The following is a 104,175-nucleotide window of genomic DNA, read 5'->3' as shown; positions in this document are numbered from 1 at the left end:
AGTCAAATTGCACACCAAAATAAAACAGGAAAGCTCAGTCTTGAACAGCACCACAATATATACTTGCAAAGGAATGGAATAGCTGAATAAACATGAAAGAAGTAGCTAAATAAAATATTGAAGAGGGCAAGCTAAAATTGTCATCCCTTACTTGTCTGCACAATCATTTTGCCAACAAACAGGGGGGGGGGTAGGGATGCTGTCTCTTTTAATCTCAGTTGTGGGGAGGGAGAGGGAGCAGGAGAACCTCACTGACTAGACACCTATCCTCTCTCCGAGGGGTTTGAACTCATCTCAAAGGACAGGATCGGCTGAGAAGGTGAAAAACCAAACCCGCGAGCAGCAAGCACTGATTTCACATGCGCACTGAGGTGGTGGTGCCTTCTGTTTCAAGTAGCAAGGCTTTGAGCATCCTGTCATATCTTCAAATTCAAGCTGAGAGTAAAGTTGAACTTTCCATATGAGGCTGCCTAGCAATTCGACAAAGTGGAAATTAGATCAAGCAAAGCGTGAGCCCTTCTATATTTTGGAGCTTCCTGCGCTGAAATGGACTCTTCGACAGTAGTTATTGCGTTATTCATAGGCTTAAATAGGCAATGCTTGCAGTATAATCTCGTGGAAAATAAAATGGCATGAACATCTGTAAGGAGTTATCAAGAGTGAGACAACCCAAAGCTTTAAGGAAATAACATGTTGCCTGCTTTTCTCCAAGACATCACAGCAATAGGGACATGGGTCTCTATTTTTAGACACCAATGTTCCGACCATAAATGAACAACTTGCTCCTAAATGTGATCTGATAGTGTGCGTTGCACCTGATCTAGAGTAGCCGACATCGCTGGAGAACATGGAACGCCGTTTACCTTATTCATTTTCCTCAAGGGTTGCAAAGTGATGAGAGGTTTCCGGAAAATCTCCTAGAAAGCGACATGGGAGACATATAACTTTTGCACAATGGAATCCAGAACACTTTTATCTGCTAATAGAGGTCGCTACTCCTGTGAGACTTTATTTCGTTTTTTTGTCTTTGAAATATAATTTCACAGCAATTGTGTCTGTAAATTACAAGTTGAGGAAAAGTGTGGACAAAAATAACTCCGACTAAATCCTATCAAAAATAATAATTTCATCCTATCGAGACCAAATCTCCAGGGCTTTTATGGGAATTAAACACTCCTCCCGCTGTATGCTGCTCAGGGGGGAAATGGCGGAGTCTGAGAGCACTGAGGTAGGTGTGCAATCTTCCATTAATTCATAGGCAAAGCTACACAACAACGTGAGTGATGAATAGTCTACTGCGCTGTTATTGTCAGGTTAATTTCTCATTTCAAGCATGGAAAGCACATCGCGCACAAGTGCATGCTGGTACCTCTGCAATATATGTGTTGGTACTCTTTGGGTCCACTTTATGTGTTGGTACTCTTTGGGTCCACTTTTGTGCAACATAGACTATGCCTTGTAAAATGTCTATACCAAATGGCACGCTCCACTCATACAATATTTTTTATCCTAAGCATACAGTGACTTCAAACTGTTCATTGACCATTAGTTGAGTTGCGCAAACGTAATTGATTCGTGTGACACTGTGTTTAATAGGAGCTACCCTAATGATAGCCTACTCGTGTCTGCCACTCATTATTTTGGCTTGTTGGTAATCCAGAGAAAGGTTGCACTCGGTCAGTCACAGGTCAATATTCAGAGAAACGTGATTTAAGGCGCGAGCCCGCGTTTATAGCTCGTGCGCTGTCCTTGGTCCTGTAGCAACCTCAAACTGGAACGGCTATTTTGGCTTGCTCCCTGAGTGGACCATCCTGCGAAACGCATAGCCGCGGTGTGTAGGGGTGCTGAGGATGAACCAAGATTTTGCTGATGAATCACAATAAAAAACGAATTTATATACATATGAAACATTCCACCAAATTACTGCACTAGGCCTTTATTACTCCCTGCATGAGCAGAGAGAGGAGAACAATTCTCATCAGCAGAGCAGGGAGTTTACTTTAGATGTAGTTAACATGAGAATTGTAGCATTCTATGCTTGAGAGTAAAAGTTTGAGGAACAGAAGATGAAGAAAAAGATGACTCTGGTACCCATATAGTTTTGATACACTTTTTTTTCTTGTCTCTGTCTGTTTTTGCCCATCCTGTTTGTCCATCAGTGAAAGTAATGTTTGTTGCCATGTATCTTCCTGCTTACCCAGTACGTGACTAGAACAGGTTATTCTGTGTGAATGGAGCCAGTGTTTGGAGCTGCCTGTTGCTCCACCCCCTGTTGACAGACCATCCACATTACTCAGCAAAACAAGGACAAAGACAAAGCTGCACAGTCAGAGTGGCTGCTGAGCACAAGACTGAGGAGAAGGACTGACAAGGCCAGATCAATATCACTGATAGCCATGAGAGTGAAATCTAAATCTTAAGATATATGTGCACCAGGGAACAGAAGATGACATGGGTTGAGTTGAATGCTCGATTGAATTTTTCCCCTTTTTCCTCTCGATAATATGTCTGGAAGGGAAGGAAATCCTGGATCCTTTTTCTTCCGCTGAGCTATGGGCTGATCAGACAGGCTTCTGTCTGTACACTCCCAGCAGGCATTACAGGTGACAATCAGAGTTTTACAGGCACACCTTCTGTGTAGAATTCTGCATCTTCTGCTTTCCTCAGACAGACTGACAGACATACATCCTGTCAATACTGCTAGTGTTGTCTCTAGACATATACGCTTGGTCCACTCACCTCTGGTGCTCCATGGGAAAGCCGATGACTGTTGAAAGAACAAATGAGATAGGAAAATAGCAAAGAATATAAACTGCTGAAAGATCTGTTCTTCCCGCAGATTGGGAGCAGAATGCAGAGTGTTGTGCTAACACAAAATCAATTCATTGGCTTTTACAGTTTTATCATCATACAGTATGTCCTTCACCCACTGTTTTTCTGTAGAAGACCTGACTTTTAGAAATCTGCTCCGGCCCCATGATGTCTTTATTGTGTGTTACCATTCTCTAAAAATCCTTAGCAACAGCAGCAGCCACAGCCAATCCGCATCATCCAATCTCAGCGCGTGCAGCCCACCTCGCTGCCCAAGCCTGTGCACTCTGTCCACCATGTCCCGCGGCCGCCCCATACGCCCCACGCTGCCTCCCTGCCTAGCTGCCCTGGCCGGGGGAAGATGACCAAGTTCCTCAACCCTGAGGAGATGACCTCCAGGGACTACTACTTTGACTCCTACGCCCACTTTGGAATCCATGAGGTAGGGCTGCCCAGGGGCTGTATGCATCAAGCTTCTCAAACTTAAAGTAGTAATGCTGACCTAGGATCAGCATAAGATTACACGGGGGTCTTGATTTTAGATGAGCCCTCATACTATTTATTATTATTATTATTATTATTATTATTATTATTATTATTAGTATCATTATTATTATCATTATTATTATTGTTATTATTATTAGTATCATTATTATCATTATTATTATTGTAGGTATTAGTATTCAAAGTATTATTATTATTATTATTATTATTATTAGTAGTAGTAGTATCATTATTATTATTATTAGGAGTAGTAGTATTATTCGTATCATTATTATGATTATTTTTTATTATTATTATTATTAGTAGTATCATTATTATCATTATTATTATTGTAGGTATTAGTATTATTAGTATAATTAATATTATTAGTAGTAGTAGTATTATTCGTATCATTATTATGATTATTTTTTATTATTATTATTATTAGTAGTATCATTATTATCATTATTATTATTGTAGGTATTAGTATTATTAGTATAATTATTCTTCTTCTTATTAGTATTATCAGTCTTATTATTATTAGTAGTATTATTACTATTATTAGTATATTATTATTAGTATCATCATTATTATTATTAGCGTCATTAGTTGTTATTATTATTAGTATTATTAGTATCATTATTATTATTAGTAGTAGTATCATTATTATTATGATCATTATTATTATTATTATCATTATTATTATGATCATTATTATTATCATTATTGTCATTAGTATTATTATTATAATTCGTTGTATTATTACTATCATTATTATTATTATTATTAGTGGTAGTAGTAATAGTATTATTAGTATCATTATTATTATTATTATTATTATTAGTAGTAGTAGTAGTAGTAGTAGTAGTAGTAGTAGTAGTAGTAGTAGTAGTAGTAGTATCATTATAATAATTATTATTATTAGTAGTAGTATTATTATTAGTATAATTATTATTATTATTAGTAGTAGTATCATTATAATAATTATTATTATTAGTAGTAGTATTATTATTAGTAGTATCATTATTATTATTATTAGTGGTAGTAGTATTATTAGTATCATTATTATTATTATTAGTAGTAGTATTATTAGTATCATTATAATAATTCTTATTATTAGTAGTAGTATTATTATTATTAGTAGTAGTAGTAATAGTATTATTAGTATCATTATTTTATTAATATTATTATTATTAGTAGTAATATCATTAGAATTATTATTAGTATCATTGTTATTATTAGTATCATTGTTATTATTAGTATCATTGTTATTATTAGTATAATTATTATTCTTATTATTCTTATTATTAGTATTAGTATAATAATCATTATTATTATTAGTAGTAGTAGTATCATTATTATTAGTATTATTAGTACCATTATTATTATTATTATTATTATCAGTATCATTATTATTAGTACCATTATTATTAGCATCATTATTATTATTATTATTCTACTTTAAGATGCTTTGTAAATATATTCTCAGTTCTTACCAACTGTGTTCTTACATGGCTCTATGTAAAGTTAGTTCCACTAAAGGCCAGCCCACATTAGACCACTTCACAGAACTGCAGCTCCTCCCCAGAGATGTACTGTGTTCCAGCTAGTTCCACTAAAGACCAGCCAACCAGCCTAACACTTCACAGAACTGCAGCTCCTCCCCAGAGATGTACTGTGTTCCAGCTAGTTCCACTAAAGACCAGCCAACCAGCCTAACACTTCAGAGAACTGCAGCTCCTCCCCAGAGATGTATTGTGTTCCAGCTAGTTCCACTAAAGACCAGCCAACCAGCCTAACACTTCACAGAACTGCAGCTCCTCCCCAGAGATATACTGTGTTCCAGCTAGTTCCACTAAAGACCAGCCAACCAGCCTAACACTTCAGAGAACTGCAACTCCTCCCCAGAGATGTCCAACTGTTCCAGGGTACATGAGAGGAGGGTGTCAGAAGGGTAGAGAGAATATTTCAAGTAAGACCTGTGAGATGGGGTTTGTTCTGTGACATTTTTTTGAATTCACTAGGTCAGATTGGTTTTTATACTTTCTGCTCTGTGAATGTTCCTGACAGACAGAGAATGGTTGATTTGACTTAAGAGAGATATGCAGTAACCCCCCACTGTTTTTCAATGTGGACCAGTGTGTCTGAAAAGGAACGGTGGGATTACAGTGACTGGCTGATTCATGTTTAATATACTGTATTTCATCCACTCACACGACACTAAGTCTACGTTCATATTGTCAGGGAAGTTAATATGGCTTTGATTGAAAAACACCTTGTTTTTCACCTGGATACACTGTTAGAAGTGGTTTTGACATCTCCCTCCCTGACACCAATCATTTGTCACTGAACAGGAGATGCTGAAGGACGAAGTGAGGACGCTGACCTACAGGAACGCCATGTACCACAACAAGCACGCCTTCAAGGACAAGATCGTCCTTGACGTTGGCAGCGGGACCGGCATCCTGTCCATGTTTGCAGCCAAGGCGGGAGCCAAGCATGTGTACGGGGTACGAGAAGCTGTCTCACTCCTTGGTCCCTGTCTGGCCTCGGACTAGAATGTTATCAGGTAGAACCATCATAACCGACAGCGTCAGGAAATGCTGTGAAGCCTAGCCTGACAAGCCGCTTGCTCTCCCCAGACCGCGTGCGTGCGTCGTGTGAGTGTGTGTGCGTGCGAGTGTGTGTCTGTGTACTTGTATCTTTACATGTGTATACTATGCATATGTACATATATTTGTTGATGAATGTATGAGTTTGTCACAGTGCAGACTTGGTTTACCTCAGGTGGTTATTCGCTGTCTGCATGTCAGGCAGGTTGTCTGGATAAGCTCTCTCTATTTTAGAGCTCTCAGATGCTGAGTTGTGCATTGTGGAGCAGAAGTAATTTCCACTCTAGGCAAATCTGAAAATGCATGCTGGATTTGGGCCAGGAGCTTGTTGACACCCCTGTGGTTCTTATTTAGTACATTGGTCTTGGACAGGATTTTTTGTCAGTTTGTGTAACTGTGTGTGTGCGTGTGTGCGTGTGCGCATGCGTGTGCGTGCATGTATATATTTATTGTTCTGGCAATAATCTAAAAAAAATGTAATTGGGAGGAAGGGTGTTTGACATGCCTTTCACATTTGTATCACAGGTGATATTTTTTGAAAATAATGACAATTGGCATTTTTAGACCTACAGTGCCTTCGGAAAGTATTCAGACCCCTTGACTTTTTCCACATTTTGTTATGTTACAGCCTTATTCTAAAATGTATTAAACCTCATCAATCTACACACAATACCCCATAATAACAAAGCAAAAACAGTTTTTTTTTTTTTTTTGCTAATTTATTACAAATAAAAACTGATATTACATTTACATAAGTATTCAGACCCTTTACTCAGTACTTTGTTGAAAGACCTTTGGCAGCAATTACAGCCTTGAGTCTTCTTGGGTATGACACTACAAGCTTAGCACACCTTTATTTGGGGAGTTTCTCCCATTCTTCTCTGCAAATCCTCTCAAGCTCTGCCAGGTTGGATGGCGGGCGTTACTGTACAGTTGTTTTCAGGTCTCTCCGAAGATGTTAGATCGGGTTCAAGTACGGGCTCTGGCTGAGCCACTCATGGACATTCAGAGACTTGTCCTAAAGCCAATCCTGTGTTGTCTTTGCTGTGTGCTTAGCACTGTTGTCCTGTTGGAAGGTAAAACTTTGCCCCAGTCTGAGGTCCTGAGCGCTCTTGAGCAGGTTTTTATTGAGGGTCTCTCTGTACTTTGCTTCGTTCATCTTTCCCTCCATCCTGACTAGTCTCCCAGTCCCTACCTCTGAAAAACATCCCCACATCATGATGCTTCCACCACCATGCTTCACCGTAGGGATGGTGCCGGGTTTCCTCCAGACGTGAAGCTTGGCATTCAGACCAAAGAGTTCAATCTTGGTTTCATCAGACCAGAGAATCTTGTTTCTCAGAGTTTCTTGAGCGTTTAGGTGCCTTCTGGCAAACTCCAAGTTGGCTGTCATGTGCATTTTACTGAGGAATGGTTTCTGTCTGGCCACTCTACGACCATAAAGGCCTGATTGGTGGAGTGCTGCAGAGATTGTTGTCCTTCTGGAAGTTTCTCCCATCTCCACAGAGGAACTCTAGAGCTCTGTCAGTGATCAGCGGGTTCTTGGTCACCTCCCTGACCAAGGACCTTCTCCCCCGATTGCTCAGTTTGCCCAGGCGGTCAGCTCTAGGAAGAGTCTTGGTTTTTCCAAACTTCTTCCATATAAGAATGATGGAAGCCACTGTGTTCTTGGGGAGCTTCAATGCTGCAGACATTTATTGGTACCCTTCCCCAGTAACCTTCCCCAGTCTCGGAGCTCTACGGAACATTCCTTCGACCTCATGGTTTGGTTTTTGCTCTGACATGTACCGTCAACTGTGGGACCTTATATAGACAGGTGTGTGACTTTCCAAATCATGTCCAAACAATGGAATTTACCACAGGTGGACTCCAATCAAGACGTAGAAACATCTCAAGGATGATCAATGGAAACAGGATGCACCTGAGCTCAATTTCGAGTCTCATAGCAAAGGATACTGAATACTTATGTAAATAAGGTATTTCTGCTTTTTATTTTTAACACATTTGCAAACATTTCTAAAAACCTGTTTGCGTTTTGTCATTATGTGGTGTTGTGTGTATATTGCTGAGGATTTTTTCAGAATAAGGCTGTAACGTAACAAAATGTGGAAAAAGTCAAGGGATCTGAATACTTTCTGAAGGCACTGTGCCTCTTGTAAGATCTTGTGATCTGTGAACGGTACATTATGCAGACAAAATCTTATTGCCGTTATGTCCCTTAGTGTGCTCTAATATATGGAGTATGTCTAGTTTATAACCATTTTCACAAATGTATACAACATTACAAATATGAATATGAATCTCAGAAGTGCCCTTTTCATTATAAGAGCTATTGTTTGGAGCTGCACAAGTACATCACATTTCCAGAGTGGGCTCTCTGTTAATTCTGAAGGTCTGATACATTTTCTGAGCACCAACAACACAGTGAATGGTAAATGGATTCAATGGATTTGATCTCATGGATGGTCATTCCTTGCAGGGTTTTTCTTGATCAAAATGGGGCTTACAGTACCTACAGAAAGTACAGTGCCTTAAGGAAGTATTCACACTCCTTGACTTTTTCCACATTTTGTTGTGTAACAGCCAGAATTGACATTTTATTTAATTGAGATTTTGTGTCGCTGGCCTGCACACAATTCCCCGTAATGTCAAAGTGGAATGATGTTTTTAGACATTTTTGCAAAAAAAAAATAGGTCAATACCCATTCAATCCCTTTGTTATGGCAAGTCTAACTAAATTCAGGAGTAAACATGTGCATAACAAGTGACATAATAGGTTTTATTGACTCACTCTGTTAACATAATTTTTGAATGACTACCTCATCTCTGTACCCCACACATACAATTATCTGTAAGGTCCTTCAGTCGAGCAGAGCATTTCAAACACAGGTTCCACCACAAAGACCAGAGTGGTTTTCCAATCCCTCGCAAAGAAGGGCACCTATTGGTAGATGGGTAAAACATGTAAAAAAGCAGGCATTGAATATCCGTTTGAGCATGGTGAAGTTATTAATTAGACTTTGGATGGTGTATCAATACACCCAGTCACTACAAAGATACAGGCGTCCTTCCTAACTCAGCTGTTGGAGAGGATTTCACCATGAGGCCAATGGTGACTTTAAAGCAGTTAAAGAGTTTAATGGCTGTGATAGGAGATAACTGAGGATGGATCAACAACATTGTAGTTACTCCACAATACTAACATAAATGACATAATGAAAAGAAGGACGCCTGTACAGAATAAAACTATTCCAAAACATGCATCTTGTTTGCAATAAGGCACTAAAGTTTAAAAAAAAGAAATTCACTTTATGTTCTGAATACAAAGCAAATCCAACACAACACATCACTGAGTACCACTCTTCATATTTTCAAGCATAGTGGTGGCTGCATCATGTTATGGGTATGCTTGTCATCGGCAAGGACTAGGGAGTTTTTGAGATAAAAAATACATGAAATAGAGCTAAGCACAGGCAAAACGCTAGAAGAAAACATGGTTCAGTCTGCTTCCCAACAGATACTGGGAGATAAATTCACCTTTCCACAGTAAAATAACTTTAAACACAAAGCCAAATATGCACTGGAGTTGCTTAGCAAGATGACATTGAATATTCCTGAGTGGCCTTGTTACAGTTTTGACTTTAATCGGTTTGAAAATCTATGGCAAGACTTGAAAATGGCTGTCTAGCAATGATCAATAACCAACTTGACAGAGTTTGAAGAATATTTTTAAGAATAGTGTGCAAATATTGTACAATCCAGGTGTGCAAAGCTCTTAGAGACTTACCCAGAAAGACTGCCAAAAGTTATTATAACATGTATTGACTCAGGGGTGTGAATACTTAAATAAATGAGATGTTTCTGTATTTCATTTTCTATAAAATTACAAATAATAAAAAAAACACGTTTTCACTTTGTCATTATGGGGGATTGTGTGTAGATGGGTGAGAATTTTTAAAATATTTAATCCATTTTGAATTCAGGCTGTAACACAACAAATGTGGAATAAGTCAACGGGTATGAATACTTTCTGAAGGCACTGTATCATCAAATATACAGGATACCAACATTCAATTTCAGGTAAATAATTAATAAATAGCATTTAGCAAGAAAATCATTATAATTCATATCTGAAATCTATGAATAAAACATCTGAGAACAGTGATATTTTACACACACATGAAGGTACCAGAAGCAATCATTTCTGATGACAAAGCACAAATGTGAAAATTTGGTCGATATAGTTATCATCCCTTCTCACCTTCACCTTGAATCCACTTCAATCAGTGTAGATGGGGAGAAGACAAGTTAAATACAATTTTAAACCCCTGAGACAATTGAGACATGCATTGTGTATTTGTGCCATTCTGAGGGTGAATGGGCAAGACAAGAGATTTGAGTACCTCTGAACGGGGTATGGTAGTAGGTGCCAGGCGCACCGGTTTGGTGGGTCAAGAACTCCAACTCTGCTGTCAAGAACTGCAATGCCTTGTATGTCAGGAATGGTCCACTTCCCAAAGGACATCCAGCCAACTTGACACCACTGTGGGAAGCATTGGAGTCAATGGAACGCATTGGAACGTTTTTGACACCAGAGTACATGCACCTGATGAATTGAGGCTGTTCTGAGGGTGTGTGTGTGTGTGTGTGTGTGTGTGTGTGTGTGTGTGTGTGTGTGTGTGTGTGTGTGTGTGTGTGTGTGTGTGTGTGTGTGTGTGTGTGTGTGTGTGTGTGTGTGTGTGTGTGTGTGTGTGTGTGTGTGTGGATCATCTGGTCAAATTACTGTTCTTCCAATACCGATACTGTGCAACACTTAGTTGAACAGTCTGTATGCAGATATGTGCCTGCCTTTAAGCCAACCTTGTGGAATTGATTCCTTAGAGGTAGCTATGTGACAATTGGAGTCTCCAGGGAGGAGGAGCTGTGTGACTGCCTGTGGGTGAGAGACAGTTTGATGCCTTCTGGCATCATTGGGAGCTGGGAGGCAATGTGAGGGACATTCAGATCTCTGTGGGTGAGAGCGCCCACTCAGGCATGGCACTGAAGGTAGGTTCTGGATCTGTCACTGTCTTCGAGCAAAGGGAGAAATCAGTGCCAATTGGTGTGAGCTGACACACACGCGCACACACACACACTCACAGGCTACACATTATCGATGACATTCTCTCCTCTACATGCCATTTTACAGCAGGCCAGGCCTGGGGGAACAGATGTGTGTGGCCAGTGGTGGCAGGCTGGCAGCTGACTGATTACCATGGGCACTGCTACTAATGGGCTGTAGAGGTCCAGCTGTGCCCAGGTTGACAGCTCCAGAACAGCAATGCAAAGAGAAGGCAGGCCACAGCTGGGTCCTTCTGCCCCGGCATTACCAAGGGCTCCAGCATTAGCCAGCTTCACCCTGTCCTCTCTGTTTTCCAGAGAATAAATGGGTGGTGTAGAGCATGAATCACCTCGTACAGCTCAGAGATACTTGCAGGGTTGGGGAGTAACTGATTACATGTCTTCGATTACACGTAAACTGGTTACAAAAAAACTGTAATAAATTACATTACCAGCAAAAATATTGTAATCAGATTAGAGATACTTTGAAAAACAAGATGATTACTTCTTGGATCACTTTTAAATTCAGAAAGGATGTTTGCAAAAAGTACATTATGACAACTTTCTGTTTTCTCAATGACATTCAATTCATAATTGAAAAAAGGCGCAAGTTTAAGTTTGTTCCACCTGAGCGAGTCTGACCACATGTCAGAGATAACTATGATGACACACCAAATGCGTTTGATGGATCCTTTTTGTCTTCTTGTAATGGCTCTTAAGGGGATAGTAATCAAAAAAGTAACTGAAAGTAATTAGATTACATTACTGAGTTTCAGTAATCCAAACTGTAAGAGATTACATTTAGAAAGTAACCTACCTTACCCTGGATACAAGCCCATAGTGGGAGTTATTTAGCGTACATGGGAGTAGAAGTCTATACCTGCAGAATCCTGACACTTTCAAGGTTTAATATTGATCGCTATATAATTATTATTATTATTTGTCAACCTTATTTAGCCAAGTAAGCTAGAACAAGTTCTCATTTACAACTGCGACCTGGCCTAGATAAAGCAAAGCAGTGTGTCACAAACAACAACACAGTTACACATGGAATAAACAAACATACAGTCAATAATACAATAGAAAAAGACTATATACAGTGTGTGTAAATGAGGTAGGATAAGGGAGGTAAGGCAATAAATAGGCCACAGTGGCGAAATAATTACAATATGGAAATTAAACACTGGAGTGATAGAAGTGCAGAAGATGAATGTGCAAGTAGAGATAATGGGGTGCAAAGGAGCAAAATAAATATAATAAGTAATAGTATGGAGATGAGGTAGATAGATGGGCTATTTACAGATGGGCTATGTACAGGTGCAGTGATCTGTGAGCTGCTCTGACAGCTGGCGCTTAAAGTTATCGAGGGAGATATGAGTCTCCAGCTTCAGTGATTTTTGCAGTTCGTTCCAGTCATTGGCAGCAGAGAACTGGAAGGAAAGGTGGCCAAAGGAGGAATTGGCTTTGGGGGTGACCAGTGAAATATACATGTTGGAGTGTGTGCTACGGGTGGGTGATGCTATGGTGACCAGTGAGCTGTGTCATTTTGTAAATGACATTGCTGAAGTCAAGGATTGGTAGGATAGTCAGTTTTACGAGGGTATGTTTGGCAGCATGAGTAAAGGATGCTTTGTTGCGAAATAGGAGGCCGATTCTAGTTAGAATTTTGGATTGGAGATGCTTAATGTGAGTCTGGAAGGAGAGTTTACAGTCTAACCAGACACCTAGGTATTTGTAGTTGTCCACATATTCTAAGTCAGAACCGTCCAGAGTAGTAATGCTGGACGGGCGGGCAGGTGTGGGCAGCGATCGGTTGAAGAGCATGCATTTATTTTTACTTGCATTTAAGAGCAGTTGGAAGACAAGGAAGTAGAGTTGTATGGCATTGAAGCTCATCTGGAGGTTAGTTAACACAGTGTCCAAAGAGGGGCCAGAAGTATACAGAATGGTGTCATCTTCGTAGAGGTGGATCAGAGAATCACCAGCAGCAAGAGTGACATCCATTGATACAGAGAAAAGAGTCGGCCCGAGAATTGGGTTGGCACCCCCATAGAGACTGCCAGAGGTCCGGACAACAGGCCCTCTGATTTGACACACTGAACTCTATCTGAGACGTAGTTGGTGAACCAGGCGAGGAAATCATTTGATAAACCAAGGCTATTGAGTCTGCCAATAAGAATGTGGTGATTTTCAGTCGAAATCCTTGGCCAGGTCGATGAATACAGCTGCACAGTATTGTCTCTTATCGATGGCTGTTATGATATATTTCAGGACCTTGAGCGTGGCTGAGGTGCACCCAAGACCAGCTCGGAAACCAGATTGTATAGCGGAGAATGTACGGTGGGATTCGATATGGTCGGAGATCTGTTTGTTAACTTAGCTTTCGAAGACCTTAGAAAGGCAGGGTAGGATAGATATAGGTCTGTAGCAGTTTGGGTCTAGAGTGTCTCCCCCTTTGAAGAGGGGGATGACGGCGGCAGCTTTCCAATCCTTGGGGGATCTCAGACGATATGAAAGAGAGGTTGACCAGACTAGTAATAGGGGTTGCAACAATTTTGGCGGATCATTTTAGAAAGATAGGGTCCAGATTGTCTAGCCCAGCTGATTTGTAGGGGTCCAGATTGTGCAGCTCTTTCAGAACATCAGGATCTGGATTTGGGTGAAAGAGAAATGGGTGAGGCTTTGGCAGCCGTCGAAAAATGCTTATTGAAATGTTCAATTATCGTGGATTTATCAGTGGTGACAGTGTTAGTCTAGTCTCAGTGCAGTGGGCAGCTGGGAGGAGGTGCTCTTATTCTCCATGGACTTTACAGTGTCCCAGAACTTTTTGGAGTTAGTGCTACAGGATGCACATTTCTGTTTGAAAAAGATAGCCTTTGCTTTCCTAACTGCCTGTGTATATTTGTTCCTAACTTCCCTGAAAAGTTGCATATCGCGGGGGCTATTTGATGCTAATGCAGTATGCCACAGGATGTTTTTGTGCTGGTCAAGGGCAGTCAGGTCTGGATTGAACCAGACCAGATCTGTTCCTGGTTCTACATTTTTTGAACGGGGCATGCTTATTTAAGATGGTGAGGAAAACACTTTTAAAGAATAACCAGGCATCCTCTAGTGATCGAATGAGGGCAATATCCATCCCGGATACCCGGGCCAGGTCGATTAGAAAGGCCTGCTTGCTGAAGTGTTTTAGGGAGTGTTTGACAGTGATGAGGGCTGGTCGTTTGACCGCGGACCCAGTGCGCACGGCATGACTGTGTCCCTGCTTTATTCATGTGAAGGCTTTCAATTGAATTCTCTAAAGTTGATAGAGGAGAGCCTTTATTATATAAAAACTTATTTATTGTCAGTTCAATAAATCAAGCACATTGGAAGTGCAGTGGGCGCTCCTGGTGGGCTTCCAGTCTATGTGCCTCGGGCCCCTGAAGTGTGGCCATTGTGAAATCCAGACAGGTCGGCAGAGTACCACTGGCATGGGGTGAGCTGCTTTTTTATGCAGGCAGATATCAAGCTGTGCTAATGTGCTCTGTGTGTTCATGTCAGTGTGCCTTGTGAGTGTGTCTGTGTTAAAGAGAGAGAGAGAGAGAGAGAGAGAGAGAGAGAGAGAGAGAGAGAGAGAGAGAGAGAGAGAGAGAGAGAGAGAGAGAGAGAGAGAGAGAGAGAGAGAGAGAGAGAGAGAGAGAGAGAGAGAGAGAGAGAGAGAGAGAGAGAGAGAGAGAGAGAGAGAGATTGTTGTGAGTAGCCTGTACTTGGCCCATTATCTGAAGTACGCAGCTTTGACAGCTGGGCACAGGAAAGGACAAACTGTTATATTCTTTGTTTCTTTAACTTTACTTAAGAGCACTTCAAGTTCTGGTCTCCCAGTGCTAACTACCATCTCAGACCCCACCTGGTTGGACATAGTTAGAGAGTGGCATATCCCACCATTATGATCCAAACATTCTCCACGTGTGATGCACAGTGATAACTTAAGCCTTTTTCATTCCCGTAATGAGTTGAAGCATCTCTTTATTTTGGTGATCACTGGTATTAGTGGCAAAATGTTTGAAATGATTTATGTTTTGCTTTTTCCCCAGATTGAATGTTCCAGTATATCGGAGTACTCTGAGAAAATCATCAAGTCTAACCACCTGGACAGTGGTAAGAGCTGAAGGTCTTTCTTATTCACTGTGCCTATTCACTATTCTCCTCAGAGATGCAGTACAACAGGGATGTGTGGCAGAGTGTCTGTTAGGGGAGAATACACCAAGAACATGGGAAGTTGTGTGTGATAGGTTAATTTAAAACATAATCACTCACTTATCTGTAGTACGCTCATATTTTATAGGGGAATAACAACACAGTCATGGAAAATGGTCACTCGGCTATCAAATCAAATCAAATGTATTTATAAAGCCCTTTTTACGTCAGCTGATGTCACAAAGTGCTGTACAGAAACCCTGCCTAAAACCCCAAACAGCAAGCAATGTAGGTGTAGAAGCACGGTGGCTAGGAAAAACTCCCTAGAAAGGCCAGAACCTAGGAAGAAACCTAGAGAGGAACCAGGCTATGAGGGGTGGCCAGTCCTCTTCTGGCTGTGCCGGGTGGAGACTATAACAGAACATGGCCAAGATGTTCAAATGTTCATAGATGACCAGCAGGGTCAAATAATAATAATCACTGTGGTTATAGAGGGTGCAACAGGTCAGCGCCTCAGGAGTAAATGTCAGTTGGCTTTTCATAGCCGATCATTCAGAGTATCTCTACCACTCCTGGTGTCTCTAGAGAGTTGAAAACAGCAAGTCTGGGACAGGTAGCACGTCCGGTGAACAGGTCAAGGTTCCATAGCCACAGGCAGAACAGTTGAAAATGGAGCAGCAGCACAACCAGGTGGACTGGGGACAACAAGGAGTCATCAGGCCAGGTAGTCCTGAGGCATGGTCGTAGGGCTCAGGTCCTCCGAGAGACAGAAAGAGAGAAAGAAAGAAAGAAAGTAAGAAAGAAAGAAAGAGAGAAAAATAATTAGAGAGAACATATTTAAATTCACACAGGACACCGGATAAGACAGGGGAAATACTCCAGATAACAGACTGACCCTAGCGCAATACTGGAGGCTGAGACAGGAGGGGTCGGGAGACACTATGGCCCCATCCGACAATACCCCCGGACAGGGCCAAACAGGCAGGATATAACCCCACCCACTTTGCCAAAGCACAGCCCCCACACCACTAGAGGGATATCTTCAACCACCAACTTACCATCCTGAGACAAGGCCGAGTATAGCCTACAAATATCTCCCCCACAGCTCAAACCCAAGGGGGGGAGCCAACAGCTAACAGCTTAGCCAAGTTGAGATTTAAGCCCTAACAAAATAATAGCAGCATAAACAAAGTGGCACCAGCAACATAGATCTAAATAAATAAATATGGATGGGGTAATTGAGTGGACCAGCTCATTTGTAACCTCCAGTGTGTTTTGGAAGGCTTTTGGCAAGCCAAGGACAGAGTGCAAACTGGGACCAAGCCTGGGGGGGAATAGAATAGAGTGACACATCGGTAACACTTTACCTAAAGGGGGTATACATAAGACATTCATAACATCTTTATGAAACCAGTCATAGCACCTTCGAGTGTGGCAGTATCATTCATTATAATGTGGTGCTTACTGTATGTGTAGACAGGGCGCATAATGACTGGAAAGGGGACTTCAAATGTGAAAAAAAAAAAATCTAATTTCAAGAAGAGGTAAATGTTTGCGGCTAAAACAATATTCCCAGTGCAATAAGGTGCAGTATATTTGAACTTCATTTTGTTTGTCTAAGAGGAGTTTTGCTTCAGAGCCCAGTCTTCAAGTCATCATTGTAGCCAAAAGTCTGATTTGATCTGAATGACAGAAATAGCTTGTTGTGTAAAGAGAATAGAGATGTTTAATCTCTGTGCTGTAGCCAGGGTCACCTAGTTTCCCGTTATACACTAAACTCCTTGCCATTATTGCATTACACAATTTTGGTCTCTACCAGACATCAAATACACTGAGAAAGTCTAAGTGTACCCAAAAGCACTTCAGCCCAACTTGAACAAAAAGGGGACTTGATAATCCCGAAAAAGCTTTCCTAACCACAGGATACTTCAACAGGTGACTATGCCAGCAGCATACCACCCTGTATTCCACTGATGGCTTGCCTCTGAAACAAAGCAGGGTAGGTCCTGGTCAGTCCCTGGATGGGAGACCAGATGCTGCTGTAAATGGTGTTGAAATTCCAATCCCAATACCCCAAGGCATTGATGGGAACATTGCCCTGTGTTGGGTGCCCTCTTTCGGATGGGATGTTAAACGGGTGTCCTGACTCTCTGTGGTCACAAAAAAATCCCCTGATGCTTATCGTAAAAGTAAGGGTGTCATCCCCGGTGTCCTGGCTAAATTCCTAACCTGGTCACATTATCATCCCCCTCATTCTTAATTGGCATATATCACTCCTCACATGATAGATAATGTGTAGTGAGCCTTCTGGTGCAAATTGGTTGCCATTCATCACCCAAGTGGGTGCTACACATTGGAGGTGGATGAGGTGTGCTTCCCCATTAATTTGCAAAGTTTTTGGGTGTCTCAAAATCGCTATACATGTCCAATCCATTAATTATCCCAGAGAAAAGAAAATGAGCTCTGCATAGATCTGTGTGTATTCAAACAGACAGGTGTGCATTTCAGTAAGAGGCTTTCATGAGAGAACGATAGAGTTTTTGCTTTGATCAGAGCTAACAAGGTTGTGTTTATGTCATTTGCAAGGACAAGCACACTTACTGTACGGATTCTTTCAGGTAAACGTGAAAAAAGACAGATGGTTCTTTTGCTGTTTGTCAACTGTTGCGATACATTTTGGACAGTGCGCTAGAGTTGTTTGTCTCGGTGTTAGAATGATTTGGGGTGTAGGGTTAGGGGTAGAGGGTAAGGGTCAGCTGGTATGATTAGAAGGTTTCGGGTAAAGGGTTAGAGCAGAGTTTCCTACACAGCTGATTCAAATGATCAAAGCTTAATGATTAGTTGATTATTTGAATCAGCTGTGTAGTGCTAGGACAAAAACAAAAAAAACGGCACCACCTGGGGTCCCGAGGACCGAGTTTAGAAAACCCTGGATTAGAGTTATGGTTGGTTCAATTCAGCCAATTCAGGAAGTAAACTGAAATTGCAATATCAATTGTAAATTTCCTCATTGCCAACAATGAGAAAAAAATCAGAATTGGAATTTCAGTGTACTTCCTACATTGAAATGGAGTTGGGTTAGGTTTAGGGTTAAGGTTTAGGGTTAAGGGTTAACGGGTTAAGGTTTAGGGTTAGAGGGTTAGGGTTTAGAAGAGACCGGTATAGCTCCCCCTGCAGGAGCAATTCACATGGGTGTTCCTGCTGGCCCACTGACCTTCATGTCTTAAAATAGTGATGGACTGCCATTTCTCTTTGCTTATTTGAGCTGTTCTTGCCATAATATGGACTTGGTCTTTTACCAAATAGGGCTATCTTCTGCATACCAACCCTACCTCTTCATAACACAACTGATTGGCTGAAACGCATTAAGAAGGAAAAAATTCCACAAATTAACTTTTCACAAGGCACACCTGTTAATTGAAATGCATTCCAGGTGACTACCTCATGACGCTGGTTGAGAGAATGCCAAGAGTGTACAAAGCTGTCATCAAGGCAAAGGGTGGCTACTTTGAAGAATCTCAAATATAACACTTTTTTGGTGACTACATGATTCCATATGTGTTATTTTGTTGTTTTGATGTCTTCACTATTATTCTACAATGCAGAAAATCATGAATGTGATGTGTGATAAATGGCACAGAAGGGTCATGACACCAAAAAAGTGTCAGTCAGTCAATCGGTCATTCATATAGATGATTTGTTGTGCAGTTTCCCTTACCTTGAACTCAAGCTGCAGCTGTGCTTTTCTGGCCTTGGCCTTCTCTTCCTCCTTCCTGGCTTCCTCCTGAGGCTTCTCCCTTCCCTTACTGGCAGCTTCATTAAATAGTACCCACAAAACACAAGTCTCAACGTCAACAGTGAAGGGGCGACTCCGGGATGCTGGACTTCTAGGCAGAGTTAATCTTTTCTTTTTATTGGCCAGTCTGAGATATGGCTTTTTCTTTGCAACTCTGCCCAGAAGGCCAGCATCCTGGAGTCGCCTCTTCACTGTTAATGTTGAAGCTGCCAGTTGAGGGCTTGTGACGCATCTGTTTCTCAAACTAGACACTAATGTACTTGTCCTCTTGCTCAGTTGTGCGCCGGGGCCTCCCACTCTACTTCTATTCTGGTTAAAGCCAGTTTGCACTGTTCTGTGAAGGGAGTAGTACACAGCGTTGTACGAGATATTCAGTTTCTTGGCAATTTTTCACATGGAATAGCCTTCATTTCTCAGAACAAGAATAGACTGACGAGTTTCAGAAGAAAGGTCTTTGTTTCTGGCCATTTTGAGCGTGTAATCAATCCCAAAAATGCTGATGCTCCAGATATTCAACTAGTCTAAAGAAGGCCAGTTTTATTGCTTATTTAATCAGAACAACAGTTTTCAGCTGTGCTAACATAATTGCAAAAGGGTTTTCTAATGATCAATTCGCCTTTTAAAATTATAAACTTGGATTAGCTAACACAACGTGCCATTGGAACACAGGAGTGATGGTTGCTGATAATGGGCCTCTGTATATTATTATATACAGAGGCCCATAAATATACAGAGGCCCATAAAAAAATCTGCCGTTTCCAGCTATAATAGTCATTTACAACATGTCTACACTGTATTTCTGACCAATTTGATGTTATTTTAATGGACCAAAAAATTGCTTTTCTTTCAAAAACAAAGACATTTCAAAGTGACCCCAAACTTTTGAATGGTAGTGTACTTAATGAGTATATACTGCATACTATATAATATTAGTTCATTTTTGTATACTGTAAACGAACGGTATCCTTTCAGTTGAGAGTACTAGCGCATGTCTACTGGAAGTTGATGCTGTTGCTATGCAATTTATGCTAGCTTGTTAGCGTAAGAAATTACTAGCTAGACATCTTACGACTTCATTAGCAATGTCCATTGAGAATGCACCACGACTATACCACTTAGCTAAGCTAAGAATGACGTGAATAATCAAATCAATAAATGTTTTCCTCCATCTGTATTTGATATTTCATTATTTGTGTCCATTCCTATGTTTAACCCTAAATGGCTCAGGATGCACTGTATGTGGCTCGAGACAGACATACCACACACAACTATGTAATAGTTAATATATTCGCAAGTTTGATGCATTAGTATCCACCTAACATTTAGGGAGCTAGCTAATATACATACATACATACAAGCATCTGCTGTAATGATATACTATGCAGTTTAAGGCTAATAGTGTAGCTAACAAATAATCAGCCAACATAACATGTAACATAATATATTTGAAAAGTAATTACTTTTTTATTTAATTGCTCAACATTTTCTTAACATTTGTAATAATTAGTTAAAGCAATTCATATTTACATGTTGTATTTACATTTGTACCATCTCTCATTGGACTTTCTTCAAATCTGCAAATGTTGCGAAGCCATGTCCATTTTCTTGAAGAATTGCATTATGGGCCCTAAAAGCACAGCAATAGTGTCCACTGCTTGTATATTTCGAAATTTGGTCGAATTTAGTATGACATCTGGGAACTTTTGGCATGCTAACTATATCCATACTATGATCAATAGTACTCAATACATTTTTATAAGAACAGTCTAACTTTACACGCATAAAAACTGTGGATGGAAACGTGCTTAATGATTAGAATCTTTCTGTATGAATGTATCTTCCCAGCTAGCAAATCATTTTCTGAGAACCGTGTTTCTTTCAGCTTGGGTAGAACATGTGGTTCTTTGCTTAGTTTGCGTATAACCTTCCCACAACTTTCTGGATTCAAATAAAATAGAAATTGGTAATGTTCTAGGAATATTCTCCAACTGGTTTGACATTGAGAATGGTCTCAAATTGTTCAGAACACTTTAAGAAAGTAAGTTGAGACCCCGACTGAGTTAGAAGCAGAGCTTAAGTGATTGTGTTCTGTGCTGTGGTGTTGACCTCCTATGTACTCTTCACATAGACCTAATATGATTGGCTCCATGGTAATGGTGTGTTATGGTATGTCTTGCAGTTATTACTATCTTCAGGGGCAAGGTGGAGGAGGTGGAGCTGCCAGTGGAGAAGGTTGACATCATCATCTCAGAGTGGATGGGCTACTGTCTCTTCTACGAGTCCATGCTCAATACCGTCATCTTTGCAAGGGACAAGTGGCTGGTAGGCATATGTGTGTGTGCGTGTGTGTGTGTGTGTGTGTGTGTGTGTGTGTGTGTGTGTGTGTGTGTGTGTGTGTGTGTGTGTGTGTGTGTGTGTGTGTGTGTGTGTGTGTGTGTGTGTGTGTGTGTGTGTACATATGTGTGCGTGCACATGCATTAACCAGACATGCGAGCAGAACGAACAACGCTCAAACCTCGTAGACTTAACCAGGAATGAAAACCATAACCTGGCTCGGCGTTTGGTTCTTCTCACATGCAGCACAGCTGATAAATGACATGTCTTGTGTGCAGGATTGATTGCAGGGTGTTTTTCCCTCCCCATATTTCACACAGAAACCCGGCGGTCTGATGTTTCCCGACCGTGCTGCACTGTATGTGGTGGCCATCGAGGACAGGCAGTACAAGGACTTCAAAATCCACTGTGAGTGTGTTTGTGTTGGTGTATGTTTAGTTGGCCCTGGGCCCTCACATAAGTCCTGCTGCCCGTAACTCGCTCTCTATTCCCAGGGTGGATCTAACCTGGCTTATGTTTCTGCTTCGCTAATAGACCGTGAATGTAGAACAACCATAGCAGCACATGCAAAAAAAAGACACACACACAAACACACATACACACACACACACATTAGTGTTGGTGCATTTGAACTTTTCAAAGGCATAAGTGGTGATTGATCTGATATTATAGGTCAACAAACCTCTCCATCTCTGTGCTAGCCCACACTAAAGCTCTCCTGGAGGATTTTGGTGGAATTGTTCATCTTCATTTCAGCACAGAGACCAGAGACAGGAGCCATGGCAGCAGAACAGAGGACAAGAAGCAGAAGCAATACACACACCCATTCCACATACACACTGCCACAACTAGGGAATTACACACCATGAGACAGAGCTCCTTAGGCTTACAGAAACCCAGGCCACATGACTGAGCACTGAAGAGAAGTCCAGCTAGTGCTGTTTCGCTCTCTGCATGTGCAGAGGGATGTTTTAGGGAAAGGAAAGCTTTGAGAAGAGATAGAAGACGATCGGGGCACATTGCCCATGTTGGTCCCAGTCTGGTTCCAACAAACAGATGCTTATACTGTAGATGCCTTTTGGGAAGGGATGTCATGCTGGATCACTTAGTGCTCTAAAATAATGTTCTGTCTTCATGAGAGAACGGCTGTATTCATTAGGGCATATAATAGCAAAACATTTGGCAACAGAAAATGGAAATTAGCATTTCTTATTGGAGAAAATCAGATAGTGCCTCCCTGTTTCAGTCCATTTTCTTATGTTTAATGCTTAAGGAATATGACCTAGGACTAGACTACTTCAGTTTTAGGGCATGAGAATGCACATCAACAGCTGAGGTGCGACCTGCTCATTATTCCTTCCTCCTCCTATCGTTAAACTTAAGTGGTTCCACTTTAATGGGACACAATAGAGATGCTTACACACACACACTATCCTATCTTAAAGATGCACTTCGGGATCTAAAATTATACAAACATTTGACAGTCCATCTTTAAGTACTGTGGCCATGCATAATCTATGATCAGTTAGCCTGAGGATAAAATATATTAGGGAAGAGAAGGAGAATCTCTCTGTTTACTGCCATGCACTGTACTGCAGTGATGGTTAGCCGGCAAAGTGCAACAGAGTCTAAGGAAGCTGTCTACCCGACCCTATAGAAGGGCAATAAAATACTGTAAATCCGACCTAGAGAGCGACGAATACAACGTCTGTTTCTGAAATGGCCCTCAATTCCCTGTTTAGTCCACTACTTTTGACCAGAGTCCTTGGGCCCTGGTCAACTACATAGGGATTAGGGTGCCATATCGGATAGACACAATAGATTCCTCCCTCTCTAGGGAGGACTTATGTAATATCCCTTCTTCCACAAAGGTGTTCCATAATGAGCTGTGTTTCCACAGGGTGGGAGAACGTGTATGGCTTTGACATGACCTGCATCCGTAACGTGGCCATGAAGGAGCCCCTGGTGGACATAGTGGACCCCAAACACGTGGTCACCAACTCTTGCCTGATCAAGGTCAGATATGTCTTCACTTCACGTGTGTGTGTGTGTGTGTGTGTGTGTGTGTGTGTGTGTGTGTGTGTGTGTGTGTGTGTGTGTGTGTGTGTGTGTGTGTGTGTGTGTGTGTGTGTGTGTGTGTGTGTGTGTGTGTGTGTGTGTGTGTGTGGTGGAAAGAAAAAGTATGTGAACCCTTTGGAATTACCTGGATTTCTGCATAAACGAGTCCTAAAATTTAATCTGATCTTCATCTTAGTCACATCGATAGACAAACAAAGTGTGCTTAAACTAATAACACACAAACTATTGTATTTTTCTTGTCTATGTTGAATACATCATTTAAACATTCATAGTGTAGGTTGGAAAAAGTCTCTTCTGCTGTTGCTCTCCTCTGCTGTCACCCGGCATCCGGCGAACTGTCGTGCAGTCCTGAACAGAACTACAGAGCTCACTCTGCTTCCACCCGGCATCGGCGAACTGTCGTGCAGTCCTGAACAGAACTACAGAGCTCACTCTGCTTCCACCCGGCATCCGGCGAACTGTCGTGCAGTCCTGAACAGAACTACAGAGCTCACTCTGCTTCCACCCGGCATCCGGCGAACTGTCGTGCAGTCCTGAACAGAACTACAGAGCTCACTCTGCTTCCACCCGGCATCCGGCGAACTGTCGTGCAATCCTGAACAGAACTACAGAACTCACTCTGCTTCCACCCGGCATCGGCGAACTGTCGTGCAGTCCTGAACAGAACTACAGAGCTCACTCTGCTTCCACTCGCTCTGGAAGATGTTACCTTGAAGATAGGCTATCCAGTGTAGTCAATGGTTCTCAGTTGTGATGAGAGTAGTAGAATACGTTGGTTTGAAGAGTAGTAGAATGGTCCCACTTAAATGATCTTTTCTAGATACTTTACTTAGGACAGCTAATCAGCCATACCAGTGATTGTTCAGGAGTTGACGTTATTGTCTCTACCTCGTGTTGAGATTTCAGAGTTCAAACCATTTTGGACGTGATTTGCAGCTAAAACCTCTCTCTGGTCTGATATGTTCATTCTTAACCCACCGTTTTATGCAGTTAATTCAAAAGTGGCGGTTTGTGAGGCTCAAACGCTCTCTGACCTCACTCAAGGGGTGGTGACTACTCACTTGTACAAAGTTATAGAAACAATTTCCTCTTATAGTTTCTAAGATCACATCCCTCTCTTAAAAAAAACACTTTCATAATTTTTCATATTTCATACACAACGTAAAGGATGGAGACTTCGTACATATAGTGTATTTACTTTTCAAGTTACAGTATCTCCTTAATAACATTTTGAATGACATCACAAAATAACAACTGAAATGACATTATTATTTTTTTGGTCGCCTCTGAACATTGCCCAGTATTCGCTTTAAAATGTGTTAGTTTCGGCGGGGAAACGCCTGTGGAAAAAAGGCACATTCCTGTGGGAATTTGGAGAGGGAGATAGCTTAAAAGTTCTAATCCTTGATTTACAACAGGGTGTGAACTGTCAACCCCCCACCCTCCACACGAAGGAGAGGGGTCATCCACTGCAAAGCTGATCCGACCCATCTGGATCCTCACAGGACAGTCATGACACTGTCTATAGACACTATAATATGCATATATATATGCAGTAACAGTCAAACGTTTGGACACATCTACAGTTGAAGTCGGAAGTTTACATACAGATTAGCCAAATACATTTAAACTCAGTTTTCACAATTCCTGACATTTAATCCTCGTAAAAATTCCCTGTCATAGGTCAGTTAGGAACACCACTTTCTTTTAAGAATGTGAAATGTCAGAATAATAGTAGAGAGAATTATTTATTTCAGCTTTTATTTCTTTCATCACATTCCCAGTGGGTCAGAAGTTTACATACACAATTAGTAGTTGGTAGCATTTCCTTTAAATTGTTTAACTTGGGTCAAACATTTCGATAGCCTCCCACAAGCTTCCCACAATAAGTTGGGTGAATTTTGGCCCATTCCTCCTGACAGAGCTGGTGCAACTGAGTTAGGTTTGTAGACCTCCTTGCTTGCACACACTTTTTCAGTTCTGCCTACAAAGTTTCTATAGGATTGAGATCAGGGCTTTGTGGTGGCCACTCCAATACCTTGACTTTGTTGTCCTTAAGCCATTTTGCCACATCTTTGGAAGTATGATCGGGGTCATTGTCCATTTGAAAGACCCATTTGCGACCAAGCTTTAACTTCCTGACTGATGTCTTGAGATGTTGCTTCAATATATCCACATAATTTTATTTCCTCATGATGCTATCTATATTGTGAAGTGTACCAGTCCCTCCTGCAGCAAAGTACCCCCACAACATGATGCTGCCACCCCCGTGCTTCACGGTTGGGATGGTGTTCTTCAGCTTGCAAGCTTCCCCCTTTTTTCTCCAAACATAACAATGGTCATGATGGCCAAAAAGTTCTATTTTTTGTTTCATCAGACCAGAGGACATTTCTCCAAAAAGTATGACCTTTGTCCCCATGTGCAGTTGCAAACCGTAGTCTAGCTTTTTTTATGGCGGTTTTGGAGCAGTGGCTTCTTCCTTGCTGGTTTCAGGTTATGTCGATATAGGACTCATTTTACTGTGTATATAGATACTTTTGTACCTGTTTCCTCCAGCATCTTCACAAGGTCCTTTGCTGTTGTTCTGGGATTCATTTGCACTTTTCACACCCAAGTACGTTCATCTCTAGGAGACAGAACGCGTCTCCTTCCTGAGAGGTATGATGGCTGCGTGGTCACATGGTGTTTATACTTGCGTGCTATTGTTTGTACAGATGAACGTGGTACCTTCAGGCGTTTAGAAATTGCTCCCAAGAATGAACCAGACTTGTGAAGGTCTACAATGTTTTTTCTGAGGTCTTGGCTGATTTCTTTTGATTTTCCCATGATGTCAAGCAAAGAGGCACTGAGTTTGAAGGTAAGCCTTGAAATACATTCACAGGTACACCTCCAATTGACTCAAATGATGTCAATTAGCCGATCAGAAGCTTCTATAGCCATGACATAATTTTCTGGAATTTTCCAAGCTGTGTAAAGGTAGAGTCAACTTAGTGTATGTAAACTTCTGACCCACTGAAATTAAAGACACAGTGAATTATAAGTGAAATAATCTGTGTATTAACAATCGTTGGAAAAATTACTTGTGTCATGCACAAAGTAGATGTCCTAATTGACTTGCCAAAACTATAGTATGTTAACAAGAAATTTGGTTGAAAAACGAGTTTTAATGACTCCAACCTAAGTGTATGTAAACTTCCGAAGTCAACTGTACTCATTTAAAGGTTTTTCTTTATTTTTAATATATTCTACATTGTATAATAATAGTGAAGACATCAAAACTATGAAATAACACATAAAAAAAATCATGTAGTAAGCAAAAAAGTGTTTTACTAATCAAAATATATTTGAGATTTGAGATTCTTCAAAGAAGCTACCATTTGCCTTGATGACAGCTTTGCACATTCTTGGCATTCTCTCAACCAGCTTCATGAGGAATGCTTTTCCAACAGTCTTGAAGGAGTTCCCACATATGCTGAGCACTTGTTGGCTGCTTTTCCTTCGCTCTGCGGTCCAACTCATCTCAAACTATCTCAAGTGATTGTGGAGGCCAGGTCATCTGATGCAGCACTCCATCTCTCTCTTTTCTGGACAAATAGCCCTTACACAGCCTCGAGTTGTGTGTTGGGTCATTGTCCTGTTGAAAAACAAATGATAGTCCTACTAAGCGCAAATCAGATGGGATGGCGTACCGCTGCAGTAGCCATGCTGGTAAAGTGTGGCTTGAATTCTAAATAAATCACAAACAGTGTCACCAGCAAAGCACCCACACACCATCACGTCTCTTCCTCCATGCTTCCTTTTGGGAACCACACATGCTCTGCAGATGAACGGATGGAAGACACGGCGGTTGGAACTAAAAATCTCCAATTTGGTCTCATTAGACCAAAGAACAGATTTCCAACAGTCTAATGTCCATTGCTTGTATGTTTTGGCCCAAGCAAGTCTCTTCTTCTTATTGGTGTCCTTTAGTAGTGGTTTATTTGCAGCAATTCAACCATGAAGGCCTGATTCACGTAGTCTCCTCTGAACAGTTGATGTTGTGCTGTGTCTATTACTTGAACTCTGTGAAGCATTTATTTGGGCTGCAATCTGAGGTGCAGTTAACTCTAATGAACTTATCCTCTGCAGCAGAAGTAACTCTGGGTCTTCCTTTCCTGTGGGGTCCTCATGAGAGCCAGTTTCACCATAGCTCTTGATGATTTTTGCGACTGCATTTGAAAAAACGTTCAAGTTTTTTAAATGTTCTGGATTGACTGACCTTCACGTCTTAAAGTAACATTTCTCTTTACTTATTTGAGCTGTTTTTTGTGACTGCACTTGAAGAAAGATTGACTGACCTTTATGTCTTAAAGTAATGATGCACTGTCGCTTATTTGAGCTGTTCTTGTCATAATATGGACTTAGTCATTTACCAAATAGGGCTATCTTCTGCATACCAACCCTACATTGTCACAACACACCAGATTGGCTGAAACGCATTATGAAGGAAAGAAATTCCACAAATTAACTTTTAACAAGACACACCTGTTAATCTGCACATCTGCACATCTACCATTCCAGTGTTTAAATTGCTATATTATAATTACTTCGCCACCATGACCTATTTATTGCCTTAACTCCCTTATCTTACCTCATTTACACTCACTGTATATAGACTTTTTGTTTTCTTTTGTTCTACTGTATTATTGACTATGTTTTGTTTATTCCATGTGTAACTCTGTGTTGTTGTATGTGTAGAATTGCTATGCTTTATCTTGGCCAGGTCGCAGTTGCAAATGAGAACTTCTCGACTAGCCTACCTGGTTAAATAAAGGTTAAATAAAAGCTTGTTAAAAAAAATGAAATGCATTCCAGGTGACTACCTAATGAAGCAGGTTGAGAGAATGCCAGGAGTGTGCAAAGCTGTCATCAAGGCAAAAGTGGTGGCTACTTAAAGAATCTCAAATATAAAATAATTTGGCTTTGTTGAACACTTTTTTGGTTACTACACGATTCCATATGTGTTTTTTCATAGTTTTGATGTCCTCACTATTATTCTACAATGTAGAAAATAGTACAAATAAAACCCCCTTGAATGAGTAGGTGTGTTCAAACATTTGACTGGAATTGTATTTATATTCTGGACTGACATGGTTCGTTCTGATATTTTTGTATTTGTGTGTATTGTTAGATATTACTGCACTGTTGGAGCTCGCAACATAAGCATTTCATTGCACCTGCGATAACGTCTACAAAATTGTGTACCCGACAAATAAAATGTGATTTGATTTGTATATGTGGGTAGGATTTGTTGAGGCCCCGCAGTGTTAATGCCTACAGTTTAATCAGAAAGCACTGACTCAGCGTTGTCTCTGGGCTCATGCAGAGTGGGATTTACATAACCAGTGTTACTGTTATTTTTATAATGGGCCACCAGCCGAGATCTACCCCTCAGAATAAATAAAAAAACATGACTTTAAAAACATATGCTCATTCAACATTAACCTATTAAAAAACATTCTGTATCAATGAGGTTTGTGCAGTAGGCTATAGGCTGAATACATTATAAATATATATTGGCTACACTTGAATTGCCCTGCCAATGTTATTAACCTCACACCATTTTAAAAGTATATTACAATACGTGATGTACTGGTAATAGATAATTTGTTGTATTACTTCTTGTGAGGCATAAATTGAAATCATTGGCATATTTTTTTTATTTTACTGGTGACTGATGGTGCCTATATGTGATGGTCAGTCTCAGCGGATGGAAAGTGGGAGGGAGATGGAGTGTGTGACAGTGAGAAGCCCCTTAAATTGAAATTGAAAGAGAGCAGCTGATAGGCTGCCTCTCACCGTCCCTCAGCTCTTCATCCCTCCTCTGACCACAAAAGGGACACCGTCTTCCATCTGATGGCGAAGTTCGAGGAACACTTTATTTCTGACTCATGCACAAATTCATGTTGTTACTCGTATGACCAGGGACCGTGAAATCCTCCTCGATATTGGAAAGACACATGTCGCTAATAACAACGCAAGTCTATCGATACACTTTGTAACGCGAGTGGATGGGGAGCGCATTTTATATCTTATTAAAGTGTTGAATAAAGTGACAGTGTTGAATACAATCTTAAACATGAAGTCAATCATAAAAACAGCAGATATTGCTGTACTCGTTGACAGTCTCTCTCTAGTTATGGTTTTTAAAGTTTCGAAATCAAATCTCACACGTTTAGAGTCGACTATCAACTTTCCTGTGGGCTCGTGGAAGCTGCAGACAAAGTGATTTGATCTCATTGGTCAGCCGTAGACTATTTGCACTTGATTTGCTCTCCGGGCCCGCCGGGTAGGCGGACTTTGTACCTTCAGACATGAAATGGTTGAAAATGGGAACACTTCGAGTACCTGGCTCGCAGGGCAGCTGAATCAAGTACAAATCAAATAAAAAATGTTTTTTTGTTTGGTGATTGACTGACTAGGAAAGCCATGGAGATCGCGATCGAACGGTTGGTGATCACTGGGTTAAAGGGACAGTAAACAATCCACATACCAATCACAATTCAGAGTTGTATGACCTCAGCTGTAACTAGACAATATGTTACCGTAACGTGATCCTTCACATGCTGGCCATCCTTCACTACTAGGTACAGGGATTGTTCCATGCATGATGCTATGCATCTATTCCCATGTCTAGACCGCTAATTGTGTAGTTTGTCCGAGGTGCCCTTCTTATCTCATTTATTGATTGGATTGTTCTGCCCTTTTCTCAGTTCAGATGTTACACAACTAAAATGTGTTTCTATTGTTCTAAAGCCATTCGACTGTAATAAGAGGAAGCAGGGAAATAATATTTGAAACAGTCAGTGTTTTATATTCAACACTTTGACACTGGTGCCTTATTTGTCCTTCGCGCCTGTAAAATGAAACCCCTTTGAAAAGAACAACCCACTCACAAGCTGTTGCATGTCTTCTAAATGGATTACAGGATGAATCGTGTCATTAATCTTGTACACAGACAGTGTGCAAAAAGGAGCTTAGGCTGTTAAAAAGATGAAATGAGTACCTCATGTTCAGAACTTTACCTTTACTGTGAGTGAGATAGAAAGAGCTGAATTGAATTGTTGTCCTGCACTATAAAAATATGACTTTCAGGAATTTGTGATGCATGACCAAAATAAACCGTTTTTACTCTTATGGAAGCTGGGATTTGTTGGCGAAAAATAGCAGGGGATCTTGACTTTGTATTGCGCACTTTTGTTGTTTGTTTGTTTGTTTACTGCTGATCGCGCAATCCATAAAAGTTATTTTTCCACTGCAACTATGTGGGTCTCACCAGAACAGAGAGCTGTGTTCCACTACCATATGCTCTCCTCTCTCCCACTGCAGAATCACGAGGCATCAGATACCCTGTTAAAATGTGGGATATGAACCAGGGTAGGTCTATAAAGGAGCAGGACACCAGTACAACAGTACCCTGACAATAGTTACTGCCTTGGTTCTCCAGCCAAATGACCCCATCTTCTCCTCGTTCTCCCCCCTATAGTGGGGTTTCCTTGGCTGGTCCCTCTGGGGGGAGGGGGTACTGGGGTTTGGTTTCAGCTGCGTGAACCTTGAACCCAAAGGGAGAGGTTGGAGCAGAGTAGCAGAAAGCAGAGGCTTCATCCTTGACAGAGAGAATAAGGGACTCGGGGATAATACAGGACACAGTGCTCAGAGGCACCGCCACATAGATCATATGACACGCATATAAGACCTGCACCTGGACACACTCACACCTCTCATCTCCTTACAATACTTACTGTAAGACTTGACCAGCCTCCCATGGCACACTGCTTAATGGCCACCCACAGAGGAAGTGTTAGGCCTACAGATGTAGAATCTTAATTTGACCTGTATTTTCGCAGCAAAACAAATCCTGCAGCAACATAATTTTGCTTGATCAGTGGTTAGGCTATTAGCTGGTCCAAATGAGGGTACATGAAAAGTGGAAGACTGTTAATATAACTGTGTGTTTAGTACAGGTTTTCAGTGAATTTATGTAAGTCACAAAAGTCTCAGCAACAAAAGAGTGATAAAAATATAATCCTACATCTGTACATGTACATGTACAATGGAGAAACCACTGTGCTGGCAGTGAATGGTGTGAATAGAACCCCAATCACTATGGATTCTGTATGTGATTAGCATTAAAAATGCTAGATGTAGATGTAACAGAGCAGTGTGGTTATTCTCTCTCTTCAACAGGAGGTGGACATCTACACAGTGAAGACTGAGGACTTGTCCTTCACTTCAGCATTCTGCCTTCAGATCCAGAGGAACGACTACATCCATGCCCTGGTCACCTACTTCAACATTGAGTTCACCAAGTGTCACAAGAAAACTGGCTTCTCCACCGGTACGTCCTCAACTCTCTTTCTCTTCTCAGTCTTGTTCTCTCTCACTCACTCACTCACTCACTCACTCACTCACTCACTCACCACTCACCACTCACTCACCACTCACTCACTCACTCACTCGGACTACATCCATGCCCTGGTCACCTACTTCAACATTGAGTTCACCAAGTGTCACAAGAAAACTGGCTTCTCCACCGGTACGTCCTCAACTCTCTTTCTCTTCTCAGTCTTGTTCTCTTTCTCTCTCTCTCTCTCTCTCTCTCTCTTTCTTTCTTTCTTTCTTTCTTTCTCTTCTCTTCTCTTCTCTCTCTCTCTCTCTCTCTCTCTCTCTCTCTCTCTCTCTCTCTCTCTCTCTCTCTCTCTCTCTCTCTCTCTCTCTCTCTCTCTCTCTCTCTCTCTCTCTCTCTCTCTCTCTCTCTCTCTCTCTCTCTCTCTCACACACAGGCTTATATAATACAGTGCCTTGCGAAAGTATTCGGCCCCCTTGAACTTTGCGACCTTTTGCCACATTTCAGGCGTCAAACATAAAGATATAAAACTGCCCCCTTAAGTTAATACTTTGTAGCGCCACCTTTTGCTGCGATTACAGCTGTAAGTCGCTTGGGGTATGTCTCTATCAGTTTTGCACATCGAGAGACTGAATTTTTTCCCATTCCTCCTTGCAAAACAGCTCGAGCTCAGTGAGGTTGGATGGAGAGCATTGGTGAACAGCCGTTTTCAGTTCTTTCCACAGAATCTTCGATTGGATTCAGGTCTGGACTTTGACTTGGCCATTCTAACACCTGGATATGTTTATTTTTGAACCATTTCATTGTAGATTTTGCTTTATGTTTTGGATCATTGTCTTGTTGGAAGACAAATCTCCGTCCCAGTCTCAGGTCTTTTGCAGACTCCATCAGGTTTTCTTCCAGAATGGTCCTGTATTTGGCTCCATCCATCTTCCCATCAATTTTAACCATCTTCCCTGTCCCTGCTGAAGAAAAGCAGGCCCAAACCATGATGCTGCCACCACCATGTTTGACAGTGGGGATGGTGTGTTCAGGGTGATGAGCTGTGTTGCTTTTACGCCAAACATAACGTTTTGCATTGTTGCCAAAAAGTTCCATTTTGGTTTCATCTGACCAGAGCACCTTCTTCCACATGTTTGGTGTGTCTCCCAGGTGGCATCTCTGATCAGTCTTCTCCGTGTATGAGCTGAAAGTTTAGAGGGACGACCAGGTCTTGGTAGATTTGCAGTGGTCTGATACTCTTTCCATTTCAATATTATCGCTTGCACAGTGCTCCTTGGGATGTTTAAAGCTTGGGAAATATTTTTGTATCCAAATCCGGCTTTAAACTTCTTCACAACAGTATCTCGGACCTGCCTGGTGTGTTCCTTGTTCTTCATGATGCTCTCTGCGCTTGAGACTTGATTACACACAGGTGGATTGTATTTATCATCATTCGTCATTTAGGTCAACATTGGATCATTCAGAGATCCTCACTGAACTTCCGAAGAGAGTTTTTTTACAGTTAACTATAGTAGAAATACTATAGTAAAAGAACTGTAGTAAATACTATAGTAATTAATGTAGTGTTGTTGTGGATTATAGTATACTGTAGTATTTACTGTAGAGTTTTTGTTTAATTATCTTTGACATAGAAGTGGAGTCTTTCTCCTTGAGGAAATGTACTGGAGAAATACTAAAATACAAATTGTTCACAACTTGTAGGTAGGTAATTCTGGGGTCTGAATGGATAGTTCAGCACTCCACTATTTTCTATAACCTGTATGGAACACAATATGATCTATACTTGGCATGTATGTTTCTCACTTATGGGTGGCACAAATTGAGATATGGGGAAGGGCAATGGGCAGGGTACTGTATATGCAAATTAAATACTGAAGTATTTACAATAGTTAAACTGTAGTGTTTTTGCGGACTGTTGTGTTTTTGCGGACATTACTGTAGTATTTACAGTAATGTATTTACAGTGTTTTTACAGTAGTATTTACAGTGTTTTTTTGTGTGAATAATGCTGTAGTTTTTACTATAGTATATATTGGTAAATAGTTTCTCAACTCTTTCTTGAACTGCACTGTTGGTTAAGGGCTTGTAAGTAAGCATTTCACAGTAAGGTCTACTAGACCTGTTGTATTCGGCGCACGTGACAAATAAAGTTTGATTTGTTTTGATTCATTAGCACTCTTTGTACTGTAGTACTAGCATCTCTCCAGTTCACTGTGTCGTTATCAGACCAGCTCCTGACAGACCCAGGGTTTCATCCTTTTAATTGGCAGCAGCAGCAGCAGCAGCAGCAGATTACAGGCTAGGAGAGTCCTGTTGCTCCCTGCCCACCATCCTGCCATCCTCCCTGTGGGTTCCATCCCGATCTGTATTCACAGACAAAGACCCTCCTTTAATGAGCTCTTTGATGAGTCAGAAAGGCCTGGAGTACAACAGCAAACACTGATACCACTGGAAATTAGAAGACCTTTGAGTCCCCAGTTGATTTGCATGATCCAGAGAAGTTGTGTGATGAGCTGAGTTCATTCGGCAAGAATCGTGTTTGGGTTTGTCAGTGAGCAACCTCTAGTGGTGGTATGACATAATCACTCCTCTGTGATTATATGCATAATGTCTACAGTAGTTCGCCTTCATCAGAGTTTGTGATGCAAATAGAAGACTTTAAACTGTGATTTTCTGTGGCTTGCATTATGCAGAGGCAGTGGCTAGATGACCATGTGTTGTTACTCTTAAAAGTGGACACTTACTTTTGACCTCCAATCATATACAGCTCTTCCAGCTCTTCTTATATTGATTTGAGCCTGTCCATCAAACCAAATCCCCTGAGCCAATGCTAAACCTGGCTAGCCTCACTCAACCTCTGATACACATCTAAATGCGCACATGGAGGCCTAAGTCCTCTATGGCCATTGATTTCCTATATTCTCCTGAAGGACAGGTATTTCTAGTGTCAAGTTTATTCGCCACGTGCACAGGATACAGCAGGTGTAAAACAGTACAGTAAAATTCTTACTTGAGAGATCTTTCCCAACATTGCAGTGATTATATAGATAGTAGAACAACACAAGAAGTACGATATATATTGAAGAAACACGAGAATGCAAATATATACAGGTATCTTATTCAATGTACAGGGGTACTGGAGTGGTTGAGGTGGGTTTATACTGTACATAAAACGTGACTGGTAGTAGGATATACTATACATGTAAACATGGATAAAAAGTGACTGGTAGTAGGATATACTATACATGTAAACATGGATAAAAAGTGACTGGTAGTAGGATATACTATACATGTAAACATGGATGAAAAGTGACTGGTAGTAGGAATATACTGTATAAATACTTATGGTAATACACTAATGGTAATATATACAGCACATGGAAAAAGAGCACACAGAGAAACTCGGACATATGCTTTATGCTGCTGTAAAATATCACCCATTGATCCATCATAACAAACGCAGCCTTATCTATTCCGTTCAGGTTCCCACTGAGTACAGCTTTCATAATCTGTGTGTTTATGCAGCATGATCAGCAACTCAATTTATCCATGAGCCCTCAAACGGCATGCCTTTAAAGTCTGAGGTACAAAGTTATCCCAGGACAGCCGGCTGAAATTCGATTAAAGTTGTATTGACCTTTGAGCCTTTAACAGCGCAGGCACAGGTGGGCGCACGTTGTTTTGGGCGGGGGTATTGGCTATCAGCAGTATGCAGCTGGAGTGAAGCTGAGACACACAAATACAAACACACGTATGTGCGCATATCGTTTATAGACCCATACAAACACACATGTCCAGTCAGGTTCAAAATGATTGGCACCGTTGATAAAGTTGAGCAAAAAAATATTACAAATACTTAGCTATATTGTAGGCTCCAACATTTTTTATTATTATATTATTTTAGAATACAATTGATCAGAGAAAGAGATTTTGTTTAACAAGTCATATTTTATTTTCTCAAAAAGATAGGGGTCAAAATGATTGGCACCCCTGTTTTCAATGCATTCCAATACCTCACCTTGCGAGGATAACACCACTGAGACATTTTCTAAAATGTTTTATGAGGAGAACACATTGGGAGGGATCTTAGACCATTCCTCCATACAGAATCTTTCCAGATCCTTGATATCCTTTGTCTGCTCTGATATCCTGATTTGAACCAGAATTATAGCATGACTGATCCTCAGTGCTGTATCTACGCTTGTAAATAGCATGATGATCATATAGTGAATCACGTATATTCACAGTCAGAACCATAGGTAACATTTTTTCAGAACCAAGAGATTAGACAGTTTTTTTTTTTTTATGTTACAAAAGTTGTGTCTTCGTGACTAATAAGTGCATCAGAGGTCCAATGTCAAAGGTGAAAAGTTACATTTGTTAGTTTTTGTTGGGGGGCAAAACTTTGGCTAATGATTGTTTTGGTTTTAAGGGCCAGGGGTCATGTCCACTCTAAGAGCCAAATTAACTGCGCACTTCACTTGAGTTTCTGAACAAATCTCCCATTGACAATAATGCATTATTTATGTGAAAATATGAATTAAACATATGGATCTGAAGTTCAGATTTGGCCCTAACTCCATGCCTGTCTTCCTACAGCCCCTGATGCTCCGTTCACACACTGGAAACAGACAGTCTTCTACCTGGAGGACTACCTGACCGTAAAGAGGGGCGAGGAGATCATTGGCAGTATTAACATGAAGCCCAACGAGAAGAACATAGTGAGTGTTCTGGAATCTATGACCAGTAAAAAGTCATTCAATTTGAGACACTTGTAGGGGCGGTTTCCAGTCTTGGACTAAAAAACAAGATTCAATGGAGAATCTGCATTGAAAATGCTTTGTAGTGCAGGAATAGTGTTAATAGTGTTCGGGAAACCGCCCCATCTAGGGACCAGAGTCCTGGGGCCTCATTTATCAACCGTGCATACATTTCATTCATAATTCTGGCATATATGAGCATTACATCCCCGACCTAGAAATTGCCCTCTATTTACCTTTTATGGTAGCAGAAACGTCATCATTTACTGTATGATTTAGAAATGTTGGAACTGGGCCATGACCGTTTCTAAAAGAAACACAACGGCAAATTTGATGACATTTCGGTAGAGGTATAAATAGAACATTTTAATATTTTGCAGTGACTTAGTCAAACGAAAAATGCATGCTCCCAATAGCAAGTGCCAAACACTGGCAGCACATTCTGATTGTCTATTCGAACGATTGTAAAGTAAATGCTACAGCCCACACTTCTATGCAAAATAAAAATTGTTCTTCAATAACTTGTTGATCAATAGATTATTGTATTTCTCCTGCCATGGCATAGGCTTTGAGATGAAATAGGCTATGATTTCACGCTCCTATCGCACACCAATACTGTAGCCTACCCATACTGTCAAATAGTTTAAATAGGGTACCAGTCTATTGACTTTCAAGCATGCTTGGCTGTTGAATGAGTGAAGGATGAATGGTAGCCTAATATGTGTTGTGTAGCGAGAATAAACAAGTCATGTCAGAAAAGGAGATGTCCTGCAATGTGATTATGATTTAGGCCTATTTAATAAAATATGAAGAAACATAAGGCTACCTACATGCTGCTGTGTGATCTCCTTACCAACGGCAAATGCATCATTACGTTTGAATGTTTTTATTAGCCTAGCAGTGTGCGTAAAACACAATTCCCCCCAATACAGTTGTCCAACCATTAGAAGTTGTGTACGCATGGTCTGAGCTGTGCGTGGAGAGGCACACTTTTCCCATCAAGTTCAAAATGTATAAATACCAAACTTTGTGGGAAGACTGGCGCATGCAAGGTTGAGTTTATTTTGTGCACACGCACCTTTGATAAATGAGGCCCCTGGCCCCTACCTACTGTATGATAACTACAGACACAGGTAGAGGTCATACATACATTTGTACTTGTCTAACAAAATAAAGTCATGAGGTCAAATCAAGTCATTTCAGGCAGGCGAGGCATTTAAACCAACATTATATGGCTAGAAAGAAACCCAATTCCACTACTACCTCTCCACAATAGACTGCTTGTTTGAACTTCAATCATCATCTTTTTGATAGAGGTCAAAGGAGAGAGAGCACTAATCACTCCCAGACCAAACAGCAGATGAGGATAGCAACAGCGTCAGTGCCCCACTCCTGATTGAACACTCACTTAGATTTCTCTCTCTTTTATTCCCCTGGTGAATTACCTCTCTCTCTCTCTCTCTCTCTCTCTCTCTCTCTCACACAGCGTGACTTGGACTTCACCTTTGAGCTGGATTTCAAAGGACAGATATGCGAGGCAGCCATCTCCCACGACTACAAGATGCGCTAGCTAGGTGTCCAATAGGGAGAAGCCGGCGCGCTATGCCGCGCCTGCAGCCCCACAAATACACAGAGGGAAAGAAGAGGCACTCCTCTCGACAACAGACAATAATGAGGATGGGATGGAGGGAGGAGAGGGAGTGCATTAGAGGGATCAGAGAGGGTGGGATGGAGGGAGGAGAGAAGTTCAGATAGAGGTAGGAGATGAAGGGATGAGAGAGGGTGGGATGCAGGAATCAGAGAGGAGATAGAGAGAATAGATGAAGGGATGAGAGAGGATGGATGGAGAGAAATGGAGGGATAGGCTAGATCAGAGGAGGCAGGTTATGATGAGAGAAGCTCATCAGCGCAGGGCTGACACTCCAAGCAATATCAACATGCTCACATTGACACCTCTAACTGGCACATTACTGTGAGGCCAACTGTTCAGAGGACAACTTTGAATGTAACACCTTATGAATTCAAGAATGTTCTAGTCATTATGAATGTTATTGATTGATCTATACTGTATGTGAGAGGTGGCAACCAATGTTATCTTCTACAGCAAGTTTGGAGCCCATATGATCAATTACTGTATTTTTCAGGAACTTCACATTTATATTGCATATAATGATAATATATATATATATATATCCTACAGCCAGTAGGCTTTTTCAAATAGGCTTTTTAAATGACCCAATTATGCATGTTTTTTAATAATCTTCATATCTGGTAAAGGTACAGTAATTGAATATATCAGAAATTCAGTACTGCATACTGTATTGTGTAAGGATGTGAATATTTATATATATATACTGCTCAAAAAAATAAAGGGAACACTAAAATAACACATCCTAGATCTGAATGAATGAAATATTCTTATTAAATACTTGTTTCTTTACATAGTTGAATGTGCTGACAATATCACACAAAAATTATCAATGGAAATCAAATGTATCAACCCATGGAGGTCTGGATTTGGAGTCACACTCAAAATTAAAGTGGAAAACCACAATACAGGCTGATCCAACTTTGATGTAATGTCCTTAGAACAAGTCAAAATGAGGCTCAGCAGTGTGTGGCCTCCACGTGCCTGTATGACCTCCCTACAATGCCTGGGCATGCTCCTGATGAGGTGGCGGATGGTCTCCTGAGGGATCTCCTCCCAGACCTGGACTAAAGCATCCGACAACTCCTGGACAGTCTGTGGTGCAATGTGGCGTTGGTGGATGGAGCGAGACATGATGTCCCAGATGTGCTCAATTGGATTCAGGTCTGGGGAACGGACCCCAGTCCATAGCATCAATGCCTTCCTCTTGCAGGAACTGCTGACACACTCCAGCCACATGAGGTCTAGCATTGTCTTGCATTAGGAGGAACCCAGGGCCAACTGCACCAGCATATGGTCTCACAAGGGGTCTGAGGATCTCATCTCGGTACCTAATGGCAGTCAGGCTACCTCTGGCGAGCACATGGAGGGATGTGCGGCCCCCCAAAGAAATGCCACCCCACACCATGACTGACCCACCACCAAACCGGTCATGCTGGAGGATGTTGCAGGCAGCAGAACGTTCTCCACGGCGTCTCCAGACTCTGTCACGTCTGTCACATGCTCAGTGTGAACCTGCTTTCATCTGTGAAGAGCACAGGGCGCCAGTGGCGAATTTGCCAATCTTGGTGTTCTCTGGCAAATGCCAAACGTCCTGCACGGTGTTGGGCTGTAAGCACAACCCCCACCTGTGGACGTCGGGCCCTCATACCACCCTCATGGAGTCTGTTTCTGACCGTTTGAGCAGACACATGCACATTTGTGGCCTGCTGGAGGTCATTTTGCAGGGCTCTGGCAGTGCTCCTCCTTGCACAAAGGCGGAGGTAGCGGTCCTGCTGCTGGGTTGTTGCCTTCCTATGGCCTCCTCCACGTCTCCTGATGCTCTGGACACTACGCTGCCAGACACAGCAAACCTTCTTGCCACAGCTCGCATTGATGTCCCATCCTGGATGAGCTGCACTACCTGAGCCACTTGTGTGGGTTGTAGTCTCCGTCTCATGCTACCACTAGAGTGAAAGCACCGCCAGGATTCAAAATTGACCAAAACATCAGCCAGGAAGCATAGGAACTAAGAAGTGGTCTGTGGTCACCACCTGCAGAACCACTCCATTATTGAGGGTGTCTTGCTAATTGCCTATAATTTCCACCTGTTGTCTATTCCATTTGCACAACAGCATGTGAAATTTGTCAATCAGTGTTGCTTCCTAAGTGGACAGTTTGATTTCACAGAAGTGTGATTGACTTGGAGTTGCATTGTGTTGTTTAAGTGTTCCCTTTATTTTTTTGAGCAGTGTATATAAAATGTGTATTTGCAGTCAGGCGAAGTACTGTAGCTTTTCAGGTGGGTGCAAAATAACAGTATGAGAGCTCACATTTGCACAGCTTGCACTCCAAAGTGGTGGTCTGTGGTTTCTGTTAGAGCTGTGATGTCAACATTGTAATCAGTATAGACCGGGGCCCTTGTCTAGATGCCTGCAAAAGCTCCTGGCTACAAAGCCTACATCTCTATAGTGCTGTAATTTATCATACTATAGATAATTAGGTAATCACAATTTTCAACAATAACCATGATCTCTTAAGTTCTGTAAAATGGTTGATGTGGAGACACTGAAGCCACACCAGGGGAAGATCTTAATTCCATAATTCTCATGTCTTCTTGCCTCACCTCCTCAAAACCCATTGGATGAGAAAGCCAGAGGTCCCGTCCCTCTGACCAGCTCCACTGGGTTTTGAGATGCAGACGAGGAGAGGACACGAGGATTATGCAATTGAGATCGCTCCCAGCATTCAGTGGGTGGGGCCTCACATCGTTACCATTTTTCCCTCTGGCTCCACTGATCTCAGCTCTGCGACTGGCCTGTCCTCAGAGCCTCACAGCTCTCATCAGTTAGTCCCGTCCTTAGATCAGTAGCAAAGTGTTCATTCTGGCCTCTCTGCTCGGCGCGTCAGTTGACAGCAACTCCTTCCCTTAACCTGAGGTCTTACTAAGGTCGTCTCCAAGGCAACAACTGGAGGTGTCCTCCAGTCCAACTGTGACCTCTCCTCGCAGTTGTGTAGTACTGTTACACCAGAGGTGTCAAACTCTTTCCACGGAGGGCCGAGTGTCTGCAGGTTTTTCAATTCAATTAAGACCTAGACAACCAGGTGAGGGGAGTTCCTTACTAACTAGTTACCTTAATTCATCCCTTAAATAGAAAAGGTGGAGTGAAAACCCGCAGACGTTCAGCCCTCCGTGGAATGAGTTTGACACGTGCGTTTACACCATCCTTCCTTTACGCAGCCAAGATCCTCACTCCCAGTCCCCTCGCTCTCCCATGCCTTTCTGTGAAGCTCATCAGCACAGCACTTATGACTGTTCAGAAGATATAGGACATGCCATGTATGAATAGACCAGTGGGCAGTAATGAGTGAGTCACATTTGATGGATGTACAATCTGTTCAGTAAAGTGTCCGACTATGTTCAGTTTCATGTTGAGCGCTTACTTGTGAGAGCATAGATTTGTATAGTATTCTATTGTAGATGCTGTGCTATACACACAGTAGATGAATAAACTAAACCTGTAGATTAACAAGTTGATACTGGATCAAAAGCAAAAGTAGTTAGTCTTTCTAACTTCAAAGGAAATCCATTTAAATAATTTTCAGTAGCATGCACTGTTGTCTTTGGAATTAAGTCAGTGATTTAAGCTAACTTTAAGGTTTGGCCTTTAGCAGATCTAACATGACTAGTGTTATTCCAGTTTACCACTCATGGCATTCAGTTGGTTATTTACACCAAGTACTAAAACAACATGGTTGCCCATTTCATGTCAGCTACTGAAATTGTGCTGTGTGTGTTAATTTGGTATGACAATTCTGAGTTGAAAAATAGTTATATTCAAGCTTTGTATTGTATTGTTAATTTTACCTCCCGTCATGTAACAGTTAAATAAAAGTTATCGCTCAAGATCAATATTATCCACTAGGTGGCATCTGAAATTCAAGTTTCACAATTGCATCCACTTTCCTACTTCAAGGAAGTGGTGTTTTAATTTGTTAGATTATTTCATTTAAAAGATCACTGAAATATACAATATCTGTTTATTATTCAGAGAAACCATACAACATTTTTCCTATTTACATTTTCACATTATTGTGCAAGAACACAGGCCCAGTAGCGTGGCGCAAATGCAACTGAATTGGTTCATTTAGAGTAGTCATGGCGCTATGGCACACTGTCAAATACATAAGAAATACTCTCTATACCGGAGGGCTCCAAATTACAATCTCAGTATCCTTCAACATCACAGAACATACACATACAGTACAATACGTATCTAAAGATACCTCCAGTCTCTCATACGTTTCTATCGGTATCTGAGGTACTTTACAGGTACAGTGATGGCATACATTGCAATGTGTTAGATTTCAAATAGAACATTTGTTCAAGGATACTTGGCACAATATACATTCTTATGGAATTATTAGGAGAACTGTTTTAGTGCGCCCACAAACAAATACTTCTAAGAGAAGGCAAATCTCTTGGCAAAACTAAGCAAACAACTACAGTACAACAGAACTCATTCATAGAAATAACACTGTGCCAATTACATAAAAAAGCTAAATAGTGGTGACGGTTTATATGCAAACGCTTTGAGAGAGGTATAGTATGTCAGAGCTTTACTACCTTCCACTGTCAATGCAAAGTGTAAAACAAACATTTGTGTAAAAGGAGAAGCTGCCAATTAGACTTTCTAGACACGTACAGATGTAGGATCTTCACTTGATCACTGCTGTTGCTGAGAATTTCTGTGCCCCAGAATTGACATAGATTCACTAAAAACTCACATTATATTAACAGTATTGCACTTTTCATGTAGCCTAATCATGTAGCCTAATCTAGCAACATTACGTCGGCAGAAAAGTTAATGGACTAAACGTTCAAATCCTGTTGCTGCAGGATTATTTTGCTTCGACAATACTGGTCGAATTAGGATCCCACATCTGTAGTTGACTTCTGGTAAATCGTCCCGACATTACATATACAACACAGTAAACCTTGTTACATTTGAGGGATAAGCTAATCTATTCATCAAATTGATCTGAGATGATGTCCAAATCTGACAAATGTTATAACCCTTCCCTACTATTGGAAAATGTTAAATTGGTCCTGAACGAAATTCAGATTTCACGAAACCTAACCCAACTATTAACAAGGTTTACTTTTATTTTTTCAGTACATTTGTCAGACAGTGTAAACTGTACTGAATTAAATATAAAAGTAGTGTAGTTACTGGTTTTGACTTACATTTACATTTTCATTAAAAATAAGTTGTCATTAAGGAAAATCTGTATTTTATTATTGTAGTGCAAGACTGTCGTTTTAAAAATGTCATTATCCATGTATGGCTGTGTCAGCACCTACCCTGGCCCTTTCATTGTGTGAAATGCTAAGACATGTTTATTTTTTTACCCCCTGAAAGATGTGTTTTTGTTTTAAAAAAACCACAGATTCAAGAAACAGGTGTTCACACCGTAGGTGGACTGGGTGACAGTGAGAGGTATAGTGCTGTAGATCTTTGAGTTCTGAAGGAACTCTAGTCAGAATATACTGTACACTTAATTAGGTGAGTTCACCATCACCTTGTGTGTTGAGAAAATAGAAGCTAGCTAGTAGCCTTCTTGTTGCTAGCAGCAGGACCTCTTCTTATGTGAAGAGCCGTTTACCAGTTGGACCGTCTTCTCTTTCTCTCTGTCCTCCTGCTCTTTCAGAATTCTAGGGGACACAGAAGAGATTTTACTCAGAAATGAGCCAGTCACATACTGTAGGTTAATTGTTTATTACCGAGTGTGAGAACCCAACAGAAATTACAGTGCAATAGACTTGACTGAAGAAATGTCACAACATTAGATTCCGATACGATTATTGAAGTTGGGAGCATTAACTGCTAGAATAAAGTTGTTTATTATGTGTGTTAAGTGTGTATTTAGGAATGATACGATTGGTCATTGTTTTCCTTTCTTTCCCTGTACTTGTTAATATCAACACAGAGTTTTTTGTACCTCCAGACACACCGACACAATTGGCCTAAAGTGAGCGTCAGATTTCACTGCAAACCACATAAAGCCTAGCTTGGATGAAGCCCAAGCACAGTTATTACATTTTTGGCCTGACAGTATTAAGCTTGCTTTTCCCTTCGTATAGCCTTGCTAAATGGCCAACATTGAAATTACAAACACTCATGTTAAGACAATAGTAAGAGGTGGACGTAGTAAGACTTATGTCCTGTTAAAACGCTGGGCAGAATCCCACACAGCGCTCAACTTAACTCACCTTGCCAAATGTACCAGAGAGTGTACAACGTTTTGTCCAGAGCAAGCACTGCACTCATAGAAAATCAACTGGCAGTCCTGCAAAGGAGATTTCATAACTGTCATTAGCAAATGAAAGACCGGGAAGTCAATGGGATGTACAGTAGAGTGCTCTGATTGGAACTGGCTGTAGTAGGTCGATCATGCTCTCCTCTTCCACACAGCCTCCTACTCAGGCCTGTTTAGTAACATTAAAGGTAATCATTGTCTGGACTAACGGCCATTGGAGCAAAATGAAAAATAAGAGCAGCTCGACTGATCTAAGGCACTTAGCAATTATCTATCACCATAGAAACTACAGACCCAAAAGGGGAAAAAAATTGAATATACAAATATACAAAATTATAGAGGGATGAAGAAAAAAAAAACCTCCTAGACCTTTAAGGCCAACACACACATCTTGTTAAAAAAAAAGACAAAAATAAAACAAAACGATTTTCTGTTGCCTTTTCTTATTCAGTGAGAAGATGGCCTACTACTTTGTGGCTGTGGGTACTGAGAAGCCTGTGGGTTGAAGACAACGCCCAGGGAATTGCCGATAGACAGACCTTGGCCAATTTTTCGCCTACTCTCGTCTGAACCTCCCGCTCGCTCTCCTTGTCCGTTTTGTTTCCCAGCAGCATGATGGGAATATCCTCGCCGGCCCCCTCCTGTGAAGAGAGATGGAGATGTTGGGCACTGATGCACTCCATTAAGGTCTAGAACCTCAGCGGTCTCTTTCAGATACCCTGTGGGTGAGCAGCATTCAGCGTTGCAGGTTTTTAACATCAGTGTTACACTGAGCAAGGTCACGGACAAATAACGGTAGTACATGACACACAATCCGTAACGATAATGAATGGTAACTTGTATCGTGCCTCTTTACAAATATCCAGTAATAATTACAATAATTAGCGCATTTGAGCTGATATTGTATATAAAATATTCTGTAAGCCTACATTGAATATGCTATTGAGCAGGAGGAGGCTCTCCGTATGATCTACATTTCTCTGAGCTTGTATGTGTAGGCCTGCTATTTCAGAGGTGAGCAGTGAAGTGCTTGGGCTCATCTTACCTGTACACTGGTCAGCCACTGTCTCACAGCAGTGAAGCTCTGCTCATCAGTGATGTCATACATGACTACCACACCGTCAGCCTTGCGGAAGAACTGCTTGGTGATGCTGCGATACCTGAAGGGGTGGAGAAGGAAAACTGAGAACTTCCCCATTTGTACCGTATACTCAAGCATAACAAAATAATTATGGAATTTGATCTTATACTAAAAATGTTGTCTCATTAGATACTATTTTCAAGTGTCATGTGCAACATGGTCTCATTAGAAAATACTGTAAAAAAAAAAAAAAAATGAAAAGCACTGCAGTAATATTTCACTTCACTGACATTAGCAATGTGCCATACAGCATAACTGCATGTAGCAAAACAAAAGCTGCAGAGGTAAAAGGTTGAATGCGTGTAAATTCACTTAATATGGTCAAGCTCCCACCTCTCCTGTCCTGCTGTATCCCACATCTGCAGCGCCACCTGGCTGTTGTCCACCGTTATCGTTTTCACACTGTAGTCTATGCCTGTTGATGCAGGATGGGCAAGATAATATTCCTCGGATTTAAGTCACCCAAGTAATTTACTAGATTTTTCCTTCCAATTATATTTTTTCTTGTAATTTTCTGTCAGTATTATTTGTAGAAGTGCTGAGTTTGTAGCAAAATAGAAAAGGTTGAACAATGTTGAAAGGAACCAACAATTGATTTCCGGGCAAACTCTGGTAGAACAAGGAACTTCAAAAGGATATGTCCTTCTCTGAGTTTTTGAAATGTTAATCCCATCGATGGTCGCAATCAACAATATATTTGTCCCCTGTGCTCAAATAGAAAAGGAGAAACATGTTTTTTTTGTCAATGATTGCATCACAATTGTGTCAATGAGAGTTGAGAGTATATTGCCCATTGTTCTAGAGGGACCATATAATTCAAAATCCATCTGACTCTCTCCTAAAAATGACTATTTTCAGAATCAAATCATTTTTGTGTGCTTCCAAACAGGGTCTAAATAGAGAGGAGATTAGAGTTCATGAGCTGTTCGTACTTGGATTCTGAATAATTCAGTATGCTCGCAAGTCAGTCAAAGAACAAACTAGGTTTGGGTGTGTAAAAATCTACTGTACAACAGAAAGGCCAATTGGAAGTATCCAGTTATGGTCTGTGTGACTGCAAGTCAGTCAATACAACAGTACCACAATATGGTTTATCCGCTTAGGCTGTTGCCTATGTAGTGCAAAATCAACAACAGTTGGCCTTCCACAGTGTAAGCAATCAGCATTTAAAAGAGCTTAATGAGTAAAGCCAGTATGAGGTGTGAGAGGGAGGGTGAGGTCAGCCAGCCACATGTCTGTGGGCTCAGCTCTGCCCTGGGTCATGTTGATTAGAACCACACCGTATTAAAACAGTTTGCAACATAAAACTAGAGATTCTTATTCTTAAGTCCAGGTAGTTCTTCCCGGGTTTCCATCCACTTTGTTCCGTTGGTGCCTAATGAAAATCCTGCTCTGCAGTAGAAAAGGAACCCTGGAGAGGCCAGCCACTACTCACCCACGGTGGCAGAGGTGCCTGGGTAGAAGCAGTCGTCACAGAACCTCATGAGGAGGGAGGTCTTCCCCACGCTAGAGTTCCCTACCAGCACGATCTTAAACAGGCGGTCCGGGGGTGGTGCTGCAACCTCCTGGAAACAACACAGAGAGATAAAGCAGAGGGAAGAGGTCATTCTATAAGTTTCATTGCATTTTGCCATACTCCCTTTTGTGCTTAAGTTAACTTCTCCTCAAGTAATAAGCAAGATATTTCAGATTGCGGCTATCCAAGTCAACATATGCTGGGAGAGGGTATACTAAAACGATGACATGGCCCTAGCTGATGCACCAAATATTTGAGCAACATATTTTTGCATATTTTGAATACATCATATATACCCTAATTCTAAGTCCACAACACAACTACTATCCTAGAAAACCATAAAGTTGTACATTTCTTGAAATACAGTGCATTCGTAAAGTATTCAGACATACACTGGGGGAAAAAAGTATTTAGTCAGCCACCAATTGTGCAAGTTCTCCCACTTAAAAAGATGAGGCCTGTAATTTTCATCATAGGTACACTTCAACTATGACATAATTGTTTTTTAAATCCTGAAAATCACATTGTAGGATTTTTAATGAATTTATTTGCAAATTATGGTGGAAAAGTATTTGGTCACCTACAACAAGCAAGATTTCTGGCTCTCACAGACCTGTAACTTCTTCTTTAAGAGGCTCCTCTGTCCTCTACTCGTTACCTGTATTAATGGCACCTGTTTGAACTTGTTATCAGTATAAAAAGGACACCTGTCCACAACCTCAAACAGTCACACTCCAAACTCCACTATGGCCAAGACCAAAGAGCTTTCAAAGGACACCAGAAACAAAATCGTAGACCTGCACCAGGCTGGGAAGACCAAATCTGCAATAGGTAAGCAGCTTGGTTTGAAAAAAAATCAACTGTGGGAGCAATTATTAGGAAATGGAAGACATACAAGACCACTGATAATCTCCCTCGATCTGGGGCTCCACGCAAGATCTCACCCTGTGGGGTCAAAATGATCACAAGAACGGTGAGAAAAAAATCCCAGAACCACACGGGGGGACCTAGTGAATGACCTGCAGAGAGCTGGGACCAAAGTAACAAAGCCTACCATCAGTAACACACTACACCGCCAGGGACTCAAATCCTGCAGTGCCAGACGTGTCCCCCTGCTTAAGCCAGTACATGTTTTTTTTTGTCTGTCATAGTTGAAGTGTACCTATGATGAACATTACAGGCCTCATCTTTTTAAGTGGGAGAACTTGCACGAAATGGAAAACAGAAATATCTTGTTTACATAAGTATTCAGATCCTTTGCTATGAGACTCAAAATTGAGCGCTGGTGCATCCTGTTTCCATTGATCATCCTTGATATGTTTCTACAACTTGATTGGAGTCCACCTGTGGTCAATTCAATTGATTGGACATGATTTGGAAAGGCACATACCCGTCTCTATAAGGTCCCACAGTTGACAGTGCATATCAGAGCAAAAACAAAGCCATGAGGTCGAAGGAATTGTCCGTAGAGCTCCGAGACAGGATTGTGTCGAGGCACAGATCTGGGGAAAGGTCTAAAAAAACTTTAAAAAACATCTGCAGCATTGAACACATTCTTAAATGGAAGTTTGGAACCACCAAGACTCTTCCTAGAGCTGGCCACCCGGCCAAACTTTGCAATTAGGGGAGAAGGGCCTAGGTCAGTGAGGTGACCAAGAACCTGATGGTCACTGACAGAGCTCCAGAGGTCCTCTGTGGAGATGGGATAACCTTCCAGAAGGACAATCATCTCTGCAGCACTCCACCAATCAGGTCTTTATGGTAGAGTTTCCAGACGGAAGCCATTCCTCAGTACAAGGCACATGACAGCCCGCTTGGAATTTGCCAAAAGGCACCTAAAGGACTCCGACCATGAGAAACTAAATTCTCTGGCCTGATGAAACCACGATTGAACTCTTTGGTTGGAATGCCAAGCGTCACATCTGGAAGAAGCCTGGCACCATCCCTAAAGTGAAGCATGGTGGCAGCATCACGCTGTGGTAAGGTTTTTCAGCGGAAGGGACTGGGAGACCGGTCAGGATCTAGGGGAAGATGAACAGAGCAAATTACAGAGAACCTTGATGAAAACCTGCTCCAGAGCGATCAGGACCTCAGACTGGGGTGAAGGTTCACCTTCCAATAGGACAACGACTAAGCACACAGCCAAGACAACGCAGGAGTGGCTTCGGGAGCTTGAGAGGATCTGCGGAGAACGGGAGAAACGCCCCAAATACAGTTGCGCCAAGTTTGTAGCGTCAAGAAGACTCTAGGCTGTAATCGCTGCCAATTGTGCTTCAACAAAGTACTGAGTAAAGGGTCTGAATATTTATGTAAATGGGATTTAAGTTTAGCAGAAATTTCTGAAAACCTGTTTTTGCTTTGTCATTATGGGGTATTGTGTGTAGATTGAATAAGATTTTAGAATAAGACTAACTTAACAAATTGTGGAAAAAGTCAAGGGGTCTGAATACTTTCCAAATGCACTGTATATAGAGTAAGTTCCTAGATGACATTAAATCATGAAAACCTCCTGAAACATTAATTCAACACAAGTAGCTAAACCTGTTGCCAGGGTAACTGTGGGGTCAAGTCACTCAAAGTGAAAAACCCAACCCTGTGACCGCTGTTCTATCTCAGGTCTGCTCAGACAGAAAAACAGGACTTTGAAAACACATTGTGCTGTACATCCACCGTCACCCCTCTCTATACGGGGTCAGGAGAACCAACAAAAACACACTGACCTATAAACAACCCTGAAGGACTGAAGAGGAAGACAAGGTTCTGGCAAGGTTCTTTTAAAGGGAAGGTTACTAGGCCAACTGACACCTTCTCATTGTCTATTGATCAGAGACAAAACAAAGCCTGTCCACATTATGACCAATCAACCTCGTCTCTGAGCATAAAAGTCTTACGTTCACCACGGTCTCCTTTCCGACAGGCTGGCCCCTGGGGGATGTAGGCGTCTCTGACTCTCTGGTGTCAGCTGGCTGCTGCTCCCTAGTCGGAAGAGAACTTGGAGGATATATCGAGTTCATCTGCAGCTCTGTGTGTTCTTCCTCCTCCCCGTCTTCCTCCGCCTCCTCGCTCCACTCACAGAGCTGGGCATGGTAGTCATCCTGCAAGAGCTGGGGTAGGTGGTCCTCCTCTATGGAGATGATCCTCTGTAGGGGTATGTGGGGGGGTTTGGACGCTACCACATCCTCCAGGCTGTAGCCATTCACTTCCCCTGGGCTCTTCTTCTTAGAGTGGGGGAGCCCTACCTCTTCCTCACTGGAGAGACAGGGATGAGATGGTAATTGGAGGGACAAATGTGAATTGGCTGACAATTGCTTTTTTTTTTTAACATAACGATATGGCTGTAGAATGTGAAGCGACTCGCATAATTATATAAGCATTTGCATATTCAGAACAATGTAAATACGGTACGGACATGTTCTGCACAGAGTTACAACTGCAGCCCTATTGAACAGCTTTCTGTCCTACATTTGCATTCTGTGTCACGTGCTTTGTTCTACTTTGTGTAATGCCATCTACTTAGAAAATATGAATCATTCACCATTAATAACTACTCAAACTACAGTCAGTCATACTGAAGTGTGTATTGTAGGTGAATTGAACATTTGTATAAATTAAGGCCTCCACGACTGAATCAGACAGTATTCACTCAATTTGTATTAAAAGCATTTCAGAGCAAACTGTGTACCATTTAAAGGCCTTTTTGTCAAAGGGATTCAGAGTATTTGATCCAGGCCTCGGGTTCCAAGCAGGATTTTCAACAGTATTCCTCAGTTTCTGCAAAACAAATTTAAATCTACAGTTTGATTGCAATTGGATTTGATTTTAAAAAACGTTTTCTAGGTTCCATGCTTTTTCACATTTTTAGGATTGGATCTATCAAACAGAGCAGACAGACATGGGATTTCACAAATGGACAATGAAAAAATGCATGCGAATACTTACTTGATACGAGGACATATCTCGTTCATCTCGTAAGTGTTTGTTCATTTCCCTGGAGACAAAATAACAAGTAATGGGTTCATTGCAAAAAATAAACGTTTTCTAAGAACAAGTGATAAAGCGCTTCGAGGAGTTTGCCTGAGGTCAATGCTATATGCTTTGCTATCTGCTCGATGGATGCGTGGCCTTGGTTTGTAGTGAAAATGACATTGTACACTATTGTACAGTGCTATTTGCTCATTGATTTGGAGAACAGTGGCCCCTGGACTGATATAACCCATTGCCTCTCTCCTAGTGTGCGTCTGTCTGTCTCCACTCAGCCACTCTTACCTCAGCAGGTCAAGTTGTTTCAGCAGGCTTGCTCGCTCTCTCTGCAATCCCTCTGTGACCTGGTACATTTCCCTGTGTTGGAAAACAAATCCACATATTCGTGTACTGTGGACTCAAAAGGAGACCCAATCAGGATCCCAGACAGTCAGCTAGCCGACCAGACAGCCAGCCACAAACAAGCAGACTTACCTCTCCCTCTCCTTGTGCAGGCGTGACGACTGCTCCTGCAGGAGGCCCAGCTGATCCTGGGCCAGGCTCAGCTCCTGACTGGTGTGCTCCAGCTCTTGGGCCAGATCCTCATTGGTCTGCTTCAGCTTCACATTCTCTACCTTGGTCACGTGCTGCTCGCTGTGAAGCTCCCGACACTGACACTCCAACTGGGGGAGGGGGACACAGGGGAGAGGGGCCACAGTCACACAGAGGAGAATGGCAGAGGGGACAACACACAAAACACTACGGCCAAAAGCAGACGCCCTACAAAACGCACTTTCATCTGATCATATACAGCTTTTAAAACAATTTCCCAGACACTACTATGCAGTAACAATCATAGCCTGATCGTCCTTAGCAATCAGTCTCTATTGTGTGATTGCTACGATACACCGAGCATTGATGAATGGAAAAGATGAAACAAGTGATATCTGCCGCCCTGGTCTGACCCACACACATCCATTAAATCCAGGGGCTGTGTGAAGACACTCATAAGGCTGCTGTCTTGACTGTAGCCTCAAACACTACTATCACTGTTCTACATATATAAGCCAAAGTGCTCCAACAGGAGATCTAAAACAATAGATTTTTTAAATTGAGCGACACTGCGATGAGGCTAGCCAGCATAGGATCTGGATGCCTCCTTTACAGATTGTGTTGGCAGCATAGAAATAGAATCTCTAGAACAGACATTCCCATTAAAGTCAATGTTCTGCCATTCTATTTCCATGATCGGCAGAGAGGAACATGAAATGTGAATTACATTTACAATAATTAGAGGCGCTCAGGTACCTCTGAGAGAAAGCCTTGGTGACTTGGGTACAGTAGGAACTAAAGCCTTATTCCCGTGTGTAAAGCAAATGAAGAAGTACTGGTAAGACTAATTGTTGCCAATTAGTTTACTCCAGTTAGGGGAGATAGGGGAAAATAATAGTGGAAATGATGCAGACAATTACATTGATGAAAGCCACAATCTGTAATATTAAAGCTATTAAATTAAAAATGAGACTAATTTCCAATGGACAAATTAGTCTTAAAAGCTTCAGTGGTGTTCTGTTTGTGAGAGTGTGATGGTTACACATGATCCGCTCTTAGTTTCCATTAAAGAATATGCTGCAGACAGACACTCAGCAACAACTCTTAGAGTCCACTAATAATAACACCTGGTGACAATTCGGTCACCAAAATTAGATTTAAATCTAAAATAATACGTTTTGCACAGTGCAAATCTACCCATCAGTGTGATGCCTGTGATCATCAAGGACTCATCATTCGAGTCCGGACTCACCCGCCTCTGTTTCTGGAAGATCTGCTCCAGCTCCCGCTCCTTACTGGAGAGCTGATGCTCTAGGTCCTGGCTCCTAGACAGGAAGCGCTCAGAGTCCTGCAGGGGGGAGAGAGAGAGAGAGCGGGAGGGAGGGAGAACAAGAGAGCAAGAGGATCTTCCACAAAACTGAGGTTACTAACAAGGCGTATGCAGTGGGAGATCTCTTCCTTTACCTGCAGGAGGATCCTGTCCTTCTCATTTTTGATTTGCTGCTCCATTTCTTCATATAAGCGCTGGATCTCGTCGTCATGTGTTGCTGCTTTTCTGTTCGGATGTAGAATTCTTGTTAATGCTAATAAAGCATTTTCCATTAGCTTTGGCAGCACATAAGAAAATGGGCCACTCAAGCGTTATCAAATGTTTAGTTAAGCTTTCAGTCTGCCATTTAAAATCATACAGTAGGTCAACTGTAAGCTGGTATGACGCATTCCAAACAGGCATAGCAACAAATAACAGGTTCAGATGAGTACCAGAAAAAAAGATTATTATTTGCAGTGTAGTTCACATCTGAAAATCAAAAAGGATAACTATAATTACTTAACCATTCAAGGCCTGACCACTCCGGCCAGCTTAATTTTTTTTTTTTGTTAAATCCGTCTCTACAGCTCTGAATAGAGCAAGAAAGACGTTCACGAGTTTTGAAACAGCTGCAGTGTGAGCCACCGGTCATAAAACCCAACCATAGCAGCCTTCATCCAACATTTGCATTCCTTTCACTTAGAAACGGCCTCAAAAACAGGTTGTTGTTCAGCTATGGGTGACTATGTAATGCACCACTATGGTACAAAAGCTAAGCTGTGCTCAGTTGAAACATGACATAATAAACCAGTAGGTAGAGATTGTCAAGTAGTATTCCTTTGAGTAAAATTGCTATGATCATTGTCTGTCACAATTTGGAGAAAGTGAGAGTTTTGGGAGCACATTCACAAGCACTTAATATTGCTTTGGAGCTGGGAGGTTAGGCACATCCCAACAGTGGACTAAAAGTTTTCCACCCACACTGTAAAACTTTAACACTTCTCCCTTCCCAAGGCAGCACTAGCTCTTAATGTGTGGAATTTTGCAGGCTTAACTAAGGACTACAAATATGTCAGTCAGAAAAAGTTACCTTTAGTAATAAACATATTTTTTTAAAGGGGGAGAAAAACACAGAAAAAACAGATACCTGGGGATGATCATTCTATAGATGCCTTAATGCAAAAAAGGTTTAAATGACATTCATATCGTAGCAAGCATATACAGCAAGCTACTTTGCCATTTGTTACTCCTGCAGAGGTTATCTGTAAAGGAACATTGAGCTAGCCTGGTCTCAGACCTGTTTGTATCATGTAACCAATGACTATTTGAGTTGGCAAGACGGCACAAACAGATCTGGGACCAGGCTACAGTGAGCTACTAATTGCTTAAATTCTACATAGGTACCAATACCTGAAGAATGGCGATATTTCTACCTTTTAAGGGCGCTCTCCATCTCCCTCTTCTCCTGGTTGGCCTCTTTGATCTGGAAGGTGACCCTGGCCAGGAACTCCTCAAAGTTGGACAGGAGATGCGGCTCATCTCTTCTCAGCTGGGCCCACAGACTACGCACCTCACCAGGGCTGATGGGAAGGGGGTCAGAACAAAGATTAGTCTGAATGACAAGACCTGGAATACAGTCTGTACTCAGGTTTCTGTGTAGAACAACTGTACTGAGGTACTTCTTGGTGTGGGGGAAAGAAAAAAAAATACTTTAAGTCGAATGATACTTTTAGGTCAATGTGAACGATGTAGGCAGGCAGGCAGGCAGTGGGTAGCTGTGGGCTGCCTGCAGCAGTGCTGACTTGCAAAATTGACATTTGGTCAAGATGATCTTATCCTAGAAAATCCCATGTCCTGTTAGTTGAAAATAGTGCTATTTTGATACAACAGTTTAAACACAATCTTTGTCTGTGCCATGGTCTTCACGTCAGTGTTCAGATAATGACTGGAATCATATATTTACGTAATTATTTGGCAGGGCAATATGTGGAAAGACCAATTGATAAAATGATTTCATACAATGCATGTTTGATGGATCTCTGTTCATAGAAATTTGGACTGACTGATAAGACTCCTATACAAATATGGAAACTTTCCAATCCTCACAGTAGAGTTACATGCTGTGTCAACTTCAGGAAAACACACCGGAGGTTGAAGCAAATTGATCTGATGTAAATTGTCAGCATTCCTTTCTGGTTCTAACCCAGGTTTGCAGACTGTCAATAGGATGTACTTATCAAGTTGACATCCTCACCTACTACAGTTTGCTTTTATTGAGCCACATTTGTTTGCTAAAGGTGAGTCTAGTCATGCATTAAACGAGGCACGGCTCTCTCGTTTCTCTCCTCTGAATGCCTGGAGTTCAAATGGCCAAAAGTACTGGTGCCAGCACCCACCAATGTCTGGAATACATCCATAGACATGAACGTCAGTGACGATAATGATTTGTTCAAGGTTAAATAACCCAACTCAATTTAGACAAACTTTTCCAATGTGAGGTTTTTTGGGTAGACGACAGTGACCCCAGGTATTTCATCTGTTTTCTACTTAAACATGTCTGTAGACTTTATGCTTGTTTGTTAAGCTTATAGAATTTGAGAAATATCAAAGCAAGCATGATTGAAACAGATTGGCTAGCACTACTTTGGAGCGGCAATTTAGCGCTTTTTGTTTTGCACAGCTGACTTCAATCAATCTAATCCTTCTAAAGGAATAGACTGGTCATTTGAGAGCATTATTGAGGGTTGGACAAAGATTCACATAGTATGGACGTCACAGACAAAAACAAACACTCACTCCTCAAAGACGTTGCTGGCGCCTAAGCTCTCCATGAGCATGCAGAAGTGCCTCTCTTCCTCATCCTCGCTGCCCATCAGCCTCTCCTCCCACTGGGTCTGGTAAAGGGAGTCTGGGGGGCCCTGGTTGGCTTCCTTGGCAATGGGACTGGCCTCCCCCATCCCTTCTGTTACAGAGATCCTTCGGCCAAACAGGAATTCACCTTGAGAAATAAAGAGTCCAGGAGATGATTTATAATACCCTTTACTCCCTCTCTTTCTATGTATCTGTACCTACTCAGAGCTGCATAATCTGCTTGCACTAGCACAGTTCATGTTATTATGTAGAAAGGGAAGATGCATCAAATCAAACGACATCACTTTTTCAAAACAAATCACTGAACATCCAACATACATTGGACAGTAGAAAGCGAGAAGAGGACATAGTCAACGTACTGAACCCTGAGGAGAACTCCTGCAGGGTGAGGTATCCGTTGCCGTCAGAATCCAGGGTGTCGAAGACATTCTCCAGCTCCTCTGCACTGAGGGGCAGCTGTCCATGGAGCCGCTGCGGAGCAGGACATGCAACACAAATCAGGTGCCATAGACACAACTGGGGACCTGAAGGACTCAAGAGTCTTTACGTTAAACGGACACTGTAATTGGGGGAGAAGATGCTCATAGTAACAGAATAAATGGAATTGTATCAAACTCAAAAAACACACGGCTTCCATGCGTTTCACGCAATTCCATTCACTCAATTCCAGACGTTATTGCGAGCCATTATCCCTCAGAAGCCTCCTGTGCCAACAATACAGTACAACAGCTGCCAGCCAAGCACAAAAACCTGGGAACAGTATCATCAGCATCAGAAGAGACGGTCATGTACCCAAGTACAGGAGAGCAGATGTTCTTCCTGTTCATAAAGTGTAGGATGGTGTATCATTTGCATTCACACAACCGACGTAACGCGAGTTCATGACAAAGGAACCGTTAACAACTAGGACAGGCTGCTCCATAAAACGTTTATATTAATAAACTTGAGACATTCATTCGTTCAGATTGAACTCAAAACATTATAGAAATGAACATTTCTGCCCAAAGTCAAAAACAAACAGTCAGCATTCGCCCAAACTGCCATTTACACGACAAGGCCGAGCAGTGTGTGAAAGCAAATGAAACCCTGAAAATAAGCAGTAAAGACCACAACGATGCAGAAAAGCCTAAGCCGCTGCCTCACCTCTGTGAGCTGCGCATGTCTATGTTTACACCGAAATCACTTGTGAAATTTGTGGTAGGAACTCCTTGTTAAACTCTCTTATCTGTGCTGAACACATCCCTTATGTCAGCAGACAGAGATCACAGCCGGAGACACCACTGCCACCCTAATGGTCACGGTGTGAGAAACATCGTAAGGCTGTTTGTGCAATCAGCAGAAACAGAGTAATGCTGGCAGTCGCTAGAAAACATTCATGAAATGTATTTATTTTATTTTTAAAAATGGATGTGTTCGTAACTTTATCGTAAATACCCGACTACATCTAAAACCAACTTGCATATGGCAGAGAAATACATTTCTACACAGGTCGTATAAGGATAGACCAGCAGAAATGCATTTCAGTTGCATGACACATTCACGCAGACAATTGTAATGTATTATACAGGAGTGCACACAGTTATGCACTGCCGTTATTACAAACAAAAAAATGTTTGGCCTGAATTCATTACTTTCACAACTCATAAATGAACACGGGGAGTTGGTATAGGGCCATTTTTTGGTATATCTCCATTAACATCGGATCAAAGGGATCTATTCTATTGAGACTCTCGTCACGGCGTGGGCTCACAAGTGCTCGATCAAAGGAATACTCTGCCCATCGATGAATATGTAAGAAGCGTTCGGATCTGCACAGTCACGCAAATGAAGTTGCTGTATGACAAAGCACGGCTCTGTGTGGCTCTTTGCTGCCCGTATGTCTCATGGATTCCTGTCACTCTTTCACATGCTCTCCTGAATAAGATAGATACAGGCTACGTCCTCAGAATTATCTCTAATGAGCACGCACAGAGATATAAAAGTGTGCCATTTAATTCTATGGAGCAAACGCAGGCCCTGTCCTCCACATGCAGCCTTGTGAAATGACCAGATTGTTGTCTCCAAATCTAACAAAGGGTCTATGGAGGATTTGTTGCAGTTGTTAGGTTTGGAATTATTTAGCATAATGGACAGTGCCTTCGGAAAGTATTCAGACTCCTTCCCTTTTTCCAGATTTTATTACAGCCTTATTCTAATATTGATTTGTATCAGTCTACATACAATACCCATATTAACAAAGCAAAAACAGGTTTAGAAATGTTTGGTAATTTTTTAAATATTTTTTTAAATGAAAAATTCACAAGTATTCAGACCCTTTACTCAGTACTTTGTTGAATCACCTTTGGCAGCGATTACAACCTCAAGTCTTCTTGGGTATGACTCTACAAGCTTGGCACACCTGTATTTGCGGAGTTTCTCGCATTCTTCTCTGCAGATACGCTCAAGCTCTGTCAGGTTGGATGGGGAGTTTCACTGCACAGCTATTTTCAGGTCTCTCCAGAGATGTTTGATTGGGTTCAGGTCCGGGCTCTGGCTGGCCACTCAAGGACATTCAGACACTTGTCCCTAAGCCACTCCTGCGTTGTCTTGGCTGTGTGCTTACGGTCGTTGTTCTGTTGGAAGGTGAACCTTCGCCCCAGTCTAAGGTCCTGAGAGCTCTGGAGCAGGTTTTCAAAGATCTCTGTACTTTGCTGTATTCATCTTTCCCTCGATCATGTCTCCCAGTCCCTGCCACTGAAAAACATCCCCACCACCATGGTTCACCGTAAGGATGGTGCCAGGTTTCCTCCAGACGTGATGCTTGGCATTCAGGCCAAAGAGTTCAATCTTGGTTTCATCAGACCAGAAAATCTTGTTTCTCATGGTCTCAGAGTCTTTAGGTGCCTTTTGGAAAACTCCAAGCGGGCTGTCATGCGCCTTTTACTGAGGATTGGGTTCTGTCTCACCACTCTACCAAAAAGGCCTGATTTGTGGTTGTGCTGCAGAGATGGTTGTCCTTCTGGAAGGTTCTCCCATCTCCACAGACGGACTCTGGAGCTCTGTCAGAGTGACCAATGGGTCCCCAGTCACCTCACTAACCAAGGCCCTTCTACCCAGATTTGGCCAGGCGGCCAGCTCTAGGAAAAGAGCAGGGGTTCCAAACTTCTTCCATTTAAGAATGATGGAGAGCACTGTATTCTTGAGGACTGTCAATGCTGCAGAAATGTGTTGGTACCCTTCCCAAAACCTGACACAATCAACAATGTGAGCTCTACAGACAATTCCTTCAACCTCATGACTTGGTTTTTGCTGTGACATGCACCGTCAACTGTGGGACCTTACATAGACAGGTGTGTGCCTTTCCAAATCATGTCCAATCAATTGAATTTACCACAGGTGGCCTCCAATCAAGTTGTAGAAACATCAAGGATGATCAATGGAAACGGGATGCACCGGAGCTCAATTTCATAGCAAAAGGTCTGAATACTTATGTAAATAAGCTATTTCTGTATATTTATTATTTTTATGAATTTGCTAACATTTCTAAAAACCTGTTTTCGCTTTGTCATTATGGTGTATTGTGTGTAGATTGCTGAGGATTTAAAAAATAATCAATTTTAGGATAAGGCTGTGAAAGAACAAAATTTGGAGAAAGGTCAAGGGGTCTGAATCCTTTCCGAAGGCACTGTATGCTATTGTCAACAGCAGTCATTCAGATGCCCTGACAAAAGCCTAAATTACAACAATTAGCTATGGGAGCCGGTGCATAGGTTAGGATACATCCACAGAGTAATCCACAGAGTACCATGTATTCTCTATCAGAGTAGGTCAAAGGAAACAATTATGCTAGCACGAGGCTGGGCCAATTCTTACTGGTTTCTCAGGGTAAAGAGGCTAACAGGAAATATTAATTATTCTTCTGAATTAAGCATCCAGTCCACAGGTGGGAAAAGCCTCAAATGGTACAGAATGCAACTCAAACAAACCCACCACAACTCATGATTGATTCTTGTTCTGAAGGATCAAAACACAGTTTAAAAAAACAACTACAACAACTTGCACTGTCAATCAATATCAAAAGTCAATCAGTTGAAATGTGTTACTCTGAAATAATGACAAAAAGTAACATCTAGGGTATACATGACTAGGTAACTAATATATACACAGTACTAAGGATGGGAACATGCATAATGCTGGTGTAGCCTAAAATTGTCAACTCCCATGGAACGGTTTGGTCACACTCGGTGAGCCCCATAGACAGTAGGTGATCTCACCTGCATGTCCCGGTGGGTGATGAAGCCTTTGTCCTCGATGTCACAGATCTGGAAGAAGTCCTGGGTCTTCTCCAGCATGGTGCTGTGTCCTGTAGATCTCTCGTCGCCTCCAGCCTCACAGTCCTTCCAGTCACACTCGGCCGGGCTCTGGTCCCAGTCTCTGTGCCGAGGAGCACTCCTGGATCTCACTTTGGGGGTACTGGTGAAAGCTGCCATGGCGTGTGTGGTGTGGCTCCTCTCGCTCCCTCTCCCCCTACTCCTTCACATGGGTCAGGTGTAGTCAGGTCTAGACAGGGGTTGAGAAAAGAGACCCAGAGTAGAGACACAGGTTCAGGCTGCAGCACAGAGGCTCTCAGCAGCGATGTCACCGCTTGTCATCTCTTAGCAACCGCCTCTAATTAGTCGATGAAGCCCAGGCTCTGAGCGAGAGAGAAAAGGTAAAATGGATCCCTTCAAAATAACCCCGTCTCTGAATGATGGAGTGTGACATGTCAGACTATGGTCTTTCTTCACATAGCATTTTATGTTGTTCATTTTGTGGTGATAACATAACCTAGGTCTTAATACAATATAATGACTTGTAGTCTAATAACCCAGCCAACTAAAAAATTAAACGTACAGTACAACAAGCCTAGAAGGAGCGATGCAAAATTCATAGCTCACAAGGAGAGAGTTAGCCTGCTTTGAACACAACAAAGAATGGTGCTAAAGAGAAGAGCCCATAAAGAGTTTAGACAAACAGATCCAATTTAGACAGACTACTGGGACAAAGAGGAGCACCGAGTGTGTAACTGGATATTAGGCCCATCTTCGAAAAACCCACAAAGTAAAATTCACAGAGCAGATGGCAGAAGTCCCAAGTTCGAACTTAGTTCCCTCCCCCTATCAGTGGGAAGTAGCATGCTCTCTATCAGAGTAGTTCAAAGGGAACTATGCTAGCACTAGGCTGGGCCGATTCTTACTGGTTTCTCAGGGTAAAGAGGCTAACAAGAAAGAGACATTATTTTGAATTAAGCATCCAGTCCACAGGGGCAAAAGCCTCAAATGGTACAGAATCCTACAATTCTTACAACACAGTATCATGCAATGCATCAACATAGGAGACTGTTGACCTCTCAATCCAACAAGGTTGACTGTGTTGTGCGTCCACAAAAGACCACAGTACTACTGTTCTCTAGGTATGGCACACATTGTGACCACAGCACGCACGAGTGAATGGATTGATGATCGGCGACAAGTTGAGAGCCGGAGGAGTACTTTGGCCTGTCTGGAAGGGCCGTGCATGGAAATATTGACTGGTAAAGGCACACGACGGTTAGGTCTATATGGGCTCCTGTGTGCACTGGTATGGAAGACTGCCTTAAAGGGGCTGACCCCCTCCTGTAGGCTGCAGGCTGAGTCACTGCAGGGCAGGCAGAGAACAGACATACACACCAATTCAGACACACACACACAGACACACACTTCAGACTGTCTGCAGCTGGAATACATGTGCTCCCTATTCCTCCTCATGCTCCAACTAGCTTAATGTCTGATGCTCCACATCAACATTTTTGGATGGTTATTTTGTTGACAAAAAAAAAAACTCCAAAGTAAGACAAAACTTTGTAGCCTAAACCCTGAAAGCCGAAACAGAAGATTCTGAACACTATTAAATATAGAATATGAAATACTTTTTATTGTGCATTGCTCTGAAGTTGACACTTTTCTTTTGCACAGGACCAGTAACCCTATCAATTTTAATCGCGTGACAACCACGACTATCATGAATAGACATGCTCAGTTTATGATCTCGACCGAGAATCTCATCATCCTGGATGCATCTCGACCCACAGGGATCAGACAATATTTGACACGGAAGTTGAAAACTTGAGATCTTATGTAGTGGTCTCATAACAATCCACATGGCATGATGACACGTCGCCAACTCAAACACATAGGCTATTTACAATGCAATGAATGACAAATAGTACACCCTCTTTTGTATAGAATAAGAGACCGTGCGTCTTATCTAGGAGTCTATGACCTACAATGTAGGCTAATGAGAGAAGTAGAACAGAGTAGAATATGCCTTGTGCAGTTTCCATAACAATTGAATTTCAAACAGTCTAAGCTAAATATTGCTGTAAGGTATTGGCTTGTTTCAATGGTCAACTTAGGAAAATAACCTGCTGTACTACTTTGCATACAGTTAGCTAACTTATCTTCCAAGTTGCTGCATCAAACCAGAAGTAATTCAGGGAGGCAACATAGGGCCTTCAATGTATGACATTATTTGATTAAGCAAGATACTAAAATAGACAACACTAAATCAATATAGGAAGCAAAAACTGTGTAAAGTCAGACATTCATTAAAGTAAAAAAACAACAACAACAACAACAATGCACTAAGTTCAACAGAAAATTGTGGTTGCCTACAAATAGGCTGCCTATGAAAGTGACTCACCCCCGGAGCAGAACTGTTACTGGGCTACCTCTGAAGCGCTCAGACTCTGTGCTGCCAGTCTCACTACTCTACATCCTTTATTTGAACTACACTGCTCAAAAAAATAAAGGGAACACTTAAACAACACAATGCAACTCCAAGTCAATCACACTTCTGTGAAATCAAACTGTCTACTTAGGAAGCAACACTGACTGACAATACATTTCACATGCTGTTGTGCAAATGGAATAGACAACAGGTGGAAATTATACGCAATTAGCAAGACACCCCCAATAAAGGAGTGACTCTGCAGGTGGTGACCACAGACCAGTTCTCAGTTCCTATGCTTCCTGGCTGATGTTTTGGTCACTTTTGAATGCTGGCGGTGCTTTCACTCTAGTGATAGCATGAGTCAGTGTCTACAACCCACACAAGTGGCTCAGGTAGTGCAGCTCATCCAGGATGGCACATCAATGCGAGCTGTGGCTGTGTCGGTCAGCGTAGTGTCCAGAGCATGGAGGTGCTACCAGGAGACAGGCCAGTACATCAGGAGACGTGGAGGAGGCTGTAGGAGGGGAACAACCCAGCAGCAGGACCGCTACCTCCACCTTTGTGCAAGGAGGAGCAGGAGGAGCACTGCCAGAGCCCTGCAAAATGACCTCCAGCAGGCCACAAATGTGCATGTGTCTGCTCAAATGGTCAGAAACAGACTCCATGAGGGTGGTATGAGGGCCCGACGTCCACAGGTGGGGGTTGTGCTTACAGCCCAACACCGTGCAGGACGTTTGGCATTTGCCAGAAAACGTCAAGATTGGCAAATTCGCCACTGGCGCCCTGTGCTCTTCACAGGTGAAAGCAGGTTCACACTGAGCACATGCGATAGACGTGACAGAGTCTGGAGACGCCGTGGAGAACGTTCTGCTGCATGCAACATCCTCCAGCATGACCGGTTTGGCGGTGGGTCAGTCATGGTGTGGGGTGGCATTTCTTTGGGGGGGCCGCACAGCCCTCCATGTGCTCGCCAGAGGTAGCCTGTCTGCCATTAGGTACCGAGATGAGATCCTCAGACCCCTTGTGAGACCATATGCTGGTGCGGTTGGCCCTGGGTTCCTCCTAATGCAAGACAATGCTAGACCTCATGTGGCTGGAGTGTGTCAGCAGTTCCTGCAAGAGGAAGGCATTGATGCTATGGACTGGCCCGTTCCCCAGACCTGAATCCAATTGAGCACATCTAGGACATCATGTCTCGCTCCATCCACCAACGCCACGTTGCACCACAGACTGTCCAGGAGTTGGTGGATGCTTTAGTCCAGGTCTGGGAGGAGATCCCTCAGGAGACCATCCGCCACCTCATCAGGAGCATGCCCAGGCGTTGTAGGGAGGTCATACAGGCACCTGGAGGCCACACACACTACTGACCCTCATTTTGACTTGTTTTAAGGACATTACATCAAAGTTGGATCAGCCTGTAGTGTGGTTTTCCACTTTAATTTTGAGTGTGACTCCAAATCCAGACCTCCATGGGTTGATACATTTGATTTCCATTGATCATTTGTGTGATTTTGTTGTCAGCACATTCAACTATGTAAAGACAAAAGTATTTCATAAGAATATTTCATTCATTCAGATCTAGGATGTGCTATTTTAAGTGTTCCCTTAATTGTTTTGAGCAGTGTATGAAAAGAGCCATTTGCCCTAAAAGAATACAACTTATCCTGGGTGTGCTGGTCCACCAGCAGGTCAAAGTCATACTGGAGCTTATGACCACAGGTAAAGTTATTGAAGAGTACCTGAATGAACAGTCGGCAACCCCTTTTGACCACTTCACTAGGTTAAGCCTAAACAGCAAGTGTTTGGATGTTGAAGTGCAACAAAATAGCATGAGGGAGCCAACCAACCTTTGCAAGGGAAAAAAAAGTTACGAAGCAAACTTTAAGATAATTACTGGATTGTGGAAACAGGATAAATGTTTAAATATGATGTGGTAACAGAGCATTATTCCACCTCCTACCACCCCAATTCATCCATCAAAGTTTGAAAAAGTGCAGAATGAGTATATTGTCATTTGACAATTACTTTTCACTATGACATAAGTAACTAGGTCAATGTGTGGTAACTAAACCACTTCCTGTCTTGATATGTGATCTATCAAGCCGTGTCATTCAGTGGTTTCAGCACATCCGACCTGGTCATAGGTTTTTCAAGTTTACCCAGTCAGACAACTGGCAATTGAAAGTCACTTCCTGGTTTAGGCCACTTCTCAGTTTAACCATCATGGATAGTGAAAAATTATACAATTCCTATGTGGTGTAGTGCAATTGTCTAACATGTCTGTAATGTAATATTGTGATGCAATGGCAAACCAGTGTTGCAGGTCATCATAAAAGTAATGACTGGATGAAAAATGTGGTTCTGATCTGCATTTTCTAAACATGTAGTAGACTAACCTTTTTTGTGAACTTTAGTGATAACCCATTCCTGTACAAAATCAATCAACAATATCCTGGCTGGCATAGTGCCCAGCACACCCTATGAGACAGATGCCAAAATCACTGAATATTAAGTTTACTTATTTGACCTCTAACAGGTCATCAAACCAGAAGCGTGTTCATTACGCCGATTTTGTTGCAAAACGTAGAGGGACCTAGCTGAATTTGTCCAATAGAAATGTGTTCGGGCTAATGATTAGGCCTAGACCCGACCGCATGTGACACTTCCAGTTCAGAACACGTAAAAAAAATTTAAAAAAAATTATGCCACTTTTAAAACAACTGGGACCTCGGAAATCTCGACTTCCTACTTGGATGTCGGAATAAACGAACTCCGACTGTGAAAAATATTTTGAACGGTCATCCAACTCGGAATTGCAAGTCGGGAAACTCTGGCATCTTTCTAGTTACGACTTTCCGAACTTTAGATCACCGACGTAATACATTGGCCTTTTTTTGTCTGGAAAGCACCAACAATAAATCTAATTGTATTGGTCGCATACACATTTATCAGATGTTATCGCGGGTGTAGCGACATGTTTCTAAAATTAAAAAGCATTCTTGTCACTTCAGCCAGAAATAACATACTTAGCACCAAGGTAAAATAGAAATGAAAGAGTTGCCGAAAAAAAGTTAACAAAGAGTGACCCTTCTCAAACTGTTAACGTTACCCGCCACTTGAACCAGAATCTATGAGGAGAACGTTTCCCGTAAACCCAGATTCTGGTTCCCCCGTCACTGCAGATAGTTGTCCAGTCCAACTAGCTAGCTAAAGTAGGCTACTTTCTAAAATAGTAAGCGAAAGTAAAGTAATACATTACCATGTGTTACTGGAAGGCACTAAAGACAGTCAAACGTGTATCTGTCACAACTTCAACAAGCTGCATTTCCTCTGTTTACAACATAACTGGAGGAATTTCACAGACCTGCCTGCGGGGAGGGACTCCAAGTCGATTCGCGTCTGTAGATATAGGGCAATTCCATGGCAACAGTGTAACTCAGATTCTTTAAATTGAAATGTTATTTCAAACTAAAAATCAGTAATTGCAGTTAAACGAACCACGTCTATGCACAAGGACTACTTTTAACAATTTCCACTGAACATTCGTGCAAAAAAAACTTCACTTTAAGAACAATGCTGATGCAAAGTAACAGTGAGTGTTCGTGCCATCATTCTGTAACCAAAATGCATCTGCACTGTTATTCAAGTATATGTGTTGTAAACTTTTCAGTGGAAAGTAGGGTTTGTTTTTATGTCCAATAAAGACATTTTTTAATCTCAATATCAAATAATTTCTGGGTAATAATTACATACCTTCCTGTGATTGTTTTAAATTAAAATGGTCAAAAAGAATCCCCCCTCCCAAAAAAAACTTCTTAGCAAAGAGCAATTTATCAAGCAAGAATTTTGCTAGGACTGTTTGGGAGTGGACTGAGTAGGGAGAGGAAAACTGAAAACTAGCTGTAATTGGCAGAGTGGTTTGGAACTCTCTTTCTTATTGGTCTATTCTAATTCACCAAGCTTGCCAAAACTCCATCACACCATAACAGGCTCAAATTTCAGGTGTTCGTTTCAAACAGCTCTTTATTATAATTTTCACAATTTCAGTATTATTCCAACCTCATAGTGTAATATATATATATATATATATATATTAAAGGCCCAGTGCAGTCCAGTTAAACAAAAACCAATGATTGCAAAGTTTGACACATTTTAAAGTGAAAAATCTGAGTCTCAATGTCACCCTCATGGAATTGAACATGGAATTGCCCTATAGTAAAGTGCCATATTTGACTACCTAGTTTTTCAGGTGGGATTATCTGTCTAGAACAGGAATGTCACTCTTTTCCCACATCCCGAGCAAAACAGGTGATTAAACTAATTGCATTCTAAACAGAAGATCATGATTAGTTGATTATTAAAGTCCTGTGTTTTAGCCCGGGGCCGGGGAAAAGTGAGACACCAGTGAAGCCCCTAAGGACTGAGGCTGCCCATTCCTGGTCCCAAACAAATCCGGTGCAGCAGCTGGACTTTCTCAAATCATGCAAATATATGCAGTGTACACTATGCAGAGAAGAAGAAGAAGAAATGAATGAAAATGTGTTTTTTGACATCATAATCAGACCATGACCTCCATGATCTGTATGCCTCAAATTTGCAGCTGAATCCCATTCACAGCTGGCAACTAATTACAGAGGCTGATTAATTAACAGAGCGCTATGACAACCCTGACACTTTTCCTCTTCAAAGCCATAGATACCTTTGAAATGCTTATTGACATGGGCAATAATTTGTGCTCACTTACTCTTCTCCCCAGACGAGACAAGCATCATAAATAAAATGGTCACTATGTTGATGAATAAAACAGTAATAAGTTGTTGTATAGACATTTAGGCCTCCATCTCAAAATAAGGAGAACATTCAATAACACGAACATTCTTGGAAAGAGTTTCCTGGCTTTTGTCCATTCGACAAAAGCTTATGTCCTCTTGGCTTGCAATGATGCTCCATATGGGATGCTGATGCTTATCTTGAGATGCCAACAAGTTGTGCCAAATGAAACAACACCTCAAATTGATGGAACTTAATCAATGTATAGACATTGGTCTAGTAGTGAGAGCATGACAGAATAGCTAACTAAGATACTCATAATGAACAAGGTGGGTTGTAATGTCACACTGTATTTTTTTTTTTTTTTTACAGAATGGTACAGTATTTGTATGGTGACTGTACTCAGCAGATCAGAGGTATGAGTTGTAATGCCGGCAATGTTCAGATGAGGGCATTAGAGGAGCATGTACAGTACCATACAGCCTGTATAAAATGTATGTACACTAGAGCTTTCGAGAATTAAGTACAGAACAGTATGGTAAAGGCCTTTGTGAATAGGAAACAGAGACGTTATGCATCTTTAATTCGAGGCATTGTTTTTGGAAAACTGAGGTTTGTGCCGAGCATCTGGAAACTGCATTAGTTTTTCATGTGGAGGAACACATAATCATCCAAACAGAATTATACCCTCTTAAGTTAACTGGACCAAGTCTTTCATAGCCTTTAGTGAGAATTCATTTGTCTTTGAGAGAATCAAAGACCAATAAATCAGAGTAGATAATGGTTCCATGGTTCATGATGGCTATGAAACTGTATCTATAGACATTTCTAAATAGGTCAAACTTGGCATTCAGTAGCAGTATTACTTGCAGGCAATTATCCAGGCTTGGCAACTGTATATACTCTGACAAAATAACTCATTTAATTTACAGTAACACTGGCATGTATCCATAAACAACTTTTGATTACATTTGAACCTTTGACGGTTGATCGTTATTTAAAATGTGAATGTTCATCAACTTGCCAAAAGTGCTGTTTTATATGTGGCTGTTTCACAGATATAATCCAATAAATGCTGCATGGATTAGTCTTGTGCCGGTGGGGTCTCCACTTCAGGCAAGAAGCCTGATGCTATAAAAATGTGTCTGCTCCATCTCACAGCAGCCAAGCAGGTGTAAAAATACTCTCTCCAGCCATGTCTGTCACTGGACTAGACTAGGCCTCCAGAATGTTCCACATATTTTGTGATGATTAAGGCCCTAGAGAGCTTTGAACATCTTCTGAAATGTTGTTTTGTGAGTCTGGTGCTGCTGACAGATACAGGTGGGATTCCACATTCGATTCTAAAGCCAGATGCATGTAAGGAGTTTTGAACAAAAAAGATTGCCATTGCACGAAAGTACACAGACAACTATTTTAGGATGCACAGCACTGATGAAGGTTGTGATGGTGACTGCACTAGAAGCTAGGCTACAGGCCTCCACTATATCTTGCTTACACAATTGATGGCTGTGAAGAGCACCAGTTTCCGCTGTCTTCCAAGGGCTCAAGGTTTACAGCTTTGACTCATTCAGCCCTAACACTTCGGGAGGAACTCAGGAGACTGAAGAGAGGAACGGGAAGCTCTAGAAGTCATCTGAAGCTTACCAAAGAAAGGCACTACTAGACCCCTGGGAGCCATCTCACTGAGTGGAGAGGAAAAGCAGACCGCAGGAAGAGAGTGACAACGCTGCCAGGTCAGGGTCACACCGCACGGGTGTAAAGGGCGTGGAAGGACTGACATCACACTTGGAATCTCCCTCTGTCTCGCTGAGAATGAGAGGGGCAATGGCCAGGGTCTGAGGACCAACCACGATATCCCTGTTTCCGGAGAGGATACAGGAGAAGAGCCCACTTCTCTTTCAATCTGCTACATCACAAAAGAGAAAGACAACAATATAAACAATGTGTAAAGAGCAACCCATGCCTAATTGTTTTAGTGTACCACTGGAGTCTCTGCACTGCGAATAAATAGTCTGGTCATGAAAGGCTAGTCATGGCTCACATCAACTCCATCATCCGGGAAACCCTAGACCCACTTCAATTCGCATACCGCCCCAACTACCCTATGTAGAGCTTACGGTCGGGTGCAGAGCAGTTGCCATACCAGGCGGTGATGCAACCAGGATGCTCTCAATGGTGCAGCTGTAGAACTTTTTGAGGATCTGGAGACTCTTGCCAAATCTTTTCAGTCTCCTGAGGGGGAGAAGGTGTTGTCGTGCCTTCTTCACCACTTTCTTGGTGTGTTTGGACCATGATAGTTTGTTGGTAATGTGGACACCAAGGAACTTGAAACTCTCGACCCGCTCGACTACAGCCCTGGTACTGTAGCTACTAACGCACCTACTCATTCAAGGGTTTTTCTTTATTTAGACTTATTTTCTACATTGTAGAATAATAGTGAAGACATGAAAACTATCAAAACTGTCAATGTGTTTATGAAATATTGGAAATGTGAGGAATCATTTGCTTATTACCACCCCTAGGTGGCAATCTTTAGCAGTGATAATCATGGTCGGTGGCAGAATTTTCCATTGAGCACCTGACAATGGCTTTCATGCCCTAACTCTGACGTTACCCTGCAAGAGTGTCATTTTTATTTTCTTCCATTTATAGTTGAGCAAAATGTTTGACTTAAAGTGAATTAAATAAATATATTAAGTGAATAAATCTACACTAAACAAAATGCAACAAGTTATAGTTCATATAAGGAAATCAGTCAATTGAAATAAATTCATTACTCATAAAATATGGATTTCACATGACTGAGAATACAGATATGCATCTGTTGGTCAAATATACCTCCAAAAGATGTCACGCCCTGATCTGTTACTCCTGTTCTTGTGCTTGTCTCCACCCCCCTCCAGGTGTCGCTGATCTTCCCCATTATCCCCTGGGTACCTATACCTGTTTTTCGTCTGTCTGTGCCAGTTTGTCAAGTCAACCAGTGGTTTGTCTCAGCTCCTGCTTTTCCCCAGTCTCTCTTTTTCCTCGCCCTCCTGGTTTTGACCCTTGCCTGCCCTGTTTCTGAGCTTGCCTATACCTTTGCCCCACCTCTAAATTACCGATCTCTGCCTGACCTGAGCCTGCCTGTCGTCCTGTACTTTTGCCCCACTACTCTGGATTATCGACCCCTGCCTGCCTCGACCTGCCTGCCCCTGTTGCTGTAATAAACATTGTTACTTCGACACAGTCTGAATATGGCTCTTACCTTCAAACCTGATTTTAAAAAGGTAGGGGCGTAGATCAGAAAACCAGTCAGTATCTGGTGTGACCACCTTTTGCCTCATGCAGAGTGACACATCTCCTTCACGTAGAGTTGATCATGCTTTTGACTGTGGCCTGTGGAATGTTGTCCCACTCCAGATTTTTATCGATTTGCTTCTGACTTGTATGATTAACCATGTGGCAATGATTTTGACAAAGGAAAATGTTATTGAAATGAAACTGTTCCACAAAAATCCGCATCTAAAATGTTTTTATTAATAATACCTGGCACACAGATCGGTAGAAATGGTAGGATAAATTGTACGCTTCCCCATACTTGAAACTCACGAACCACCTATGGCTTTTAAATATAACACCCATCAAAAAAAATGTGCACACACTTGAGGTCCCTTGAGAAAACATGCCTGCCTATGGAAATCAAAGGCCCGTCCCACTGATTAGTTCTGGCGCCTGCCCTGCGTAGATGTTGTAGACCCTCCACAAGCCACCACCACTTTGGCACTCAACGAACAGGCAGCATTTCTGGTGGGCGGAGACTATAACGTAGGGAGACTTAATGCCGTTCTACCTCACTTTTACCAATACGTCACAGGTTCATTATGGGTGCTGAAACTTTGATTCTACCCACAGAAATACATACGAGGCTCTCCCTCGTCCTCACTTTGGCGAATCTGACCATGACTCTATTTTCTCCTGCTTCCTGTTCACTTCAATACGGAAGTGGTCTGATGAAGCAGACACAAGGCTACAAGACTGTTTTGCTAGTACAGACTAGGATATGTTCTGGGTTTCATCCGAATGCATTGAGGAGTTTACCACAGTCACAGGCTTCATCAATAAGTACGTAGACTACGTTGTTCCCATTGTGACTATATGAACGTATCCAAACCATAGATTACAAACACTATCCGCGCTAGGCTAAAGGCTAGAGCTACCACTTACAAGGAGCGGGGAGCGGACATGAACGCATACAAGAAAGCCAGCTACAACCGACAAGACTTCAAACATGCAAACGGACAATATAGGAGAAAGGTGTAATCCTATTACACCAGCTCCAATGCTTGACATATGTGGCAGGGCTTGCAGACGATAATGGATTACAATGGTAAACCCAGCCGTGAGATGCCCAGTGATGCAGAACTCCCAACCAAGCTAAATGCCTTTTATGCTCTCTTCGAGGAATACAACACTGAGTCTTGCGTGAAAGTCCCTGTTGTGTAGCCCTTTACAGGTTGAAAATTGCAGATTTGGACACTAAGCGCCTACATTGGAACATTTAAGTCATTTACATTTAAATGTTACTGTACGCCGTGGCTGTACAGTAACATGCTATACATGACGCTAGAGCTCTGGTGAGGCCTGTCGCTTCCAAGCTCATTGGCAAGTTTGGGACCCGGGGACTGAACACATCCATCTGCAACTGGATCCTGGATTTCCTGACTGGCCGGCCCCAGGTGGTGATGGTAGGCAACACCTCTGCCACGCTGACCCTCAACACGGGGGCCTCTCAGGGGTGTGTGCTTGGTCCACTCCTGTACTCCCTGTTCACCCGTGACTGTGTGGCCATGCACGACTCCAACACCATCATCAAGTTTGCTGTCGACCCGACGGTGGTAGGCCTGATTACTAACGGTGATGAGACAGCCTACAGGGAGGAGGTCAGAGACTTAGCAGTGTGGTGCCAAGACAACAGCTTGGCACCACTGTATTTAACTCCACATTGATCTGGTACTGGTACTCTCTGTATTTAGCTCCACATTGATCTGGTACTGGTACTCCCTGTATTTATCTCCACATTGATCTGGTACTGGTACTCCCTGTATTTAGCTCCACATTGACCTGGTACTGGTACTCTCTGTATTGAGCTCCACATTGATCTGGTACTCTCTGTATTTAGCTCCACATTGATCTGGTACTGGTACTCCCTGTATTTAGTTCCACATTGATCTGGTACTGGTACTCTCTGTATTTAGCTCCACATTGATCTGGTACTGGTACTCTCTGTATTTAGCTCCACATTGCTCTGGTACTGGTACTCTCTGTATTTAGCTCCACATTGATCTGGTACTCTCTGTATTTAGCTCCACATTGATCTGGTACTCTCTGTATTTAGCTCCACATTGATCTGGTACTGGTACTCTCTGTATTTAGCTCCACATTGATCTGGTACTGGTACTCTCTGTATTTTGCTCCACATTGATCTGGTACTTTCTGTATTTAGCTCCACATTGATCTGGTACTGGTACTCTCTGTATTTAGCTCCACATTGATCTGGTACTCTCTGTATTTAGCTCCACATTGATCTAGTACTGGTACTCTCTGTATTAAGCTCCACATTGATCTGGTACTCTCTGTATTTAGCTCCACATTGATCTGGTACTCTCTGTATTTAGCTCCACATTGATCTGGTACTGGTACTCTCTGTATTTAGCTCCACATTGATCTGGTACTCTCTGTATTTAGCTCCACATTGATCTGGTACTCTCTGTATTTAGCTCCACATTGATCTGGTACTGGTACTCTCTGTATTTAGCTCCACATTGATCTGGTACTGGTACTCTCTGTATTTAGCTCCACATTGTACTGGTACTCCCTGTATTTAGCTCCACATTGACCTGGTACTGGTACTCCCTGTATTTAGCTCCACATTGATCTGGTACTGGTACTCTCTGTATTTAGCTCCACATTGATCTGGTACTGGCACTCCCTGTATTTAACTCCACATTGATCTGGTACTGGTACTCTCTGTATTTAGCTCCACATTGATCTGGTACTGGTACTCTCTGTATTGAGCTCCACATTGATCTGGTACTCTCTGTATTTAGCTCCACATTGATCTGGTACTGGTACTCTCTGTATTTAGCTCCACATTGATCTGGTACTGGCACTCCCTGTATTTAACTCCACATTGATCTGTACTGGTACTCCCTGTATTTAGCTCCACATTGACCTGGTACTGGTACTCTCTGTATTGAGCTCCACATTGATCTGGTACTCTCTGTATTTAGCTCCACATTGATCTGGTACTGGTACTCTCTGTATTTAGCTCCACATTGATCTGGTACTGGTACTCCCTGTATTTAGCTCCACATTGATCTGGTACTGGTACTCTCTGTATTTAGCTCCACATTGACCTGGTACTGGTACTCCCTGTATTTAGCTCCACATTGATCTGGTACTGGTACTCTCTGTATTTAGCTCCACATTGATCTGGTACTGGTACTCCCTGTATTTAGCTCCACATTGATCTGGTACTGGTACTCCCTGTATTTAGCTCCACATTGACCTGGTACTGGTACTCTCTGTATTGAGCTCCACATTGATCTGGTACTCTCTGTATTTAGCTCCACATTGATCTGGTACTGGTACTCTCTGTATTTAGCTCCACATTGATCTGGTACTGGTACTCTCTGTATTTAGCTCCACATTGATCTGGTACTGGTACTCTCTGTATTTAGCTCCACATTGATCTGGTACTGGTACTCTCTGTATTTAGCTCCACATTGATCTGGTACTGGTACTCCCTGTATTTAGCTCCACATTGATCTGGTACTCTCTGTATTTAGCTCCACATTGATCTGGTACTCTCTGTATTTAGCTCCACATTGATCTGGTACTGGTACTCTCTGTATTTAGCTCCACATTGATCTGGTACTGGTACTCCCTGTATTTAGCTCCACATTGATCTGGTACTGGTACTCCCTGTATTTAGCTCCACATTGATCTGGTACTGGTACTCCCTGCATTTAGCTCCACATTGATCTGGTACTGGTACTCTCTGTATTTAGCTCCACATTGATCTGGTACTCTCTGTATTTAGCTCCACATTGATCTGGTACTCTCTGTATTTACCTCCACATTGACCTGGTACTGGTACTCTCTGTATTTAGCTCCACATGGATCTGGTACTGGTACTCCCTGTATTTAGCTCCACATTGATCTGGTACTGGTACTCCCTGTATTTAGCTCCACATTGATCTGGTACTGGTACTCCCTGTATTTAGCTCCACATTGATCTGGTACTGGTACTCTCTGTATTTAGCTCCACATTGATCTGGTACTCTCTGTATTTAGCTCCACATTGATCTGGTACTCCCTGTATTTAGCTCCACATTGACCTGGTACTCTCTGTATTTAGCTCCACATGGATCTGGTACTGGTACTCCCTGTATTTAGCTCCACATTGATCTGGTACTGGTACTCCCTGTATTTAGCTCCACATTGATCTGGTACTGGTACTCCCTGTATTTAGCTCCACATTGATCTGGTACTGGTACTCTCTGTATTTAGCTCCACATTGATCTGGTACTCTCTGTATTTAGCTCCATTCTTTTGTATTTGATTTCTCTTGTGTTATGATTTTTATTTTTAATATAATTTTTTACCTCTACATTGTTGGGAAGGCTCATGCGGTAGTGGTTGGCCTGCAGTCATTCGGCAACCTGGCTCGTAACCGTAGCCAAATTAAAGCTTAGGGCTGCATGCAGAGTAAGGTGCTTTCCTCGCTGCTATTGCCTCTTATCGCACAAAGCTTTATTGTGCAAGACAAGCTATTACACGCACCATTTTCAGCCTGGCTGCAGATACGATGTGGAAGGCCAAAGTTGCCAGATAACTTTGTGATAAGGTAGCAAAACTGCCCGTTACAGAGCGTTACCAAGCCAGCCACTTAGCCTGGATTCGATCAAGATTAGCGTACTAAAATGACAGCTAATTGATTAGCCAGGCGCCTGCTGTAGGGTACGTTGTCCTGTATTTCTGCTCACCCTTACAGTACATGAATGAGCATCAGGGATTTCCATCGCCTCTTGAAACTGGACTACGCCATTAGACATGATTGCATGTAAGCACCAGTCCCCATAGGCCTATCCCTTGAGAACATGTGTTTTCCATTGCTGAGTGAGTTCCACCATACAGTACAGCATTTTGGACTCTCTAGCTTTCCAGTGTCTCATATGCCTCCATAGTGCTCCTCTCTCTCTCTGTATTTACAGACTAATTTCAGCACCTGAGTTTAGTAGCGCATTGCATGCTTTGTGTATTGAGTATCTAATCTAGCGTGAATCAACCACATTAGCTCTGTTGCGTTACTTTCATTTAGTAGAGTGGCAATTGGTGAGCTGAAAATTAGAGATTTATGTTGGTTTATATAAAAATTCCAGTTTCCAACATATTTCATTCTAATTGAGAGTTGAGGTGATCTGAAGGGGAAAATGGTGGTTAAGGGAATACTGCAAAGTGTCCCTCGTGTCAGAAGAGAACATTGAAGCCATGCACAACTGTTTTTCCAGTTGGTCGCTAAGTGTGCCATACTGCAGTTTCAAACATCTGTCTGAGTTCCTGCAATCCCTTTCATTTCAGCCCCAATGATAACCTAGGCAAGTGAAAACATTATCTTTTTATATTTTATTTGGCTCAGCCTCTCAAAAAACCCTTTAAACAACCCACAGGAGTCAAAACCTCATACTCAAAGGAGGAAAAAAGGCAACTCTTCTGGCCCGCACAGTTTAAAGGTAAATGTTATATGTAGAAATGAATTGTTATTTCAATCATGTAACGGCCCTGTTTTAAGATGAATATTTTAAGGATTCGGTTAAACTGAACAAAACGTAGCTAATGATTTTGTATGTGCACCAAAAATATGACCAGAGAAAGTGAACTGTAGCTCCCCTCCCTTATAAAGAACAGTTCACGCTCTAACTTTGTGAATACATGTCTCCCAGACCAGTGCCTCCCTCACTGTCCTCCTGCGCCTACATTAAAATACAACCAGAAAATCCTCAAGATGAACTAGAACCATTGGAATTTCACATTTAAAATGGTAGTCATTTTTTTGTTAGTTCTGCATTTTTCCCACCTCGGATTTGGATACGTAAACTCACTACACTAAAGCATTATAGCATGGTAAGATGTGTGGCTAATTATTTTCTAAGAGTTTTCTAAGACTTTTTAAGCCTTGTCTCAAGGCGTTATTTGGTACGCCAAATACAAATGTGATTCACATTTCCAAACAGTCCATTTAGAGTAACCTCATTTCACTGCCAAAAATAAAATTAAACCATCTAGTGTTCAGAAAAATAACAACACAATGTCAAATACAGGTAGCCTAGTCAAATAATTCACATCCAATCACATTAACCGTTACTCTCTCGCAGGAATTCCACTAATTCCGTTTGCTCGGAAATTGATAAATGGTTCAAAAAAAGTAAGGCCCGCGTCCATAGAGACACATGCCAGCTCTACTGGTAGTACTGCTACTACTAGCAGTACTACACCTGTCGATGACACAAGTTGTTCTGCTTCCACGAGCACATCCAATGCTAGCATCAGTAAGTCTACATTTTTTGCCAGCCCAGCTAGCATGGACACTGACAGTTGTTAATCTGACGCAGCCGAAGAGCTCCTGCCCCCTTACCCGGGAAAGCACCAAACAGACAGAGACGTTGGACCATCGAAGAGGCGCAAATATGATGAGAACTACAGTGATTTGGAGTTCACTTATATTGGGAGTAGTGCCTTGCCTCAGCCACAGTGTGTGATATGTGCAAAAGTACTATCTCACAACTCGATGAAGCCTTCACTCTTGCGCAGACATTTAGAAACAAAACCTGCAAATTTGAAAATAAGCCACGGGACTTTTTTGAGTGAGAATTAAGACGACATTTGAGTAGTATAAAAGTAACAGATACCATTAATAATAAGGGGCTAGAAGCAGCTTATATGGTGAGCTACCGAGTGGCTAGGACAGGCCAGCCCCATACAATTGTGGAGGACTTCATTTTTCCTGCTGCGGCAGATATGGCTCAGACAATGCTGGTAGAAAAGGCCCCAAAAAACTATACAGACAATTGCTGCATCAAACAACACTGTTTCATGACGCATCAGTGACATGGCGACCTCGTAGGAGATGTTTTGAAGCAACTACTGCTTCGCATACAAGCCAGTGTTACACTATGCGTTACAGTTGGATGAGTCAACAGACGTGGCGGGCCTGGCACAGCTCCTGGTATTTGTCTGTTATGTTTATGCGGGGTCAATTAAGGAAGACATCCTCTTATGCAAACCCCTGGAAACCAGGACAACAGGAGAGGATATTTATAAAGTACTATAAAGTACATCAAATTGTCAAGATGTGTTGGTATCTGTACTGATGGAGCTAAAGCCATGACAAGGAGTGGAGTGGTAACGCACGTGCAAGCATTTGCTCCCGACGCCACTAGGGTACACTGCAGCATCCACAGTGAGGCTATTGCTGCCAAGGGAATGCATGACAGCTTGAAAGATGTTTTGGACAATGCAGTGAAAATGGTCAACTTCGTTAAAGCAAGCCCCCTGAACTCTCGTGTATTTTCTGCATTATGCAATGACATGGGCAGCGACCATGTAATGCTTTTACAACATACTGAAGTATGCTGGTTATCAAGGGGCAAAGTATTGATATGTTTTTTTTATTGAGAGAAGAGCTTAAAGTTTTCTTTACTGACCATAATTTTCATTTGACTGACTGCTTGCATGATGACAAGTTTCTCACACGACTGGCCTATCTGGCTGATGTTTTTTCTCAGCAGAATGATCTGAATCTAGGATTACAGGGACTCTGCAACTATATTCAATGTGCGGGACAAAATTGAGGCTACGATTAAGAAGTTGGAACTCTTGTCTGTCTGCATTAATAAGGTCAACACACAGGTCTTTCCATCATTGTATGATTTTTGGTGTGCAATTAACTCAAGCGTACGGACAATGTCAAATGTGATATAGCGAAGCTCTTGAGTGAGCTGGGTGCGCAATGGTGCAGGTACTTTCCCGAAATGGACGACACAAACAACTGGATTCGTTATCCCTTTCATTCCCTGCCTCCAGTCCACTTACTGATATCTGAACAAGACAGCCTCATCGAAAGTGCAACAAGTGGTTCTGTGAAAATGTAATTTAATCAGAAGCCACTGCCAGGGCTCCCGAGTGGCACAGTGGTCTAAGGCACTGCATCATAGTGCTAGCCGTGCCGCTAGAGATCCTGGTTTGAGTCCAGGCTCTGTCGTAGCCAGCCGCTACCGGGAGACCAATGGGGCGGCGCACAATTGGGCCATGGTCGTCCGGGTTAGGGGAGGGTTTGGTCGGCAGGGATGTTCTTGTCCCATCACACACTAGCAACTCCTGTGGCGGGCTGGGCGCAGTGTACGCTGACACGGTCGCCCGGTGTACAGTGTTTCCTCCGACACATTGGTGTGGCTGGCTTCCGGGTTCCAGGCATTGTGTCAAGAAGCAGTGGGGCTTGGCTGTGTTGTGTTTCGGAGGACGCACGGCTCTCGACCTTCGCCTCTCCCGAGTCCGTACGGGAGTTGCAGGACAAGACTGTAACTACCAATTAGATACCGCGAAATTGGAAAGAAAAAGGGGCATAAAAAATAAAAGGATGCCACATTTCTGTTCAGAGCTCCACTCACAGTATCCTGCCTTGTCAAATCGCACTGTTAAGACACTGATGCCCTTTCCTACCTCGTACCTTTGTGAGAGTGGATTCTTGGCCCTCACTACCATGACAAATAAATACAGCCACAGACTGTGTGTGGAAAATTATTTAAGACAGACTCTCTCCAATACAACCCAACATTGCAGAGTTATGTGCATCTTTTCAAGCACACCCTTCTCATTAACCTGCGGTGAGTTATTCACAATTTCGGATGAACAAATTAGGTTTTATATGTAAGATGGCTAAATAAAGAGCAAAATGATTGATTATTATTATTATTATGTTATTATTTGTGTCCTGGTCTTATAATAGCTCTTTGTCACGTCCCACAAGCCGGGTTGTGACAAACTCACACTCATTCTTATATTTAATAAATTAATTGTATAGTGTGTGTGTGTGTCAGGCTTACATGGCAAAAAACTTGAGAGTGCGCTGACCCTGGTGCTAGAGGGGGTTGGCAGCTGGAGGTTGAATGTTTGAATGGGTACAGGATTATAAAACGTTTGAGAACCACTGAATACTGATTGAATTGGGCTCCCGAGTGGCACAGCGGTCTAAGGCACTGCATCTCAGTGTTAAATCAAATCAAGTTTATTTGTCACGTGCGCCGAATACAACAAGGTGTAGACCTTACAGTGAAATGCTTACTTAAAGGTTCTAACCAATAGTGCGAAAAAAAGGTATGTGTGTGTGTGTGTGTGTGTGTGTGTGTGTGTGTGTGTGTGTGTGTGTGTGTGTGTGTGTAGGTAAGGAAAGAAAGAAAACAACAGTAAAAATACATTTGAAAATAAGAGTAGCAAGGCTATATACAGACACCGGTTATTCAGGCTTATTGAGGTAGTATGTACATGTAGGTATGGTTAAAGTCACTATGCATACATGATGAACAGAGAGTAGCAGTAGCGTAAAAGGAGAGGTTGGCGGGAGGTGTGACACAATGCAGATAGCCCAGTTAGCCAATGTGCGGGAGCACTGGTTGGTCGGGCCAATTGAGGTAGTATGTACATGTAGGTATGGTTAAAGTGACTATGCATATAAGATAAACAGAGAGTAGCAGCAGCGTAAAAAAGGGGTTGGGGAGAGGGCACACAATGCATATAGTGCGGGTACCCTTGGTTACCTGTTCAGAAGTCTTATGGCTTGGGGGTAAAAACTGTTGAGAAGCCTTTTGTCTTAGACTTGGCACTCCGGTACCGCATGCCATGCGGTAGTAGAGAGAACAGTCTATGACCAGGGTGGCTGGGGTCTTTGACAATTTTTAGGGCCTTCCTCTGACACACCGCCTGGTGTAGAGGTCCTGGATGGCAGGTGGCTTTGCCCCAGTGATGTATTGGGCCGCACGCACTACCCTCTGAAGTGCCTTGCGGTCAGACACCGAGCAATTGCCATACCAGGCAGTGATGCAACCAGTCAGGATGCTCTCGACGCTGCAGCTGTAGAAGCCTTTTGAGGATCTCAGGACCTATGCCAAATCTTTTTATTTTCCTGAGGGGGAATAGGCTTTGTCGTGCCCTCTTATCGACTGTCTTGGTGTGTTTGGACCATTCAAGCTTGTTGTTGATGTGAACACCAAGGAATTTGAAGCTCTCAACCTGCTCCACTACAGCCCCGTCAATGATAATGGGGATGTGCTCGGTGCTCCTTTTCCTGTAGTCCACAATCATCTCCTTAGTCTTGGTTACGTTGAGGGATAGGTTGTTATTCTGGCACCACCCGGCCAGGTCTCTGACCTCCTCCCTATAGGCTGTCTCGTCGTTGTCGGTGATCAGGCCAACCACTGTTGTGTCGTCTGCAATCTTAATGATGGTGTTGGACTCGTGCCTGGCCATGCAGTCGTGGGTGAACAGGGAGTACAGGAGGGGACTGAGCACGCACCCCTGGGGAGCACCAGTGTTGAGGATCAGTGTGGCAGATGTGTTGCTACCTACCCTCACCACCTGGGGGCGACCCGTCAGGAAGTCCAGGATCCAGTTGCAGAGGGAGGTGTATAGTCCCAGGTTCCTTAGCTTAGTGATGAGCTTTGAGGGTACTATGGTATTGAACACTGATCTGTAGTCAATGAATAGCATTCTCACATACTGTTGGTGTTCCTTTGTCCAGTTGGGAAAGGGCAGTGTGGAGTGCAATAGAGATTGCATCATCTGTGGATCTGTTTGGGCGGTATGCAAATTAGGGTGGGTCTAGGGTTTCTGGGATAATGGTGTTGATGTGAGTCATTACCAGCACCAGAGTCAAAGCACTTCATGGCTACAGACGTGAGTGCTACGGGTCGGTAGTCATTTAGGCAGGTTGCCTTTGTGTTCTTGGGCACAGGGACTATGGTGGTCTGCTTGAAGCATGTTGGTATTACAGACTCAATCAAAATGTCAGTGAAGACACCTACTAGTTGGTCAGCACATGCGCGGAGCACACATCCGGGTAATTCGTCTGGCCCCGCAGCCTTGTGTATGTTGACCTGTTCATAAACTTCTTATTCACGTCTGGTACGGAGAGCGTGATCACACAGTCGCCCGGAACAGCTGATGCTCTCATGCATGCCTCAGTGTTGCTTGCCTCGAAGCGAGCATAGAAGTGATTTAGCTCATCTGGTAGGCTCGTGTCACTGGGCAGCTCGCAGCTGTGCTTCCCTTTGTAGTCTGTAATAGTTTGCAAGCCGTGCCACATCTGTCGAGCGTTGGAGCCGGTGTAGTATGATTCAATCTTAGCCCTGTATTGACGCTTTGCCTGTTTGATGGTTCGTCGCAGGGCATAGCGGGATTTCTTATAAGCTTCCGGGTTAGAGTCCCGCACCTTGAAAGCTGCAGCTCTATCTTTTAGCTCATTGCGAATGTTGCCTGTAATCCATGGCTTCTGGTTGGGGTGTGTACGTACAGTCACTGTGGGGACGACGTCCAGTGACTGATGTAGTGTATTCCTCAATGTCATCGTAAGAATCCCAGAACATGTTCCAGTCTGTGATAGCAAAATAGTCCTGTAGTTTAGCATCTGCTTCATCTGACCATTTTTTTATAGACCGAGTCACTGGTGCTTCCTGCTTACATTTTTGCTTGTAAGCAGGAATCAGGAGGATAGAGTTGTGGTCAAATTTACCAAATGGAGGGCGAGGGAGAGCTTCGTACACGTCTCTGTGTGTGGAGTACAGTTTATCTAGATGTGTTTTCCCTCTGGTTGCACATTAAACATGTTGATAGAGTTTAGAGGCATCAATACAAACACCCTGGTTCACAACTGTGATTGAGAGTCCCATAGGGTCGCGCACAATTGGCCCAGCGTCGTCCGGGTTTGGCTGGTGTAGGCTGTCATTGTAAATAAGAATTTGTTCTTAACTGACTTGCCTAGTTAAATAAATAAAAGTGGATTTTACAAGTGACATCAATAAGGGATCATAGCTTTCACTTGGATTCACCTAGTCAGTCTGTCATGGAAAGAGCATGTTTTGTAAAGTCAGTGTATTTCCATAGGTTGTCAGTTTTTATTCTCTACTGGTCCCTTGCCCAGTTTTGTGCGAAAAGGTGAGAGTGTTTGATGAGGTGGAGGGATAGAGGGATAGAGGGAGGTATCATGGAATAGGGGTGGAGGGATGAGATCACAGGTTTTCCTATGTAAAAAGACATCTGATAGGTCCCCCCTGTAGAGGGCTGTATAAAGTGTAGTGACTAATAAATAAAACAGACACTTGGTTTGGAAAGTGTCAAATGTTTATTGGCAGTAAAGCCAGCATTAAATGTGTCATATATATATATATATATATATACAGTGCCTTGCGAAAGTATTCGCCCCCCTTGAACTTTGCAACCTTTTGCCACATTTCAGGCTTCAAACATAAAGATATAAAACTGTATTTTTTTGTGAAGAATCAACAACAAGTGGGACATAATCATGAAGTGGAACGACATTTATTTGATATTTCAAACTTTTTTAACAAATAAAAAACTGAAAAATTGGGCGTGCAAAATTATTCAGCCCCCTTAAGTTAATACTTTGTAGCGCCACCTTTTGCTGCGATTATGGCTGTAAGTCGCTTGGGGTATGTCTCTATCAGTTTTGCACATCGAGAGACTGAATTCTTTTCCCATTCTTCCTTGCAAAACAGCTCGAGCTCAGTGAGGTTGGATGGAGAGCATTTGTGAACAGCAGTTTTCAGTTCTTTCCACAGATTCTCGATTGGATTCAGGTCTGGACTTTGACTTGGCCATTCTAACACCTGGATATGTTTATTTTTGAACCATTCCATTGTAGATTTTCCTTTATGTTTTGGATCATTGTCTTGTTGGAAGACAAATCTCCGTCCCAGTCTCAGGTCTTTTTCAGACTCCATCAGGTTTTCTTCCAGAATGGTCCTGTATTTGGCTCCATCCATCTTCCCATCAATTTTAACCATCTTCCCTGTCCCTGCTGAAGAAAAGCAGGCCCAACCCATGATGCTGCCACCACCATGTTTGACAGTGGGGATGGTGTGTTCAGGGTGTTGCTTTTATGCCAAACACAACGTTTTGCACTGTTGCCAAAAAGTTCAATTTTGGTTTCATCTGACCAGAGCACCTTCTTCCACATGTTTGGTGTGTCTCCCAGGTGGCTTGTGGCAAACTTTAAACAACACTTTTTATGGATATCTTTAAGAAATGGCTTTCTTCTTGCCACTCTTCCATAAAGGCCAGATTTGTGCAATATACGACTGATTGTTGTCCTATGGACAGAGTCTCCCATCTCAGCTGTAGATCTCTGCAGTTCATCCAGAGTGATCATGGGCCTCTTGGCTGCATCTCTGATCAGTCTTCTCCTTGTATGAGCTGAAAGTTTAGAAGGACGGCCAGTTCTTGGTAGATTTGCAGTGGTCTGATACTCCTTCCATTTCAATAGTATCGCTTGCACAGTGCTCCTTGGGATGTTTAAAGCTTAGGAAATCTTTTTGTATCCAAATCCGGCTTTAAACTTCTTCACAACAGTATCTCGGACATGCCTGGTGTGTTCCTTGTTCTTCATGATGCTCTCTGCGCTTTTAACGGACCTCTCAGACTATCACAGTGCAGGTGCATTTATACGGAGACTTGATTACACACAGGTGGATTGTATTTATCATCATTAGTCATTTAGGTCAACATTGGATCATTCAGAGATCCTCACTGAACTTCTGGAGAGAGTTTGCTGCACTGAAAGTAAAGGGGCTGAATAATTTTGCACGCCCAATTTTTCAGTTTTTGATTTGTTTAAAAAGTTTGAAATATCCAATAAATGTCGTTCCACTTCATGATTGTGTCCCACTTGTTGTTGATTCTTCACAAAAAAATACAGTTTTATATCTTTATGTTTGAAGTCTGAAATGTGGCAAAAGGTCGCAAAGTTCAAGGGGGCCGAATACTTTCGCAAGGCACTGTATATATATATATATAAATTACAGGCATGATATTACGTCCAAAAAAATGATGAGTGTTACTGTATGTGGATGCATGTGAGGATGAGCGTCTATATAATATTGAGTGCTGTATTGTTTTTACTATATTCTCATTGATAAGATATTCTTGTCTGGTTGACATGGGTCACCTGTGTACTTTTGTTAGTTTGTCTCTTTATTTTTTTGTCAACGGTTTGAGACAACTGCTTTTATGTCCCTGCTACATTTCAAGATGTACAGTCCAATGTTAAACAAGGAAATTCCAGGCCCACTATATTCTTTACAGACCATAAATAATTGATTGATTTATGAGATTGATAGCGAGCCAGATGAAATAGTCCTGTTCCGTCTCGCAGGTCATACAGACTTTATATGTTATTTTAATTATATTCTGCCTCAGCTCTTTACGCCGTCTGAATGGGTTATATTTCCCATTTGACTGGTTAGAAGGACTTCCTAGGTCAGTGGATTCAAGTCGTTGTTAAATGCATTTTCAACTTCAAAAGGTATCTCAAAGTTTTTTTTACTCAGCAAATAAAAGTGGTATTTTTTTTTCTTCTTCAAATCTTTTCATTGGCACAAGAGGGCACTTGTTCATCTTTTTATCAGACCCGGTTGAATGACTTTACATAGGCAGGTAAAATTCACGGCCTAAACTCACAACTCAACTATTCAGTCTTGTATGTTGTATTTTTGTATAATATTTTTCTTTTCATCTCTTGATCCATATCATGCATTCCTCATGAGCGGCAGGGTAGCCTAGTGGTTAGAGCTTTCGACTAGTAACCGAAAGGTTACAAGTTCAAATCCCCAAGCTGACAAGGTAGAAATCTGTCATTCTTGCCCTGCACAGGCAGTTAACCCACTGTTCCTAGGACATCATTGAAAATAAGAATTTGACTGACTTGCCTAGTTAAATAAAATAAAAAATGTTATGCTCACAAGTGTCAGAAATTTCAATGTTGGAAAAATGGTAACCGTATATCAGACTAAAAAGAAAGGAACATTTGCTTTATATTCTTGGTATAGGCTACTACTATATTTTTTGATCAATTAACAGTGGATTTTCACTATAAACACTGCTGAAAAGCAGGAAAAAAGCTCCACCTAAAGATATAACTTTTAAAATATATTTCATGTACTGTAGGCATCTGTTGAAGCAAAAGGCACTTGTGCAACATATGAACAACCTGAACCTGATGTCTCAATGCTTCTATAATCAACCTACTACCGTTCCGTCTCATAATTTCGGAGATACCTTACACCAATGTGCCGTCATTATCCCTGTTTCCATTATCTAACATTCCAGCCATTACATTGATTTATGGAGAGAAACATTTGCAGGTGCAACAGAAACAATAGCCAACGTCATTTTATAGATTCTGTTATCTGTCTGAATGTAGAGGCCGTGATTAGAACAGTCACTTGTGAATGACATATCTTTGTGAACTTCTGACATGGAAATACTTTTATTGACAACTATAATGTTTGATCTCTCATAGTTGACATACTGCTGTACTCTGGCATTGTCTGCTTGTTGAATTGACTAGGATTTTGAATATTCCCAGTTTAGTAGGTCTGCAGACAGTATCCAACTCCCACACAGTCCCCTCAATGACATACAGTTTGCCAGGATATAAAGGATGCCAGAGTGGCAAACATAAGAAACTAAGATGACGGTCCATTCATTGGTGTGTGTGTGTGTGTGTGTGTGTGTGTGTGTGTGTGTGTGTGTGTGTGTGTGTGTGTGTGTGTGTGTGTGTGTGTGTGTGTGTGTGTGTGTGTGTGTGTGTGTGGTGTGTGTGTAAAAAACGGAATATTCTTAAAATCAAGGATAGATGACGAGCCCGAGGCGGAGGATATACGGCTCCCTCAGGAACAGGCCCCAAAACAAGTGATCTGCGTGAAGAGTAGTTGGAGATAGAGAGGCCGGAGGGCAGGCTGACTTCTGAGGAGTCAGAGAAAATCAAATAAACTCCCACTCCCCTCAATTCTGCTAGCAAACATGCAATCTTTGAACAATAAAATGGACGAGTTATTGGGAAGATTAAACTACCAACGGGATATTAAAAACTGTAACATTGTGGCTGAACGATAACAATATCAACATACAGCTTGCTGGCTGGTTATACAATGTACCGGCAGGATAGAACAGCGCCGTCTGGTAAGACAAGGGGCGGAGGTCTATGTATTTTTGTAAACAACAGCTGGTGCACGATATCTAAGGAAGTCTCGAGTTATTGCTTACCTGAGTTAGAGTTTCTTATGATAAGCTGCAGACCACATTACCTACCGAGAGAGTTTTCATCTATATTCTTTGTAGTTGTTTATATACCACTACAGTCAGAGTCTGGCACTAAGATAGCATTGAATGAGCTGTATTCCGCCATGAGCAAACAATAAAACGCCCACCCAGAGGCGGCGCTCCTAGTAGCCTGTGACTTTAATGCAGGGAAACTTAAATCAGATTTACCAAATTTCTATCAACATGTTAAATGTGCAACCAGAGGGAAAAGAACTCTGGACAACCTATACTCCACACACAGAGATGCATACAAAGCTCTCCCTCGCCCTCCATTTGGAAAATCTGACCATAATTCCATCCTCCTGATTCCTGCTTACAAGCAAAAATTAAAGCAGGAAGCACCAGTGACTAGATTTTGAAAAATCAAAAAAGTGGTCAGATGAAGCAGATGCTAAGCAACAGGACTGTTTTGCTATCACAGACTGGAATATGTTCCGGGATTCCTCCAATGGCATTGAGGAGTACACCACATCTGTCATTGGCTTCGTCAATAAGTGCATTGATGACGTCGTCCCCAAAGTGACCGTACGTACATACCCCAACCAGAAGCCATGGATTACAGGCAGCATCCGCACTGAACTAAAGAGTAGAGCTGCCGCTTTCAAGGAGCGGGACTCTAACCCAGAAGCTTATAAGAAATCCCGCTATGCCGTCCAATGAACCATTAAACAAGTAAAGCGTCAACACTACACCAAGTCGTACTACACCGACTCTGACAGTCGTCGGATGTGGCAGGGCCTGCAAACCATTAGACTACAAAGGGAAGCACAGCCGAGAGCTGTCTAGTGACACGAGCCTACAGGACAAGCTAAACTACTTCTATGCTCGCTTCGAGGCAAATAACACTGAAACATGCATGAGAGCACCAGCTGTACCGGAAGACTGTGTGATCACGCTCTCCGCAGCCGATGTGAGTAAGATCTTTTAGCAGGTCAACATTCACAAGGCCGCAGGGCCAGACAAATTACCAGGATGTGTACTGCGAGCATGTGCTGACCAACTAGCAAGTGTCTTCACTGACATTTTCCACCTCTCCCTGTCCGAGTCTGTAATACCAACATGTTTTAAGCAGACCACCATAGTGCCTGTGCCCAAGAACACTAAGGTAACCTGCCTAAATAAACTACCAAATCATAGCACTCACGTCTATAGTCATAAAGTGCTTTGAAAGGCTGGTCATGGCTCACATCAACACCATCATCCCAGAAACCCTACACCTACTCCAATTTGCATACCGCCCCAACGGATCCACAGATGATGCAGTCTCTATTGCACTCCACACTGCCCTTTCCCACCTGGAGAAAAGGAATGTTATTCATTGACTACAGCTCAGCGTTCAACACCATAGTGCCCACAAAGCTCATCAATAAGCTAAGGACCCTGGGATTAAACACATACCTCTGCAACTGGATCCTGGACTTCCTGATGGGCCTTCCCCCGGTGGTAAAGGTAGGTAACAACACATCCGCCATGCTGATCCTCAGCAAAGGGAACTCAGGATTTCCTGCTCAGCCCCCTCCTGTACTCTGTTCATTCATGACTGCATGGCCAGGCATGACTCCAACGCCTTCATTAAGTTTGCCAATGACACAACAGTTGTAGGCCTGGTCACCGAGAACAATGAGACAGCCTATAGTGAGGAGGTCAGCGATATGGCCGTGTGGTGCCAGGACAACAACCTCTCCCTCAACGTGATCAAGACTAAAGAGGTGATTGTGAACTACAGGAAAACGAGGACCGAGCATGCCCCATTCGCGTTGACGGGGCTGCAGTGGAGCAGGCTGAGAGCTTCAAGTTCCTTGGTGTCCACATCACCAACAAACTAACATGGTCCAAGCACGCCATGACAGTCGTGAAGCAGGCACGACAAAACCTATTCCCCCTCAGAAGACTGAAAATATTTGGCATGGGTCGTCAGATACTCAAAAGGTTCTACAGCTGCGCCATCGAGAACATACTGACTGGTTGCATCACTGCCTGGTATGGCAACTGCTCGGCCTCCGACGGCAAGGCACTACAGAGGGTAGTGCGAAATGCCCAGTACATCACTGGGGCCAAGCTTCCTGCCATCCAGGACCTCTATACCAGGCGGTGTTAGAGGAAGGCCCTAAAAGACTCCAGCCACCAAAGTCATAGACTGTTTACTCTGCTACTGCATGGCAAGCGGTACAGAAGCGCCAAGTCCAGGTCCATGAGGCTTCTAAACAGCTTCTACCCCCAAGCCATAAGACTGAATATCCAGAGTACTCACATTGCCCCCCTCCCCCCCTTCCCTCTCCACACCACTGCCACTGCCTGTTGTCATCTATGCATAGTCACTTTAATGAACTCTACCTACATGTACATACTACCTCAACTAACCGGTGCCTCCGCACATTGACTCGGCACCCCCCTGTATACAGTTTAAGTTGTAAGTTTACATACACATAGGTTGGAGTCATTAAAACTAATTTTCCAACCACTTTCCAACTATAGTTTTGGCAAGTCAGTTAGGACATATACTTTGTGCATAACACAAGTCATTTTTCCAACAATTGTTTACAGACAAGTGAAATAATCTATAATTCCCTGTATCACAATTCCAGTGGGTTTACATACACTAAGTGTATACACTAAGTTGACTGTGCCTTAAACAGCTTGGAATATTCCAGAAAATGATGTCATGGATTTAGAAGCTTCTGATAGGCTAATTGACATAATTTGAGTCAATTTGAGGTGTAACTGTGGATGTATTTCAAAGCCTACCTTCAATCTCAGTGCATCTTTGCTTGACATCATGGGAAAATCAAAAGAAATCAGCCAAGACCTCAGAAATTGTAGACCTCCACACGTCTGGTTATCCTTGGGAGCAATTTCCAAACACCTGAAGGTACCACGTTCATCTGTACAAACAATAGTACGCAAGTATAAACACCATGGGACGCAGCCATCATACTGCTCAGGAAGGAGACACAATATGTCTCCTAGAGATTAACGTACTTTGGTGCGAAAAGTGCAAATCAGTCCCAGAACAACAGCAAAGAACCTTGTGAAGATGCTGGAGGAAACAGGTACAAAAGTATCTATATCCACAGTAAAACGAGTCCTATATCGACATCAGCTCAGCAAGGAAGTAGCCCCTCCTCCAAAACCACCATAAAAAAGCCAGACTACGGTTTGCAACTGCACATGGGGATAAAGATCGTACTTTTGGAGAAATGTCCTCTGGTCTGATGAACCAAAAATGTAACTGTTTGGCCATAATGACCATCGTTATGTTTGGAGGAAAAAGGGAGAGGCTTGCAAGCTGAAGAACACCATCCCAACCGTGAAGCACAGGGGTGGCAACATCATGTTGTGGGGGTGCTTTGCTGCAGGATGGACTGGTGCACTTCACAAAATAGAGGACATCATATAAGGAAGGGAACTTATGTGGATATATTGAAGCAACATCTCAAGACATCAGTCAGGAAGTTAAAGCTTGGTCGCAAATGGGTCTTCCAAATGGACAATGACCCCAAGCATACTTCCAAAGTTGTGGCAAAATGGGTTAAGGACAACAAAGTCAAGGTATTGGAGTGGCCATCACAAAGCCCTGACCTCAATCCTATAGAAAAGTTGTGGGCAGAACTGAAAAAGCATGTGTGAGCAGGGAGGCCTACAAACATGACTCAGTTACACCAGCTCTGTCAGGAGGAATGGGTCAAAATTCACCCAACTTATTGTGGGAATCTTGTGGAAGGCTATCGAAACGTTTGACCCAAGTTAAACAATTTAAAGGCTACCAAATACTAATTGAGTGTATGTAAACCTCTTCTTTTTTTACCCCTTCTATCTCCGCAATTTCATGGTATCCAATTGGTAGTAGATACAGTCTTGTCTCATCACTGCAACTCCTGTATGGACTTGGGAGAGACAAAGATCAAGAGCCACGCGTCCCCCAAAACAAAACACAATCCAACCAAGCCACACTGCTTCTTGACACAATGCACATCCAACCCGGAAGCCAGCCGCACCAATGTCAGAGGAAACACTGTACACTTGGTCAGCATGCACAGAACCCAGCCCGCCACAGGAGTCACTAGTGCTCGATGAGACAAGGATCTCCCTGCCGGCCAAACCATCCCTAACCCGGACAACGCTGGGCCAATTGTGCACCGCCCCTTGGGCCTCCCAGTCACGGCCTGCTGTGACAGAGCCTGGGCTCAAACCCAATGCGATGCAGTGCCTTAGACCACTGTGCCACCCGGGAGGCCTGAGTTTATGTAAATGTCTGACCCACTGAGAATGTGATGAAACAATTAAAAGCTGAAAAAAATGATTCTCTCTACTATTATTCTGTCATTTCAAATTCTTAAAATAAAGTGTTGATCCTAACTGACCTAAGACAGGGAATATTTACTTGGATTAAATGTCAGGAATTGTGAAAAACTGAGTTCAAATTTATTTGGCTAAGGTGTATGTAAACTTACAACTTCAACTGTTTATTGTTATTTTTTTACTGCTGCTCTTTAATTACTTGTTACTTTTATCTCTTATTCTTATCCGTATTTTTTTTGCACTGTCGGTTAGGGGCTCTTATGTAAGCATTTCACTGTAAGGTGAATGAATACCTGTTGTATTTGTGTGATGAATAACATTTGATTTGATTTGAGATGAAGAAATAAATGTAGCTGTGTTTCCTTCCTACACAATCTTGAGGTTGTTGTGTTTTTCCTTGTAGTCAGCAGTTTGCCAGCGTCTCTATGTGCACTACAGTTGACCTGTTAAACCAACTAAGATCTGACAACCTCCGTCTTTAGTAGAGTGTGGTTGATTACAGCTTTAAGCTTATATTTTGGTATTCAACAGATAGAAATTCAAGTGGCAGGCTGCTCTGAAATTCTGCTTCCTCTGTCAGTGCTTTTGGATGATTTATTGCAGAACTTTTAGCCCCAAAAAATTGTTTATCAAATCGTCCAGATCTCAGTCTAAAATGTCCTAGGAACATAATGGAGTGAGCAGCGAAGCTTCACTCTGAGTGTAAAGCTGTTTGAGGGTATAGCCAGTCTCCAAAGCACTGATCAAATAGTTTCGCTGGAAATACTGCACATGTAGAATTCTGTATGTGGATTTATGTTCTGCCAAGGTCTCAGGTCTGCTTCGGTTTGCTTGAGAGGCCACAGAACAACATGAACTGATTTGAAATGGAGCTTTATTTCAATACACTTAAATGAAGACTGTGTAAGAATCAACAACACAATAAAAAAACTGTCTGTCCCATATTCGTACTGGTTATTTTTAGTTATAGCCACATAATCCTGAGATTCAAAGGATAAGTATATTGGAGATCAAACTGCTTTCTCGCTCTGTAAATACTTCCTGCTGTTGCTCTCGAACATCGTAGAACAAGTAACACATTTTTTTTTAACCAATTACAAGTGTTTCAGTTTTTGTAACGAACTGGACTCTTTCTTTGCCTCATAATTATTTTCAGAATTGAACAGAGGAATAGTAACTGCTGTTGATGGAATCAATGCAGTGTAAGAGCACAAATGTTATGAAAGCATAATTTGAAACTCTGGACTTACGCAGCCTAATTAACTGGGTTCTGAAAGTTCTGATTTAACCTTTGTTTCAATTTTCCTCATTAGGAAATGTGACTGAGAGCGAGATATGGGTTTTGGAGGCGTGCTTTGATGTGGGTGTCTCATGTGTGTGTGTGTGTGTGTGTGTGTGTTCGAATGTGGGAAGCGTTTGTACTTTCATTCTGTCAAAAATAGTACACATTTACAGTCACTCTTCTACAGTCACTCTTCTAACTTGAAACAGTCTAACCAGGTTGTGTTTGGAAGTAGCCTAGACTACTTCTTTCACCAACTAGCTTCAGCCAGGCCGGTGTGCGATCGTGGCAAAATTGGTTTGACTTTGAGGCTAGTTAGGGACCGGCAATACATGACAATCACACAATAGTTATGTAATTAAATGCTTTTAATATTTGTACATTAATGACTACAATTTATAGTTGGTTTTACGTTTTTGAGCCATTGAAATTTGGAGCTATTGGACGTTTAAAAATATTGTCCCATGTACATTGTGTAATTTACTGATGGTAATAAATGAGCCGCATAGGGATATAAAAGGTCTAACCAAATCAAACATGGGCATAACGATTGGGTTGCGTGCAGCTGCACTCTGGATTGTGGGCATGTGGGCAAGATTGAAATAAACCCAACCCAAGGAACACTCTTATGGTATCCTTCATTCCGTGACGTAACATTTTTTCCTAATTATCTCACAAATAGTTGGATGAGATTGACTTTTTCACCTAAACTAGATTCCACTACCATTCCTCTGACACATTGCCACTTTTCTACCAGATAAGTTGTTTATTGCCTTCAGTTGCTCTTTAAGTCCCGTGGCTCTTTCTGGTGGAGGGGCCACAGACGACACTTATCCTCCGCACAGGGTCTCAGTCAGCTTGCTCCATGGGGGCCTCTCTGTCTGTCTCCTTCTCGACTCTCTCCACGCCAGGTGTTTACTTTCTCAATGGCAGTAGTTTCTTAGTTTCAATCTGACAGTTACTATTGGCAATTGACTATGAGACTTATAGTAATAACACAGTCATACTGTATTGGCAGATGGCCGCATGAACTAAGAGACAAGTAGTTTCCCATTCCTAATCTTACCTCGTAAGTTCAATCAAACTTTTAGCATTTAAAAAAAGTGAGTCAAAAGGCTACTTTTACCCGGACTATGTAAAAAGCCTGAAGAAGCTAGCTTCAGAAAAAGCCAGCGCCATAAGCCAGAAGCAAGAGGACCCCCCGAGGCCCAACGAATGCCAACCTCGCACTCTGTCGAATACATCCTTTCTGAGTTGAGATCCCAACGTACAGAACTAAACACTAAATTAGATGCCATTAACTCTCAGCTCAGTGCGATAGGGGGCAAGGTGACAATTCTGGAAAACGCTTTGCCTGACATCAACAACAAGATGTCCAGGCGCCCCGCGTTTATGGTTGAGGCAGAGGGGCGAATCCTATCCATGGAAAACTTATTGACAGATGCCATGGAAACAATAGCATATGCTAAAAAGAAAATAGAGCATCTGGAAGAGAAAACAGAGGACCTGGAAAACAGGGGGCGAAGGAATAATTGTGTTCTATTCAATCTGGGCGAAAAAGAGGAGGGAAACATGCCACTGATCCGCTACCTGCAAGACAAACTTCCCGAGTGGCTCCACCTGTCCACCGACAGGCCCATAGAACTTGAGAGAGCTCACCGAGCACTGAGGCCCCCACCAGCAGCCAGACAACCGCCGCGCCCAATCAGCATACGTTTCCTGAGATTCACCGACAAGGAACGAGTCCGACAGGCGGCGAAAAACAACATCATCACAGTGGGAAACGCCAAACTCACTTTACACCAGGACTTGTCAGCTGGAATACGCTGAAAGCGCTGAGAGTCACTCAATTGCCCGAGGCATCTTGAAGGGATTCAAATACCCAAACAAGCTCAGGATTCCTCACCAAGGAGCCTTGCGACACTTCAAAACTCCCGAAGAGGCAAAACATTTTTTGAAAGACAATCCTGGTCAATGAGAAACGGACCAATGACTAAATGCGATTAATGCTATTACTTAAGGAGGTAAGACAACATATAGCCGATATCCAAAGACCCACCCGCCCCGCTAAATGTCATTATAGCCGTCCAATTTATATTTATTTTCCTTAGCTGAGAGGGATAGGCTCTATAGCCTACTAATGTTTCAGCCTACTAGTATTTCCCTGTTTTTTTGTTGCTATTATTATTTGGGGTTCCCTATGTCCCTTGGGGGAGGTATATGTAGGCTGGGCTATTGATTTTATTTTCCTCCTCTTTTAGTGTGGTCTGGGCGTGGGCTACTGTGTCATTTACTCAATGCGGGGTGGAGAGGATGAGGCATTTCTTTGGTGGGGAGAGGGAGACGTTGTGCGTTGCTAACTGTTCCCGTTTTTTTTTCTTTTTGGAAAATCCAATGGGATCTGTCGAGTTGTTTGGGAACTCGGCTGGGGTGTTCAGAGATTATTATTTTATGTACACCATTTATTTTCCTTTTATGTGAACTCAGCTGTAACTACTATCCACTTTTACCCAGCGATGACTTGCACTAAAGTTTGATTACTGTTTGATGACGATGACTAACACCTTAAATCTATTGACATGGAACTGCCATGGTCTAGGTCATGCAATAAAACGGAAAAAGATACTATGTGCTCTAAAAAGGAAATAGCAGACATCGCGCTTGTCACGAGTCCGACCGAGGGTGTTTCCCCTTCCCGGGCGGTTGGCGCCGGCGGTCGTCGTCACCGGCCTATTAGCTGCCACTGATTGTTTTTCCTCTCCCTCCTTGTATGTTTAGTGGTAGCACCTGTTCATGATTAAATCAGCTAATTAGTTTGTCTTTATTAGACAGCCGGCCCGCCTGGTTGTTGTGCGGGATTATTGCAGTGTAACCTTCGGCTCTGTTGTTAGAAGTACGTGTTAGTGCCTGGTCGTTACGTTTTCTGTTGTACATTCTCATTCCCTGTGTTTGGGGCCGTTACTATTGTGAGCACCCTGGGATGCGTTGGCGCTATTAAAGACGCACAGCTTTGCACTCACTGTCTCCTGCGTTTGACTCCACACACCTACGACACCTGAAGTGTTACAGAATCCCGCACCACGATCAAATCGAATGGAGTCAGCAGGAGCAGCAGCCAACCCTCTCCCATCGATGGAGGAACGGGTTCTCCACCACACCACCATTCTCCATCGGATCGGATCCGCGATGGATCAAGTGATGGAGAGAATGGACCGATGGGAGAGGAGTGGTCTCCTCTCTCCACCTTCGGCACCCCCGACTCCGGTCTCCCCATCACTCGACTCCAGCACCCTTCGTCTGACGCTACCGAGGGCTTATGATGGAGCGGCGGGTTGCCAGGGGTTTCTGCTTCAGCTGGAGCTATACCTGGCCACCGTTAGACCCCCTCCCTCAGGAGCGGAGAGGGTGAGTGTCCTCATCTCCTGCCTCACGGGTCGTGCTCTGGAGTGGGCGAACGCAGTCTGGAATGGCCCAGACTCCAGCGCGGAGCACTACCCAGAGTTTTCCTGCCGCTTCCGTGCCGTATTTGATCACCCTATAGACGGGCGGAGCGGTGGGAGAACGACTTTTTCATCTCAGGCAGGAGAGGAGCGCCCAGGATTACGCGCTGGAGTTCCGGACCTTGGCAGCCGGATCTGGGTGGAACGACAGGGCCCTTATGGACCACTACAGGTGTGGTCTCCGAGAGGACGTCCGGGGGAGTTAGCGTGTCGGGACACCACTCTGTCACTGGATCAGCTGATTGACATGTCCATTCGACTGGACAATCTGCTGGCTGCCCGCGGGCGTTCAGAGAGGGTCCTGTGCGTTCCACCACCCGGCCCCTCCGCTCCCATTCCGATGGAGTTGGGAGGGGCTGCGCCGAGGGGTACCGGAGGAGGAGGCCTTCCCTGCACCAACTGTGGTCGGAGAGGACACACGTCTGATCGGTGCTGGGGGTCCGTCTGGGAGTAGAGATGGCAGGCGGAACGCTTCTCGGTCACCCCAGGTGAGTCAGCATCAGACTCACCCAGAATCCCTTGTTGGCCATATGTTTGTCTTAATCTCTTTCCTTCACTTTTTCCCTCTTCCCAGCATAGGGCGCTAGTCGATTCAGGCGCAGCTGGGAACTTTATGGATCGCGGACTCGCCCTTAAGTTAGGGGTTCCGCTGGTGCCGATAGATTCTCCTTTCCCCGTGCACTCCCTAGATAGCCGGCCATTAGGGTCAGGGATGGTCGGGAGACCACGGTCCCACTGGACATGGTGACGCAGGGGGAATCATAGGGCGCGTATCAGTTTTTATTATTGATTCGCCTGCGTTTCCAGTGGTGCTGGGGACTCCTGGCTGGCCCGGCACAATCCTAAAATTTCGTGGAGACAAGGGTTCTCCAGGGGTGGTCAGAGGAGTGTTCTGGAAGGTGTTTGGGAGTTTCCATCGGTGCCACGTCGGTGGAGAGTCCAGACCAGGGTTCCACGGTGTGCATTCCCCCGAGTATGCCGATTTGGCAATCGCTTTCAGTAAAGTGAAAGCGACTAAATTACCACCTTATCGACCGGGAAGGGATTGTGCGATAGATCTCCAGGTAGACGCTGCGCTTCCCAAGAGTCATGTGTACCCGCTGTCCCAGGAGGAGACGTTGGCAATGGAGACATATGTCACGGAGTCGCTGGGACAGGGTACATTCGGCCCTCCATTTCACCCGTCTCCTCGAGTTTCTTTTTTGTGAGGAAAAAGGAGGGAGGTTTGCGTCCGTGTATCGATTATAGAGGTCTAAACGCCATCACAGTGGGGTATAGTTACCCTCTACCTCTCATCGCTACGGCGGTGGAATCGTTCACGGAGCGCAGTTCTTCACAAAACTGGATCTCAGGAGCGCGTATAGTCTGGTGCGTATTCGGAAGGGAGACGAGTGGAAAACCGCATTTAGTACTACATCCGGCCACTATGAGTACCTCGTCATGCCGTATGGGTTAAAGAATGCTCCAGCCGTTTTCCAATCCTTTGTAGACGAGATTCTCAGGGACCTGTGCGGTCAGGGGTGGTTGTTTATATCGATGACATTCTGATCTACTCGGCCACTCACACGCGCATGTGTCTCTGGTGCGCAAAGTGCTTGGAAGACTGCTGGAGCATGACCTATACGTCAAGGCTGAGAAATGCGTGTTCTCTAAACGAGCCGTCTCTTTTCTGGGATATCGCATTTCCACCTCGGGGGTGGTGATGGAGGGTGAACGTGGGGCCGTGCGTAATTGGCCGACTCCAACCACGGTAAAGGAGGTGCAGCGGTTTTTTGGGTTTTGCCAACTACTACCAGAGGTTTATCCGGGTTTTGGCCAGATAGCGGCTCCCATTACCTCACTGCTGGGGGCCCGGTGCGATTGCAGTGGTCAGCACAGGCGGACAGGGCATTCAACAAGTTGAAGGCGCTGTTCACTGAGCGCCCGTGTTGGCGCATCCGGATCCCTCTCTAGCATTCATAGTGGAGGTGGACGCGTCCAAGGCTGGGGTGGGTGCCGTGCTATCACAGCGCTCGGGTACGCCACCAAAACTCCGCCCCTGCGCTTTCTTCTCAAGGAAGCTCAGCCCAGCGGAGCGTAACTATGATGTGGGGGACCGGGAGTTGCTAGCGGTGGTTAGAGCTCTGAAGGTGTGGAGACACTGGCTTGAGGGCTAAGCACCCTTTTCTCATCTGGACCGACCACCAGAATCTGGAGTATATTCGGGCTGCAAGGAGACTTAACCCACGTCAGGCAAGGTGGGCCATATTCTTCACCGGTTCCGGTTTACTTTGTCTTATAGACCGGGCTCCCAGAACGTGAGGGCTGACGACTGTCCCGCCTTTACGACACCGAGGATGGGTCCACCGAACCTACTCCCATCCTTCCCGCCTCTAAGCTGGTAGCCCCAGTGGTATGGGAGGTGGACTCGGACATCGAGCGGGCGTTACGGGCTGAACCCGCGCCTCCTCAGTGTCCAGCGGGCGAAGGTACGTGCCGCTTGATGTTCGGGACAAGCTGATTCGGTGGGCTCACGTCCTACCCTCCTCGGGTCACCCTGGGGTGACGAGGACAGTGGGGAGCCTTCAGGGGAGGTATTGGTGGCCTACGTTGGTTAAGGACGTTAAGGGTTATGTCTCCTCTTGCTCAGTGTGCGCTCAGAGTAAGGCTCCTAGGCACCTTCCTAGAGGGAAGCTACAACCCCTCCCCGTTCCACAGCGGCCATGGTCACATCTGTCCATAGATTTCCTGACCGATCTTCCGCCGTCTCAGGGGAACACACGCGGTTCTAGTGATTGTGGATCGGTTTTCTAAGTCCTGCCGTCTCCTCCCGTTGCCCGGTATCCCTACAGCCCTGCAGACTGCGGAGGCATTATTTACCCATGTCTTTCGGCACTACGGGTGCCGGAGGACATCGTTTCTGATCGGGGCCCCAATTCACGTCTCGGGTATGGAGAGCGTTCATGGAACGTTTGGGGGTCTCTGTCAGCCTGACCTCCGGTTATCACCCCGAGAGTAATGGGCAGGTGGAGAGATTGAACCAGGAGGTGGGTAGGTTTCTGCGGTCATGTGCCAGGATCGGCCAGGGGAGTGGGCACGATACATTCCCTGGGCTGAAATGGCTCAGAACTCACTACGCCACTCCTCTACTAACGTGTCCCCTTTTCAGTGTGTGTTGGGATACCAGCCGGTCCTGGCACCATGGCATCCGAGCCAGACCGAGGCTCCTGCGGTGGAGGAATGGGTACAGCGCTCCAAGGAGACCTGGAGGGCCGTCCAGGAGTCTCTACGACAAGCGAGTGGACGGCAGAAGAGGAGTGCTGACCGCCACCGCAGTGAGGCCCCCCGTGTTTGTACCGGGGGACAGGGTCTGGCTCTCGACCCGAAACCTACCTCTCCGCTTGCCCTGCCGGAAGCTGGGTCCGCAGTGTGTAGGGCCCTTTAAAGTCCTGAGGAGAATAAACGAGGTGTGTTATCGATTACAACTCCCTTCCTATTATCGAATTAACCCCTCGTTTCATGTGTCTCTCCCTCAGGCCGGTGGTAGCTGGTCCCCTGCAGGACAGTGAGGTACCGGAGGTCCCTCCCCCCTCTGGACATCGAGGGGACCCCGGCGTACACGATCCGGGCCATTCTGGACTCAAGACGCCGGGTGAGGGGCCTGCAGTACCTCGTGGACTGGGAGGGGTACGGTCCGGAGGAGAGGGTGCTGGGTACCGGTGAGGGACATCTTGGATCCATCCATGTTGAGGGATTTCCATCGCCTCCATCCGGATCGCCCTGCGCCTCGTCCTCCGGGCGACCTCGAGGCCGGTGTCGGCGCGCTGCGGAGCCGCGTCAGGAGGGGGTACTGTCACGAGTCCGACCGAGGGTGTTTCCCCTTCCCGGGCGGTTGGCGCTCGGCGGTCGTCGTCACCGGCCTATTAGCTGCCACTGATTGTTTTTCCTCTCCCTCCTTGTATGTTTAGTGGTAGCACCTGTTCATGATTAAATCAGCTAATTAGTTTGTCTTTATTAGACAGCCCGCCCGCCTGGTTGTTGTGTGGGATTATTGCAGTGTAACCTTCGGCTCTGTTGTTAGAAGTACGTGTTAGTGCCTGGTCGTTACGTTTTCTGTTGTACATTCTCATTCCCTGTGTTTGGGGCCGTTACTATGTGAGCACCCTGGGATGCGTTAGCGCTATTAAAGACGCACAGCTTTGCACTCACTGTCTCCTGCGTTTGACTCCACACACCTACGACACCTGAAGTGTTACAGCGCTATTACAAGAGACACACCTCCTGTGATGTGAAACATGCCAAACTCTGCAGAGCTTGGGTGGGACAGGTGTATTTCTCATCTTTCAAATCAAACAGTAGAGGCACAGCCATACTTATCCATAAAAATGTTCCATTCATAATTGACAAAAACATATCTGATCCGGAGGGGAGATTTATTTTGATAACTGGGTCACTATATGGTCAACCAATTACTATTTTAAATATATACGCCCCTAACACAGATACTCCTGCCTTCATGTCAAAAATGAGAACCCTTATTCAATGAGCATTGTGTTTCCTTTGGCGTGGTGGCCGGAGATTTTAATTGTACCCTTAACCCAACCCTAGACAAATCATCTCAAGTCCCCACCACAAATCCTATATCTGCAAAGATGTTGAACTCTCTTACTAAAGAGATGGGACTGATAGATATCTGGAGAGAGACTAATAGCTCACCTATGGACTATATATACTACTCTAAAGTCCATAACACCTACTCCCGTATAGATTACATTTTTATCCCAAAGAGATTCATAAATTCAGCCACATGTACAATCGGACCTAGCACTTTCAGATCATGCCTTTGTCCACCTCCGCTTTGACCTCTGCAAAAACATCCCGAGGTCAAAGAGCTGGAAATTCAACACCTCCATGCTATCAAACGAAGCGTTCCATACATTGGTAACTACATGGATAGACAACTACACACAAGACAACAAAAAGCCACACTAAGAGGTCATCTAAGTGCATATGCTTCCTCTAAGAAAAAAGCAATGGAAGCACACAGGCTAGATCTTGAGAGGGAGCTGGAATGCTGTGAAAAAATACACAAACAATCCCCAGACAGCACCTCCTGGAGTCATCTTAAAGCAGCCAAAGCCAAACTGAATTTGGACTACACTCGGGAGCTATTTTTCTTTTCTTTACTAAACAGAAATACCATGAGTACAGCAATAGGCCCAGTAGATTGCTTGCTTACCAATTAAAAAAGGAGCAGTCAGAGCTTACAATCATGGCTATCCGAACAGCAGAGGACGAGGTCACATATGACCAAAAAATATCAATTGAACTTTTCATGATTTTTACTGCAAACGATATACCTCTGAGATAAAACACACTCTTTCCTAGAGGGAATCTCGCTACCTAAACTATCAGAGACCGAACAAGAAGATCTCAACTCCCCCTTCACTCTTGAGGAGATCCTGAGAGCAATTACCTCCATGCCACCTAATAAGTCCCCAGGCCCAGATGGATTCCCCAGAGAGTTCTACAAAGCTTTTTGGCCCCAGCTCAACCCTATCTTCATGCCAATGCTGGAGGATTTTTTGCAAAAACGGAGTTCTCCCAGACTCCATGCACACAGCTCGCATTACAGTGTTGCTCAAAAAGGACAAGGACCCCCTATCCTGCTCGTCCTTCCGGCCCATAAGCTTGTTGGATTTCGACTATAAAATAATTACCAAATTGCTCGCCAAAAGACTAAACACTCTTCTTCCCAAAATAATAAAAGCGGACCAAACTGGATTTATTAGAGACAGATACTCTTCTGATAACATTCGCCGTCTTTTTGATATTATTGATCAAGTAAACGCACAGAAGACCCCTGTCCTGCTGGCTTCACTGGATGCTGAGAAGGCGTTTGACAGGATGGAGTGGAGCTTTCTGTTTTCAGTCTTAGAAAAGTTGAATATGGGCCCAAATTTTATTAAATGGATCAAATCACTTACTCTAATCCAAATGACATGGTGACTACTAATGGACTGAACTCTGACAGATTCCCTCTGGAACGGGGCATAAGACAAGGGTGCTCGCTGTCCCCCCTGCTCTACTTGTTGGGGGCGGAGCCTCTGGCAGAGCTGATAAGGAGCAATCCAAGTATTATGGGTGTTTCTGCAGGCGGCCTGCAGCACAAGATTTCGCTTTACGCGGATGATGTCTTACTCTACATATCCAACCCTGAGAAATCCCTCCCTCTCATTTTAGACACAATTGCTCAGTATGGCAAGTTTTCAGGTTATAAGATCAATTTGAACAAATCCACTGTCTGCCCTCTCAATATTACAATCACCAGCTCTATGAAGACACTATGTCCTTTCCAATGGAAAACACAGGGGTTTCAATACCTCGGGATCTTCATAACACCAGATCTGAATAGCCTTTTTAAGGAAAATTATCTTCCACTCCTGGATCGAATCAAGAACGATCTCCAAACCTGGATCTCCCTCCCAATTAGCTTAGTAGGAAGAATTAATTTCATCCGTATGAATGTCCCCCCTAGACTGAACTACTTATTTCAGATGCTCCCATGCTATCTCCCAGTTTCCTTCTTCAAAACAACTAACCAAAGCATCACCAAATGTATATGGGACAATAAAAACCCTAGGATCAAGTTTTCCACTCTATCGAAACCTGAATCTAAGGGTTGTCTTGCCCTTCCCTCCCTTCAATTGTACTACTGGTCTGCCCAAATCCGCAACATGCTAACATGGATCACAAACAGACGAGTCAACGTGGATTCAGATAGAAGCCCAATCCTGTGGTTCATTGCCCTTAAGCTCAATTATATTCATTAATAACTTTAGTGAAGTGGGCAACATAGCCAAAACCTTTGTGATTTACAGCACCCTACTAGCGTGGAGGGACTGTAAGAAATACCTGGGCATTTCCTCCCAAATATGTTCTCACTCGCCTATAGTAGGCAACCCAGACTTGCCAAAAGTCCTGGGGGATGCCAACTTTAATCATTGGCATACTCTAGGAATCAGGACCTTTTCAGACCTATTTCATCAGAAAAACCACTACACTGAAATCCTTTCAAGAGCTCTGCAGTGAATTCAATGTAAGATGCCTTTTTAATCTTCAAATTAGACATGTAATTTCCTCATTTACCTCCAAGAGGAGGTTTAGAACTCAGTTGAATGAAGTTGAAACCCTTCTTGTCACAGCACAATCCATTAAAGGCAAAATATCTTACATCTATAGACTCCTTTCTGAGAAAGGAGGCTCCTCTTTACTCTTTTGAAAATCATTTGGGAAAAGGACCTTGGTCTGACTATCAGTGATGAGTTATGGGCAGAGGTTTGCAACAGCGTATACTGCACCTCTACTAATGTAAAAATGAAAATCTAATTACAAATTTTTGTACACTCCTTTGAGACTCCATAGAATGAAAACAGATATGTCTCCTAACTGTAAAAGATGTACCTCTGAAAGTGGAACCTAAATGCATGTATTTTGGAGTTGTAGAGAGATTGCCAGAATCTGGCAATCTATACATACTGCTGCACAGAAAATACTAGAGGTACAGTTTGATATGACCCCATTTATCTATCTTCTTAATGCCCAGCAGGACTTTGTTATTGATCCTGACAGAGATAATTTGCTTTTGACTATTACATACTTTGCTAAGAAATGCATTATTCTATTGTATCTTCTAATACCCCTCCTACTTTAAAATGTGGATTGATCAGATTTGTTGACTTTCTTCCTCTTGAAAAGCTCACTTATGACTTCCACAAGAGACAGCCCAAGTTTGATAGACCCCGATCTCCACTATTCAATATATTTCAAACTGGACAGAGTGAACGGGGGTGACTAGGAAATGTAGGAACATACGTTAGTGCAGAAAACCTAAAACCAACTAATTATTGGCTCATCATCTGTGAGCCACAAAATAGTTAATAAGAACCCCTTGATAGTGCTGCTGCAAGTTTTATATAGCAAAAAGTACGTGTAGGTATGTAGGATGTATGTGATATATGTGTGTGTGTGTGTGTGTGTGTGTGTGTGTGTGTGTGTGTGTGTGTGTGTGTGTGTGTGTGTGTGTGTGTGTGTGTGTGTGTGTGTGTGTGTGTGTGTGTGTGTGTGTGTGTGAATGAATGTATGTATGTATATGTGTACGTCTGTGTATGTATGGATAAAAACATTTAAAAATGATTTTTTCTAATCTTTATTTTAATTGTATTTAAAAAAAATGTATTATATACTTTCTTTTTTCTTCTTGTTTTTCAAACCTGTCACATCTGTGAATGTGGAATATGTTTTGTTGGTTGAAGAAAGAAAACTCATAAAACTTTAAATTG

General features: G+C 42.9%; 2 protein-coding genes across 5 annotated transcripts; one reads left to right on the top strand and one right to left on the bottom strand.

Moving 5' to 3' along the window:
- Positions 1-287: 287 nt before the first annotated feature.
- On the top strand, positions 288-42,085 carry LOC118400743 (protein arginine N-methyltransferase 8-B). Its single transcript, XM_035797747.2, has 10 exons — positions 288-1,228; positions 3,020-3,253; positions 5,649-5,804; positions 15,080-15,143; positions 21,158-21,300; positions 21,633-21,720; positions 23,213-23,328; positions 31,618-31,768; positions 36,380-36,501; positions 38,027-42,085. Exons 1-10 carry the CDS (start codon positions 1,160-1,162, stop codon positions 38,108-38,110), a joined length of 1,227 nt encoding a protein of 408 aa, XP_035653640.2. The 5' UTR covers positions 288-1,159; the 3' UTR covers positions 38,111-42,085.
- A 109-nt stretch (positions 42,086-42,194) lies between these two features.
- On the bottom strand, positions 42,195-66,472 carry cracr2aa (calcium release activated channel regulator 2Aa). Of its 4 annotated transcripts, none has more exons than XM_035798254.2 (18): positions 66,320-66,472; positions 60,091-60,376; positions 56,197-56,308; positions 55,763-55,964; positions 54,400-54,546; positions 53,122-53,212; positions 52,910-53,005; positions 51,601-51,788; positions 51,412-51,483; positions 51,085-51,133; positions 50,828-50,916; positions 50,037-50,394; positions 47,065-47,194; positions 45,963-46,044; positions 45,534-45,648; positions 45,028-45,129; positions 44,442-44,518; positions 42,195-43,883 (listed from the first exon to the last, which is right to left on the bottom strand). In XM_035798254.2, exons 2-18 carry the CDS (start codon positions 60,304-60,306, stop codon positions 43,796-43,798), a joined length of 2,214 nt encoding a protein of 737 aa, XP_035654147.2. In that variant the 5' UTR covers positions 60,307-60,376; positions 66,320-66,472; the 3' UTR covers positions 42,195-43,795. The 4 variants fall into 4 exon arrangements, with proteins under 4 accessions (XP_035654147.2, XP_052330745.1, XP_035654146.2 ...); XM_052474785.1 differs by lacking the exon at positions 66,320-66,472 and adding an exon at positions 65,931-66,072; XM_035798253.2 differs by lacking the exon at positions 66,320-66,472 and adding an exon at positions 65,826-65,982.
- Positions 66,473-104,175: the final 37,703 nt, after the last annotated feature.

Source organism: Oncorhynchus keta, chromosome 22 (genome assembly GCF_023373465.1).
Source record: "Oncorhynchus keta strain PuntledgeMale-10-30-2019 chromosome 22, Oket_V2, whole genome shotgun sequence".
NCBI lineage: Eukaryota > Metazoa > Chordata > Actinopteri > Salmoniformes > Salmonidae > Oncorhynchus > Oncorhynchus keta.
Note: the sequence above shows the minus strand (reverse complement) of the source record. Positions and strands in the feature narration are given on the sequence as shown.

Bases quoted from the DNA above. Each gene is read 5' to 3' on its own strand.
- LOC118400743 (XM_035797747.2), top strand. From the start codon at position 1,160: ATGGGAATTAAACACTCCTCCCGCTGTATGCTGCTCAGGGGGGAAATG. The intron at 1,229-3,019 runs GTAGGTGTGCAA...AAAAATCCTTAG, and splicing joins CGGAGTCTGAGAGCACTGAG to CAACAGCAGCAGCCACAGCC. The intron at 15,144-21,157 runs GTAAGAGCTGAA...TATGTCTTGCAG, and splicing joins GTCTAACCACCTGGACAGTG to TTATTACTATCTTCAGGGGC.
- cracr2aa (XM_035798254.2), bottom strand. From the start codon at position 60,306: ATGGCAGCTTTCACCAGTACCCCCAAAGTGAGATCCAGGAGTGCTCCT. The intron at 51,134-51,411 runs GTAAGAGTGGCT...TTTTGTCTCCAG, and splicing joins AAACAACTTGACCTGCTGAG to GGAAATGAACAAACACTTAC. The intron at 46,045-47,064 runs GTGAGTAGTGGC...CTGCATCAACAG, and splicing joins AGGCACCTCTGCCACCGTGG to GCATAGACTACAGTGTGAAA.